We start from the raw sequence: 144,179 nt of genomic DNA on the forward strand, positions 1-144,179 counted from the left end.
AACTACAGTAATGGCCGCCCTGACGTCATTCTGTAGTCCCGCGGAGTGATACGGGCTCCCGGTGCTTGTTAGGTATTGCGGTCGGCCACGCGAGGTTTGTATCATCATGCTCCGAGTCCTGGGCTCTCTTTTCAACTAATATTACGGCCGCAGACATAGCTATCGAGCATAACTTATGGAATACACCGTTTCCTACTTTGGTTAACAACGGAAGGAAAACGAAGGTGAAGTAGTTCCCTTCTCTGTTTTGGTATTTAACTCTACACCCTCTCCGGTTCGGTGCCTCCCCCAAGTCTCAGGCGAGTCTGGTGGCACCGACGGAGAGGTGAGTACAGTAGTGGAGTTTTTTTAACTGACATGAGCAGGGGCCGTTATAAAGAACTTATTGACTCTTGTTTTTTTTTAAATTAGTCAGTAGCTGTGTATTACTTGTCTTTAATGATTACCTGCACTGTCTGACAGTGAATGTATTATGGTTGACTGACTGTCAGGTCTCTTTTACTTGTACAAGGGGTGTCCCGCCACACTCCAAGGTTGTCGTTCCTCCATTGAGTTCTTATTGGGACAGATGCGATATAATGAATAGGGCATATAATTAGATTATCTTAGACTCTGTACGTAAGATTGAGTTTTGATATCTCTTCCTGTTCTCGTCTATCTGTTTCACAGTGCAGGGCCTCGTATACCTGAGCACGGTCCAGGTAAGGTGAGGTCCAGTCCCCTGTCATGTTGGGTGAGCAAGCAATTATTTAAAATCTTTTTTGAATCATTTACCCGAGATATAAGAGAAGTAGAGAGCACGTGTGCATGACTTATTAATAAGAGTGTAATATATGTGTCTTTCTAGATCACTGTGAAGGTCCACTGACTAGGAGGATGAGTAATTGAACTGTAGGTACAGGTTGTATCTTTCCTACTTTCAAATATATTTGTTTTCACTATCATTGTTTTCACACAAACAGTAGCAACTATTCGAGAGCAGTGGCCCTGATGAAAGCCAAGGGACTTAGTGCCCGGTAGGCAGAAACTTGTTGGCCCGATTTTGCGACAGTCATTGTTCCATACTGTCGTTTGCACTGTTCCTTTTTTAATTAGGGGATGTGCCTAGTTTCTATTAAAGCTGTTGTTTAGACATATCACCCTATTTTAGATTCACCACCTTTTTGTTGTGTTGCACTGTATTCTTATGACTTTTATGAGCCATCACTATCAGACCAACAATTGGTAGTTCCAATTCTGACTGTAGACCATATCAGGTACTCACTATGACTGTGTGGCATGGGGTCTAGATGATCCAAGGACCCGCCTGGTCACAGTGTGAACGACCAAATGATAGGACTGATCACTTGGTTTTTTTGATGGTTATTCACAAATAATATGTGTACTGGATCCAGTCTGACCAGTTCTTAGTAGAATCTTCGATATCATCACTCTTTTGTGACTTGCACATTTGTTGTTTTTTCTTCTCTTTACATATTGTTATATGGTGACTGTAGCACCAACTGTCATAAAGAAATACTTGACAGTCCAGCCAGTTAGTTGTCTGGCTCATAGACCTCCTAGGTTCTTGCTTGTTATTCATGCGATCTTTCAATCTAGCCACTTCCTCCACCACTCCAAATCTAGGAACACTTGCCTGCTCCACAAGTACGGGCTGCCTATTATAGACTCCTGAAACTTAACAAAAGACATCTTCTTCTCAGGACAAGACTTCTGGTACACAACGAAAGCATTAAAGGATGCCAAGTAGAACAGATGGATAGCCAACTTCTTGTACCAAACGTAAGCTTTCAAAGAGCAGCATAAGGTTCCAACCTCTGATCTACTCTGTCAACACCACCCATGAACTTATTTTAAGCTACAATGCACACAGGTTTGCACACTTCAGCACCCTGACCCCAAACAGGCACAGGTTCTGTACTTTCATCGTGGATAGTAGTCAGCATATACACATCTCTCTTGTCTGCAAACTTCACAGCTAGAAGCTCCCCACATCGCAATGCCGTAGACTGTCCCCGCACAAGCCTTTTGCAAACAAGTTCCTTTGGGAAACCTTTACGGTTACTGCGCATTGTGCCACAAGCAACAGTGCCCACTTTGGCCAACTCCTTGAACAACCGCACACCAGTGTAGAAGTTATCTACATATAAATGATGGCCTTTGTTAAATAATCCTCTACCTAGTTCCTACACAATTTTCTCAGTCACTCCAAAAGTAGAAGGACAACCAGGAGGGTTAATGCTGGACTCCTTACCAGTGTACACCCTGAAATTGTAGACATATCCAGTCTCACTGTCACACAGCATATACAGTTTGATTCCATAGCGTGCCTTCTTACTAGGAATGTATTGCCTAAAAACCAAGCGGCCCTTGAACAACAGCAAAGACTCATCCCCTGCAATTTCTTTACCAGGGGCAAAGATCTCAGAAAAACGATCAACAAAGTGATCAAGGACAGGCCGAATTTTAAACAAACGGTCACAATCAAGGTGATCGCGTGACAACGCTAAACTATTATCAACAAAATGCATCATCCGAAGAAGAAGCATATACCGATCACGACTTATGACTGCTGGAAATATAGCTGTTGCCATCAAGGGACTAGTGGACCAATATGAAGTCATTGATGGCTTCCTTAGCAAGCCCATCAAAAAAGTTAATCCCAAAAACTTCTTCATCTCTTCAACATTTGTGGGAGTCCACCGAATTGCTCTAGAATAGGGCTTAAGGCTGGCACTGTTGGCCCTCAAAAATTGTTCTGCATACAAATTGGTTTGCTCAACAATCTCTTGCAAAAACACATCGTCAAAAAACAACTGAAAAAAATGTATTGGCAGAAAATTCTCAGTATTCACTCTACACCCAGGAACACCAGTGAACTCTGGCAATGCCGGCTGCACCATGCCAGGGGGAACCCAGAGGCCATCCCTATGAACGGGGGGAGCAGCCACCCCAGCCTGCATCCCAGAAGCCTCTTGCTGCTGTTCACCAAGGGGAAGCCTAACAGCCACAGATACTTCTGGCTGCACAACACCAACAGAAGACATAGCATCCCCAGAGGGCTCTTCCTGCACTACACCAACGGGAAGCCCAGCAGCCTGAGATGCTTCTTGCTGCACTACACCACCGGGAAACCAAGCAGGCCCAGATGCCTCTTGCCGCTCTTCACCAATGGGAAGCCTAACAGCCACAGATACTTCTGGCTGCACAACACCAACAGAAGACATAGCATCCCCAGAGGGCTCTTCCTGCACTACACCAACGGGAAGCCCAGCAGCCTGAGATGCTTCTTGCTGCACTACACCACCGGGAAACCAAGCAGGCCCAGATGCCTCTTGCCGCTCTACACCAATGGGAAGCCTAACAGCCCCAGATGCCTCTTGCTGCACTACACCAGCAGGAAGACGAAAAGCACCAGATGCCTCTTTGCGCACCACAGCAATGTGAAGCCTTTTGGGCGCAGGCTCCAGCCCACATGCCTCTTGCCGACGTAAAAAGAAAGGAAACCTTGCGGCCCTAGGCAGCAGAACAGGTGCCTCTTGGCCCACTACCGGCACCCCTGGAGGAAAAACGGCAAAAAAAACGGGCCGATTTGCCCCCAGGGGGGGGCAGAAAAACGAAAACATAGTCACACCCCGCCTGGAAGCGACCCTTGCCCAAGGGGTCGCTTCCTATAAACTAAAATTAAATCCCTGGTGCTAGTGGGGGCATTACCGCCGCACAATCGCGACGCTGTGCTCGATCGTGAGGCAGAAATGCCCTGCAAAGAGACATCAGGGGAGAGGAAAATCTCTTTCCTCTCCCCTGATGCCTCTTTGCTGCCCCCAAACCCCCGCCAGCCACGAGAAACCCACCTTCTTTCCAAGCGCGCAGGAAGCAAATGGCTTCCCGAGTGCTGGGAATCCCTGATGATGTCAGCACGCGCTGTGCGCGCTGACGTCATCAGGGATTCCGGGGGGGTGGGGGCGGCAGCGGAAGCTCTTCCGCTTCCGCCCCCAGCAAAACAACGAAGATCGGAGACCCTCGGGGGGAGTGCCAGCGCTTCCCCCGAGGGTGGGGCTGATGACGAGCTGGCCTTGTCATCAGCGCACGACCGGTGTGTGCCATGACGAGCCCAGCTCGTCATTATCCCCGAAGGGGTTAAGATATATTCAAATCAAAATGCTCATCATATAATGCAATAAAGATGATGAAATCAGTTTTCAGAGTTAAAAACAATTCCTACTTCCAGGAAGTATTATATTAAAGATACAAAATAAAAATCTTTCCACAATACAACACAAAATAACTTAATACAATTCATAAACCATGAAACAGATTCAACACAAGGTGGTACTCACTGGTGGCGCATCATTCAATTTACATAATTTCTCCAATCTAACCACTCTTACAACCATATGCCTCAAGCTCGTTTCACCAATGTTTACACACATAATTTAAATCTGCTCATCCATATTATCCATACCAGTCAATGAGAGGAGCAGGTTTCTTCTCTGGGACTGGTATGTTGCGGTATTCGGACAATTATTGAGTTAAAAAAATTGAATTGGCTAAATATCAAACTTTTTATATCGTGACACAAGAAATATCATGTGCAAAAATATCGCTTCCCCATCCTCCAAACTTAGGGCCTGATTACGATGGCAGACAGACTTCTGTCTGTCAGCCATCGTTTTGGGATGGGGACTGCCCTCCTATAAGGCAATGACCCACATATGCAATTACAATGTGGCCGCCACCAGGGCAGCCGCAATATAGGGGGGCACCATAGGGGCTCCCAAGTTACAAAACAAACTGCTCCTGCACAAGGCGGGCCCGAAACGGGCCCCTAAAGGCCATCCCGCCAGCCCTTCCATGGCAGGTGAACCACCATGGAAAGGCTGTTGGGGAGCCAGTATTGTAATCTGACCAGCCATGCCTGCTAGGCACTGCAGACATGCATTACATACTGAGGGCCCCCGCAGCAAGGTGGGCTCAAGGAGCCCATCAGATATGTGGCGGTCAGTGTTTCCAACCACCACGGTACCTCACGCTACCATAATGTGGCGGGTGGAAAATGGACTTACGATGGCAGTGAACTCGCTACCGATAGCCTGTTGGTGGCAGGTTCACCGCCATCGTAATGACCCCCTTAGATATGACCTCTGTTCTCTCTCTATATCTCTGTACAAAACATTTGGTTGAAGCCTGCCATAGGTTTTCACATCCATCCTCTAAACTTAAGTAATTCAAAAACTAATTCCCAAAATAGGAGTGTGCTTTTAAAAAAATTAAAATAACGAATGACCCCCACATTGAGTGTTCTTCAAATGTGAGGACGTCATTATTTTCTGTCTGACCCACAGGTTCAGGGTTTTACTGGTGGTTACGGAGAAAAAACCAAGGACATCACACTGTCCTACCTAAATAGGGTGGATGGTGTAATCCCCATTCTCCAACCATTCCTACTACTTTGGGCCATAGGAGGAAGCTTTCCATCAATGAAAGCTCCATCAAAAGAAAGCTTCTGGTCCTCTCATCTCTAAATAAGGCAGGTGAAACAAGCGTTTCGTTGACAGTATATTTTCTCTCAATTGTGACAGAATGTTCTGTCCACCAACCTCTAAATCAGACTGCATATTCAGTGCAATTTATGAGGCAACATGCAATGGACGGAGGTGACAGTGAATGGTCAGTAGCATTTGACTTGAATTCAAAAAGCAAGACAACCCAACTGTATGCACACTCAAGCTTCAATTCAAATTCTAAAATATATAAAATGTGCTGGTTTCAGACGAGAGCACGAGTCGGATATTGGGTCCTGCTGAAAGTTAGGAATCCCTGACAGGGAGCATAATTTTTTAAGGTCATTCTTTTCCGAGCAGCCCAGATCACTGAAATGTAGAATGGCCTACGCCCCTACATGTCAATTAAACATAGTAATTGCAAGGTTCGTAACAGCCTTCCTTCTAAGGCAACATCAAGCCCCTTTGACAGTTGGGTTGCTGTACTGCCACATCTAATTCTTCCTAATATGACAAGGTGACTGGAGAAAATTAGACAGAGAGATATACAAAAAATTGAAGCAAAGTTGGAATGATACACCCCACAACACTGAGTAGACCCTTTATACAAAACAAAGTACCAGGCATGGCTGGGACAGGTAAGATCGGTGAGGTGGGGTGGGCGAGGTGTGGGGGAAGTTAACAGATGATGGTATTGGGAAAATAAATTAAAACACTTACCTTGTGCTTGCTGCATCGCCTTGCAAGGTATGTGTTTTCATTTATTTTTTATTCTATTTTCCCTACTCTGTCGTTTGTTGACTTCTCCTCACCCACACCACATCACTCTTTACCTGTGAAGAACTCCAAAAATAATGCCCATTTAACTTTTCAAATAAAGTCGGACTCTGCACGTTGTTCTGCACAAGACAAGCCCCAGGACACCATTATTCTACAAATCACTGGAGTTTGTTGTTATATCTGGATCTCTCCATTGTCAATTATCCAGCTTTTGTGGTTTCAACAGAAGGTGGTCAAGGTGCTTGCAGCATTTCCAAAGGTGAGGATAGGGACAACTGCTTTGCAAACTCTGGCAAGTTCAGGTGTGTACCTAAGATTGATGCCAGAAGACGCGTCCTATCTGTTTCTTAGTTTGGTGGCACAAAAAGATCCTTTGCATTCGAAACTGATTCTAGGTTTAGAGGGCCAGGTTTAGCATTTTAGAAGAGAAGCCCACATTCTATTGGTCACTTTTCAAACCTTTCTGGTACAACTTTGTGCCATTCACTGAGTAAGCTAGAACTTGCTTTTACAATGTGCAATTTCAAAATGATATGAAAATTATAAAGGAGAAAACCTTATTCTACTCTGTACATGTCCCCAATTTACAGATGAGACAGACCTTTACTCACTCTTAGAAGCACCGTCCTCCATCTCACTACTCTGCTACTTCAAACCATAGGTTATTTGTCAGGTCATAGAGTCCATCACCCTCAAGGAGCACAAGAGGCCTAATTGGCATTCTTATAGTCATAAATGTAAAATCTAGGCTAGACATCAGCTTAGTTAACCTTCTTTAAAGCGTAATTCCGGATGACGCTAAGCAAATTAGTTAGTATTTAAAGTATATATTTAACATCAGACTACAACAACAGCAACAAGATTCAACATATTCGACACCAGTCAAATGAATACTTTAAACTAAAAATGTTGTTAATGCAGAGACAGAATTTAGTAACACAAGGACTTATGTAGAGATGCGGCAGGCAACCCACCATCTGCCAGGTGATAGCATCCTCCACCTATGTGAATTACCACCTGCCACATTTAGCTAGCCCCAACTGAATGATGGAGAATTCAATACCTTCAGCAGTGCAGCCATGGTGGCTCGGCTAAAGGCATTTGAAGTTTTCTGAGTAGCTGCCATGTTTCATACAATCATTCAGCAGCAATCTTGTTTGTTTTACAAAAAAACTCCTAAAGCAGGAGAAATGTTTTTTCTTATTCAATAACAAGTGAAGAAGGCAATTACCTTTAGCCGTTATGGGCATGTGCTTCACCCCCAGGCATGGTAAAAAAAAATTGGCAGTTGGACCAGGTGGTGTGGACTACTGAAAATAAAAATAATACCACACATGTGTTCTGGAAATGACATATTGATCACCTTTTTCCAGGACACAAAAAATGTCTTGCAGTGTCCCTCCTTTACTTTCTTAACTGTGAATTTCACATATAATTTGATTCATACCTTGACAGATTTCCTAGACATTAGGATAGAATCTGTAATAATATGAACCCATAGCCAAAACCCGTATACTACAAGAACAGAGCCAGTGCCCTGCCCAAATATAATGGTTAATAATAATAATACTTTATTTAATTTGTAAAAATCAGAAAAGGGTGGATCTTACCACCATGAGATAAACGTTAACATCTTTGAGTCGGCATAGAAACAGCGTAAAATCACATAAAAAGATGGCACAATATAATGACACAAATTGTCAGCAACTTTGCACAAATATGCAACCAATGTGTAAGAAGAAAAAAAATTAAATTAAAAGACACAAGTGTGACTGTGCAAGGGGAGGATGTATGACGTTACAACGCATGCTATTACAATGCATGCCTTTACGAAGCAAGTTTTACAACGCAAGTCGTTACAACAACTTGCGTTGGGGGGCACTAGATAGTGAATAGTTTAATTTACTATTCCAACTCCAGTCCCCGTGGATAGTAGGGAAGGTGTTGGAAACTATTCCCTATCCTAGAGCGCTCCCCAGCACAAGACGTTGTAAAAGTTGCATTGTAATTGTTGCGCCGTAAAGGTACTTCGTTATAAAAGTTGCGTTGTAAAGGATGTTCCCCGCAAGGGGATGACTGTCTCATTAAGGCTTCAGGACAACAAATGAGTATTGTGACAAGGGATACAAATTGCTTGGGGGTTCAATTTAACTAGATAGAACTGACACTTATTGACTCAGAATAAAGTGCATATGCCGGAAGAGTGGAAAAAAGGGTATCTATTAGGAAAATAAGGGAGAGTCCAGGGCCAGCCGTGGGGAGACCATTTGGCCCAGTTCGTCTTTAATTGCTGCCTTGTTTTCCAGCTCTTGGGCAGCAAGAGCCAGGAATGTTATAGTTTTGCAGGAAAGTTGTATCAAAGACCCGCTAAGGCATTTTATCACGGCCACCCTGCAAGTTCTAACTTGCGCTTCTCTTAGGAGTGGTATCAAGAGCATCATCCTTAAATTTTGTAATACCGGGCAAATACATAATAAGTGCAATAATGACTCTGCACCCTTGCCACAGAGGCGACAATCTGAAGTTGGCCAGGTCCGTAGCCATTTGGGGGTAAGGTCTTTGCTCGAGAACCAACCCAGCCTCAGAAGACTTAGTTTCCTCTTGTAATAATCCCTGAAACCTTCTTGCAAATATGGCTGTTGTTTCAGTTGGTTATATGTTGGCATCACGATCCAGGCGTGGCTTTTGCCAGCCACTGAACCTTTGTCCATTTGCAGCGATGCTTGTTTGATAGCTTTGTTAGTAATCTGTTTAAGTGCATTGTAAAACATAGGTGAAAGCCAGGCTTCTTCTAGGTTTAACGATAGAAGTGCTTGCCTGAGAGACTTACATGTTGAGTTGGAAATCCTAGCCTGTTTTTTTACTTCTTGCCAGCAGAGGTGGGCGAGTGAGTTATCTTTGGCGTCCCTCATACGCCAATAGTATTTGGCCAGGGCCCCTTGTCTTGCCGGAATCTGGTTTGTTAACCCGTATTTCAGACGTATTTGGGCTTGTAAAATGTGTCGCGGAATCGAGAAGAGGTTTTTAAACAATCTAGATTGGGCAAGATTTAGCACTGTAGAGTCCCTGGTTGCCATCATTTCCGAGCCGTATGTGAGCGAGGGCAGGAATTTTGCTGCTACAACCATTAACATATGTCTAGTTGAACTTCCACTTAAATGTGTTTGTATAGTTTTGAAAGTAAAATTGAAGTTGTTTGGATTTTGATTTCCCCAGATCTAAATGGTATTTGTACTTTAGTTGATGGTCAAGTAGGATGCCCAAGTATTTGTATTTATCAACCTGTGTTAAAATAGAAGAATTTATCCTCCAGAAACATTTTGGTTGTTTCTTGCGGGAACTGGAGAAGCATAGAATATTTGATTTTTTTAGGTTTATTGTTAGTTGTGCTTTGGAGATGTACAGCGCAAGTTTAGAAATCAGCCGTTGTAAGCCAAGCGGAGTTTGCGAGAGAAGCACAATGTCGTCTGCATATTGCAGACTCGCTATGGGTGTTTGTCCCAATTTCGTGGATCTCCCTGAATTGTGCGTAGGTCACTGTCTTGGTCTGCGTTGTAGATGTTAAATAGGCTAGGGTCCAACACACATCCTTGCTTTAGCCCGTTGAATGTTTGAAATTTCTTTGTTAGGCATCGTCCATCTCCTTTTTTTATTTGGACCCAGGTATGTGAGTATATTTCAATGATTGCTCCTAATAACTTTGGAGGCGCACCCCAGGCTTTCATTTTGAACCAAAGTTTAAATCTAGGCACTTTATCAAAAGCCGCTTTCAAGTCTAAAAAACATGTGTATAAAGTGGTGGAGTTATCAATTGCCTTTTTAGCAAGGAGAGTTAGCGCTGATAAGTTTGTTAGGGTGCCCATACCGGCCCAGAAACCTGTTTGTGTCAATGGGATTAACCCTTTGCTGCTAACCCAAGACTCCAGCTCTACCAATAGATTGGATGCGTAAATCTTGGCCTCCACATCTATTAAAGCTAATAACCTATAGTTGTTGGGATCTGAACGAGACCCTGATTTGTGAATCGGTTGAAATTTAATGGAACATCCCTTTGTCAACTACTAGGAGCAAAATGGAACTACAGAAGCAAACTTCTCTATCAGGACGAAGAAAATACAGCAATTCAGGAATAGAGTCTATCCAATTATGGTCCTGAAAGATGCAGTGACTAAACCTCCTCCTAGAACAGTGGTTCTTAACCTGTGGTCGAGTGACCCCACGCGATCTGCAAAGCCTACTCAGGGTGTCTTGACTGCTTAAATAATTACATTATATTAACATATTATTAAAGTGTCTGTAAATAACTAAGCAAATTGTACAATTGAAATTCTAAAACATTCTGTAAATGTGAAGGGATTTGGAACTGGAAACTGAAAATTAATTTACTATTCCAACTCCAGTCCCCGTGGATAGTAGGGAAGGTGTTGGAAACTATTCCCTATCCTAGAGCGCTCCCCAGCGCAAGACGTTGTAAAAGTTGCATTGTATTTGTTGCGCCGTAAAGGTACTTCGTTGTAAAAGTTGCGTTGTAAAGGATGTTCCCCGCAAGGGGATGACTGTCTCATTAAGGCTTCAGGACAACAAATGAGTATTGTGACAAGGGATACAAATTGCTTGGGGGTTCAATTTAACTAGATAGAACTGACACTTATTGACTCAGAATAAAGTGCATATGCAGGAAGAGTGGAAAAAAGGGTATCTATTAGGAAAATAAGGGAGAGTCCAGGGCCAGCCGTGGGGAGACCATTTGGCCCAGTTCGTCTTTAATTGCTGCCTTGTTTTCCAGCTCTTGGGCAGCAAGAGCCAGGAATGTTATAGTTTTGCAGGAAAGTTGTATCAAAGACCCGCTAAGGCATTTTATCACGGCCACCCTGCAAGTTCTAACTTGCGCTTCTCTTAGGAGTGGTATCAAGAGCATCTTCCTTAAATTTTGTAATACCGGGCAAATACATAATAAGTGCAATAATGACTCTGCACCCTTGCCACAGAGGCGACAATCTGAAGTTGGCCAGGTCCGTAGCCATTTGGGGGTAAGGTCTTTGCTCGAGAACCAACCCAGCCTCAGAAGACTTAGTTTCCTCTTGTAATAATCCCTGAAACCTTCTTGCAAATATGGCTGTTGTTTCAGTTGGTTATATGTTGGCATCACGATCCAGGCGTGGCTTTTACCAGCCACTGAACCTTTGTCCATTTGCAGCGATGCTTGTTTGATAGCTTTGTTTGTAAGCTGTTTAAAAGCATTGTAAGACATAGGTGAAAGCCAGGCTTCATCCACGTTTAACAATAGAAGTGCTTGCCTGAGAGACTTACATGTTGAGTTGGAAATCCTAGCCTGTTTTTTTACTTCTTACCAGCAGAGGTGGGCGAGTGAGTTATCTTCGGCGTGCCTCATACGCCAACAGTATTTGGCCAGGGCCCCTTGTCTTGCGGGAATCTGGTTTGTTAACCCGTATTTCAGACGTATTTGGGCTTGTGAAATGTGTCGCGGAATCGAGAAGAGGTTTTTAAACAATCTAGATTGGGCAAGATTTAGCACTGTAGAGTCCCTGGTTGCCATCATTTCCGAGCCGTATGTGAGCGAGGGCAGGAATTTTGCTGCTACAACCTTTAACATATGTCCAGTTGAACTTCCACTTAAAATGTTTTTGTATAGTTTTGAAAGCAAATTAAAGTTGTTTGGATTTGTATTTCCCCAGATCTAAATGGTATTTGTACTTTAGTTGATGGTCAAGTAGGATGCCCAAGTATTTGTATTTATCAACCTGTGTTAAAATAGAAGAATTTATCCTCCAGAAACATTTTGGTTGTTTCTTTCGGGAACTGGAGAAGCATAGAATATTTGATTTTTTGAGGTTTATTGTTAGTTGTGCTTTGGAGATGTACAGCGCAAGTTTAGAAATCAGCCGTTGTAAGCCAAGCGGAGTTTGCGAGAGAAGCACAATGTCGTCTGCATATTGCAGACTCGCTATGGGTGTTCGTCCCAATTTCGTGAATCTCCCTGAATTGTGCGTAGGTCACTGTCTAGGTCTGCGGTGTAGATGTTAAATAGGTTTCTTTGTTAGGCATCGTCCATCTCCTTTTTTTATTTGGACCCAGGTATGCGAGTATATTTCAATGATTGCTCCTAATAACTTTGGAGGCGCACCCCAGGCTTTCATTTTGACCCAAAGTTTAAATCTAGGCACTTTATCAAAAGCCGCTTTCAAGTATAAAAAAGATGTGTATAAAGTGGTGGAGTTATCAATTGCCTTTTTAGCAAGGAGAGTTAGCGCTGATAAGTTTGTTAGGGTGCCCATACCGGCCCAGAAACCTGTTTGTGTGAATGGGATTAACCCTTTGCTGCTAACCCAAGACTCCAGCTCTACCAATAGATTGGATGCGTAAATCTTGGCCTCCACATCTATTAAAGCTAATAACCTATAGTTGTTGGGATCTGAACGAGACCCTGATTTGTGAATCGGTTGAAATTTAATGGAACATCCCCTTAGTCAACTACTAGGAGCAAAATGGAACTACAGAAGCAAACTTCTCTATCAGGACGAAGAAAATACAGCAATTCAGGAATAGAGTCTATCCAATTATGGTCCTGAAAGATGCAGTGACTAAACCTCCTCCTAGAACAGTGGTTCTTAACCTGTGGTCGAGTGACCCCACGCGATCTGCAAAGCCTACTCAGGGTGTCTTGACTGCTTAAACAATTACATTATATTAACATATTATTAAAGTGTCTGTAAATACCTAAGCAAATTGTACAATTGAAATTCTAAAACATTCTGTAAATGTGAAGGGATTTGGAACTGGAAACTGAAAATGAAGGAAGTATCCTCAGATTGATTTATGGGAGCAGTGCAGGTGCATCAAACAGAAATAGCATGGATAATGGATGGCTTCACTTGAATTCAGAAAAGCTCAAAGCCTTCCTATTGAAATGTACATTTTTAATATTTGTTAGTAAATCAAATATTATATTTCATAATTTGTACATTTGTTAAAATGAATTCTCGTTTTTTTATGTTTTAAATATTGCTTTGCGATTTAAATTATGAAAAATGTCTAGGCTGGCATCATTGGCTTCCAGTAATTACTCAGTGGAGGTCCTCAGATTCCAATAATGATTCAGTGGGCGCCCCCGGGTACCAGATGATTAAGTGGGGTCCACAGAAGTCAAAAGGTAATCAACACTGATTTAGAAACATGTGATAGGTGTTGGTTAGTAAAATGAACCCTCAAGTGAGACAAGTGAGGCTAGTAACTTTTAATGTTGAGTTATCCAAGGTTAACCAGATTTCATTATCGATGAATTGGTTACTCCAAACCCACCCACTACATGTCATAACAAGCATTTCCAATGCAATAGGTCTGGCATTGATGCCAGTTTGAGCTATAAATAAAATGCATTGTCATATACAATGCCAATAGCTTAAACTTGCATAAATGCAAGACCTATTGCATTGCAAATGCTTCTTTGGAAAGTCTAGTCAGGCAACGGAGCTCCCAGGGAATATACAGCAACTACATTTTTTGCACTCCAGGATCGCGATGCACTGTAAGGTGTCTGAAAGATGACATGTTGGCGCAAAGGAGAGGACTTCTAAACTCCAAAGAATAATACATTTAAAAAAAACTCTTTACCGTAAAGGCTAGCACGGGTGCTTGCTAAAATATGAAGTGCGGCACCCATGTTGTTAATACTTAAAGTTTAGCCCGAGTGCGGGACAGCAACGAGGTGAAAATAGTGGAAAAGCAAGCGCTGTGGTGCAACCTAAAGTAAGGTGCCAGTGTTGTGAAAATAAAAGCAAATCACTTAGATTTCCCATGCATTAAAAGGGGTAAAAAAAACCACTTCTTAAAAAAAATGTAAACCGGTGTGCATATAGAGCACTCTAAATGCCGGTAGCAAATGTTGAAACACTACGGAAAGGAAAAGCAACGAGAGAAAGAAAAGGCAAGAACATGCATTCTCATGGAATGCTCACACAAAGAACCAGCCTGTTTATCAGTGCCACGCGCCTCGTGAACAGCGCCGCGCGCCGCTCTACAGACTCCCCCTGCATTCCAAAGTCAGTCACGTGAACTGTTCACGAGTCGCACGTCGCGATCCCATTCTTTCACCCATGCATTCCAATGCGGAAGCTTACGCGCACTACCTAATCCTATGGGAAAATGCTGTGCGTGGCCAGCTCCTGTCGCTCCTCGCTGTCGGCTGAGCCGACAGCTATAGTTCTCTCTGCGAGAGCCCGCTTTCGCGCGCTTTTCGCAGCGAGCCCTAAAAAAACTAGTTTGCTGAGGAACCTGCTGGTATATAGTAATCTTGTTATCCAATGCAAAATCCCCTTTGGGGGGAATAGAAAGGTTTTTGTGTTGTGGCAAATGTAGAGCATGCAAGAATAGTGTCAATCATAAAGCAGAGAACCTGCCGTCTGGCCAAGAAAGAAAAATAACACATTTATCACCTGTATTGCAGATCACTCCATCTATAATTTAGAATGTCTGTGTGAGTAAAACAATGTAGGAAGCACCATTTTTTGTGATTAAGAAAAGAAATTTGGATCACCTGAGAGCAATCAAAAATCGAGACCACGTGTACATTTTTGTGAATCATTGCAAGTCTATCAATGATAAGAGTCTGGCTCTAACTTTCATTGGAATTAACTGGGTCGAACTTAATCAAAGTGGGAGTGACAGAAAAAGGAGATTACACAAATCAGATTCTGATTATACACTCACGTTCAGCATGAAGTACCCTAATAGGCTGGATTCAATCTACTTATTGGCAAAAGTTTGTGTGTGTTTATCACGCTTGACATACTGTGAATATAAACATCCCGTTGTGATTTACAAGAGAGGGACAATTGTACAGTTTGCTGTGATCTGTTTGTGTGTTTTAACCACTCACGTACATCTGAGAATTGTACACACAAATATGTCCCAGAACAATTGGTCTATTGTAAGCTTTTATCAGCTGGTCACGGAGAATGCTAATACCACTCCTAGTTAAAAAAAAACGTGTCCCAGAATATCTGGTCTAATGCTACATTTTCATTATCAGATCGAGCAGAGGGGCAAGCATTACTTATATGCTATTGTAAAACTGGTGTAGCTTGCCCTTGATTGTGGATTGCACTGCTGCTCAGCTAAAAATGCAAAAGTGGTTACTAAACAAGTTCACATCTGTGGAATCCTCATTTTGGGTAGCATAAAAGGTCATCCACATCTCACATTATGACAGCTGCTACGTTCTCCATTAGGCTATATATGTCGGGGGTTATTTACAAGCCCATTGGACCGTTGGTGTGTCAATTTTTTGACACAATTGTGGCATAGAGTACAGACCCATCTCAGTGGCTGGTCATGGCCTCATAGATATGGAGTAAGGCAAAGCAGTGCAAGTTGCTGCATTGGCTTACTCTGCATCAAAGAGGCATTCAATAGGCATTGCTGTGGGTGTTCCCTTATGGATTTAGAATAATTCCCAGATGTACAATGACTTGTAAAGGTGGGAAGGGTGTCAAAAGCCTATGCCTCCCCAGGGGAAGCATAATGAGGAGAAATAACTTTATTTCTCCTCATTCTTCCTCTTTCTTGTGTACTGCATTCTGCAGCATACATAGAAGGAGGAAACTGCCTCCATTGATTGTTTGTGTAGGAAAGTTTCCCTTCCTGTGCAAAAACAATCATGCCTACAAAGCAAGCACCTTTGCACCATGGTGCGAGGGTCGCTGCATTGGTGCAAGGCAGACAAACCTTTTCCAGCACAGTGGTAAAGGACAAGGAATCAGTGATTATCTTGTTCCAGTGTTATCCGGTGCCCAGCACCAGCACTTATTTCTAAACACACTTGGTGGCAATGTGTATCCATTCTTCAGCTGAATTTATTAGTGAAGTGTTGAAAATGCTAAATCAAACCCATACGTGAAGCAAGCACTGGCATTCGCCAGCAGTGGCAGCGCTGTTGGTGATGCGAGCTGGAGTGGACTCCTATGAAGTGCCTTTGGACCTGGCACTTAATTTTTTACAAATTAGGCACAGCAAGGAATATACCTTATATAATAAATTTGACACATTCCTGCCTTTTCTCATTGTCACAGAGCAGCTGTGCAAAGTTACTTGTAAATGAATTGCTAAGTTCCTTACAAAAAATGTCTGAAGGTACTGTCTAGATAGACACGTACTCCTGATCTGAGAATTGTACTGTGCATATGAAACTGTACAAATCCTGAAGGTTATTTCATTGTTTGTCTTTGAGGAAAGTGCCCCAGCTGAGAAAAGCATATACCAATGAGATCCCATGAATGCCTGCTCCATCATACCTTAATGATGAGAAAGACATCTCAAGGAATTAAACTCCATCAAAATAAACCCCCTCAAGGACAGAGGTGTACTCAGTGTTCCCACCAGTATCAGAACCTCTCCATCCTTCCAGAAATTCAAGAAGAAGCTGAAGACTCACCTCCTGATTTCAACAATAGTCCCTACTCTCTTACCCCCTTAAAAGTGACATTCCAGTTACCTTTATCTCTATTAATGACCTTGTATCACACCTTGGAATTTGACTTCGCATTACTGGGTTGCTTCTGAACTAGCTTTTCTTGATGAAAATACCCTCACATCCAAACATGCATACATATACTTGCTTTTTTGTCCAACTTTGCTCTTGTATTTTAAAAGAATATATGCAGACAATTTTCTATCTGTGTTCACATAATTGCACATTGTGTACAACATTTCATTATGTTTTTGAAACCATATGCTCGTACGAATTACTTATATAAAACATCAGGCTATTGTAGGTGTTAGACCTGACGTTCTTGGGGTGGTTTTCCCTCAGACTGTTTGCCTTCACTCCCCTGATCATGTTTTTTTGTCACTAGGACTGTTTGCACTCACTAACTGGTGGTAAAGTGCTTGGGCTCTTTCCATAAGACATGGTAAAATTGGTCTATACCTAATTGGCACCTTTAAATTACTTATAAGTCCCTGGTAAATGGTACAACATGTACCAAGGGCTGGTAAATTAAACTCTACCAGTAGGCTGCAGCACTCATTGTTCCACCCACTGAAATATGACTCAGGCCTGTCGCTGCAGCCTGCAGTCCAATTTGTCCCGGCAAACCTTTTACCAGGCCTAAAACTTCCTTTCTGATAAATATAATTTCCCCCCTAAGGTAGGCCCTATAAGCTCATTGGGCAGGATGCATGGTATTTAGAGAGCAGAATATGTAAATTTAAGTTTTTGATGTCCTGATAGGGATTAACTCTAGGTTACCGTACGCTGCCAAGAGAGCAGGATTACCGGGACGGGGTAATTCAGACAGGTCATGAACTTGTTAATATTAGTTTCAAACTACGTATTTCTACACAATTTCACTGTGACGATTGCTGAAGATATACCTTCCTCAGCTTGATATTTACTATACCTTAACCACAGGATATATTATTTAGAGAGAATCTATGTACGAATGGTACATGATACCAGAATTGGATTAACTTGCGAAGAAGGATTTAGAAAGCCACAATGACTCAGACTTTGAAGATTTTTTGCCATTTGCCACTCAGGCATATTATCATATTGAATTGATGAAATAACTTTTATCAGCCCTGAAGAAGTCAATTGTGCATTACTCCGCACGACGAAACATGTGTTGGCTGTTTTTCTACATATATGCTGTGACTATAATTTAACATCAAGGTGTGTCTTGGAAATATTGCCTGGCTACATTTTAAGAATTGGTAATTTGAATAAATACCCTCAATCTGGATCAAGAGTATTTGGACTTTTTCGAAATTTAATGAACTATTAAGTTTATTGAGTGTGCTCAGGGTAGACCTTAATGTACGTTTGATGGTGACTCTCCAGAGAAGGCCAAGACCAACAGTGGAATAACCCTGTGAGAGTAACGCCTCAAAGACATAAGTCATACATTAATTTGAGCTCAGCTCCCTGGTAGCTATGGCACAGAGAAGAGAAGCTTAACTCAAGGGAATGTGTCAAGTATTTGTGAAATACCAAAAAAGTAATAAAGTTAAAATGTTAAACAAAAAATAACAAACTGATTAGCAAAATAGACTACATTTCAATCATCAAAATCATACCATATTACATGAAATCCGATAAGTGAAGCAAGGAATATTAACTTTTACATTTTTAAGTAAACACAAAGCACCAGAGTAAGCAATGATTATTTTAGTCAGGAGGCTAGGCACATTTGATGCTGACCGCAATGTATCGGTCTGGGATAACCATGCAGGAAAGGTGGATTTCCTACTTTCTAATAACATCACAGTAAGGAATTGGGTTATTAGTTGAGTGGGGTAAGTACGCTACTCAAGTAATAATCACAATCCTCTTCAGGGTGAATCATTAAAGTCTCTAAATTAACCTGAGATCAGCACCCTGGCTAAGGCATGGAGCCTAACTTAGAGGGAACGTGTAAAGTGTTTATGGTGTACTAAAACAATTATAAAGACAAGATGCAAAGCAATAGAAATTGCCAAACTAATTAGAAATATAAAGTACAATTTATTAAACACAGTGACATAGAAATGGAAAATAATCTAACAAGGAGACCCAAACATATGGTCAAAGATTTTATCTTCTGACTTTATTCCTTTAAGTCCCAATCCAAGACAGGACTGTGCTTCTAAATCCCCTGCTAATCTCAGGAGAGGCAATTAGAGACTCAGAGGGTGGCTGTCAGAGGGCCACAGTACAATCCAGTCCAGTTATAGTAGCCACTGGTCAGCTGTGCAGTTGCAGGAAAATGCCACTTGTATCTTGTTGTGTCCCTGTTGCCTTAACAGGAGGTCAGCCTTCTGACCACTGGAATCCACTTCTTTGTCCTGGGTGCAACATAAAGAGCAGGTCCAATCTTCTAGCCTCTTCTCTGGTCTGAGATATCAAGTTCAATCCTCTTCCTGGAGATGCCACATTTATACCTGGCATGAGCTAGTCAGTGGAAATTACCCCTAGGGAATCTCTGACCCATGACGTAAAGGATGCTGAGCTAATCCTAACCACTGGTCAGTTTCAAGATGGCTGAGGTTTTCAGCTCTAGTGTAGTTCCTATATTCCCAATAGGCTCTATGCATTGGAATAACATATACTATAGTATAGACGTAGGACTGAAGTCGATTAGGTCTCTATCATATATATTAGACTTAATTGTGAGTGCCAGCTAGCTCAGAGGTCACTAGAAACTTTCTCGAATTCACAAGAAGGGATTAGTTTCTGACAACCACATAAACTTGACAACTTTGTTTCCCAAGAATAAGAAATCAATCTCTAGAGTCGAGGAAACAATAGATGGCTATTTTACTCAGTCATTTGTGCATGCTTCGTTTCACCAGAGGTGGTGAGAAAATAGAAAGACGGGCATTTTCAATAAAAGTATTTATTGAACAGTCTTATTTCTCAAGCATAAGAAATGTACTGCTACAACCGTAATGCCGGTAATAAATTACAGAGTGTATAATACGAACAGTATTATAAAGTAGTACTGTAAAAGCATGATATGGTTTCTAAGCCATAAATTGCCTTAAAACGGCTAAAATACATACAGTGTTAAAATGATGGCTAAAAGAACTCAACTGGTGCTTCTAAAATACGCCTACTCCGGTGTACCTGACCTAAGCCTAGCACAAGGGAAGAAGTAAGTGAGGAGTAGTTTAAGTGTAATATTTTTGCCAGGAATCTAATCAAGAATTCTCTAAGGGTCTAATCAGCTCCGTACCTTGGTTTAGAATGAAGGAGGTCTTGTATCTCTCTCTCAGGACTCGATTTCCCAGCAACCCGTGAGGGTAGCCTGGAAACACTGGAGCTGGATTTCTCGGCAAGGGAAAAGACAGCGTCTCTCAGTGCGTCAGCTGGAGGGTTGGCTTCCTTCGGCACTTGCTGCTGCAGGGCGTCGGACAAGTAGTTAGTCGATCTGCTCCAAACCACAGTGTGTTTGCTTGGGCAAATCTAGGCATATTTATACTATGAAGGTGCCGAATTTGACGTGTGATTGGACTTAATAACGTCATAGAAGACTCAGTTCTTCGAAAACTCCGTGATTTCCTAGATAAATTAGTATTCAGGCAAGGGGATGTCCTTAGCTGCTGAAGGCGGGTTTTTCTAAGAAATCGTTGCTGTTTCTTGGAACATAGTGGCAGTAGCTATGCTGTATTTGGGCTGCATAGGCTCAGTCTAAATATGGTAAGGATTTCTATGTCTATATAAGGATAGGATAATCTATACCTATATAAGGGCATGAATCTGGAAAATATACACTAGGGTCCTAGATTCATTTACAACACCCACTCCACGATTTTAAGTTCAATAAAACTAAACCTATAAGCACTGAGCATATCTAAAGCTGGTGTATACAATCCCACCCAAAATACAACATACAAATTGCATTTGAAAAGGCTTGTTTGAATGTAACTAGTATAGAACAAACAGGTCTCTATAGACATGAAGCATAGTATACATTCTATCATTCGTAAAATACATTCATGAAGTGTCTCTGAAGTTTTACAGAAAGAAAAACATTTTTCGAGACCATCCCATGTCATTGTTTACAAAACACTTTTGTTCCTATTTTTAGGCCAAAAATAGTCATTAGCAAAATTCTTTTCAAAAGAAATCTTGTTCTCTAAGAATAGTTCTACTTTAAGCAGATTGCTCTGTGCCAAAAGTTCTATTTTGGAAAAATTTCAAATTAGTAGATGGTTTGTTTTGAAAAATGAAAGCCGAATTTCAGAGTTCAGAGAACACCGTGTGAATTAATCAAAATGTATTCTCAGGAGTGTCAGGAGAAAACATCAGATCGTCTAGGCTGGCAAAGAATCCGTCTACCGTAGTAGGGGAAAGTGGAACCACTTCAGTTAGCAGATCAAAAGTGCAGAAGTGTGGATCATCGCCGTCAGCGTTTGATGCATTTGCAATGTCCGCAGTAGATGGTACCTGTATGCCTGTAGTCTCTCGTATCTCACCCTCAGTTAGACTTGCCGGTGAGATCTCAATGAATGCTGTCATCAGAATGGGCAGCTGTTGGGGGAAACACGATGCATGAGTCGTTACTGGACCTAGCAAGGCGTCCACATCCGATGGCATTAGTGATGGAAGTGTAAGACAAATGTCCAACACGCATTCCTGTCCGCAAAGCAGGCATCGAAGAACAGGTAAGATGCAATCTTGTCAGATTGGTCTAAACGATAGAAACCAGGTTGTGTTCAGATCTCTTAAACGAGCCAAGCCCAGAATCTGTGAAATTCTCTCACGATACCTCATGGCAAGAAGGCATTGTTCCATGGTAGTCTCGGTGTTGCTAGTGCCTGGATCAGAGGAGAAGGAATAAAAATAGAATTCCTGCTACTAGTCCCAAGATGAGAGGCAGGCCGCCGAACACAGAGTGCACGAAATTTGGAAAAATGCTGAGGACTGCTTCAAATGGTGTCAACCGTCCCGAAAAAATCATCTTAAATACATGTGCGAAGCCACTGGTATCAGACATATTTAAGATTTGACTTAACATTACTGCGAACTGTACTGGGCAGTTTGTTGATAATAATGCATGTATCTCTGCAGAAGACCTTGCAACTTGCAGATCATACGTTTCTCTAGACGAGGTCAGTGGCACATTTGTTTGTAAAAGAATGACTTTCATTCTGCTTAAAGTATCAATTCGTATAGAAGAGATATTCAGTGAAGGCCATAATTCCATCCCCCTGTCTGTCTTGTGCTTTGGATACAATACTTGCATACAACAAGTGACCATGGACGACACACTAACTAGATAAGCTTTTCCACAACAGCTGTGATCATTGAGCATAACGTAACTGCCATTGGATAGCTGCCTGAAAATTGGTTCTATCACTGTGGAGGGTGTACCGTGCAGATGGCATGAAAGGTTATTTGCAGAACCATCGCAGGCTCAGTGAAAATTAATACCTTTGCATAAAAGTGTACCGCTTAGTGAGTTCTTACAATTATTACCACTAAGGAATACCTCTTTTCCCTTATTCCTACATTTGTGTGTGTAAGGTAAAGTCCAGGTCGACTTAATGTATTCTTTACTCAACCTTTCATACAGGCCCGCTTTTATATGCTGTAGACAATACTTAAACTGGAAAATCGTCACTGGTATCGTAATGGTGCCATGTATTATCCATTCAATGACAGGCTTCTCAGAAACTGTTAATGGTAATCTTTCCAGTTTTTTCCAACGCTCAGCACTGAATAGTCTGCTCCTTTTTGTGCCAAAGAGATTTGTTTATCTGTAAGGTTAAATACAGAAAACAATGACGTGGTGTTGATTAGATGCCATGGCATGTAGCCTGAACGCAGATTTTGCAACGTCCTGCCCAGCTGCATTATAGAACGTAATTGAGACTGGCCATGTTGTTACATTAGCAAGTCCTGCTCTACTATGTCAATTGCAGATGCAATGCTGTCCAAAGAATATATTCTGGTGGAGGCGCTAGAGGGCGCACTGCGGAATGGCTGGTTGACAAGGCAGCTCCGCCGGACAGGCTCATGATCGGCCTAATTTATTGTTTTTTCGGCAGTCCCTGTGGACAATAAATACAGTGTGTCAGATCGGCTTGGTAGTTTGGTCTGCCCTGTTCCCATGATGCACTGGGCCAGGGACAGACTAATTTGCATATAGCCAGGTTCTGAGCTGGGATGGGGCAGTGAGCTAAATAACGGTGATGGATCAAGCCCTGATCTTTTGACTGGGTAGGAGTGTTCTGCTTAATTCAGATACTCTGTCCATCACCACCCCCCTTTTTGAATCGTTTTGGCCACCACAAGTGTGGAAGGGTATGCTCAGATGTGAGTCCCTTGCTCACTGCACCATCAGGATTCAAGCAAGCCGGGCCGAAGACGGCTGTAATGCCAGAAACCGGTCCCCGGAAGCTTGTTTCCTTCCAGTAAAGAATTGGCTTGGTAGTTTGGTCTGCCCTGTTCCCATGATGCACTGGGCCAGGGACAGACTAATTTGCATGTAGCCAGGTTCTGAACTGGGATGGTGCAGTGAGCTAAAAAACGGTGATGGATCAAGCCCTGATCTTTTGACTGGGTAGGAGTGTTCTGTTTAATTCAGATACTCTGTCCATCACCACCCCCCTTTTTGAATCGTTTTGGCCACCACAAGTGTGGAAGGGTATGCTCAGATGTGAGTCCCTTGCTCACTGCACCATCAGGATTCAAGCAAGCCGGGCCGAAGACGGCTGTAATGCCAGAAACCGGTCCCCGGAAGCTTGTTTCCTTTCCAGTAAAGAATTGGCTTGGTAGTTTGGTCTGCCCTGTTCCCATGATGCACTGGGCCAGGGACAGACTAATTTGCATGTAGCCAGGTTCTGAACTGGGATGGTGCAGTGAGCTAAAAAACGGTGATGGATCAAGCCCTGATCTTTTGACTGGGTAGGAGTGTTCTGCTTAATTCAGATACTCTGTCCATCACCACCCCCCTTTTTGAATCGTTTTGGCCACCACAAGTGTGGAAGGGTATGCTCAGATGTGAGTCCCTTGCTCACTGCACCATCAGGATTCAAGCAAGCCGGGCCGAAGACGGCTGTAATGCCAGAAACCGGTCCCCGGAAGCTTGTTTCCTTTCCAGTAAAGAATTGGCTTGGTAGTTTGGTCTGCCCTGTTCCCATGATGCACTGGGCCAGGGACAGACTAATTTGCATGTAGCCAGGTTCTGAACTGGGATGGTGCAGTGAGCTAAAAAACGGTGATGGATCAAGCCCTGATCTTTTGACTGGGTAGGAGTGTTCTGCTTAATTCAGATACTCTGTCCATCACCACCCCCCTTTTTGAAATATTTTGGCCATGAGCACGCTGCCTTTCCTTGCGCCTTGACTCAAAATCATGTCTAGTTTGGTGCATAGCAGCTGCACCGATTGGCTCATTTTGCGCATCCCTGCTGCCATCTCTTTGTTCACTTCTACAAGCTCCCTGATGCCCTTTCCTATGTCTCCCATGTTATTGTTCAGGGACCTCATTTGGCGTTGGCATGACTGGATGGCTCGTCCCTGTATCCTCTGGATTCTCACCATGCTCCCCTCCAGGCCACGGAACACACTTGGACCCTCCACAGGTGCATCTGCTTGCCTTTCTAGGACTCTGCGGCGTCTTGCACCAGTATGGCCCACCCCTGCACTGGAGTGCGTTGTGCCAGAGCTAACATCCACAGGCAAGTTGTGTGTTTCGTCCCCCTCCATGTCAGCTGCTGATGACTCCATTTCTAGAAGTGGGGCCACAACATGCCTCCTGCTTGGTTGTGATGCAGGTGTTGTGTCATGCTGTGATGCTGGCATTTCTGGGGATGACAGCAACAGAGGGGATTGAGATCTGCGAGGGGACGCCTGCAACTCTGGAGCCATTTCTGAGTCTTGTGCAGGAGGATGGCTAGTTGGTGCACCTGTGTCATTTGGTATGTTCTGGGTAGTTGGACCTGGCTCCTGACTCTCCTGCCTCTCTGGTGGTGTGCCTTCAGTCTCCTGCGAATGCCTGCAAGACGTTTCACCTGTGGACATATGAGCGTACATTAGCTAAGCGCTACTGTCTCACAGTCACTACAATTAAATATTTCTCACTTTAGCTTTATTCTCTCTGCAATCATTTCCCTAACTTGGTGGTTGCTGTGCTGTATGACATGTTCTTACATTTCCTGACTACATATACCATGATGCATTGCTCCTGTATAGTGCTAGCAGTATTGGACTGGGGTTCACTTGGTCACAAAGGGTACAGGTAAGGATGATGGTATGGGGGAATGCTGTGCATTTTTCTTACCTTTTTTGCTTGCAGCTCTGGCTGAGCTGTCTACTTCGCCCAGTCCGCAGACGCTGTCTGGTTCAATGGTTGAGGCCACCATCTCCTCCAGGTCAGTAAGGGGGGGTGCTGGGTTCTTGCCTCTGCCAGTTTTTGTTTCCTGCTTGTGGTGTTCAGACAATTTTTTTTTGGTTTGTCTCCTGAGGTCATAGCATAGCTTTTTCAGGTCCTCTGTGTCTCTGGTAGTCATCCCAACTGCATTAACTTTGTCTAGTATGTCCAGCCAGAGTTTCCTTTTGGCAGATTCTTCCACAGTGATGGACTGCCTGCCAAACTGTTTTTGGTGCACCTTCACCACCTCCTCAACAAGGACCTGCAGCCCCATGCTGCTGAATTTCAGTTTCCTCCTCCTCTCTGGCGGCTCTTTTTCTTTGCTGCTTGCCATTTTGCAGTTTTAAAAGTGCTCAAAACCCTTTCTGCTGCCCAGGGACTCAGCTCAGCTCCAACTGCCTTTCCACAAGCTTCTAATTAGTTGCAGCTGCCTGTGTAGCCACTTCCTGGTAGGGAGGGGGAGGGTGGTAGCACCTGATTGGCTGCCTGCTTAAGTTTCACTTTTGTTTGCTTTCCGATTCCTATGGGACAAAAGGCCCATAGGAATGAATGGGGATTACCGATTCGGTAAATACAGAATCCTTAAATACCGATTCGGTAATTTCCGATTGTCCGATTCCGAATTTTACCGAATCAGTATTTTTTACCGATTTTTTTATCTACATACCATTTACCGATTCTAAAATACTGATTCGGTAAAATTCGGTATTTTAGAATCGGTAAAATCGGATTACATCTGGCCCTATAACATGATTGCTTGTTACATACACAGGTTTACTTATGCATTTCCTTATAGTTGGGACTGCTGAGGCTATGTGCTTGTGATTATAATGACAACTGTCTGATGATGTGTTTCACAGAGTTATTGTCTGCCGCTACGATATGCCCGTCCACATCCATTAGATTGGATGGAGATGTGTACACTAGGCGGACCTCCAAATGGGTGATCCCCAAACTCGTTATGTATTGTTGGAGAGTTCATGTTTGGGAATGGCTTCGGCAGGATTGGGCTGCTGATGTGGGTGGGGGGAGGGAAGGATGGGGAACTGTTCTGATTCTTGGACCGAAACACTTGAGAGGCGTTGCTGAGATCCGGGAAGGACAACATACATGCGTTAATTTCTTGCTCTGCAGGTTTTGCTGGCTCCACCAAATGAAGGTCGCTGTACACACCAACATGGCAGACTCACCCCTAAATAAAACAGTTGACTATGGCTAATAACATGCTAGGTAAAACGGCACTAAGCTTAATCACGTGGAACATCCAAGGCTTTACAAACCCCAAAATAATAAGACAGATGTTTGCATGTCTGGACAGGTGGCACATCGACATAGTTATGTTGCAGGAAACTTATGTCCCTCCACATACATCTGTAAATATTGGTAGACGATAGGCTGAAACTGTACACAACTCAACGTACTCTTCGTACTCTAAAGGGGTTTCCATATTGGTTAAAAAAGGCACTAATCTTCGAGTACAAAACACAATCGTAGATGCAGATGGTCGTTTCCTGTTACTTAAAGGGATTTTACGTGGGCAACGAGTGACACTTCTTAATACATATGGACCCAAAACTGATGCTCCTGAATTCTATCATAAAATATGGCAGCATCTCCAAGACGAACCTGACAGAAGACTGATTTGGGGAGGGGACCTGAATCTAGCGCTCCATGATCAGATGGACAGGTCAGGGCTGATGACGGAACCCCATAGGAAAGCGAGAAACAAAGTACTAGATCTTATGACTGATTTAAAGCTGCATGACATATGAAGGGTGCGGAATCCAGAGGTTAGAGAAGCTACACACACTTCTGCGGCCTATAACAGCTGGTCCCGCATCGACTACTGGCTGGGTTCTGAGTCTACATTGCTGTGGACCACAGGAATTAAACATCTGCCGAAGACACTATCGGATCACAATCCTATCATATTAACCCTTCAAATATCACATTACATGCCACCTCCATACAGCTGGAGATTTAATGCAGCAGCTCTTAATGACTCCCTGTACGTGGACACTATAGCTAAGGCCATTAAGGACTACTTTTCCCTGAATGAACACTCCACAGATGACCCATGCCTTCTTTGGGAGGCTTTCAAGGCCACGATACGGGGAGTGTGCATGAGCACGTTCATTGGGATATCGCGAGACATCAGGGCCCAACATAGGCGCTGTGAAACCCGCCTCAAAGTACTAGAAACTGCCTACGAAAACACTCAGGACAGGTCCATCTTAAGCGACATTCGCCACACCCTCACGGAATACAATTCATTTGCTCAAGATGAGATTAAATATATACAAAAGCGTCCCATAGCTCGGAAATTTGGGGAAGGTGGGCGACCAGGCAAGATACTAGCGGCCAGAAACTGTGAAGGGCGTAAACATCAAACAGTCTTACAGATAAGAGATGACGGGCGTAACCTCTACACGGATACCCAAGGGATACTGAATGGCTTTGTACAAACCTATAGCAGACTTCATAAGTCGCAACCTACTACATCACCCGATGACATACTCCATTATCTAGAAGATGTAGAGATTGTGTGGCTCTGGGACGCGCAAAGAGCATACTTAGACTCACCGATCACTGTCGAGGAGGCCGCAGAGACAATCAAATCCTTACCAAAAGGTAAAGCACCAGGCCCCGATGGGTTTACGGGTGAATTTTATAAAGCACACGTAGACATGCTAGCGCCACGACTGGTAGCGATGTATGGCGCAGCATTTGACAGCAATATCTTACCTCCAGCCTTACAAGAAGCGGTAATAATAGCATTGTTAAAACTAAAAAAAGATCCCGAAAAATGCGACTCTTATAGGCCTTTATCGCTAATTAATGTTGACTCCAAAATTTTAGCTAAAATCCTGGCCACCCGCTTGCATCCCCTTATGACCAATTTGGTTCGCCCCGCCCAATCTGGATTTATACCCTCAAAATCCACATCACACAACACTAGAACGCTATTTGCCTTGTCCCATTATTTGACCCCAAATACTAAAGCCATAGCGGTCATGTTATATGCCGCTAAGGCCTTCGATTCTATAGCATGGTCTTATTTAATCACAGTACTACATAGGATTGGCTTTTCTCCAATGTTTATTCATTGGGTGAAACTTCTATATACGAAACCGGTATCCAGGATCCGCATAAACAGATATATTTCGGACACTCTATCTATCGAGCGAGGGACACGACAGGGCTGCCCATTATCTCCACTATTATTCGCTCTTGCCCTCGAACCCCTGGCTTGTAAAGTGAGGCAACTCCATCACCACTCAGCACTGCAATTTCCAGGGCGACCCCTGCATATCTCCCTGCACGCAGATGATATGATGCTCTACGTAAGAGATCCTGAACTACTTTGGCACCCCTACTGCGGGAATACATTCGGTTTGGAGGACATTCCGGCTTGCAAATAAATTGGGACAAATCATCCATTATACCACTCACGGACACCACCACACCACATGATATTGAGTTTCCTTTAGAGTGGCAGAGTGTGCCCATTAAGTATCTAGGCGTGTGCTATCATAGAGATCCAGAATTGGTCATCCGAACTAATTATGGACGGGTGATCTCCTCAATAGAAGATAGGGTAAATAGATAGATACAGTTACCGCTGTCCCTAGCAGATCGTATCGGGATTGTTAAAATGGTGGTCTTGCCAAAACTGCTTTACCTATTTAACAATATTCCTATTTGCCCGCCACGAGAGGTTTTTAAAAGAATAACGTCGGTTGTACTGAAGTTGATATGGGCCGGTAAACAGGCACGCATTGAGATGCGCACACTCACACTACCGTACTCCAAAGGGGGGCTTGGTATTGAGGTTCCGTGAGAATCGATACGATGTTTTGGGCAAGTACGAATATGGACGAGTTTGGTATCTACGAACCGTAAATGACGAGTTTAGTAAGTGTACGCATTTTCGCTACACTCCTCGGAAGGGTTCGTCTTATTTTCGTGTTTTTCCATCCGAACCCTTGGGTTCCATTTTAGATACGGCATCCATTTTGTTTCTTGCCCTCACGTAGCCAGCGAAGTGAAAATGTACGCTTCGTGACCCTGGGATTCCCAAGCTTTGCGAAAGATGCATATCCCTTTGATGCGTCTTTTATGACAGTGGGATGACACTGCAAAGGCAGATGGCTCCGCTCGAGGGTAATCTCGCCACGGCGGGCTATTGATTCAGCCCTGCATGTGTTAGGCTCAAATCCTTTGATCCTGTGATCATGCTTCCGATATTTCCCCCACACTCTTCCTCTACCGTTGTCTGTCTTCCTTGCACTTGTTCTTGCCTCTTTCCTTCGCCTGTTTACGACTAGAGCAGAATGTGCCTAACCGTGGGATAATGTACTTTTACAGTTGGGAACCGGCAAATGTAACTGTAATTATGTTCCGGGTTTCCGACACCATGAATGAAGCTTTTTGAAGTTTACTGTGAGAACTGAGTTGTAACCTTTTGTTTGTAATTTCGTGTAATGACCAAGAAGTGTATAAAAGGAGCGATCCACTAATGCAATTTGAAGCAGACTCTCAGAACCTACACGTTGTTGTACTTCGAGTGACTTCTGTATCCCTGCAGTAATAAACTCTGATCTTTGACGCCGAAGGAAGTGTCCCGTGTCTCTGTAAAATATTTTGTACGCCAGAACAGGTATCCCACGAAGGTTTTAGGTGTTGTCCCCTGGCACCGCTGGGCCTTAAATAGCCCAGTCCTTCAGTTGGCGCCCAACGTTGGGCGACATCAACGGTACCGGTCCAAAGTCTGACGATCGTGAGGAACTTCGTGTGAAATCTCCGAGGGAAGGTGCACCCCGCTTCATCGATCCTGTTGTCGAAATAAGTGGGCCGAAGATTTTTCCCGCGAAGATTCCCGCCTCCTGACGGCTGCAACGAACCGATGCTCTGACTGTCGACCTGTTTTGGCACCTGGCGTAGTCCTTTGTATGGCGAGACGATAGACGGGCCTTCCTGGTGACGCCATTGTGCTTTCAGTTAAGTATTTCGTGGGTCGCTCCCACTGTCCTTGGTTGTTGTTGGTGCTTAGTTGCATGCATGGTTCCATTGCATTTGTGGTCCTTAGTTGTTGGTTCTTAGTTGTTATTTGACAGTTGCAATTGCCAAAAACCGAGGGTTTTGTATTTCACAAAGATTTTGTGCTTCGATGACCCTTGAAGTTTGATACTAGGTTAGTGTGCACGATGCCTGGCCATAGTGGTTTCCTTGGTTTCTTCAAATGTTGCAAAATGGATTCCCGGTTGGAGGACTCGTGTCCGATACCTCCAGTTGGAACTCCGATATATGAGCTCTATAGTCGACATGGTGTGGGCCCTATTATATATAACGAATACTGGATTCGTTATACAAAGACCGACGGTGTGCGCAGTTGGCCACAACATGGAAGTTTTGAAACTGAGATTTTAGATAATCTTGAAGCGAAATTATTTAAAAAGAAAGCTAGGCCAGCTATGTTCGATTCCTTTCGGTTATGGCGCAAAGAGGCCAGACAGAAAGAAATCAAACAACTTAAGAAAAATAAGAAAGATAGTAGTATCGTTACGATAATGCGAGATGCAGAAAACCATCGTCAAGATACGGCAGATAAAGATAGGGAGATTTCAACTAGACTGCATCACATGTGGTGGGATAAATGTTATCCGGTCTTATCGTCAGATTCTGATAAAAAGGGTGATGATTCGAAAGAAGATCCTCTATTAGCGTATCTGTTGAAATCACCACCTCCTTATGCACAGGGTGCTACGGCTCCTGTAGTTCCTCCTGTAGTTCCTCCTGTTGTTTTAGCGGCTGCTGGTCAGCCTGTTGTGGGTCCTGTTATTGTCCCTTTACCTGCTCCTGTTCCTCCTGCTCCTTTGCCTGTATCTTCTCAGTCTATTGTTCCTGTTCCTACAATCACCTCTAGTGTTGTTGCTCCTGTTCTTCTTTCTTCTTCTCCTTCTGTTCGTAATCGTATCCCTAACTCTATCGCTAACCTCTATTCTCCACTTTCCGGTTCGTTATTTCCACCTGATGTCTCTGAAGCTTCTCAGAGACGTAGTCAGATCCCGGTTGGGAGAGAGAGAGCGACGTTAGAAACTATGGCGCGTAAATGGGTTAGACACCCTGCTAAATATACCTCACGCATGGTGTACGATACATTTTCTCAGTTTAATGAGCCAACACAGAGATTTGTGTTTGAGGAAATGTGCAACACTTTGAAAGAAGAGTGGGACGAAGATGATTTAGATGATGTACCGTCTGATATGACTGAACTTCAGAGTCAGTTTTCGAACGGTATGATAGTAGGTGGAGATGTACGACGTGCTTTAGAGCGATTATTGGCCTTCCGGTACACAGTGCCTTCGCGAGCATTGTTTGATGATGATTCCGATACTCCGAAAGTAGAATCTGGTCAGTATCCTATGAGAGAGGTTCCGCCAGTTTGGATGCCAGGTGATCCGCAAGCTAATCCTGCGGTTCTGCCGTACTTTCAAAGAGTTTGGATACACCTCCCATGGAAGCGATCAGAAGTCTTACAGGTGAAGCAATCTTTGCCTGATCCGCGCAAAAATCCAGCAGGTTATTATAAGGAGTTATCGCAATTGGTGGATGCTTCTATTATGAACCTTGCTGACATCGATATGTTGTTTGGTAATGTCGTACCGCAACCAATTTGGGCGAAGATCCGCCAAGAGAATCATTTAGCTGAGTTAGGCGGTGATTGGGCTGCAATACTTGCGGCTGATGGACGACAAATTGGTGGTGCTAAGCCTGAGCAGTTAATTTCGGATCTGCCCCAAAGAATCATCACGCTCATGAAAACGCTTATGCCAGCGATGAGGGTGAATTGGGACAAATTATCGGCTTGTAAACAAAAAAAAGACGAGAGTGTTTCGGATTTCTTTACTAGATTCGAGGAAGCATTTATTGATCATAGTGGTCAAGATATGAGTACTGAGGGAGGTCAACGATTATTTGTTGATAAATTTGTATTAAACTTGTTGCCTGAATTATGCAACAAATTGAAAAATTCAGAAAGTGCATGGGCTGTTTCAACCACTGCTCAGATATTAGCGACGGCTCAGTACTACGAAAATAGGGAAAAAGAAGAAAGTGATCGTTCAGAAAAGAAAACGAAGGAGCTTAAAACGAAGGTTTTGTTGCAGCAAGCGTATCCTCCGCGTTCGAATCAAATTGATTCGCAACAGCAGTATCGACCACAGGCACAGTCTTCTAGAATGCAGTCGCGCTCTGACAACTCTGACTATAGATCTACGCTTGGGTATAATCAGTGCGCATATTGTAGGCGAGAGGGCCATATCAAATATGATTGTCCTGCTCTACATGACCGCCTTAATGGTGTGTCGACTAGAGGGGGTCGTGGTGGTCCCCAGCAGTCATCTCGAGGTAGAGGTCGTGGTACCGCTCAAAGTCAGAATGAGCGCCCTCTTACTTCATCGGACGCGAATAATTGTTTTGATCAGCGCAATGTGAAGTCCGATAGATCAGCACAGTATCATGTGGACGATTATTACGTTGAACATGAGATTGTTGCAGACGACCGTTACTAGGACAGCCATCGGCAAAGAGAGGGAGTAGTGTCAGTTCCGGTTGATCAGAGGGGGCCTTACGTCGCAGTTGCTACATCTGGCGTAGTTGAGCCTTTTCTGTTGGACACTGGTGCAGCAAAAAGTTCCATCATGCATTCAAAACTCCCTGGCGCACCTTTGTCTGGCTTAACGAATGTTTCCATTGGATTCTCTGGCGCCCCTGTTAGCAATCCTGTCTCTAGCCCTTTGCCCCTTACGATTGGTCCTCGTGAGCTAGAAGCCCCATTGATTTTATCTACTGGTTGTGGTGAAAATCTTTTGGGTTTGGATTTGTTAAAACGGTTATATGTGACTTTGTACTGCTCTCCTGCGGGAGTGGAGCTTACATTAGGTCAGAGAGTAATCTCTCCTATGTATTTATCGATCAACAAGTTTCCCCCGGAATTGAGTTCCCTTCCTGTGTCACTATGGGCCACGGGTCCCAATGATGTGGGACTGTTGGATATTCCACCTTATGTGGTCCACTTGAAATCGAACGTGCGACTACCACGTATACCTCAGTATCGTATCTCTCTTGATGGTGAGTGAGCGCTATTAGCGATCATATATGATCTGATCGAAAAGGATGTCATCGAAGAAACTAGGGGTAATGTGTGTAATAGTCCTGTGTTACCGATTTTGAAACAAACTGATCCATCTAAACCTCCTGTGTATCGTTTCGTGATTGATTTGCGAGAGGTAAATAAAATTGTGGTCCCACAGTTTCCTGTGGTTCCCGATATCACGGCTTTGTTGACCCTGATTCCAGCTTCTGCCTCCTGGTTTACAGTGATCGATCTGAAGAATGCCTTCTTTAGTATACCGATCGCTGAGGAAAGCAGGGACCTGTTCGGATTCTCATTAGGTGGTCGCAGTTTTAGATTCAAACGCGCACCACAAGGCTACTGTGAGAGTCCATCGATCTACAGTCAAGCCCTTAAAAGTCAACTTGATGCATTTGAATTACCGACGGGTGCGGCTTTGATCCAATATGTTGACGATCTTTTAGTGGCTGCTGATACCGAGGTTATTTGCAGAACAACTACAGTATCGTTGTTGCAGCATTTATGTGACTTACATCATAAGGTGTCGCCTTCCAAACTGCAATATTGTTGCCAAGAAGTAACCTACTTAGGTCACTTATTGTCAAAAGAAGGGAGAAGGTTGACCCCAGAAAGAATTGCAGCGATTGCTCGAATGACCGTGCCAAAAACTCAGAGAGATGTACGTGCCTTTCTAGGTATTACGTCATACTGCAGACAATGGATTCCAAATTTTTCATTATTGGCGAAGCCATTGTTAGCTCTCACGGGCAAGGATGTTCCGACTCCTTTGCCTTGGACTGAGGAGTGTCAGAAAACTTTTTCGGAACTACGTGATGCGTTGTGCTCGGCTCCTGTGTTAGGCACTCCTGACTACAATAAGCCGTTCACACTTTACGTTCACGAGAGGGATGGTTGTGCGTTGAGTGTCTTGACGCAACAATTTGGTGACAAACAACGGCCATGTGCATATTTTTCCTCGACCTTAGATCCAGTAGCTAGAGCATTGCCGAGTTGTTTAAAAGCAACAGCGGCAGCTGCGGCGTCCATTCGACAGTCCGCAGGTTTGGTAATGGATAATATGCTTACGGTGATGGTCCCGCATGCAGTTGACACTCTTTTGAACCGAACAAAAATTCAACACCTGACGAGCGCAAGGTTGTCTGGGTATGAGCTGACGCTTTTGGCGAGCCATATACAGATTAAACGTTGTAATGTGTTGAACCTAGCAACGTTGTTGCCGATCAGCATGGAATCAGATGATGTAGCACCGCATGATTGTTACTTAAGAACCGAAGAAGAGACGAAGGGTCGTGTCGACCTGAAAAACACTCCATTGGTAGATCCCGATGGTACTTTGTATGTGGATGGTTCATGCTTTAAGTTGCCGAATGGTGATGTGACGACTACGTATGCTGTAGTGACGTTGAGTACGGTTGTGGAAACTGCGAGATTGAGTCAGAATTCGGCCCAGGCGGCCGAGTTGATTGCCTTGACGAGAGCGTGTGTGCTGTCTAGAGGAAAGCGGGTGAATGTGTTTACCGATAGTCAGTATGCCTTTGGCGTAGCGCATAGTTTTGGACGATTGTGGAGAGAACGTGGGTTTTTGACGTCGCATGGTACGAAGATTCAGCATGGACAGCTTGTGAATGACCTTTTGGAAGCACTTACATTGCCAACAGAGGAGGCAATAATTAAATGTAGTGCGCATCGGAAAGTGACGGATGATGTTGGTCGTGGTAATGCGTTTGCGGACGAGATTGCTAAGGAGACAGCCCGAGATTTGACAAATCGAATGTATGTTGTGAATTCAGTAAGATGGCCGGCGGAAACTAGTATGTGTGAGGACACAGTTGAGAGTGTGAAGGAGATACAGAATGAGGCTACTGAGATAGAAAAGACTCAGTGGAAAGAAAGTACGGGGAAGTTAGACGAGAATGGATGTTGGGTTGATTTGTCGGAAAAGCAGAGGTGGATGTTACCGGATGCATATGTGCTTGCTGTTGTTACTATGGCACACGGCACATCACACATTAGTACAAAAGGCATATGTAAGTTGTTGTCCCCCGTGTGGAAGAATGATGGCATTACGAAGTGTGCGGAGAGAGTGGTTAAGAATTGCATGGTATGTTTGATGCATAATCCTGGCAAGGGCACCCCCACTCCACCTGGTCATTTTGCTCCTCCCACATGTCCCTTTGAAATTATTCAGTTAGACTTTATCCACATGGAGAGATGCAATAATCTGAAGTACGTCCTGGTTGTAGTTTGTGCGTTCTCCAGATGGATTGAGGCTTACCCCCTTAAGGATAATACTGCCCTGTCCACAGCAAAAGTTCAGCTCAAAGAATATTTCCCCAGGTACGGAATGCCACGGATTGTATGGTCAGATAACGGAAGTGAGTTTGTGGGAAGTGTGATGAAAAGTGTATGTCGTGGTCTTGGCATAAATCAGAAGTTTCATAGTGCTAATCATCCTCAGTCTGCGGGTTTAGTAGAAGGATACAATGGCACTCTGAAACTGAAACTTGCCAAGATCCAGGCAACGACTGGTTTGGCATGGCCTGATGCTTTGCCTTTAGCTCTCCTATCGACCAGAGCGACCGTACACTCTCGAGTAGGGCTTAGCCCATATGAGATTGTGTTCGGCCGTCCTGCAAATGTTTGGGGAGTTCCGAGACCTAAGGAGTTTAACAGACTTGAATATCCAATGTTGATTGACTATCTTTATGATCTGACTGCTAAATTGAGTTTGATTCATCAACAGGTTTTCGAGGCACTACCGGCACAAACAGAGGGTCCTGGTCATCGGCTGCAACCCGGTGACTGGGTTTTGACCAGGAATTTTGGACGAAAACGAAACCTTGAGCCGAGATTCGTGGGACCGTACCAGGTGCTGCTAGCAACGAGGACTGCGGTTCGACTCGAAGGAAGAAAACACTGGGTCCATGCGACCCACACCAAGAAGGTTCCGCTCCCGTTGCCGGCAGATAACTGGACAAGAAAGGGATTTGCCTCGTCTGAAACACACAGTCCCCCATGTTACGTACCCTTTAGTAATGCCCAGCTAGTAGAAAACAATATAGTACAATCAGACACCCCTGTTGAATCACCCGAAGTGAATCTTTTTTCAGCAGCATTGGAGAATTCAAGTTCTGAACTATCACCTGAACAATCAACCATTGCTTTGCCTTCTGATCCATTGTTTGAAGAACAGACTCGATTAGGGAAAAAACGATATTTTCTTCGATCACACAGCAAAGACTAATAAAAACCTTTTTTTTATTTTTTTCATTTCACATCACCCCGTACTGTTGCTATAAAATTGTGGACATTTTATATACTGTGTATACCTTTTTCTTACAGCTGGGAGGCTTATATTGAATTCAAAGAGCACTTGATTAAAAACCTATCATCTGGGTTGACCGTAGGGCCGTGCGGGTACCTCCTTCTGTTTAGCAGGTATCTGACACTAGGTCGCTTACCCTTTGTCAATTTCTGGGAACTCCTGGGGATTGATAATCGCTACTCAGAACGAAGTGCGTCAAGAACGTCACGGACGGTCTTTAGAGGATGGAGTCTTCTAAGCTGTTGAAAATGGAGAAAATAGCGGCGCAAAGATCTGAATTGCATAAGATGTTTCGAACAAAATGTTTTTTGTTGCAGGTATTCATGTTATTCTTAACCGTTTCTATGTTATTGGTGGGTGGAGTGTACTTTGGGATTCAATTATTATTGCCTTCCATTTCACATATTTCTTCTTCACTTGATCTGAATTCTGTTCCAACTATTTCTCCACATTCCTTTCATCTTCTGCCCCAACATGAACAGGTTAGACGTGCGGAATTCATGAACAATTCCTTTGTTCAACTTCTACATCAGCATCAGTTGGTGATGAATACTACCAATTGTTGGGTGTGTGGGTTAATGCCACATACTATGGATAAGGGTATCCCGTATTTGGTTCTTCCCTATAGTTCCCAGGGGTCAGCTCGAGCATTCCAATCTATGTTTCGCAGTGCACTAGATTCCTACCCCCATCGAGAGCCTCGCTCTATAAACCTTGGTCCCGGCCCGTACCACAAGCCTCTGGCGATGGCTATTGCTGATTTATATAGAGATATTTTCGATGCGACAATTATCCCAGAAGAAGAGATGCGAGCTTACAAGGATCTGAAAGAGATTGAATATAGTACATCAGTGAGTGATAGACAGCTAAAAAGCTCGGCTCCGATCTGGATTGTACCCCATCTCGGTAATTTCTGTCTGCAAGGTCTGGGTCGAAATCCGAGAGCTCAGCTTGGGAAGAGTGCTTGTACTGAGACGTATGTCTTACCGCGCTCTCTTCCCCTGTCTTTTTGACTGCCAAGAGTACTTATTTTGTATGTCTTGATCATGCATATACATGGTTGCCTCGTGATTTCTCAGGCACATGTTATATTGCGAATCTTTTACCACCGACTTTTTCAGTTGCCTCAGACTATCACAAGACTAGAGTTGTGAGAGGCGTTGTTAGCAAAGAGGATACTGCTGGTCAAGAAGCAGGAGACTTCTTTAAAGGTTTCCTACCGTTTTGGGGCCCTATGGTTAATAGTAGGAACTTAAGACAGTTGACTCGTGTGGTAGAATCGACTGCTAATATCACAGCAAGCGCCCTTGGTAACCTGACAGCAGAGCTGCAAGCGGATAGACTTATGACGCTACAGAACCGTATGGTTCTAGATGTTGTACTTGCAGATAGAGGTGGTGTGTGCAAGGTAATCCATTCGAGCTGTTGCATTTTCATACCTGATAATGCTCCAACTGTTTATCAAGCCATCTCGAAGTTGCATAAAATCTCAGAGTCCATACACGTGGACGAGGGAGATTGGACGCTGCTAGGATGGTTTTGGGGTCTGATGTCGACTTGGGGTTGGAAGATTCTGATGATTATAGGGGTTGTTGTGACGTTTCTGTTCACGTGTTGTCTTTGTGTACAGTGTGGTCCTGCCTTATGTGGCCTTTGTGCTACAACGTGTATGAGAAGGCCATCTTTTACCAAAGAAACATTGATGGATAGAATGATGTTTCAGCAACATCTCAATGATCTGATAAATATCGAAATTGATTCTGATTTCGACTAGTGTTTGCCTACATGAGGGCAAAAGGAGCGTCTGAGGTTCCGTGAGAATCGATACGATGTTTTGGGCAAGTACAAATATGGACGAGTTTGGTATCTACGAACCGTAAATGACGAGTTTAGTAAGTGTACGCATTTTCGCTACACTCCTCGGAAGGGTTCGTCTTATTTTCGTGTTTTTCCGTCCGAACCCTTGGGTTCCATTTTAGATACGGCATCCATTTTGTTTCTTGCCCTCACGTAGCCAGCGAAGTGAAAATGTACGCTTCGTGACACTGGGATTCCCAAGCTTTGCGAAAGATGCATATCCCTTTGATGCGTCTTTTATGACAGTGGGATGACACTGCAAAGGCAGATGGCTCCGCTCGAGGGTAATCTCGCCACGGCGGGCTATTGATTCAGCCCTGCATGTGTTAGGCACAAATCCTTTGATCCTGTGATCATGCTTCCGATATTTCCCCCACACTCTTCCTCTACTGTTGTCTGTCTTCCTTGCACCTGTTCTTGCCTCTTTCCTTCGCCTGTTTACGACTAGAGCAGAATGTGCCTAACCGTGAGATAATGTGCTTTTACAGTTGGGAACCGGCAAATGTAACTGTAATTATGTTCCGGGTTTCCGACACCATGAATGAAGCTTTTTGAAGTTTACTGTGAGAACTGAGTTGTAACCTTTTGTTCGTAATGTCGTGTAATGACCAAGAAGTGTATAAAAGGAGCGATCCACATATGCAATTTGAAGCAGACTCTCAGAACCTACACGTTGTTGTACTTCGAGTGACTTCTGTATCCCTGCAGTAATAAACTCTGATCTTTGACGCCGAAGGAAGTGTCCCGTGTCTCTATAAAATATTTCGTACGCCAGAACAGGTATCCCAAGAAAGGTTTTAGGTGTTGTCCCCTGGCACCGCTGGGCCTTAAATAGCCCAGTCCTTCAGTATGCCGGATTTTTTGCTCTATTATTTATGCGCACAGGCTCAATATGTTATGTTACGGAATACGGAAGCTCAACGGAGGACAGAAGGAAAAAAAAGCTGGGAGGCCTAAGGGGAAGGGAATAGGTAGGTTTTGATGGCTTTCCGGAAGGCAAACAGATTTTTCAATGAGCGAATGTTCACTGGCAGGGTGTTCCAAAGTTTGGCTCCCAGCACCCTGAAAGAGCGTCCACCAGTACGGCTAGCTTTGTGCGGGGGACCGTCAGTAGATGTTGGCCTAGAGAGCGCAAGTTGCGCTGTGGCACATAAGGTGTGAGGAGTGGCCGGAGAAGTTCTGGGCGTCCAGTTTTAAGGATTTTAAAGATCATGATGAGAGTTTTAAACTGGATTCGAGATTCGATGGGTAGCCAGTGCAGCTTTCAGATTGTGGCTTTGGCTGAACATCTGCGGGGAAGACCGACCAAGGTTCTTGCCGCGGTGGTCTGCACGCGTTGCAGTCGTGCAATCTCCGCTTTGTTGGTGCCCAGAAGTAAGACATTGGCGTAGTCCAAGCGGGAGAGAATTGTGGCTTGGACAATCATTTGGCGAACCTTGGAGTCGAAGAAGCCGAGTATGGGATTAAGGCTCCTCAACAGGCCCACACAGGTGGCCGCTACTTTTTTTGTGTGGGTCTGGAAGTTAAGTGAGGAGTCCATCCAGACGCCTAGGTTTTTGACCAAGGATTTGGGGGGTGGACTGGTGCCCAGTGACGAAGGCCACCAGTGCTGGTTCCAGTGGCTAGTATTCTTTCCGAGGAGCAGCACCTCCATCTTGCCTGCATTAAGCTGCAGGCAGTTGTCCGTCATCCACTGGGCCACAACAGCTAGACCATCTCTGAACCTTGCGGCAGAAGTAGAGGGACCTTCGATGAGAGTGATGGCCAGCTGCGTGACATCAGCATATGACACCAGCGTGAGGTCCCATTCTCTGGCTACTGCGGCAAGTGTTTGCACATATAGGTAGAAAAGGGATGGGCTGAGTGCAGAGCCCTGAGGGACTCCCTGTCCGATGGAGTGGAACTGGGAGAGGAATGGAGGAGCTGATACCCGGAAAGTTCTGTCTTTCAGGAAGGAGCGGAACCATTCCAAGGCAAGGCCTGAGATTCCCACAGTAGCCAGACGATTTAAAAGAATGTTATGAGATACCGTGTCAAAGGCAGCGCTGAGGTCCAATAGGATCAGCGCAGCACTTTGACCGGCATCAAGTATCGTCCGGAGATGTTCCGACGCGGCTAGGAGGGCAGACTCAGTGCTGTGGCCCGGCCTAAACCCGTTTTGAGATGGATCTAAGATGTTATTTTGATCCATGTGTTTAGACAAGGTGATGTTTACATGGGCCTCTGCGAGTTTGGACAGCCATGGGAGCAATGAAATGGGTCTAAAATTCTCCAGTTTGGAGGGATCGAGGGTCTGCTACCTAATGGTACCATGCAATTCCATACTTGACACACACGGAGGAGGAGGAGTGTGATGCGCACCCAATCCCCTTAACTGTGATTCTCACACATCGCAGACCGCCTCTACACGAAAGGGACATCAATACCATTGACGCGACAAATGCGGCATGGTGCAGATTAGTACACTTGGCCAAGAAATTCCTGTTGTACGCACCAGCTCTCCCATTAGACCATCATCCTGAACTATTGGTTACGACCGAGGAGGTAGGAATGGGACTACTACGTCAGGTGGGCATAGTTAACATGGGAGACCTATAAGCAAAGGGCATATTTCTCACAGCGCAAGAATTATCATATATTCAAAACCCGACCCTATTGTTCCAATTCACATACCACAGGTTACGAGGGGCCATTAAGCAACTATACCCCAACTTCCCTAATGAACCTGTACAACTGAATACCCTTCAGCTCTTGATAACGTCCTCTAACACTACACACCTGGTCTCCAGACTGTATACTGTTGCACAAGATGAAATCGGATACAGTAGTCAAAGAGCAATGGATAGATGGAATGAGTTATTAGAAGATCCTATCACGGAGATGGAATGTGGTACAACATGTACACTAACCCAATTACTGACACCTACAAGTAACCTCAGACTAATTCACGTCAAATACTTGCATCAAACATACCACACACCTATGAGACTTTATAAATATGGCCTCCGCGCAGACGTGAAATGTACGAGATGTGGTAGTGGAAATGCTGATTTTGTCCATCTAGCATGGAATTGTCAAAAAATACATATGTACTGGGAACAGGTCACAGCCCTGCTAACTGTGATGGTGGGGGTGGATGTTGCTAGTACAATCAAAAGTTACTTACTGGGGCTATTGCCCAATGTGTGTGCTTTAAAGCTTAAATTTTGCATGGTGGCATTGTTGCTGGCTAAGCGTAGAATTTCCATGTGCTGGGACAGTAAAGTGTGCCTACTGTTAAACGCTGAACTGAAGATATGACGCACTGTCAGGACACATTGCACACTTATGAAGAGGAACTGGCCGCCAGATCTAGGCCACGAGACTACTGGCAATATCTCACGGAATATTTGCGTGTAAACCCAACTGTTGATGATACTGATTGATACTTTATTTCTTTATGATTTACACTATGTGTATAACTGCTTAGTGTAAGTATACGTGCAGCAAGTAGTTGTATTACCCGGATGACGAATGCTGAAGTGTGAAGGTTCGTTTAGACTTATTTCTATATGTTACTGATATGACAATTGTGAAAATCCAATAAAAAGAATTTTAAAAAAAAAGAATATATTCTGGAGGATGGAGTTGTTAACCCATTGTCCACTACAGAGAGAGTTTTCTCTAAATAATACGATCAATTTCTCGTATTCTTTCTGCAGTTTCTATTTGCGTTACTTTCCAAGCTTCGTTGTACGCAGCATATATACCGGCGTATATGAAACGTTTTTGACGTGGTTTGCGAGGCCCCATTAAGAAATCTCGCAAATCATTGCCTTCTTTAAGTAAAGATAAGTGTTGTTTGATTTCCGGAAGTGTAGATTTCTGTAGGCACTCAAGGCATAGCTTTCCTACACTATAAGTAGTTACTATCCCTGGATGTTGCCTCTGGGAGTATCTTGGATCTGGCCTATTCACTGTCATCCCTTGTGTTTTGTTCAGGTATCTATCATGACAGTTATTAGTTTCTGTGGGCCAGATTAACCTTTTTTTCCAATCAGGATCAGTTCTCTTCTGTTTTAAAATATAGGGTACGTCTATCTCCTCTTCTGTATTATCATCACTGTCAGTTGTATGTTTAGGTATAGACTGTTTATTCAAATATTTTATCTTAGCTAAGCCAAGACAAGAAGTTTGTTATGTTATGTTATGTTATGTTAATTTTGATTTCTATAGCGCACGGCTACTCCATTGGAGTGTCCCGGCGCTTTTATTGGCAGCTCATAAGAAGAAAAACATAACACAGCAAAATAAAAACATCCACAGACCAAGGAGGGAGCATACTAGAGGGTGAAAAGCCAGGTTTTAAGGCCCTTCCTAAAGGACAGCAGATTGGAGGTACAGCGTAAGGCCAATGGCAGGGCATTCCACAGCTGTGGTGCCCTCAGTCTAAAAGAGCGACCCCCAATGTGGGCCTTCTTTACTCGGGGGACCACCGCAAGAAACAAGGATTCAAATCGCAAAGATCGAACCGGGCGATAAAAAACAAGCCTGCGTTGAAGATATTTTGCTCCCGAGCCAAAGAGCGCCTTATGAGCCAGAGTCAAAGCCTTAAACACTATCCACTTCCGGATAGGCAGCCAATGAAGCGACTGCAAAAGGCCGGACACTCTGGCTGGCCTGTGAAGGCCAAAATTGGCACGTGCGGCGGAACTCTGCACCACCTGCAGCCGCTGTACCAGATACTCCGGTAGGCCCAGATAAAGGACGTTGGAATAGTCCAATCTGGAGCCAATTAAGGCTTGCACTGTAATCTTCCTGTGCTCTTCTGAGAGCAGAGGAAGAAACTTCCGGAGCATCTTAAGGATGCCGAAGCAAGTACCCGTAAGAACAGTGTCATTTAAAACATTATTTTTTGTATAATGCAGGCTCTGAACAGGGCTTCTAAACCTTGCACCTGCCAGTCTTTTGTGCCCAAGACAGTTTTTGTCTCGATGTTGTCTTTCCAAAAGTCAAAACCTAATGTAGACAACAAATGAGCATAATATTTTGCAGTATAACTTTGTTTTGTATTGGTCAACATTGTTTTCATGCCTGTCTTATTTTCATTTTGGAAATTAAACGTTTCTGGATTTGTAACATTAAACCCCGTGAAGTATGAAAACTTTTCATAGAACGTTTTTGAGCTGCCTTTTGACGGCGTTGGACATTGTTCCCATTGATTATATGTGTAAACCTTCCTACGGCTTACAGATTTATGCAAATAATGGTGACCATAATGATTAAAGCAATACATTTGTTCATAATCTGATGAACCTTGTAAGTATTCATGTTCAGTAAATTTAGCTGACATCTCTAAATCTGACATCATATTATTAACAGTCTCAAAGTCCCAGTCATCAGAAAATGTGTTTGGTGATACAAAGTCACTTAAAGAGATCTTGAACTGGTGTGTAATCTTCAGAAGCTCTACCGGGCCATAGATGTAATACTCAGTTTTGTCCCATGCTATACCTCCAGGTATAGGAACGGCTGTGATGTTCACTGATGACAGATCTCTTCTCTCACGATGTGGAGAGTTATGACGTTTCAGGACCAAGTTGATTTACTGACTTGCTGTGTCCATTGTATTATATTTTCCATCAATCATTTTTCCCAAGCTCAAAACCCAAATGAGCCAGAGGAGGAGGAAAAGTACACCTAACACAATCCAAAATTCAATCCATGGTGAAACCAGATATATTTTCTCAAGTTGATGAAAGAGTTCTTTTATTTTTACTTTGAGAGTTTTATTTGCTGGCGTATCTTCGGGTTCACTGGGATCCTCAGAAAATGTATCAAAGTTGATAAAATAGCCAGAGACAGTTCTGTCAATTGTTGGAATTGCATCAGGATTGTTATTAATCTTTGGAGCTGCTTCTTCCTTTGTCATATTGTATAGTCAGAGGCTACATCATTGTAGACAGGTGTTTTTTGACTAACTGTTATTTGGGTCTCAAGAGACACGAGTTCCATGGCTTTATTGCATAGTCCTTCTTTTCTCACTGCAGGTTTATCAAAGGTGATAAGTCGTTCAGTTTGAACATCTTGAATAGTAGTGAGATTTGGTTTGCTGCTACATCTTGGGAGTCCACTGGGCCTACTACTTATTATTGGCCACATGATTGTGGTTTGACCAGGTCGATGGACACAACTCTGTTCTCCCTTTTACCAGCAAGGGGCGGTGGTACTACTGATCTAGTTCCTTGGATTGCCAAGACAGGTACTGCTTTTCTGTAATAAGGTCCAAATTCCTTCTTCACTACGATCTTCCTCTGACTAGATCCCCAATCTTTGGAATCCAGACAGGTCTTGCTGGGACAGGTGGTTTTTCTTCAGTGGATGTTGGCTTTTGTGTTGTGTTACTTAGACTTCTTCTTGTTTCATTTAAGTCTTGTAAAACAGTCAAACGATCCTTGACATCAAAGGGTTTTTGTTCCACCACTGAAGTTTGACAATTGAGGTCTTCGATTATCATTCTAGTACCAAACAAAACAGTAATTCATATGGAGTGATTCCACCCATAGAATTTCTTGGCAGATTGTTAAGACTAAGTTGGACACTTATTAGATGTTTGACCCACCCATCACCCGAACCTAATACATTAGTTGTTATGGATTGCTTTATGTCACATTTATTTCTTTCCACTACTGCATTACCCTCAGGATGGAAGGGACTAGAATACCGCAATGCAACACCCAAACTAGCCATGGCCTCCTTGTAAGCTCGAGAGCTAAACGCAGGACCCTGGTCAGAATGTAGCGTGCTTACTGCATATGTGCCGATAAAGACTTGCAAATCCTTTATTACAGTTCTGGCGTCAGCCGAGCGCTGGGGCCATATCCAAATAAATCTTGTGCAGGAATCCACTGCGACCATGATATATTTATAGTTGCCATCCCTTGTTAAGGGACCACAGTGGTCCAGGTAAACGCATGCTATTGGTTTATCTGAAATAAGAAAGGGCATCTGTGCAGGTCGTTTCACTGTCAAAACTTTTATTTTTGGCATATTTCACATTCTAGAACATAATTTCTAGTTTGTTTTCTCATGCGCGGGCACCAATATCTCTGTTTTAATAATGATTAGGTATGGGCGAAATTTACGAATTCGCATTCCGCGAATTTGCGCGAAAACGAATTCGCAATCCGCAAAATCCGCAAATTCATGCGAATTTGCGGATTTTTTGTTTTTTGCACGTTTGCGGGTTTTTTTGCATGTTCGCGGGTTTTATTGCGTGTTCGCGGGGCTTTTTGCGTGTTCGCGGGCCGCTTGCATGGCGAAGTTACCCATGCAGTCGTGTATGGGCACAGCACCCTCTGGTTCACCACTGCCACCCTCTGGTTCATCACTGCCACCCTCTGGTTCACCACTGCCACCCTCTGGTTCACCCCTGCCACCCTCTGGTTCACCCCTGCCACCCTCTGGTTCACCACTGCCACCCTCTGGTTCAGCACTTCTACTCTCTGATTCAACCCTGCCACCCTCTGGTTCAACACTGTCACCCTCTGGTTCACCACTGCCCCCCTCTGGTTCACGACTGCGACCCTCTGGTTCATCACAGCACCTCTGGTTCACCACTACCACCCTCTGGTTAACCACTGTCACCCTAAGGTTCAGCACTGCCACCCTCTGGTTCACCACTGCCACCCTCTGGTTCACCCCTGCCACCCTCTGGTTCACCACTGCCACCCTATGGTTCATCACAGCACCCTCTGGTTCAGCACTGTCACCCTCTAGTTCACCTCTGGCACCCTCTGGTTCACGACTGCCACCCTCTGGTTCATCACAGCACCTCTGTTTCACCACTGCCACCCTCTGGTTAACCCCTGTCGCCCTCTGGTTCAGCACTACCTCCCTCTGGTTTACCACTGTCATTCTCTGGTTCACCACTTCCACACTCTGGTTCACCCATGCCACCCTCTGGTTCCCTACTGCCACCCTCTGGTTCACCCCTGCCACCCTCTGGTTCACCCCCGCCACCCTCTGGTTCACCACTGCCACCCTCTGGTTCAGCACTGCCACCCTCTGGTTCACCACTGCCACCCTCTGATTCACCCCTGCCATCCTCTGGTTCACCACAGCCACCAATGGTCAAGCATTAATGCAACATCTGACACTAGGGTGACTATGCAGGGGCGCCGAGATGCTCCTTGGAGCGATTGTTGCGCGGTATAAATGGGCAATTAAGTTACATTACATTACCCTCTGGTTCATCACAGCACCCTCTGGTTCATCACAGCACCCTCTGGTTCACCCCTCCCACCCTCTGGTTCAGCACTGTCACCCTCTGGTTCACCACTGTCACCCTCTGGTTCACCACTGCCCCCCTCTGGTTCACGACTGCGACCCTCTGGTTCATCACAGCACCTCTGGTTCACCACTACCACCCTCTGGTTAACCACTGTCACCCTAAGGTTCAGCACTGCCACCCTCTGGTTCACCACTGCCACCCTCTGGTTCACCCCTGCCACCCTCTGGTTCACCACTGCCACCCTATGGTTCATCACAGCACCCTCTGGTTCAGCACTGTCACCCTCTAGTTCACCTCTGGCACCCTCTGGTTCACGACTGCCACCCTCTGGTTCATCACAGCACCTCTGTTTCACCACTGCCACCCTCTGGTTAACCCCTGTCGCCCTCTGGTTCAGCACTACCTCCCTCTGGTTTACCACTGTCATTCTCTGGTTCACCACTGCCACACTTTGGTTCACCCATGCCACCCTCTGGTTCCCTACTTCCACCCTCTGGTTCACCCCTGCCACCCTCTGGTTCACCCCCGCCACCCTCTGGTTCACCACTGCCACCCTCTGGTTCAGCACTGCCACCCTCTGGTTCACCACTGCCACCCTCTGATTCACCCCTGCCATCCTCTGGTTCACCACAGCCACCAATGGTCAAGCATTAATGCAACATCTGACACTAGGGTGACTATGCAGGGGCGCCGAGATGCTCCTTGGAGCGATTGTTGCGCGGTATAAATGGGCAATTAAGTTACATTACATTACCCTCTGGTTCATCACAGCACCCTCTGGTTCATCACAGCACCCTCTGGTTCACCCCTCCCACCCTCTGGTTCAGCACTGTCACCCTCTGGTTCACCACTGCCACCCTCTGGTTCACAACTGCCACCCTCTGGTTCATCACAGCACCTCTGGTTCACCCATGCCACCCTCTGGTTCCCCACTGCCACCCTCTGGTTCACCCCTGCCACCATTTGGTTCATTACTGCCACCCTCTGGTTCACCCCTGCCACCCTCTGGTTCACCCCTGCCACCCTCTGGTTCAGCACTGCCACCCTCTGGTTCAGCGCTGTCACCCTCTGATTCACCCCTGCCACCCTCTGGTTCACCCCTGCCACCCTCTGGTTCAGCACTGCCACCCTCTGGTTCAGCATTGTCACCCTCTGGTTTACCCCTGCCACCCTCTGGTTCATCACTGTCACCCTCTGGTTCATCACTGCCACCCTCTGGTTCACCACTGCCACCCTCTACTGAGACCTTTTGTGACGCAGCGGCAGCACAAAAGATGTGCTATGGTGCTGGGTCTTAACAACGCGACGCAGCTCTCTGTGAGATGCGTCACGTTGTAAAGCCCTGCGCCATCAGGAGGCATTCCGACTCAGCCTCCTACAAGATTTCACTCAGTCACTTTTAGGACAATGCTGCGTCAAAACCCTTTGCCTGCTTGAATCAGGCGCTAGGCTTGATGCAGCATTGGGGAGAAAGGGCACCCCCAGCGCATTGCTGGAGCTGCGTCGCAAGCGCGACGCAGCTCCAGCAATGCGCTGCTTTTACGGCACAGATGTGTGACGCATCTGTGCCGTTTTTGCCACATGGTGCGCCGCATTGTAAATGCGGAGCACCATGGGTGGCGGAGCTGCGGCGCACAATAACTGGCGCATCCCTGGGGATGCGCCAGTTATTGTAAATCTGCCCCTATACATTTAGCCAACGAGGGAGCACTTACTGATTAGACAGTAGAAAGTACCGCGATTACGCAAGATTCGCGGATCGCAAAATTGCAGAAAATCCGCCAATTTGCCCGCGAAACGGATTTTACGCCCACCCTTAATAATGATACTGTGGCGGAAACCCCTGCGTGTGCAGACGCTAGTCCTTCATGTGCTGCTAAGATTAGTCCTAACCTATGTTACATGTTTGGAATTGCCCAATACCCCACTCCAGGGATTTGAGCAAAAGGAACATTATTCGCATCAGTTATATATGAGTACTTTACACGAAAGCCTTTCGGGAGTGTCTTACCACTGTCTTTGACTGAAGCAGTGACAGCTTGCATTATTTCGCTGTCTATTCTTGTTTTTGACCAAGTATTCGCAGCTATGGAAGCCGTTTGCACGGCTGCCTTCGCGGCTGCATCAGCCAATGAATTCCCTTCAACGTGAACGCCATCATGCTGATGACTCAGTGTGTGAATCACGTGAGTCTTTTGTAGTTCTATTTGCAAAAGAACTACTCATTCCCTTGGCATTTTATGCTTAATTGTGCCACCTTTAGAATTTTTGAACCCGTTTTTAACCCAGCTCTGCAGGTGTTTGTTGTAAGGTTCAACGCAGAAATATGAATCACACACTATTAGTGTGGGGAATTCGTGATCGGTATTTTCAAGCGCCATCTTGAAAGCCTGTAGTTCAGCTCGCTGAGCTGTACAGTCTCCGAGGGCCCGATTCACAGAACTAACTTAAGACAAAATCCTAAACTTACTACTTTAGGTATTCACAGAAGTTAGGATTTTGTCTTAAGACAGACTTAAGACCGACTTAAGACAAACTTAAGTTAGGATTCTGTCTTAAGTCTGTCTTAAGTCTGTCTTAAGTCTGTCTTAAGTCAGTCTTAAGACAAAATCCTAACTTCTGTGAATACCAAAAGTAGTAAGTTTAGGATTTTGTCTTAAGTTAGTTCTGTGAATCGGGCCCCGAGTGATTGAGTTTTAGTGACCATAGGTCTGAATTTACCTTCGTGCCAGCGACCTTTAACGATCGCGCACACAGCACTATAGGCTTGTTTACCCCCAATTGTGGGCTGTTCTGATCCATCTATATATATTATACTTCCATCATGTTCTAGAGGCAGAATCTCGGTCGGCAGGGGACATTGGTACTCGTATTGTAGGAATTCTTGTGTTTTTAAGTAGGGGTCAAACACGTATTCAACGTCTGTTGCAGCAAGAGAGTTAATCCATTGTATCCATCTTGGATGTAAAGCTTTTGCATTGGGAATGCTTGCTTTCGTCACTGCCTCTAAGGCAGATACAGGTGCAACGATCATTATGTGTTTACCCTGTGCGAGGGCTCTCTCCTTTGCTACTGCAGTTTGAACCACCGTCAGAATTATTTCTGTAGAAGTGAATTTAACTTCCGCTTGTGTGTACAAGTGTGATTTATATGCTATTGGTACCTTTTCACCTTCAATAAAAGTCAGGTACATGTATCCGCATCTCCCTGGGATGATCCGAATCACAAGGCGTACATTGTCGTGTGTCTCTAACTTTGTTTTTGCTAACATGTCTGTTTGCACTGAACGCAAAATTTCTGTGTGTGTTTGAATCCAAATAGTTGGTTTGAAATCAGGTTTGATTAGTTTGTAGAGAGGTTTAACCCTTTCTGCGTAATTCAGAACATATGTTCTTCCAAAATTCAGGAAACCTAGAATTGATTGTAAGTTCTTCAGCGTTTTTGGAGGTTGGAGCAGCGCACATTTCTCTAGAAAGTTTGCTGCCAGGCTTTTGCCCTCACTTGATAACTCGTAGCCTAGAAATAGGACGTTGAGGTGGGCAATTTGTGATTTCTTAAAATTGAATTTGTAGCCCTCAGAGGCGAACCCAAGTATTATGGTGTCCACTCTTTTTAAGTGCCTGTCCAAATTGTCATCCGTAAGATAGATGTCATCGACATATGATAATGCCTCATCATCGTACGTTTCTAGTAACTCTGTTACTTTTGCTGAAAATAACCCTGGACTATTCTTGAATCCCAGGGGGAGGCGCCAAAACTGTCGCTGTGTCCCCATAATTGAGAAAGCGGTCAAATGCCTGCTTTCATGTGCAATGTTTTGACAGAAAACCCCATTTGAAATGTCTTATGTGGTTTTATATTTCTTCCGCACGATGTTATTCATTAGTGCTGCACTATGTGCATTTTGTACTGCAAATGTTTTGCAACAGGAGTGTAAATGTCTGTAATCCAAAACTAGACAATATGAATTGTTTGGTTTGGAGACAGTAAACAAAGGATTGTTCATTGACGAGGTGCATGTTTCAATCACCCCTTGGTATTCAAATTGATTTAAAATATCCCTGACTTGTTTCTTAGCTTCTTGCTTAACTGGATACTGCCTTTGTGCAGTAGGTTGATTTTTTAACTGGATTTTATGGTGAGGAGAATCCTCATCCCATCCTGCATGATTTTTATATAATGCTGGAGCTTGGACCACAGCCCTTTTTCTGGCATATGTGTATTTTTTATGAATTAGAATGTGATTTGAGAAGGCTGGCATAATTACTTCCTCGCCATGTGGGCACTCCCTAACAAATTCAGGTGGCCAGTCTTTTCCAGCTAGAAGTATGTCATAGCCTTTGGAGAGCTTCTCTCAAAAGAGTGCTCTTATTTTTCTAGTTATGTCCCCCTCCATCCGGAGTGTTACTTCGTATAACTTGTGGGGTACACTAACCCTGGTGTCAGCAGTTTCAACCTGAATGTTTTCTTTCAAGTCCACTGTTTCCAGATGATCCATCAGGATCCTGCGAACTATGGTGACTTCTGCTGCACTGTCTAGCATTGTCTGGGCCCACTCCCCGTTCTTGAGTTGTGTCCTCAAGATCCTAGGCATGTCTGCTCTTTATGCTTGCTACCTTCTTTTTTGTGAATTGTGTTTTCTTCTTTTTTGGAATGTGCTGTTCTTCTTTGGACTTCACGCGTTCCTCTTTCAGTTCTGATCGTCCTCTACTCTCGGATTTCTGCGTGGAAGTCTGAAAGGCACCGAGAGGAACGAGTATCAGTATCTTGATATTTATCAGGTTTTCTTAAAGTATCCCTATTTCTAAGGTTATACCTTTTTTCAGAGGGCTCCCATTGGGGAGACCTACCTCCAGTTTGGAGAGATCTTCCTCGGGACTGAGAACGTTTCTCTTTAGGAAGTGTCTGTTTAGTATTTTCCCACTTCTTTTTAGGAGTAGTGAGACTATTTTTAATAAAAACTTTTCAGGATTATCAGTTAGCTGGGGTTTTAATGGTTTCCCACACAAACTATCTCTTCCTAGTTCTTCATATGATTTTTTAATAATTCTTGCCAGCTCATATGGTTGGTCTGTTATATCTGTTTCTTTTAACTTCTGGCGGATTGCCACGGATGCTGCTTCACCTTTAATGTTGGCTAATAATATAGCCGAGACCTATTTGAAATCTTTCAGTAATTTCATACTTAGATTTAAGGCCGGTTCTGGTCCGTATTAATTTTTAATCTGTCTCAGAACGTCTGGTATCACCGCTATGGACAGTACACCAAGTGTTTTTATGTAGATTGAAGCAAAGACTCTACCCCAAGTGTCACAGTCCTCCACATGTGGTGCTATCCCCATTGGTTAACAGATTGTCAGAATTCTGTGTTTCTCATGAGGTCTACTATCAAGGAATACTGCCTAAATATGAGTAATTTCTTGTGCTACCCAAAACGGAATTTGTTCCCTTTTGGCAGGCATCTTACCAATGACTGATTGTATAGTCTGTGGTGTGATTTTATTTGTGTTCCCCTGGTGAGTGGTGTGTTGTGGAATCCTTACAGTAGGTTGGACTGTTAAGGTCCGCATGACATATTGAACCAATTGACTATGTTTTTTAATTAACTGTTTTAGCTGCGCTAGCAGTACTCTGCCTGTCATACTTTCTATGTCAGGATGTGGTGTATAGCTGGCTAGTACCGGCCATGTAGCTCCTGGTCTACCTAGTGGACCAAGCCTGGTAATGTGAATTTGATGTTGTAGGGAGCCTTTAAACCAGAGCTGATGCTCTTGGTAAATTAATGGAATTTCAACGTCCTCGTAAGGAATGTATTCCTCTGGAGGATCCTCTACTTTGTAGTAGTGAAACTCGTGTGTTCCTGCATCTGCAGGAGGAAAGTGAATCCATGAATAGAATACCTCTGTCTACCGATATTCATGTGCCCCAATAAAAAATATTACTTTACCACCTCCAGATAATACTCCATTATTTATGAGTTTGTAAGTTATAGTTTTCCTTACATTTACCGGGATGTTTATAGCATCCGGGTCATTCTCTAAGGCTGCTTGAGCTGCTGCAGCTCTTTCCCTTTCGTCGTCACTCTTCGACATTTTTACTGCCTGAAGAGTTTGCAGAACAAGTTTCAAGGAAACAAAGATTAGGTGCACAATATTTTGGAACATTGTATCCTTCAACGTTGAACAAACCAAAAACGAATACATAGGATTTTTTGTCCTACTCAGTTCTGGCGGATATTAGCCTTTCACACACTTCAGACGTCTATTGGAGGTTTTACGGGAGAAAGAGGTCTGTGTGAAAAACACAACTGAGTTACTCTAGTATCTAGCGTTAAATTATAGCCATACCAAACTTTGGGCACCATGTAGTGTAGTTCCTATATTCCCAATAGGCTCTGCGCATTGGGATAACATATACTATAGTTTAGACGTAGGACTGAAGTCGATTAGGTCTCTATCGTATATATTAGTCTTAAATGTGAGTGACAGCTAGCTCAGAGGTCACTAGAAACTTTCTCGAATTCACAAGAAGGGATTTGTTTCTGACAACCTCATAAACATGACAACTTTGTTTCCCAAAAATAAGAAATCAATCTCTGGAGTCGCGGAAACAATAGATAGCTATTTTACTCAGTCTTTCGTGCATGCTTCGTATCACCAGAGGTGCTGAGAAAATAGAGAGACGGGCGTTTTCAATAAAAGTATTTATTTAACAGTCTTCTTTCTCAAGCATTAGAAATGTACTGCCACAACCGTAATACCAGTAATAAAGTACAGAGTGTATAATACGAACAGTATTATAAAGTAGTACTGTAAAAGCATGATATGGTTTCTACGCCATAAATTGCCTTAAAACGGATACAATACATACAGTGTTAAAATGATGACTAAAAGTACTCAACTGGTGCTTCTAAAAATGGCCTACCCCTGTGTACCTGACCTAAGCCTAGCACAAGGGAAGAAGTAAGTGAGGAGTAGTTTAAGTTTAATATTTTTGCCAAGAATCTAATCAAGAATTCTCTAAGGGTCTAACAGCTCCGTACCTTGGTTTAGAATGAAGGAGGTCTTGTATCTCGCTCTCAGGAGTCGATTTCCCAGGAACCCGCAAGGGTAGCCTGGAAACACTGGAGCTGGATTTCTCGGCAAGGGAAAAGATAGCGTCTCTCAGTGCGTCAGCTGGAGGGCCGGCTTCCTTTGGCACTTGCTACTACAGGGCATTGGGCAAGTAGTTAGTCGATCTGCTCCAATCCACCGTGTGTTTGCGTGGGCAAATCTAGGCATATTAATACTATGAAGGTGCCGAGTCTGACGTGTGATTGGACTTAATAACGTCATAGAAGACTCAGTTCTTCGAAAACTCCATGATTTATTAGATACATTAGTATTCAGGCAAGGGGATGTCCCTAGCTGCTGAACGCGTTTTTTTCTAAGAAATCGGGGCTGATTCTTGGAACATAGTGGAAGTAGCCATGCCGTATTTGGGCTGCATAGGCTCAGTCTAAATATGGTAATGATTTCTATGCCTATATAAGGATAGGATAATCTATACCTATATAAGGGCATGAATCGGAAAAATTTACACTAGGGTCCTAGATTCATTTTCAACAACCTCATTCATTGCCATTGAAATACTAATTACTTGCTCACAGATGCTTGGGAGAAAAATGCAGATTTACCTTCCAGAGGCTAAAGGCAGGGCAAATGTGACTTTTTAAAGTTACTTTTCCATAATATCTAAAAGAAAATATGAATTCACTAATTAATTGGATTTTTAGTAACCATTAAAACTAGTTGTTTAAACATTTTCTAGCTAGTCCAGAGATACAATATTAGTATTTATTATTGCATCCCAGTGCTTTCCTATGGAACAACCACCCGCACTTTAGTGAAAATAGCCTTGAGTTACTAATCACTGTAAGAATATGTTTAACCTTAACATTTAACATGTCTCATTTTTAAATATCACACACCCTCCCTTAATGGGAAGTAAGGCTTACTTAGGGGAGAAATATAAATATGTAAATGGGGCACTTTAAACCTGGCAAACGTTTTTTTTTTTTTGCCATGTCAAATTTCCATTTAAAATCTACACAGCCTGGATACTGATGGCAGGCCTGCAGTCATGTTTGTATTGTCACTGCAGTGCATGGCACACTGGTTACATTTAACTTACCTGTCCTTGATATACTTTCTGTGGCTCACTGACACAATATCAAAACCATGTATTTTTTTTTGTATTGAAATTTTCAACAGTGAAATACAATCAAAGTCTCAGCAGGTGCAGTGTATAAACAGCCGTATCGTGGACAGTAATACAATATCATGAATCAAAAGCTACCAGGAATAAGATGTACAAGTGATTCCAATTAATGAAGATAAATATACATTACCAGAGGTCAATAAGGAGGCATACGGAAGAGTAAGGGAGCAATTCATAGAGTCACCAGGACGAGTGCCAGTGTATGCGGGATGTCAGGGGGGATCGACACAGGTTACCTGAGGGGTTGGGGAAGAGAGGGCATAGCCCACGAGGCTAGCACAAGCAAGGACCACAGTGCACACAAATGTGAATAGGTCCGAGGGGCAGTGTGAGCAGGTCTCAGGACCTGTCCATAGCATTAAGAGGGTGTTCTAGCAGGTATGTCTGTAGCGGGCCCCAAATGTCGCAGGGACGTGAGGAGTGAGTGAGTAATTCAGCATATGTACAGAGTTGGTCCTGCCAGAGAATCATATCCCCCAGCCAGTCCATAAACTTAGGGGCCTGGCCCCAGCCCCAGCCCCATCTGCAGGCCACTTGCCGCTTAACTAACACAAGGCCAAAGGACTTGAATTTCCGATGTTTGGCAGGAATATGTTCAGTGTACCCAAGGAGACTATGAGTGGTGACCTGGAAATTAAGAATGGGCGAAATTTTCGAATTCGCGTTCCGCGAATACGGGCGAAATCGAATTCGCAATCCGCAAAATCCGCGAATTCGTGCGAATTTGTCGACTTTTTGTATTTTTGCGTGTTCGCGGGGTTTTTTGCGTGTTCGCGGGTTTTTTGCGAGCTCGCGGGGCTTTTTGCGTGTTCGCGGGCCGCTTGCATGGCGAAGATAACCCATTAGGTCGTGTATGGGCATAGCACCCTCTGGTTTACCACTGCCACCCTCTGGTTCATCACTGCCACCCTCTGGTTCACCACTGCCACCCTCTGGTTCACCCCTTCCATGCTCTGGTTCACCCCTGCCACCCTCTGGTTCACCACTGCCACCCTCTGGTTCTCCACTGCCACTCTCTGGTTCACCCCTGCCACCGTCTGGTTCAGCACTGTCACCCTCTGGTTCACCACTGCCACCCTCTGGTTCACGACTGCCACCCTCTGGTTCATCACATCACCTCTGGTTCACCACTGCCACCCTCTGGTTAACCACTGTCACCCTCTGGTTCAGCACTACCACCCTCTGGTTCACAACTGCCACCCTCTGGTTCACCCCTGCCACCCTCTGGTTCACCACTGCCACCCTCTGGTTCATCACAGCACCCTCTGGTTCACCCCTGCCACCCTCTGGTTCAGCACTTTCACCCTCTGGTTCACCACTGCCACCCTCTGGTTCACGACTGCCACCCTCTGGTTCATCACAGCACCTCTGGTTCACAACTGCCACCCACTGGTTAACCACTGTCACCCTCTGGTTCAGCACTGCCACCCTCTGGTTCACCACTGCCACTCTCTGGTTCACCACTGCCACCCTCTGGTTCACCTATGCCACCCTCTGGTTCACCACTGCCACCCTCTGGTTTACCCCAGCCACCCTCTGGTTCATCACTGCCACCCTCTGGTTCACCCCTGCCACCCTCTGGTTCACCCCTGCCACCCTCTGGTTCAGCACTGCCACCCTCTGGTTCAGCACTGTCACCCTCTGGTTCCCCCTGCCACCCTCTGGTTCATCACTGTCACCCTCTGGTTCACCACTGCCACCCACCTTATGAGACGCAGCGGCAGCACAAAAGATGCGCCATGGTGCAGGGTATTAACAACGTTGTAAAGCCCTGCGCCATCAGGAGGTGTTCCGGCGCAGGGGAGGGCGTTCCTGCGCAGGAACTCCTCCTAAAAGTGGCAGAGTGAAATCTACAAGATTTCACTCAGTCACTTTTAGGCCAATGCTGCGTCAAAACCCTGCGCCTGCTTGAAGCAGGCGCAAGGCTTGATGCAGCATTGGGGAGATAGGGCCCCCCAGAGCATTGCTGGAGCTGCGTCGCAAGCGCGACGCAGCTCCAGCAATGCGCTGCTTTTACGGCACAGATGCGTGACGCATATGTGCCATTTTTGCCACATGGTGCGCCGCATTGTAAATGCGGCGCGCCATGGGTGGCGGAGCTGCGGCGCACAATAACTGGCGCATCCCTGGGGATGCGCCAGTTATTGTAAATCTGCCCCTATACATTTAGCCAATGAGGGAGCACTTACTGATTAGAGAGTAGAAAGTACTCCAGTTGAGTAGAGGTATTGCACAAAAAGGTGGCATCTTCGTGGATAAACACGCAGGGGGGGATTCATTCTGCCCCCTGTTAGACTCGTTTTTTGTGCCCTTCTGCCCTCTGTTAGACTCGTTTTTCCCTTGTTTTTCTGCCCTCTGTTAGACTCGTTTTTCTGCCCTTCTGCCCCCTGTTAGACTCGTTTTTTGTGTGCCCTTGTGCCCTCTGTTAGACTCATTTTTCCCTTGTTTTTCTGCCCTCTGTTAGACTCGTTTTTTGTGCCCTTCTGCCCTCTGTTATTCCCTTGTTTTTGTGCCCTTCTGCCCTCTGTTAGACTCGTTTTTGTGCCTTTCTGCCCCGTTAGACTCGTTTTTTGTGCCCTTCTGCCCTCTGTTAGACTTGTTTTTCCCTTGTTTTTCTGCCCTTCTGTCCTCTGTTAGACTGGTTTTTTGTGCCCTTCTGCCCTCTGTTAGACTCGTTATTCCCTTGTTTTTCTGCCCTTCTGCCCTTTGTTAGACTGCTTTTTGTGCCTTTCTGCCGTCTGCATCACCACATCATCACTCAGCGCTACCCCAGCATCACTCAGCACCACCACATTATCACTCAGCACCACCACATTATCACTCAGCACCACCACAGCACCACTCAGCACCACCACAGCATCACTCAGCACCACCACAGCATCACTCAGCACCACCACAGAACCACTCAGCACCACCACAGCACCACTCAGTGCCACAACAGCATCACTCAGTACCACCACAGCATCACTCAGCACCACCACATTATCACTCAGCACTACCACAGCACCACTCAGCACCACCACAGCATCACTCAGCACTACCACAGCATCACTCAGCATCACCACAACACCACCACAGCATCATTCAGCACCACCACAGCACAACTTAGCACCACCAAAGCACCACTCCGCGCCACCACAGCATCACTCAGCGTCACCACAGCATCACTCAGCGCCACCACATTATCACTCAGCACTACCACAGCACCACTCAGCACCACCACAGCATCACTCAGCACCACCACAGCATCACTCAGCACCACCACAGCACCAATCAGCACCACCACAGCACCACTCAGCGCCACCAGAGCATCACTCAGCACCACCACAGCATCACTCAGCACCACCACATTATCACTCAGCACCACCACAGCACCTTTCAGCACCACCACAGCATCACTCAGCACCACCACAGCATCACTCAGCACCACCACAGCACCACTCAGCACCACCACATTATCACTCAGCACCACCACAGCACCACTCAGCATCACCACAGCATCACTCAGCACCACCACAGTGTCACTCAGCACCACCACAGCATCACTCAGCATCACCACAGCACCACTCAGCACCACCATAGCACCACTCAGCGCTACCCCAGCATCAATCTGCGCAACCATTCAACAACAACTGGTTCAAATATGTTCTCTCAATGTTCCAAACGTTATTACAAATGTCACAAAAAGATGTTAATATTTCACTTCTGCTCTTGGATTTTCGTCACAATAAAATACACTGAACATAATCTTCACAAAAGGTATTTACAAAAGTTTAAGCTATTGCCATTATAAGTTAAAATCACTTTTATTTAAGTATTAATTATTTTAAAAAATGCCATTGTAATTTGCAATATTAATACAGCTAAGTCACGTAAATACAAAACATGTTGCATTACAAATGCTATAGGTGTCACATTTGCGAAAGTTATAACTATTGGCATTGTAAATGACAAAGCTATTAATTTAGCTATTTTCAAAACCAACACATAAATAAAAAAAGTTGTCATTTACAAGACCAATAGCTCAAACTTTCCTAATGCGAGACCTATTGCATTGCAAATGCTTGTTTTTATATCTGTCAGTGCTTCCTGTTGAGGTTTAATTTTCGTGACAGGCGCCTCATTGCCTACTTGTAACTATTCTCTGACCCTGCTTCAAGGGTCAGAGCAGGGTCAGAGAATAGTTGCAAGTAGGCAACGAGGCGCCAGGAAGCACTTACAGGCTTACAGCAGCAGGTGCCCAAGTTGAAGTTTATTTCTTTGTAACCCTTTTGTAAAAGGTTACAAAAAATTAGCTTCAACTTTTGCACCTGCTGCTGTAACCCTGTAAGTACTTGGCTGAAAATGTGTCCCCGCTGATTCGCGGATTTTACCGCAATTTCCCGAGATTCGCGGATTGCGAAATCGCGAAAAATCCGCAAATTCCACGAGCTGAACAAATTTACAGCCCATGCTTACTGGAAATAGATGCAGACATCATAGAATCGGGGGCCGTGAGGACCTGTCGCCAATAGGTAAGTAACTCAGGACATCCCCAAGCAAGGTGTAGAAAATCTGAATGTTCTGCTTTGCATCTAATGCATCTGTGTGTGTCCCGTAAACCAAGATTGTGGAGCCCAACTGGTGTGTATTAACTGCGGTGCAGAAATTGATAATGAATAATACGGAGTCTGCTATTGGAGGAGACCTGCTCCATCTGTTTACAGCAAAATGACCACTGCTCGTCAGTGAGATCTTTACCTAGTTCTACTGCCCACTTAGCATGGGCTGCCCACGGGGGAAAGACAGCGTCCATATACAAAATATGATAGAGTGTGGACACTAAGTGTGAGGCAGAGGATGCGTGCAAGGTCTGGTGCAGTGGAGCCAATATTGCTGGCTCAGAGGGGTATGTGGATTGAATCGCTTGGATGCTGTGACGAAGGCGAGCATATAAAAAAGTTTCCATGGTAGAAGGTGGGGGGTCATGACATCATTGTTGAAGAGCGCAAACCTCGCCACCTACATACAGGTCTCCCCAGCAGCGAATGTTTTGTGCACGCGCAACTTTCTTAAAAATAACCTTCTTGTAATAATGTCACCTCTGGATGAGAGGTGAGTGGTAGAAGGGGGAAATAGAGGTAGAACTCAGGCATGCAAGCCAAAATGTGGGACCAGGCCCTGATCGTGCAGTCTTCAGAAGTAGGGCATTGTCCACGGGGCTCAATTCTAGAGAGAAGGATGCCATCCAGTGGGATTGGATCTGCAAGCTAATGAACGTGTGGAGTATAGAGGGGTGAGTTAAAGCAAAAATGAGCGAAGTGTGCCTGAGTGCTTATGTAATACAATTCGAAGTTAGGCACGTCAAAGCCTCCGTGCGCATAAGGTCGCACAAGTGTGTCCGACTGGATACGTGGCTGTTTTCCGCCCCACACTAACCTAATCAGCTCCGATCGGAGGGTAGTGAAAAATTGCCTTACGAGGTCGTAAGGAATATAAAGGAATAAGTATAGGAATTTGGGACGTATGACCATTTTGATGAGGGATATACGACCAGCCATAGTTAGGGGGAGTGTTATCCAATGATTGATGCAGCCTGTGACATGTTCCATTGCACACCCATAATTGAGTCACATCAGCTCATCTCGATCCACCGCGGTGCAGATCTCCAAATATCTAACATCTTCATCACACCACACAATGGGATAGTCAGTCTCGAAAGGAGTGGCAAAGCTGGTCAACGGGAACATTTGTGATTTGGACCAGTTTATTTGAATACCTGATTGACCGCCAAATTCAACAAATTTGCACGATAGTGGGTTCAGATTTTGGCAGGGGTCTTTGATGTAGAGGGTGACATCATCCATGTATAAAGAAATTAGCGTTGGATGATGGAGACAACGTAGGTCTATGTGGCTATAGTGTTTCCTAATCTTGGCTGCCAGTGGTTCCATTACCAAGGCGAAGAAGATAGAGGAGAGCGGGCAGCCCTGGCGAGTGACGCGAGAGAGAGAGAGAGAGGGTGACCTGTGTCCGTTGATCTAGACTTTCGCCATTGGTCAAGTGTAAAGGAGTCTGATCCATAATAAAAAGCTCACAGGAAGTCCCATGTTTTGTAAAATAGTGAACAGATAGTCCCACTCCACCGAATCAAAAGCCTTAGAGGCATCCAGGAATACAGCTCCCAGGACGAGCTTAGGATCTCTTGCTTGTAAGATGGAAAACAGTGTCCTGAGGTTGTGTGATGTCGCCCGTCCACGAATAAACCCTACTTGATCCAGGAGGACCAACTTGTCCATCAGGAGGCTGAGGGGATTAAATATTAATTTAGCAAGTATTGTAATGGGAGCAACCAATCAATGTAGGTCTTATAAAACTCGATGGGAAGGCCATCGGATCCTGGTGCTTTCCCCCTTTCAACTGCATGATTGCTTCCCTCAGCTCATCATATTCAAATGGCGCTGCCAGGAATTTGCACTGTGAGTCTCCTAGCTACCCAAGTGCTATGTCTTCTAGATAGGGAGAAAAGTGAGGAGGGGAGGTGCGTTGTGAACTATAGAGTTCCGCATAGTAAGAGGTAAACCTGTTTAGAATATCGAGACTATCCCTATGGCGTGTCCGAGCATTGTCAATCACATCCAACATGTAGTTGGAGAAGCGCGGTTGTTTAATAGTGCTTGCCAATGCACGGCCAGGTCTCTCCCCCTCCCCATAGCATTGAGCAACAAAGTATTTGCCTCTGAATTTCACTGCATGGTCTGCAGTAGTAGTATAGTCCGTGAGCTTTTCACGAAGTGCGGCTCGCTGGGCACCTAAATTAGAAGACCACATGTCAGCTTCCAGCTGTTTGATTTCAGTCTCTAAACGGCGCAAGTTTCTTCTAATGTCACGGAGTACCACAAAACTTTTGGATATACCTATGTCTCGGACTGTGACCTTAAAGGCCTCCCACAGCATGCCCACGTGATCAACAGAGCTTTTATTCCTGGCGAAGAAGTCCACAATCTCTTCCCCTTTTTCGGTTTGAAAGGCGGCATCTAACAGCGCCTCAGGCACTAGTCTCCAGCAGCGTGGGGTGTCAATTGAGTTGGGGGGAATTATTTCTAAGTAAACCGGTGCGTGATCCGAGTATGTGCAGGCCAAGTGCTTGACAGAGCTAATCCAGGGAGCCACTCCATGTGAACAAATCCAATAATCTATTCAGGACCACGTGGCATGTCTTGCTGTGAAAAACATGCCTTCTCTATCAGTGGGGTGGGCATAACGCCATGCATCCACCAGTCCCTGTTCTGCAATTATCCCCGAAAGGGCCTCCTGAGTATTGGTATAGTGGTGGGGAAGGGGGTTGGAATGGTCCAAGGTAGGACTTAGAGCTGTGTTGAAATAGCCCCCCACATATAACGTGTGTGGAGCTGATTTTGAGTACTTGTCCCCAGAGTGAGGTGAAATAGTCGGGATCATCTAAGTTGGGGCCATGCTACAGACGAACGTGATCGATTGTGTACCCAACATACCCTAGACCATGCAGCTGCGACCGGCCGTGTCACTGTCTGTGCTGCCCAATACGAATGGTGTGTACTTCTTGACTAGTATGAGCGTGCCTCATGAGTAGGTCGAGTAGGAGGAGAATGCGCGTGCAGAGGCCTGTCTACTGCCATAGCAGGAATGGCGACGAGCGTCTATATGAGTTTCTTGGAGCATAGCGATTTGTATGTGGTGTCTGTCTAGATATGCTAATATTTGCCTCCGTTTATGCGGGTCTCAGAGACCTCTGACATTCCATGTGAGCAGTTTGATGCATGAGCGAACAGATTGTGCTGTCATAATAGAGAGTGGGATTGTATTTGGCAAGGGTGTTGATATTGAAAAGTAGTGTGTCCTCTCACGTACAATTGGGTATGTTGAGCAAAGAACGAATTGACATGTCGGGCTGCAGTTATCAAATGCAGAGCAGAACAATAAAGAACATTCCCATCTCATCCCCCCACAACAAACTGAGAATAAAACCCACAGTTAGTTAGCATCAAAGCAAGCTGCTAATATCGATACCACCCCCATCCCCAAGGACATCCCAAACATCTGCGCAATCTTGAATATAGACATGAGTGTATGGTGTTCCATAAGATACAAAATAAGGTTTAACAGTCCCATCACAACGTCTTTTTCTGACGGCATCGTCTGAATGACCACATTGGAGCAGTCAATGAATCCCCAAAGCACCCCATCCCTCAAACGTGCCGGTATTAGGTTGCCCACCCAAACCCAGTAAACTGTGTTGACAGTCCAACCGGGCCAATGAGGCCCAGTGGAGTAATATGAATAAATGTCCATAAGAAACCAACATATATTGGATTAGAGGCCACTAGAAGCATTCAAAGCCCAGCAGGGTACTTAACTGTCCAGGATCATCTTGTGGAGTAGGAGTCTCAGGGTGGGAGCAGAACTGGGGCCTCAACAACATAGAAGTCAAAGCGACGTCCTCCGCCCCCACCGGGAATCTCTCTAGAGAAATTTGCTATGGTGAGATGGCATTCCCCGGGTCAGTGCAGTCTCTGAAGCTGCTGTTCATTCAAAGGATGGAAAAGGGGACTGGGAAGCGCCTTCCCGTCTCGGGGAATGCCTTTGGCTGTCCTTCAGAAAGCCCTCTGCCTTCTGTGGATTCGTACAGCTGGTATGTTTACCATGACTCGGGATCTGCAGGCGTGCAGGGTACATGAGGGCATATTCTATATTGGCTTTGTGCAGTTTTTGTTTAACAGGGATGAATTTACGGTGCGCCTCCTGCACGCTATAGTAAAGTCTGGATATATGCTGAACGTGGTGCCATCATATTGTAGCAGTTTCTCCTCTCGGGCGTTTTTTAATGCTGCATCGCGGTCACAATAATCCAAGAGCTGAGCTACGATGGGTCTAGGAGTGTCACCCGGTGGAGGTCGAGGGCCAAGGGAGTGATGGGCATGCTCCATCACCAGGTGTGGTGAAAAGGAGTCAGCGCCAAAGGTAGTAGCTAGGAGGCATTCAACATAGTCCTCCATACGCCGCATGTTTGTGCTCTCAAGGATGCCTATGATGCGAATGTTGTTCCGGCGGCTTCTTCCTTCGATGTCTTCATTTTTGGCCGCAATTATTTTAAGAAGTTTATCCATTTGTGACATCTGTTGTTGCATCTGCGAGGTGGCATCTTCAGTCTCAGAGATTCGATGCTTGGTTGCTTTCAACTGTCTGTCGTGTTTATCAACTTTCTGGACCAGGAAATCTAATCGAGTGTTCATAGTGTCCATTTTCCCGGAGAGGTCAGAGAAGCTGTGTTGAACGGCCAGGAGCAATGTCTTGACTTCATCTCCGGAGGATGGCGAGGGTGCCGGGATCTGATCTACACGGCTTGAACCGGAGTCTGCAGAGGTGGATCTGGTGGAGGTCTTTTCATTTTCGAAGGTAAGTCTGGGTTGTCACCCATCAGGTTTCCCTATCTTTCTGCCAGGTGAACAACTGCCACAACAACACTGGTGAGTAGGCGATCCACAAGTTATGTCTGCCCAGGCGGAGGGACCAGGGCGCAGACTAGGAACAAATAGGTTCTCTGTGGACAGAGTCCCCAGGTATGTGAGCCATGCGGTGATGCCACGTCCAAGGTCTCCTCCCCAGGATCCCAGGTGGCAGGGTCAGGAGAGGCTATGGAATTTTGTGGCTCTTGGTTATGTATATAGACGGGCAGAGTGGTAAGATGCAAAAGACGGCACGTGCCAGGACCGGAATGCAGCAAGGTAGCAGCAGTCAGACCACAATGCAGCACCTATTAATTCCGCCTCAAATAGCGCCATCATCACTGTAGTACGTTGGGCAGTAGTTCTAGTGTGTACTGGCTCCTCTAGCGGCGCACAATCCGCAGAGGCCCCTCAGGATGCAGACCAGGGGTGAACTGGTTCTTTGTAGACAGCTTCCACGGGTAAGTGAGACAAGCAGTGGCAATGCATCCGTCCTCGTCTCTCTAGGGCCCCAGGTGGCAGCGTCAGTAAAGGATGTGGCGATGTGTGGCTCACGGGTGTGTAGGCAGGCCAGCAGGGCTGCCAAATGCCAAAGGAGGAATGCGCCAAAATTGGAGCACAGCAAGACAGCAGCGATCAGTCCACAGTGTAGCGGCCTTTCGTTCCGTCAGAATGGCGCCATCACCGCTGAAGTATGCGGAGCGACAGCTCCAGTGCAGGCCGGTGCCCACGGTGATGCAAAGGCAGTAGTGGCCCTTCAGTATTGCAAAGCAGGCAGCAGTCTTCACAAGCCTAGAGATAAGGCCTGCCCGATTAGGAGCTTTTTGGTGAAGCAGCGGCCTGAGGGGCAGAGTGTAATGGCGCGACCTCACTAGACAAGAACAACTCCACAGTTTATGGCAAGCCCAATCCTCCCCGCTTACACATGTAGTGACAGAAATCCCGGCCGTCTCATCAGCCTCTCCAATGAACGCGGGCGTAATGGGATGATAGTCTGTGCCTGCGAGAGTGGAGAAATGGCGGACCCGGTACAGGCAGGGCCCGCATCCATGCGAAAATCCCCGGGGTGGTAGTAGCAGCAGCGGACATACTGTATATTTACATATACCTAAAAAAGTAAAAAGTACGACAAATAAACTGCAGTTTTTTAAAGATTTCCAGTTTAATTTTAAATAAAAAGTAAATAATACACAAAAATATGTTTAATTAAAAATATCTTTAAAATGACATGAATTGACTCATTAGGATGGCAAGATTTTATTAGCGATCTCAACATAATTTGTATGCAAAAAACCTGGTGCACTGACAACTTTTCCATAGAAGGGTTTACTTCATACTGGCTACAGGCAGTGCCCTTTCCTGCAGGAAGAGCAAAAGGGGGGCTCCTGACTCTGATCTCAAACAAATTACTGGCCATTGTTAAAAGAGTTAAGATCAGAGTACTTTCTCAGATTATGTGGCTGCATTGAAAAAATGGCAGGGACGTGGTTAACTTCTATAATAATCTGTTTGACTAATCTCGCAGTCATTTTGTATTCGACTTAGACAAAGGTCTTGATAACTTGTTAAGTACAATCAACACTAATATTGCAATCATATGAGTTGGTGATTTCAATACACAATCATGCCCGATGTCTATGACCAAGGTCTGTGGGCATAAGAATGAAGAGGATGATGATTGTATGCATTTCCCACACAATGACTATGGAGGAGCCTTAAACTCTATGATGGCTAAATATGACCTTAATTTATTACAGTGTGCTTGTGACACAAATGGTGGTTTAATACCTACTTTCATAGGTAGGAATGCTGCATCCATTATTGATCATATGTTAATTTCTACAAGTTCCACCACATGGATCACCCGGCTAGCACTGAGTGACCACAACTGTATTATAATGTCAGCTTTAGTCTGGGGCCCAAAAGTCATGCTACACCAAAACACTATAATTACCATCGCCCCTACCAGACCAATTTGAACACGTATCAAATGTGAAGGGGTGGAACCGACAAAAGTATTGCATGAAATTGTACCACAATGTGGTGCAGAGATTTCCTATTGCCTAAATGAGGATGTTAGCCTCCCCCAGGTGTTAGCTAATTTTATCAAAATAAATACTGCTATCGAAGGGATATTGACTGCCCCCTTTAGGGAATACAGAAGACAATGTACAGGATGGTTTGATAACTCTTGTACTCAGGCATTATATCACCTGAACTAACTAACAAACCAAGAAACCACGAACTGATTAAATTTCAAAGCCTCAATTACAAAACTGCCCTTAGGACAAGGAAGAGGGAGTTGCAGGAGGTAGTGTGGGACAAGATATTCATGGCAGCAGATACAGCCAATAATAAGTTATTTTGGGAAAATGTGAACTCCCCGTTTTAAAGTGTGACTCATTTCCTCGATTACTATCCCATGTTAACTGCGATGCTTAGGTGACACATGTTCCTAGTATTTTTAATCCATTAGATCATGATGCATCTAGGGTACAAAGCTCAATGCAGAGTAAGTGGCCAGTTACATCTTTAAATATCACAACTGATGAGTTGCAGATAGGACTGACTGGGGGCAGGGGTGGGAAAGCACCTGGCCCAGATGGGATCCCCATAGACGTTTATAAAACAGCAATAGATTTATGGGGGGCCATCCTTACTAGAGTTTTCAACCTAGCAGTGATGGAGTATGTACCGCCATCATGGGGTCAACAAGTTATCATTCCTATTTTTAAAAAAGGCAAGAAATCAGAAGCAAAAAATGATCGACCTCTCTCACGCCTAGATTTGTCAGTAAAGGTGAAGAGTAAAGTATTTTTGATGAGATTAGAAGAGTGGACGAACAAAAATGAGATACTCTCACCAGTGCAATATGGTTTTAGGAAGGGCTTAGGAACGTTATAGCAAGGTATTAATTTTGAACTTTTAATAGGTAAATACATATATGCAAAGCAGGGGAGATTATATTTATGCTTTGCAGATCTTAGTAGTGCCTTTGATCTTGTTGATCACACCATCCTATGGCCAACGTTGCTTAACCTCGGAGCCGCAAAATCAATAATTTTTTTCTTTGCAAGGCTGTATAAGATACTGTCATGTAAAGTGTCTTGCCACAGCTCTGTATGGTGCAGAAGTGTAGGGCCATAATTGTAGTCAGATCTGACAACAATAAGAAAATTCCTTTCTAAAACGTCTTTTATGTTTACCTTCATCAGTGTCTCCTGAAATAATACACCAAGAAGTATGAATGAATTACTTAGCTGATTTTATGGAGATTTATCTGGGCCAATGATCAGACTACATTTTCCCAAGCCATTATCAAGGATTGCCTACTCCTGGATAAAAGGTCACATATTCCATGGCTAAACAACCTCAATGATTCATGTAGCAATCTATTCAAGCTTCAGATTCATGTACACTCAGGATACGTGACAACCTTACCAAAACAGGAGATAAAGGATATATTTTTGGCCCATTAAAAAGAGACTCGTATGAGAGTAGTTGGGAAACAACCCACCTTTATATTTTATCATATAACTGAACATAGAAAGGGATTCACAAGAGTACCTGTCCTTAGTAACTAAGCCCTCACATCCCTTTGTCCTGACCAGATTGAGCGCACCACTTAGTTGGTTTCCCCACTGCCCCTGTGATGGACAATCCATACAAAGAGCCATGCACTTTATGCTTCTTTGCAAATTTTATCTGTATTTTAGGCAATTTTATTTGAAGCCACTTTTAAAAAAATATAATTTGAGAACAACCCACACTGCTATGAAATTACTTTTTACTCTCAATGACCATAGAATATGTTTTTACACTGTGTCATATTTTCAAAGAGTAATTGACATAAGGAAAGGCATCATGCTAGCTTATTTATCTACATGTTTTATCAGGACTGTTTTATGTATGGCTGGAAATGTTTTTAGAACTGCATTTCAAATTTGTAATTGCTTTTATGGATGTTGTACATCCGAATGAAGCCTATTGAACTGAACTGAACTGACATATATATATATATATATATATATATATATAGAGCAATTGACAAAGTAGATCCATCTTACCCAGTCGCAAGAACCTTCGATGAGGCACACAATAGAGACAGAAGTAAATTACAATATTTTGGACTAGACAGTATACCAGCAAGCGTTCGAGGTGGAGACAGGCTAAAATAACTAAGACGTCTGGAATCCAGATATATAATAGACTTGATGACAAAAGCACCACTAGGGCTTAATAGTGGGGAAGATCTGTCTGTGTATTTAGGCAAATAGGCAAGCAATGCTTTTAACTGTACAAAGTAGAATAAACATTGTGAAAACGACTAAGGTTACTGCCACAGACTGTGCAATTTGAAGGAATATGTAGCTTAATGACATTATGGACAACTGATTTCCGAATGTGGTGTGCTTTGTTAATTGACTACATGTACTATGCTCACCTGCTGGCTATGGAGAACTTTGAACAATTTGGGATCTGAAATCCCAATACTTCGTAATTTAAGGACAAAACCTGAATCAGTGGAATTTGAATAGTTCATGGGCTCATGAACTTTCCAATTTTCTTTAGGAAGTAATCTGGCTTTTTGAAATTGTATGAAACTTGTATAAGAAGTGCTGCACTGTTTTCAAAGAAACCCTAATTATGTGACAAGATCAGAGCTGTTTTGAGTGGAGGATAATGTGTCTATTTGAGTTTATACATGAAACGTAGGACGGAGGCCAATTTGTGGCTTGACATCAAGTGGAAAAGGCACAGAGATGGGTGGGGTCTCGCGGTGATATATGCCCTCGGTGGAGTCCCTAGGCGAGGGCCACATGCCGATTCACGGCAATACACCTGAGTTCCTTAAAATTAGCATGAACCAAAGAGTGCGCGATAACAGTTTCAGGGTGCATAGCATATCACGCACTATATGGAAAGTTAACCTATTGGAAATTGGTTTCATGCTAATTTCGGAACTCCTCAATCACACGCGACACTCCCAATCCCAAACAAACACCCAATTTAAGTTTATATCTGGGGTGACATGCCGATACACGGCCATATACTTGAGTTCCACAGAATTGTATACTGCGCACACAGCGAGTATGAAGTAAATAACATTACGCTGTTGTAATTGGTGAGATCTGCTCATTCAAAGATGGCGCGCCTATATGCATCGATGTTCAAAGTCCGCTTTTGATGTTTTACACATGACAGCACTTAAAATCTATGGTTGGCCGGCGCAGTGTAACTGACACTGACGAAGGCTTGAAGCCAAAACGCGTCTGTTGACTCTGTGGAAAATAAACACGAGTGTGAGCATTAGCATATCTACGAGTGCTGTTTCCTGATGGATTTGTAAGGAATCTGAGCTGTATGTAATTGCGGGAGCCTACTACCGCAGACTGCACCCACCCACGAGTGCCCTGACTGATCAAGTGGGACCGGGAGCTTCAATATATATATATATATATATATATATATATATATATATATCACTGCTCCAAATTGCCCCTCGGCAAAGGTGCACCCTCCAGCAGCTCGCACAACGGCGTTCACTAGGCAAGGCTGGAATTCGTCCTCCGATAGGATTCACAGTTCTTTAGCCGATCATTAAAAAGCCTGACGCGTTTCTGAGTTAAATACTCTTCATCAGAGGCTCGGCGAAAGTTCGTGCTATGACACACCCATATTCACAATTAATTCCCCACAGATGGGTTTCAAACGCAATGTTCACTGGGCTTTGTAGTCTGTGTCACATTATTAAATCCTTAGATGGATGCACGATGAATTTAAACTGTCCATAAAAGCCCTGCATGGGCCTCGGCGACTCGTTCCAAGCCATAATCCTGTCAGCTACCGGTTCCCACAAGAGACTCCGAATATTCTGAGCCTCGGGACCCCCAGTAATCACGGGATGGTGCGCCTTCTCGCGGCTGGGCTGCTGCGTATAACATCACTGCTCCAAATTGCCCCTCGGCAAAGGTGCACCCTCCAGCAGCTCGCACAACGGCGTTCACTAGGCAAGGCTGGAATTCGTCCTCCGATAGGATTCACAGTTCTTTAGCCGATCATTAAAAAGCCTGACGCGTTTCTGAGTTAAATACTCTTCATCAGAGGCTCGGCGAAAGTTCGTGCTATGACACGCCCATATTCACAATTAATTCCCCACAGATGGGTTTCAAACGCAATGTTCACTGGGCTTTGTAGTCTGTGTCACATTATTAAATCCTTAGATGGATGCACAATGAAGTTTAAACTGTCCATAAAAGCCCTGCATGGGCCTCGGCGACTCGTTCCAAGCCATAATCCTGTCAGCTACCGATTCCCACAAGAGACTCCGAATATTCTGAGCCTCGGGACCCCCAGTAATCACGGGATGGTGCGCCTTCTCGCGGCTGGGCTGCCACGTATAACATCACTGCTCCAAATTGCCCCTCGGCAAAGGTGCACCCTCCAGCAGCTCGCACAACGGCGTTCACTAGGCAAGGCTGGAATTCGTCCTCCGATAGGATTCACAGTTCTTTAGCCGATCATTAAAAAGCCTGACGCGTTTCTGAGTTAAATACTCTTCATCAGAGGCTCGGCGAAAGTTTGTGCTATGACACGCCCATATTCACAATTAATTCCCCACAGATGGGTTTCAAACGCAATGTTCACTGGGCTTTGTAGTCTGTGTCACATTATTAAATCCTTAGATGGATGCACGATGAATTTAAACTGTCCATAAAAGCCCTGCATGGGCCTCGGCGACTCGTTCCAAGCCATAATCCTGTCAGCTACCGGTTCCCACAAGAGACTCCGAATATTCTGAGCCTCGGGACCCCAAGAAATCACGGGATGGTGCGCCTTCTCGCGGCCGGGCTGCCGCGTATAACATCACTGCTCCAAATTGCCCCTCGGCAAAGGTGCACCCTCCAGCAGCTCGCACAACGGCGTTCACTAGGCAAGGCTGGAATTCGTCCTCCGATAGGATTCACAGTTCTTTAGCCAATCATTAAAAAGCCTGACGCGTTTCTCAGTTAAATACTCTTCATCAGAGGCTCGGCGAAAGTTCGTGCTATGACACGCCCATATTCACAATTAATTCCCCACAGATGGGTTTCAAACGCAATGTTCACTGGGCTTTGTAGTCTGTGTCACATTTTTCAAATCCTTAGATGGATGCACGATGAATTTAAACTGTCCATAAAAGCCCTGCATGGGCCTCGGCGACTCGTTCCAAGCCATAATCCTGTCAGCTACCGGTTCCCACAAGAGACTCCGAATATTCTGAGCCTCGGGACCCCCAGTAATCACGGGATGGTGCGCCTTCTCGCGGCCGGGCTGCCGCGTATAACATCACTGCTCCAAATTGCCCCTCGGCAAAGGTGCACCCTCCAGCAGCTCGCACAACGGCGTTCACTAGGCAAGGCTGGAATTCGTCCTCCGATAGGATTCACAGTTCTTTAGCCGATCATTAAAAAGCCTGACGCGTTTCTGAGTTAAATACTCTTCATCAGAGGCTCGGCGAAAGTTTGTGCTATGACACGCCCATATTCACAATTAATTCCCCACAGATGGGTTTCAAACGCAATGTTCACTGGGCTTTGTAGTCTGTGTCACATTATTAAATCCTTAGATGGATGCACGATGAATTTAAACTGTCCATAAAAGCCCTGCATGGGCCTCGGCGACTCGTTCCAAGCCATAATCCTGTCAGCTACCGGTTCCCACAAGAGACTCCGAATATTCTGAGCCTCGGGACCCCAAGTAATCACGGGATGGTGCGCCTTCTCGCGGCCGGGCTGCCGCGTATAACATCACTGCTCCAAATTGCCCCTCGGCAAAGGTGCACCCTCCAGCAGCTCGCACAACGGCGTTCACTAGGCAAGGCTGGAATTCGTCCTCCGATAGGATTCACAGTTCTTTAGCCGATTATTAAAAAGCCTGACGCGTTTCTGAGTTAAATACTCTTCATCAGAGGCTCGGCGAAAGTTCGTGCTATGACACGCCCATATTCACAATTAATTCCCCACAGATGGGTTTCAAACGCAATGTTAGTATAAGGGAAGTAAACAGAGAGTAATGTTAAAAGAAAGACAGCTATAGGGAGTAAACCAGAGATACTGTTTAATAGATCTATTTACCGAAGAAAAGATGGAAGAGGGTATAATTGTGAAAAACAAAATAAAAAAGGAAGTGAAAGAAAAAAAAGAGAGTAGAACAATAACAAAGAAGAGTTTCTTGGAGAATGTGAGTGAATGTTCAAAATAAGATTAAAACATGTGGAATAACAGAGAGAAAAAACAGAAAAGAAAAAATAACAGAAAAAGATTAATTGAAACAGCAAAGAAATGTAAATAACATAGAGCCATATCATCAACATAGCCAATAAAAGTTTTGCAGCTTTTATCGGCAGAAATGTGTCGCTAAAGCCGCTTTTGTGGAAGAAAACTGCTGCTAAAACCACTTTTGCAGCAGTTTTCTGCCAATAAAAACAGCAATAATTTTATTGGCTGTGTTCATAATATGCCCCTTAGTGTGCTTCAACTACACAGAGAAAGCATTATGAACAAGGAGTGAAAGAGTGATCAGTCAAAGACACTAAGAGTAATAGAGACGGAGTGAGTGAACAAGAGTGAGGAACTATGAGAAGAGAGGGACTGAGAAAAAGAGTGGAAGGAGTTGAGTAAGTAGGTAATAGAGAAAGGAATGAGGAAAGTAGCAAAGGCAGGAAACTGAGGGTTAAAGAAATGAAGCTGTGGAACTAATAGTAGGTGAATGTGATAGAAATGTAACGAAAAGAGTACAAAACATTTACCTTATAATTGTCGTTACCTTACTCACTTTTTATTTTTATACTTTCAATCTGTGAAAGAGAGAACAAACATTTGAAAAATATTAAAACATGTATTTAAAAATTAAAAAAGACAAGGGAAAAGATTGAAGGACAAACAGTTTTTCAACAACTTTGACACTTACAGAAGCTTCTGCTTCTCCAGGCCCCCTACACAGTCCTAAAGATATACATTTTAAACTAACAGTATCTTGATGCAGATGAAGTGAGGCCTATCTTAAAACATGGTGCATCTTTTGCACTGCTGTTGTCTCACAAAAGTGTCGCAAGACACTAACATTTTAAATGATTGTTTCAGGATGCCAATAAGATGTGTCCTATCCAGAGGTTTGTTTGAGGTGAGGCCTACTCAGGGTTCCAAATGAAATTTCGAGTTGTTGAAGAGAACAGAGGACATAATACATGTGAAGGCCTACCAATGAAGTAAGTCATGTCCACTTCACTCTTGAACAAAGGCCAGACCTCTTCTGTGTCCGTGGACAGACCTAAAGTTCATCTGCACAATGTCATTCGTAAACTTAGGAAACACTGGTGATGTAATTGAAAAATGTGGAGTTTCTTTTCCTCATTTCACAATCACATCACCTGTGTTTCCTTTGGTTAGGTATCTCATAGTGCAGATGGAGTCTAGCATATCAAAGAGTACATAGAAGTTGAGCAGTATATACAACAATTTTGACATTTACAGAAGACTTAGCTTCTTATCTTGTTGGAGATGAAGTCAGGCCTGTCTTGCAACATGGTGCATCTTTTGCATCACTGCTGCATCGGTTTCATGTGGCACGGGTTTTTTACAGCATGACACATCTGCCTAGATGCATCAATTTGTAATTTTGTCGCCTCATAGCAAATCTTTTGCACCGCCGCTGCATCACAAAAGTGACGCACAGTGGCGCAAAAGAGGCATACACCTATCATAAATCTGTCCCTAACATTTGAAATGATTGATTCAGGATGACGATAAGGTGTGGCCTCTCCAGAGGTTTGTTTAAGGTGAGGCCTACTCAGGATTGCATATCAAATGTATGCTTGTTGAAGAATACAGAGGAGATAATACATGTGAAGGCCTACCAATGAAGTAAGTCATGTCCACTTCACTCTTGAACAAAGGCCAGACCTCTTCTGTGTCCGTGGACAGACCTAAACTTCATCTGCACAATGTCATTCGTAAACTTAGGAAACACAGGTGATGTAATTGAAAAATGTGGAGTTTCTTTTCCTCATTTCACAATCACATCACCTGTGTTGCCTTTGCTTAGGTATCTCATAGTGCAGATGTAGTCCAGCATATGAAACAGTACCCAGAAGTGCAGCACTGCATGCAACAACTTTGACACTTACAAAAGCTTCAGCTTCTGCATGCCCCCTACACAGTGCTAATTATATACATTTTAAACTGATGGTATCTTGCTGGAGATGAACTGAAACCTATCTTGCAACATGGTGCATCTTTTATACAAAAGTGACCCACAGCGGAGCAAAAGAGGCGCACGGCCATCATAAATCTGACCCTAACATTTTAAATGATTGTTTCAAGATGCCGATAAGGTGTAACCTATCCACAGATTTGTTTCAGGTAAGTCCTACTCAGAGTTGCAGATGAAATTTAGGTTTGTTGAAGAATACAGAGGAGATAATACATGTGCAGGCCTACCAACGAAGTGAGTCATGTCCACTGCACTCTTGAACAAATGTCAGACCTCCTCTGTCTCCAGGAACAGGCCTAAACCTCATCTACACAATGTGATGTGTAATGTTAGGAAACACAGGTAATATAATTGAAAAACGTGCAATTTTTTTTGCTCATTCCACAATCATATCACCTGTGTTTCCTTTGCTTAGGTATCTCATTGTGGAAATGTAGTCTATCATATGAAAGACTACGTAGAATATGAGCACTGTATGCAACAACTTTGACACTTACAGAAGCCTCACCTTCTCCATGCCTCCTACACAGTTCTACATGTACATCATAAATGCAAACAGTACAGAATTAATTATACATGTTAAATGGTTTATTTTTGCTGTTCTCAGAATGTATCAAATTTCACTAAAAACAGTGACTTGAAGGTATTCATCATATAACAGCGGGGAAAAAAAAACACAATCAAAATGATTGTGTTTAAAAAACCCATACAACATAACAAATCAGAATTCAGAACTCCTTAAAGTTAACTTACTTTCCATGACGTCGAAGGATGTCCTATGAACAGCTTACACTCTGTTGTGCTGTTATTACTTTCAGCCCGCCACTTTCTGAAAGAAAACCTCCATCGTTTTGAAAAATATGTTACATACAATAAATGACTTCTCGCTCTCTACCACACGTTTCCACAAGGCCAAATCATGTCAGAGCCATTTATAACTCTTGGAATTCTTGTAAGCCAATCCCGTCATGTTGTATTTCCGCAACTTTCAGAATTAAAATGTTGAAGATCATTTTCACAATCCTGGACTACTAATATCTTACCCTTCTTGCTCACTCATGTTCTACATTTCCTATGACACTGATACTGCTTACTATGAAGCAGACTTACACTACCTCTATGACTACTACAATTATTTAATTCTCTACATCACTTTTAATCACAAAGCAATATAAAACAGTAGACAGCATTGCAGACTTACATTCTCTCTACTCCATGTTTTGATTGGCTGCTTGAATTAGCTTATAAAAAGAAATAGTTTTTCTGAACTCATTCAAAGTGCAGTTATTTTTCCATGACGTCCAGTGTTATGGTAAGGAGTTATGTCTCTGTACTACACTTATCCTCAAGGCCAAATCGTGTAGGAGCCATTAGAACTTCTTGAAATTCCTCAGAGCACATCCTGAGATTCTTTCCCTAAAATTTTGGTTTTAAAAACACCAGGTAAGAATTTTTAAGGTCATACGGCAATTTTTTTTTGAAAATTAAAACAGAATCGTTGCAGAATGACCAGCCATTTCTAGACTTTAAATAAGCTGTGTAATGTCCTGATGTTATTGAAGGACCGTCATGATATATAATTGCTACAGTTACAAAAGTCCTTCCTGATATTGACAACTGTGAAGCCACAACATTTTTAATTAAAGTTGTCAATTTTGTTCCATCAGGCCTACATCGTTGGAACATTAAAATGACATTCTGGCCATATGTTCGTATAAATAATGTTGACATCATTTCAGATTTACATTGGCTACATTCCATGTTGTGATCAGCTGCTTTTACTAGCTTATTAAAGGAGACTGATTTACTGTCTGGCAAAGTTAAATATATAAATCTTTCTGAGTCTACACTAGTAGTACTTGATACCCTACAGTTCTCGCAGTCATGCTGCCATTGATAAGAAAGCCCAAACAGGTGATCTACATCTAAACCTTCAGCATGCAATACATCAAGCATATACATTAAAAACTCCTGACAATCTTGCTGAATATTTTGAGAGAATTGTGTTTGGCCTGAACATCTGTCTAACAGATTTCGAATTTCAGACACACTTTCTATTTTTGTTCTATCAGTGCTACATTTCTCTAACACAGAATTTAACAAACTGCATAATCTTTGATCAGAATTGACCACAATCTCTTCTTTTACATTTTCTAGAGAAAACAAAACATTAACCACTACATTAGCATAGCAGTTGACACCAGAAGTGTTTTCAAATTGAAAACCAACAACATCTTCAACAGAATCCTTTTTGTTTCTGCTTATAATTTCAGGTTCATCGACTTTTCGCTACAACCTCCCCAGTATTGGTCACATTTCTTCGTTTCCGGCCTACCACACGTTTCTCAAACAAAGGATATTGAGGCAAATGTGGCGCATACTCTCTTCTCAACCTATTGTATTCCTTAACACAATCTAGATCCGCACAAATGTTTGTGACATCACACTCAATCAAGTACAATCCCGATAAAGTTCTAACTCTTGACAATGCCACATATGCCATACCCTCCTTGAACACAGAACTGCCAATATTCACCAATGCACTGTCTACACTTAAACCTTGCGATTTATGGATTGTCACAGCATATGCCAAGCAAACAGGAAACTGCTTACGGCGAACATATAAGTCTTTTACAAGCAAAAATCTAGCAGAACAACGACCAATTAGCTGTACTTCCTCAATGCCATCAAATTTAATTTTTAAAAATTCAATTCCATCTCTATTTCTGTATTTCACAAAATCAACAACATTACCCATTGATCCATTTACCAGACCTCTTTCAACATGTAAATTCCTTCTTAAAATTATACGGCAGTTCAAGCACACATTCAGACTCTTTTCAAAACCTGCAGTTTTAGATATAGTCTTCTCTAATGAATCCAATTTTGATTTCAAATTCTCAGACAAAATAATTGTTGATCCCATATGCTCTACTCTGTCAATAGCTTCCAGTTTCACAATCTCTTGCTTTTCTAAATTCAACATTTTGTTGTTGAAGATGGCACATTCTGCAAGAGTTGGCATCAAACATATTCCAGATTTCTTCTCAGTAATTTTCTGAAAAATATTCTCAGGCACAACATCTTGTTCTGGATATAAATTTGACAGTAATCGTGCATGTAAAGCTTCTTTCCCATGCTCGGTCACTTTTCCTATTCTAACATCTTGTAGAATATTCTTGTAAACTTCATCCTTCGCCTGACGCATATTTTCATGCAGTTCAGCATAATTGAAGTTTAACCATATATTGACGTTGCCAATGCTCCCTAGGCACTTCCTGGTATCTTCATGCGTGAGCATTTTGAACACAGGTTGCCCTTTCACTGGTGTCAGCTGCAGAAGATCTCCGAAAACAATGATGTGTTTGCCACCAAATAACACATCATACTCTGTTTTGAGAACTTCTTGCATTCTCAAATGCACAAAGGCAAGCATGACATTGGAAACCATGCTTACTTCGTCAATGATAAGAAGTTTCATTTTCCTCAAGATTCTTGAAACTTCACAACAAGCATCTCCAGATAGCTTGTGATATTGTAATTTGTTGTCATGCTCCACTGGCAGCATCAGTAAATGATGTAAAGTAATCCCTTTAATGTTATGTGCTGCCACCAGTTGGAGCGGTGACAACACAAGACAGCGATGACTCAGTCCTTTCCTGCAAATAACATGAAATTGCTTTAATAAGGAAACTTTTTCCAGTTCCCGCTTCTCCACTCACGTAGAGTCGGACAGGCTTCAACGACGTACATGAGCACTCTTTCTTCTCATGACTTAATCCATGATCAATTTGCATGGTAACTTCGTCATATATTTTCCTCTGCTCAACGTTGAGTTGTCTTTTCAACTCTTCTAAGTTAACCACATCCTCCTGAGCATGTGCCATGGCTCTTTCCACTTCATTCATAGCAGTGGCAGCTTCATTTTCGATAACAGGTCCTCCTAGTGGATCCTAACTCAATGAAGCAGAACTCTGACTGTCCTGAGAACTGTCTCTGGCAATCTCGGCTGCAATCGTTGCTTCCTGCTCGATTTCCACATTCAACAGTTCTACATATTTGGGAAAAGCAGGACATTCTATGGTCTCCTTGGCGGCAGTGAAAGAGTCTTCGTAACAGAGGAAATCTCCAAGCAGTTCCTCTTCTGCACGCCAAGGCTTGAAAAGTTGCAAAAGTGCTAAATAGAAAAACTCCTTTTTTTCAGGAGATTCGCCACTCAATTTTCGATGGTTTACCAAGTGGCATTTTCTTTGCTTGACCAGACATCCCTCACTTCCAATTACAGCATACACTCCTTTCTCAGTATCTTCTTTGATGTTCCTCTTGAATATGTAATTTTGAAGAACCTCATACAGACAAACATTCTCGAGGTGACTGCTTCGATTTGGATAATATGTATCCAACATGTTGCTCTTCAAAATGTCGGTACTGTTTGGCTCCTTTTCCGCGAAATACTCAATTTCCCGCACAGGTTTCAGAACTCGATTACGCGTTGTAGCAAGACCAAGACTCGCCCAAACGATACTCCTAGATTTGGCATAGAGACTTGCTGAAGACAACCGGTCAGAACATTCGTAAGCTCCAATTTCTCGATGCGACAACATCTTCAGACTGAAACTGTACAACTTCTTACTGAGGCTCTTTTCATGGGAAATGTCCTCCCACATATCCTTCAATTCTGTCTTCTCTTTTTTGGTGATGTAAGATGTCACATACCGAGCCACAGCCATACAGTTATCAGCCACAAACTGTATATCCATGTTAGCATTCCACATGGACAAAATCACCGGGTTGTAGTCGTTGATGTACTTGGACTCTTCATTCCTCTTCAAATTGTATGTGTTTTTAGGTGATTTCTTCATCACATTATGTCGCAGCGAAGACATCAAACTGTTTACTCTTCCTTTAGAAATCACCGGTCGTGGAAAGCCGAAACGACATTTGGTGTAGAACTTGTCCTTGTTTCGGAATTTACGACGACAGTACTTTCCACAACGATGGCTTTGGAAACGTAGAACTTTTTCTCTTAGGCTTTTCTTCTCCTTTGCGTTTGGAACAGCACACGTAGAATACTGTTGTATGAAACTCATCACTGAGTCTTCTGGATCTGTTCCAAATTTAGGTGCATCCTTGATCCACAACAGCATATGTATGTGAGGAGCACCTCTTGCTTGGTACTCCTTTCTCCAGAAGAAATCCAACACCTCTCCAAGAGGTGGATTCTTCTTATTCATGATGAAAGACATCGTAGCTTCAAATCTATGATTGAAGTACCGGCATACATTGACTGGATCCAAAGAGCACAGTTCTCCGGGTGTCTTGAATTCGATGTTTTCGATGTTTCCATTTGCCTCTCGTAGAAATTCAAGTAAGTCTTCCCAGCCATACTCGGCACAGCTCAGAGTGAGGAACCATGTGGGAGTTCCTAAGTTCCTCAGCATACATTTTAAATCACCATGACGACGGTACCAGTACTCATTAGTACCATGCTGACACGCCATGAGATTAATCAGGTGAGAATCCAAAATACTGTCTTGGACATTGACTTTATCCATAAAGTCACTTGCCGAGATGTTTTGCATGTGTATACCACTTTTCAAGATGTGGTTCACTGCATATGACAGTCCAGACAGATCGCTTTCAAACAGGAGATGAAACAAATAGGGAATACATTGTCGAAACCTAGCATCTCCTGCATACAATCGCAAAGTCCGGTATTCAGAAGCAGGAATTTGATGAGGTCGCTCATCATATCTTCCTCCCTGACCTGTTGGAAAAAGCTGTGGGAAACATCGAGCTTCCAAACTTTCCTCCCAAACACTAATGGAACTCCCTTTGGCTTGTTTCATTTGAAACAACTCAATAGCATTCCCCATGACTTCCTTGGAATGCAAAGGATGAACACTATAATGTTCATATATTTCTTCACTAGTAGAGGTTCTACTTTCTCAATTTGACCAGCACACAAATCGCTATCCTCTTCCTCACTTACTTCCTCTTCTGCAACATATATATTCTTATAGTACTTATTATTTTTTTTCAAGTACAATGTTGCCTTTTTGACTTTCCTAACATTCACTAAATCTTGCCATATTTTCTTATTCTTTGTCGGAACCCCATTAACTAAGATAACCAGAGGGTCCTCTTCCACCTTTTCTACTCCAATTGTGTTAATGTTTTTCTTCAAATCTAGAGGCAAATAAACAACTCTTCCCTTCAATCCTCTCTGTAAATCTGATGGAGGCAATTTCCCTGTCTTTGGCTCCATTCTTACAATAGCCTGAAAGGGATAGATACTTTGAATCAAAATAGATTCATAAGTATTTAAATCCTTCAATTCAGAAGGAATCTCAACCAATTCCAGATTATTATGAACTGCTCTAGCAGGCATCTGGTTTTGATTTAATTTGCTACAACAATAAGTACACACACGTTGATCCGATCCCAAATCAAAACAATTTTCTACCATCAAATATGTTGTGAAATCCTTCCATTCACTATTATTTTCCCTTTCACTTTTTGCATATAAATCCACTAACTTAGTCTGATTCTTATAATAAGTGCGTCGACAACACACACAAGTGAAATTAGGCCTCTCACTTGATTTCACCTGAAACGTCGCAATTTCCCTCTGAAAATTATCTGTACTGGAAACCTGTACACTATCTTCCACATTACCCTCTTCTTCTTGGTCAATTTCAACATTCTCCTCTTTACTTCCAAAGTAACAAAACTCAATTTCTGCACAAATATTCTTCACATCTATTTCAGAACCATGCAAAAGAGCAGCGCATAATTGTTTAAGCAAAATTGCTGGACTCTTAGCATAATACAACAATCTAACTAATTTCCTCACTTTATTATGATGCACTGCTAGCATCCTGAAATGATGAAAAACACTCTGGCATACTCTCCTGGAAAGACAAGCCAGTGAATGACCATGCAAACCTGTCACTTCTCTCACTCTGCAAGGATCTAATTCTTGCAACAACTTCATTTTCTGCTTCAAACTTTTCTTATTAAATGTCCGTACAAAATCACAAAGCAAATTGATGGAATCCTGTCGCACACTGCAAATACTACTACACTTCCAGGTGTACACAGGACCCTTAGGACGTCTTCCTAAAACCTCATTACCTAACACCTCTTCTGTCTCTGTTGTCACAAGTTTTTCTTTTTCAACTGGACAACCATCTTTCACTTCATAAGCTCGACCACTGGTGTCAACTGCATGCACCAAATCATTATCCTGGAAATAACTCTCCTCATTAAAAAATGCCTCACAACTTGAACTATGCATCCATTCTCCGGAAAAAACTTCACAACAATTACTACGATTAACTATTCTCTTCCATCTACTACTTCTTTTGAAATCATAAATTGCCTTGTTTAGCTTCCTAATTCTATTGATTATCAAAATAAATAACTTACGTTTAATTTCAAATGCCTGATCAATAACTTTCTCAACTTTTTTTTTTCTCTTATAAAAAACCACTTTCTGTTGACCTTTCTTAATATTTTTTAACAAATTGCCAATTATCCTGTTGCGGAACATTCGTTTACGAATGTCCCTAAACTGTTGTTTCCTTCTACTATCATGCACAGAGTTATCTCTTGCTCTAGCAGTAACATTTTTGATTGGCCTTTCCTTTCCGTTTAAAATGCTTCTCTTTTTCTGGACTGAAACATTTTCTGTAGTAATATTTTTTTGACTACAAATATTTCTTATAAATGTTTTTGTGCTCTTACCCGGTGCTTTCTTGGTGACTTGACAAGTTTTTTTGTTAGAGGACTGCTGCATTATATCATGTACCTGCTGTCTTTGACGTTTTGCAGCCTTTCTAAGTCTTTCTTTAGTTGGCATGCTGAAATTTTGAAATGATCTGCAGTTGAATCTGTGGTAAAATATAATAAAAAATGTTATTAACCACTATTACCAAACAGTAAATCAATAACAGTCATCAAAAACTTAACACACTACTTGACATTTTTAGTGCTTGGCAAATTTAGAATGCAGAAATAGCAGAAAAGAAATGGAATTCATATTCATTTTACCTGTGCTGTTTTATATGTGAATCTGATCTAATTTTATGAGCATATTTTAATATTTTATTGAAGACACTACACATAACCTGTTTTTGAAGGTGTCTTTATTTTTAAATGAAACGGTTTACATTTTTACTTTTCATTTATTATACATTTTTAAAAATAAATGTTTATAGTTCCATAGGCTCAAGCACGTCAGCTTCCCACCCTATGTCATACAATTCTGACAAATCTGCATCCTCATCATGTTCTTCTTCATCCTCAGGATTTAAATCATCCAAGGGATCTACTTCCACTGATGTTTCAATTACGAGTTCAATGATGAGGTCGAGATCAACTGATTGCTGATTGTCGCTCATGTTGATGTTGTTGTTATCTTTAAAGAAAGAGAACAACAATGAGATGTTGCAGAGTAAGGTACAAATCTCAGAGACTATAATAGTAAAATTGTTTAACAAGAGTAACATTTTGCAGCTATTATTTAGCCATGACCAGCGATGCTGAGGAGGTAAGGCCTATGTCCAAGTTTTCAGTGAACAGGACTCATCTCTTCTTAACCTTGGATAAGCCTCACCAACTCTGTGTCCCCTGCTCATACTTAAATGTAAAGTGGCAGATTTATGTTAACTGACGCATTCCCAGGGATGCACCAGTTAATGTGCACCGCTGCTCTGCCACCCATGGTGTGCCGCATTTACAATGTGGAGCACCATTGAGTGAAAACAGCACAGATGCGTCACGCATCTGTGCCGCAAAAGCAGCACATTGCAGGAATCACGTCGTAAGCGCAACATGTCTACTGCAATGCACAGGAGCAAGCCACACATTGCATGGTGCATCACTCCTTATGCCTGTTTCGAACAGGCGTAATGATTTGATTCAGCAATGCTATAAAGCTGAGTCAGTGAAATCTTCTAAATTTCACTGTGTTAGTTTTACAGGGCTTTCTTGCAAATTAATGCATACCTTGCAACAAAACACCTATATGAAAACTGATGCAGGTTTCATGTGGCACAGGACTTTACAGCATGACACATCTGCCTAGATGCATCAATTTTTAAATATGTCGCCACATAGCAAATCTTTTGCACCGCCGCTGCGTCACACAAGTGACGCACAGCGGCACAAAAGAGGCACACGGCTATCATAAATCTGTCCCTAACATGTTAAATGATTGATTCAGGATGACGATAAGGTGTGGCCTATCCAGAGGTTTGTTTAAGGTGAGGCCTACTCAGGGTTGCAGATTAAATGGAGATGGGGCACCCCTGAGCCTTGCTGGAGCTGCATGGCACTTGCGATGCAGCTCCAGCAATGCGCCACCTTTACGGCACAGATGTGTCATGCATCTGTGCTGTTTTTGCCCCATGGTGCGCTGCATTGTAAATGCAGCGCACCATGGGTGGCGGAACAGCGGCGCAGGATGACTGGCACATCCCTGGGGATGCACCAGTCATCATAAATCTATCCCTAAGCTTCTTATCTTGTTGGAGATGAAGTGAGGCCTGTCTTGCAACATGGTGCATCTTTTGCATCACTGCTGCATCGGTTTCATGTGGCACGGTTTTTTTACAGCATGACACATCTGCCTAGATGCATCAATTTGTAATTTTGTCGCCACATAGCAAATCTTTTGCACCGCCACTGCGTCACAAAAGTGACGCACAGTGGCGCAAAAGAGGCATACACCTATCATAAATCTGTCCCTAGCATTTTAAATGATTAATTCAGGATGACGATAAGGTGTGGCCTATCCAGAGGTTTGTTTAAGGTGAGGCCTACCTACATTCATGGGGAAATGAATTAAAATGTCCTTAAGACACATGAAAGCGTTTTTTTAAAGCCTTTGCAGCATTTTTGGGTCACTTTTAACATGGCTATGTAACTTAAACAATCAAAATCTAAATTTGCCAAGCACAGGTGGGAGCATATTTACAAGGAATTTGCACCACGGGGAAAGGTCTTACATTAAAATGGAAAAATAACATCAGAGACACTCAAATGCCTTATAAAGAAGCATACACCATTATGTCCTTGTCATAAATGTTAAAAGCATTCCTTTTCCTCAAAAACGATTTTCACGTCTTAATTTGAAAACACTGCACATGGGGAAATGACTTAAAATGTCCTTAAGACACATGAAAGCGTTTTTTGATTGCCTTTGCAGCATTTTTGGGTCACTTTTAACATGGCTATGTAACTCAAACTATCAAAATGTAAATTTGCCAAGCACAGGTGGGAGCATATTTACAAGGAATTTGCACCACTGGGAAAGGTCTTACATTAAAATGGAAAAACAACATCAGAGACACTCAAATGCCTTATAAAGAAGCATACACCATTATGTCCTTGTCATAAATGTTAAAAGCATTCCTTTTCCTCAAAAACGATTTTCAAGTCTTAATTTGAAAACACTGCACATGGGGAAATGACTTAAAATGTCCTTAAGACACATGAAAGCGTTTTTTGATTGCCTTTGCAGCATTTTTAGGTCACTTTTAACATGGCTATGTAACTCAAACTATCAAAATGTAAATTTGCCAAGCACAGGTGGGAGCATATTTACAAGGAATTTGCACCACGGGGAAAGGTCTTACAATAAAATGGGAAAAATAACATCAGAGACACTCAAAGGCCTTATAAAGAAGCAGACACCATTATGTCCTTGTCATAAATGTTAAAAGCATTCCTTTACCTCAAAAACGATTTTCAAGTCATAATTTGAAAACACTGCACATGGGGAAATGACTTAAAATGTCCTTAAGACACATGGAAGCGTTTTTTGATTGCCTTTGCAGCATTTTAGGGTCACTTTTAACATGGCTATGTAACTCAAACATTCAAAATCTAAATTTGCCAAGCACAGGTGGGAGCATATTTACAAGGAATTTGCACCACGGGGAAAGGTCTTACATTAAAATGGGAAAAATAACATCAGAGACACCCAAATGCCTTATAAAGAAGCAGACACCATTATGTCCTTGTCATAAATGTTAAAAGCATTCCTTTACCTCAAAAACGATTTTCAAGTCATAATTTGAAAACACTGCACATGGGGAAATGACTGAAAATGTCCTTAAGACACATGGAAGCGTTTTTTGATTGCCTTTGCAGCATTTTAGGGTCACTTTTAACATGGCTATGTTACTCAAACATTCAAAATCTAAATTTGCCAAGCACAGGTGGGAGCATATTTACAAGGAATTTGCACCACGGGCAAAGGTCTTACATTAAAATGGGAAAAATAACATCAGAGACACTCAAATGCCTTATAAAGAAGCATACATCATTATGTCCTTGTCATAAATGTTAAAAGCATTCCTTTTCCTCAAAAACGATTTTCAAGTCATAATTTGAAAACACTGCACAGCTCCTATGCACAAAAACACCCTGTCAGTACTAATACTTCACATTTTCTCCAATTACAATTTCTCAAAGAAACAAAATCTATTTGTAAAACACTTGAGGCAAAGCAACATTTTAAAAACACAACTTTCTTCATAATTTTCTCCTTAAAGCACACTATTCTCTATCTAAATTAAATAAATCTTTTCTCACCTTAGCAAATACTTTATGAGTTTCAAAACAGTCTCAGAAACACACCACTTTGTCTTTAGCAGAGCAAAAGGTATGCACTCCAGAGTCTGCAGCTATCAAAAGCACAGAAATGCTGTAATTCTTCACACATATCTCTCATGTCACCCAATCAAAACTCTTCCCTCACTTTTTTCAAATCAAAACCCTTCCCCCCTCTGCCCTCTCTGCCTTTTTTGCATAGCAACCACCTCTTGGAAGACCTCTGGTGTTTGCAAGTTTACACAACAATGTTTCAATTGAACTCTGAACTCTCAGTGCACCTGCATATCCAGTGCAATCTTTCATTTAATGATTTTTTCTTGACCATTCAAAATACATCTTTCAAAGAACTCATCCATGCACCCTAACTTTCTGTTTTCAGCAATCAAAATCCACCAATCACTGTTACTGCTTCATTAACACAGAAACTCCACAGTTTTTTTCATTTTAAACTCTTATTTTTTCAACTGCCATTTCATTGCCACACTTCATCTGACTGCAGCAGAACCTTCTCTCACCATGTTTTCTGTCTGGATTGTTGGACATAGTTACATCTACTGGGCTCAGAGGTATGCTGATAACAGAAATTTACCTAGCCTCAATTTACAAGATGTGGAAATTAAGTGGTTTGGCCACAGAGGATTAAAATGTCACCAATTGATACCATTGGTGAAAACCTTTATGCATTTGCCAAAACCTGACCTGTTAATTGTGCACTGTGGAGGTAATGACTTGGGCACTTTGACTGGGGTAGGTCTGGAAATGCTTTTAAAGGTCACCTTTGAGCAATTAATGGCACTTTTTCCTCAGACTACCTTGGTATATTCAAATATATGCCAAAAACAGAAATGGAGGTGGTCGAACCAATTTTGTCCACAAATTGAGAAGTCGAGGAAGCATGTAAACAAATCTGTTTCAGCTTACATGAGAGACCATGGAATGGGCTCCGTGTACAACAATAACTTGCGTTACTACATGCAAGATATCTACAGAGGAGATGGAGTTCACTTCTCAGATGAGGGCAACAGAATTTTCATTCTGAATTTAAGACTGTGCATTGGTACCTACTTATAAGTACCTAAATGTACCATAAACCCAAAAGCTCTTCTCAGAGCTACCCTACATCTGATCACTCACAATTATTATTTTACTCTAACTTTTTTCACTAATTTTCAACAAAGTACACTCCCCGGGGCGCTACCCGGTACGCGAACCGGAAGCTAACCTCGCGAAATTTAAAAAAAAAATGTTTTTTATTCGCACATATGGGCCTCCTCAGCCACCCTCAGAAAACCTAGGGGGTCAAGATAAGTCTACCGTGCCCCCATCTACCCATTCTGAACATTAGTTGCCCTCCATCTTGTATCTTAATTCGACCGAAACACAAAATGGTGGACTCCCGTAACGCTTCAGGTTCGCGTACCGGGGCGCTCGCCAGTTCGCGTACCGGGGCGCTCCCCGGGAAGCGCTCCATCAAAAAAGGTGGGAAAGTAATTTACAGAAAAACGACTGGAGACACTTTCACCAAATATAGATTAGCTCATACTACATACCAATCCCTATCATTTTCACAAATTTGATTGAAATTCCATTTAGCCATTTAGCCTGTAGACCTCTCTAAATACCGTGAGGTAAATTACTTCACAAAACACGTCTGAAGTGTTGGAATTGACAACCAATGAAAAAGTTACTTTCATTTTCTACTTTTTTTACCTGACATTTGATTGGTTATATACCTGAATATCTATAAAGGAAGAGAAGGAAACACAGCCATTTTGACTACTACTTCCTGGTGTACATTTCAATTGGATTTTCACTAATCACTTCAACTTCTTTGTAAAGGTAAGTTGTTATTTTAAAAACGGAAGTATATTGTGCACTATCAGTTAATATGGTAAACTTTTTCTGATAGTTATATACTATCCCTCTGTAGTAGTTATAGATTTAGATAGACTTCTCTGTTATAGTTATGGATGGAGTTAGGTTTCTCTTGTATAATTATGAATTTACTTACGTTAAATCACATACACTTTTTATATTCCTACTTCCACTCTGATACTATACACTGCCCAAAGATAAATTCACTGATAAAAACTGCCTATCTAAAATTAATCCCAACAGTGCCCTATCTCTACTAATGTATATTTTTTTATCCAAATTTCAGGCAACATGGAAGGCGAACAGAAAGTTTCATTTCAAATTGTCCTGCAAGAGAGCAGCCAAGAATTAATTGATCCAAATTATATAGAATTTATGGATGAAACTTGGGACCAAGAACTACTGCAATGTGTGCAAGCAGTAGATGACCTCCTTCAAAATGAGGACATTTTACACACTCAGAGATTACAAGCTATGTTCAATGAAAATGACGACATTTCAGACAGTGAAATGTTAGAAATGTTATTAAATTTTGAAACACAATCACAATAATAAATAATTGCTTAAAAAATAAAGAAATTAAAAAATAATCAACAAAACCAACAATCAATTAACATACAGTATTTGAAAAGTCTATCATTCTTTTTTCCTTATAGTACGCTCCCCAGAACGCTTCCCGGTTCGCGGACCGGGCGCTCCCCACGCACTGCGGGGCCCTTTTAAAGCCTCCACATCAAACCTAGGGGGTCAGGGAGGATCTACTATGCCCCCTTATGGTCATTTCCCCCTTTGTTTTGGCCTCCTCTTGTCTCTCGATCCTACCGAGAGACAAGATGGCGGCCGCTCCGGACTGTTTAGAATGTTGACAGACACCGGAGAGCCAATCAGCTTCGCTACGCGAAGTTCCGTTACGCGTCAGGTACGCGAACCGGAGCGCTGCCTGGAGCGCGCTTACAGATATATATCTTTTTTTGAACGTTAATTTCTCAAAATCCACTGGAGCACATATATTGAGACCTAGCAAAGGCACATCGGGCTAACAGTCCCTACAATTTTGCCAAGTTTCGTGCAAATCCATTCAGCCGTTCGGCCTAAAAGTGAGGCCAACCGCCCTATGGAACCCCTTGACGAACCCCCCCAAATTTCCTGGGGCTGCTCAGAAACAAAATGTTCCATTTTCCTGAAAATTTCAGCCAATTCCGTCCACAAACGCCAAAGTTATTAGACATAGAATTTTCAAAAATCCCATAGGGAAAAAATCCTAACTATATATACCTACTGGCGACTGCCAGTAGGTAATATATATATATATATATATTACCTACTGGCGGTCGCCAGTAGGTATATATAGTTAGGATTTTTGCCAGTAGGTAATATATATATATATATATTACCTACTGGCGGTCGCCAGTAGGTATATATAGTTAGGATTTTTTCCCTATGGGATTTTTGAAAATTCTATGTCTAATAACTTTGGCGTTTGTGGACGGAATTGGCTGAAATTTTCTGGAAAATGGAACATTTTGTTTCTGAGCAGCCCCTGGAAATTTGGGGGGGGTTCGTCAAGGGGTTCCATAGGGCGGTTGGCCTCACTTTTAGGCCGAACGGCTGAATGGATTTGCACGAAACTTGGCAAAATTGTAGGGACTGTTAGCCCGATGTGCCTTTGCTAGGTCTCAATATATGTGCTCCAGTGGATTTTGAGAAATTAACGTTCAAAAAAAGATATATATCTGTAAGCGCGCTCCAGGCAGCGCTCCGGTTCGCCAGTAGGTAATATATATATATATATATTACCTACTGGCGGTCGCCAATAGGTATATATAGTTAGGATTTTTTCCCTATGGGATTTTTGAAAATTCTATGTCTAATAACTTTGGCGTTTGTGGACAGAATTGGCTGAAATTTTCTGGAAAATGGAACATTTTGTTTCTGAGCAGCCCCTGGAAATTTGGGGGGGGTTCGTCCAGGGGGGGTCGAGAAAAAAGGGGGGTCCCAAAACGTGTTTTTAACATTGAGTTTTCCATAGGGCGGTTGGCCTCACTTTTAGCCCGAACGGCTGAATGGATTTGCATGAAACTTGGCAAAATTGTAGGGACTGGTAGCCCGATGTGCCTTTTGTAGGTCTCAATATATCTGCTCCAGTGGATTTTGAGAAATTAACGTTTAAAAAAAGATATATATCTGTAAGCGCGCTCCGGGCAGCGCTCCGGTCCGCGGACCTTAAGCGTACCGGAACTTCGCGTAGCTAAGCTGATTGGCTCTCCGGTGTCTGTCAACATTCTAAACAGTCCGGAGCGGCCGCCATCTTGTCTCTCGGTAGGATTGAGAGACAAGAGGAGGCCAAAACAAAGGGGGAAATAACCATAAGGGGGCATACTAGATCCTCCCTGACCCCCTAGGTTTAATGTGGAGGTTTTAAAAGGGCCCCGCGGGGCAAAAAAAACAAAAAAAAATTTTGTTTTTTTTGCGTGGGGAGCGCCCGGTCCGCGAACCGGGAAGCGTTCTGGGCAGCGTACTGCAATGAAAAATGAATGATAGACTTTTCAAATGCTGTATGATAATTGATTGTTGGTTTTGTTGATTATTTTTTATTATCTTTATTTTTTAAGCATTTTTTTTTATTGTGATTGTGTTTCATAATTTATTAAACTTTCTAACATTTCATTGTCAGAAATTTCATAATTATCATTGAATATACATTGTAGTCTCTGAGGGTGTAAAATGTCCTCATTTTCAAGGAGGTTATCTACTGCTTGTACACATTGCAGTAGTTCTTTGTCTAAAGTTTCATCGAAAAATTCAATATCATTTTCATCATTGATTTCTTGGCTGCTCTCTTGCAGGACAATTTGAAATTCAACTTTCTGTTCGCTTTCCATTTTGCCTGAAATTTAGATTAAAAAAATATATATTAGTAGAGATAGGGCACTGTTGGGATTAATTTTGGGCAGTGTATAGTATCAGAGTGGAAGTAGGAATATAAAAAAGTGTATGTGATTTAACGTAAGTAAATTCATAATTATACAAGAGAAGCCTAACTCCAGAAAAAGTTTACCATATTAACTTATAGTGCACAATATACTTCAGTTTTAAAAATAAAAACTTACCTTTAGAAAGAAGTTGAAGGAATTAGTGAAAATCCTATTGAAATGTACACCAAGAAGTAGTAGTCAAAATGGCTGTGTTTTCTTCTCTTCCTTTATATATATTCAGGTATATAACCAATCAAATGTCAGGTAAAAAAAGTAGAAAATGAAAGTAACATTTTAATTGGTTGTCAATTCCAACACTTCAGATGTGTTTTGTGAAGTAATTCACCTCACGGTATTTAGAGAGGTCTACAGGCTAAATGGCTAAATGGAATTCCAATCAAATTTGTGAAAATGGTAGGGATTGGTATGTAGTATGAGCTAGTCTATATTTGGTGAAATTGTCTCCAGTGGCTTTTCTGTGAACTACTTTCCCACCTTTTTTGATGGTGCGCTTCCCAGGGAGCGACCCGGTACGCGAACCGTTGAGCGCCCCGGTTCGCGAACCTTAAGCGTAACGGGAGTCCACCATTTTGTGTTTCGGTCGAATTAAGATACAAGATGGAGGGCAAATAATGTTCAGAATGGGTAGAAGGGGGCACGGTAGACTTATCTTGACCCCCTAGGTTTTGTGAGGGTGGCTGAGGAGGCCCATATGTGCGAAAAAAAAAAACATTTTTTTAAAAAATTTTGCGAGGTTAGCTCCCGGTTCGCGTACCGGGTAGCGCCCCAGGGAGCGTACTTTGTTGAAAATTAGTGAAAAATGTTAGAGTAAAATAATAATTGTGAGTGATCAGATGTAGGGTAGCTCTGAGAAGAGCTTTTGGGTTTATGGTACATTTAGGTACTTATAAGTAGGTACCAATGCACATTCTTAAATTCAGAGTGAAAATTCTGTTGCCCTCATCTGAGAAGTGAACTCCATCTCCTCTGTAGATATCTTGCATGTAGTAACGCAAGTTATTGTTGTACAGGGAGCCCATTCCATGGTCTCTCATGTAAGCTGAAACAGATTTGTTTACATGCTTCCTCGACTTCTCAATTTGTGGACAAAATTGGTTTGACCACCTCCATTTCTGTCTTTGGCATATATTTGAATATACCAAGGCAGTCTGAGGAAAAAGTGCCATTAATTGCTCAAAGGTGTCCTTTAAAAGCATTTCCAGACCTACACCAGTCAAAGTGCCCAAGTCATTACCTCCACAGTGCACAATTAACAGGTCAGGTTTGGGCAAATGCATAAAGGTTTTCACCAATGGTATCAATTGGTGACATTTTAATCCTCTGTGGCCAAACCACTTAATTTCCACATCTTGTAAATTGAGGTTAGGTAAATTCCTGTTTTCAGTGTACCTTTGAGCCCAGTGAATATAACTATGTCCAACAATCCAGACAGAAAACATGGTGAGAGAAGGTTCTCCTGCAGTCAGACGAAGTGTGGCAATGAAATGGCAGTTGAAAAAATGAGAGTTTAAAATGAAAAAAACTGTGGAGTTTCTGTGTTCATGAAGCAGTAACAGTGATTGGTGGATTTTGATTGCTGAAAACAGAAAGTTAGGGTGCACGGATGAGTTATTTGAAAGATGTATTTTGAATGGTCAATAAAAAATCATTAAATGAAAGAATGCACTGGATATGCAGGTGCACTGAGAGTTCAGAGTTCAATTGCAACATTGTTGTGTGAACTTGCAAACACCAGAAATCTTCCAAGAGGTGGTTGCCATGCAGAAAAGGCAGAAAGGGCAGAGGGGGGAAGGGTTTTCATTTGAAAAAAAGTGAGGGAAGAGTTTTGATTGGGTGACATGAGAGATATGTGTGAAGAATTACAGCATTTCTGTGCTTTTGATAGCTGCAGACTCTGGAGTGCATACCTTTTGCTCTGCTGAAGACAAATTGGTGTGTTTCTGAGACTGTTTTCAAACTCAAAGTATTTGCTAAGGTGAGAAAATATTTCTTTAATTTAGATAGAGAATAGTGTGCTTTAAGGAGAAAATTATGAATTATGTGGCGCAAATTGCTTGTAAATATGCTCCCACCTGTGCAAGGAAAATTTAGATTTTTAATGTTTTTGTTACATAGCCATGTTAAAAGTGATACAAACATGCTGCAAAGGCAATTAAAAAACGCTTTTATGTGTCTTAAGGACATTTTAAGTAATTTTCCCATGTGCACTGTTTTGAAATTATGATTTGAAAATCGTTTTTGGGGAAAAGGAATTGTTTTTAAATTTATGACAAGGACATAATGGTGTATGCTTCTTTATAAGGCAATTGACTGTCCCTGATGTTATTTTTCCCATTTTAATGTAAGACCTTTCTCTGTGGCGCAAATTGCTTGTAAATATGCTCCCACCTGTGCATGGCAAATTTAGATTTTAAATGTTTGTGTTACATAGCCATGTTAAAAGTGACCCAACCATGCTGGAAAGGCAATAAAAAACACTTTCATGTGTCTTAAGGACATTTTAAGTAATTTCCCTGTAGGCAGTGTTTTCAAATTATGAATTGAAAATCGTTTTTGAGGTAAAGGAATGTTGTTAAAATTTATGTGCGCCATATGCCCCCAAATTTCTTTTTCAGGGGTGCAGCAGGGTGTTATTGAGACACCCCTACACCTTTGGAAAAATTCCTAATTTGCTATGAGCTAATTGCTAATTGCAAATTGCACCTTCTTTCATATGGGCATCCTGGCGCATGGAAATGAATGGGTAATTTGCAATTAGCAATTTGCTCATCGTAAATTTGGAATGGTAAAGAATCGCTATTTATTCCTTAAAATTCGCTATTTTGGAAATGCAAAATAGTTATATGATACATATGGCGGTTGATGTCTAACAAGATAAGAAGCTTAGGGATACATTTATGATGACTGGCGCAATGAAGTGGACATCACTTACTTCATTGGTAGAGCTTTACATGTATTATGTCCTCTGTATTCTTCATCAAGCGTAACTTTAATCTGCAATCCTGAGTAGGCCTCACCTTAAACAAACCTCTGGATAGGCCACATCTTATCGTCATCCTGAATTAATCATTTAAAATGCTAGGGACAGATTTATGATAGGTGTATGCCTCTTTTGCGCCACTTACAAAACACTGTCCATGGGGAAATGACTTAAAATGTCCTTAAGACACATGAATGTGTTTTTTTAAAGCGTTTGCAATTTATTTGGGTCACTTTTAACATGGCTATGTGACTCAAACAGTCAAAATCTAAATTCACCATGCACAGGTGGGAGCATATTTACAAGGAATGTGCTCCATGGGGAAAGGTCTTATAATGTAATATGGGAAAAATGACATCAGAGACACTGAAATGCCTTATAGAGAAGCATACACCATTATGTCCTTGTCATAAATTTGCAAACCATTACTTTTCCCCCAAAACGATTTTCAAATCATAATTTGAAAACACTGCACATGTGGAAATGACTTAAAATGTCCTTAGCTCAAAATTTGCTATTCCTTATTTTGCGATTGCACTGAAGGATTTGCAAATTTTGGGATTCCTTAAATGCAATGTATCAAACAAAAAATATGTAAAAAATGACATTAAGGATTTGGAAACTACCACCAACTTCTAGTTTGTGGTAATTTGCGAATTCTTTTCAAAAAGCATTTTTTTCCAAAAAACAAAAGGTGCCATATGACGCCCATACATGCCCTTAGGGCATGTATGTGCGCCATATGCCCCCAAATTTCTTTTTCAGGGGTGCAGCAGGGTGTTCTTGAGATACCCCTGCACCCTTGAAAAAATTCCTATTTTGTGATGAGGTAATTGCTAATCGCAAATTGCAACCTTCATTCCTATGAGCCTCCTAGCCCATGGAAATGAATGGGTAATTTGCAATTAGCAATTTGCTCATTGCAAATTAGGAATGGTAAAGAATTGCTATTTATTCTTTAAAATTCGCTATTTAGGAAATGCAAAATAGTTTGATGGTACATATGGTGGTTCATCTGTAACAAGATAAGAAGCTTAGGGATACATTTATGATGACTGGCAAAATAAAGTGCAAATCACTTACTTTATTGGTAGGCCTTTACATGTATTATCTCTTCTGTATTCTTCATGAAGCGTAACTTTAATCTGCAATCCTGAGTAGGCCTCACCTTAAACAAACCTCTGGATAGGCCACACCTTATCGTCATCCTGGATTAATCATTTAAAATGCTAGGGACAGATTTATGATAGGTGTATGCCTCTTTTGCGCCACTGTGCGTCACTTTTATGATGCAGCGGCGGTGCAAAAGATTTGCTATGAGGCGACAAAATTACAAATTGATGCTTTTAGGCAGATATGTCATGGTGTAAAAAAAACTTACCACATGAAACCGATGCAGCAGTGATGCAAAAGATGCACCATGTTGCAAGACAGGCCTCACTTGGGGCCATATGTATCAAGCTATTTGGCATTCGCAAAGATCAAAATTCTGCGAATTTCGGCCTTTGCGAATGCTAATTAGACAAATGGTATGTATCAAACAAGTTTGATGCAAAATAGGGAATAGCAAAATTTGCTATTCCTTATTTTGCGATTGCACTGAAGGATTTGGAAATTTTGCGATTACTTAAATGCAATGTATCAAACAAAAAATATGTAAAAAATTAACATTAAGGATTTGGAAACTACCACCAACTTCTAGTTGGTGGTAATTTGTGAATTCTTTTCAAAAAGCTTTTTTTCCAAAAAACAAAAGGTGCCATATGACGCCCATACATGCCCTTAGGGCATGTATGTGCGCCATATGCCCCCAAATTTCTTTTTCAGGGGGTGCAGCAGGGTGTTCTTGAGACACCCCTGCACCCTTGGAAAAATTCCTATTTTGTGATGAGCTAATTGCTAATCGCAAATTGCACCTTCATTCCTATGAGCCTCCTAGCCCATGGAAATGAATGGGTAATTTGCAATTAGCAATTTGCTCATTGCAAATTAGGAATGGTAAAGAATCGCTATTTATTCCTTAAAATTCGCTATTTAGGAAATACAAAATATTTTGATGGTACATATGGTGGTTCATCTGTAACAAGATAAGAAGCTTAGGGATACATTTATGATGACTGGCAAAATAAAGTGCAAATCACTTACTTCATTGGTAGGCCTTTACATGTATTATCTCTTCTGTATTCTTCATCAAGCGTAACTTTAATCTGCAATCCTGAGTAGGCCTCACCTTAAACAAACCTCTGGATAGGCCACACCTTATCGTCATCCTGGATTAATCATTTAAAATGCTAGGGACAGATTTATGATAGGTGTATGCCTCTTTTGCGCCACTGTGCGTCACTTTTATGATGCAGCGGCGGTGCAAAAGATTTGCTATGAGGCGACAAAATTACAAATTGATGCATTTAGGCAGATATGTCATGGTGTAAAAAAAACGTACCACATGAAACCGATGCAGCAGTGATGCAAAACATGCACCATGTTGCAAGACAGGCCTCACTTGGGGCCATATGTATCAAGCTAATTAGCATTCGCAAAGATCAAAATTCTGCGAATTTCGGCCTTTGCGAATGTTAATTAGACAAATGGTATGTATCAAACAAGTTTGATGCAAAATAAGGAGTAGCAAAATTTGCTATTCCTTATTTTGCGATTGCACTGAAGCATTTGCAAATTTTGCGATTACTTAAATGCAATGTATCAAACAAAAAATATGTAAAAAATGACATTAAGGATTTGGAAACTATTGTGGTAAATTGGTGGTAATTTGTGAATTCTTTTCAAAAAGCTTTTTTTCAAAAAAACAAAAGGTCCCATATGACGCCAACACATGCCCTTAGGGCATGTATGTGTGCCATATGCCCCCAAATTTCTTTTTCAGGGGTGCAGCGGGGTGTTCTTGAGACACCCCTGCACCCTTGGAAAAATTCCTAATTTGTGATGAGCAAATTGCTAATCGCAAATTAAACCTTCATTCCTATGAGGCTCCTAGCCCATGGAAATGAATGGGTAACTTGCAATTAGCAATTTGCTCATTGCAAATTAGGAATGGTAAAGAATTGCTATTTATTCCTTAAAATTCGCTATTTAGGAAATGCAAAATAGTTTGATGGTACATATGGCGGTTCATCTGTAACAAGATAAGAAGATTAGGGATAGATTTATGATGACTGGTGCATCACCAGGGATGTGTCAGTCATCCTGCGCCGCTGTTCCGCCACCCATGGTGTGCTGCATTTACAATGCGGGGCATCATGGGGCAAAAATGGCACAGATGCGTGATGTATCTGTGCTGTAAAGGTAGCGATTGCTGGAGTTGTATCGCAAGTGCGATGCAGCTCAAGCAAGGCTCAGGGGTGCCCCATCTCCACAATGTTGCGTCAAGACCTATGCCTGCTTAAAGCAGGCGCAGGGTTTTGACGCAGCTTTCTCCTATCTGATTGTAAATACGGCACACCATGGGTGGCAGAGCAGCGGTGCACGTTAACTGGTGCATGCCTGGGGATGTGCCATTTAACATAAATCTGCCCCTTTACATTTAAGTATGTGCAGGACACACAGAGTCGATGAGGCTTATCCAAGGTTAAGAAGAGATGAGTCCTGTTCACTGAAAAATTAGACATAGTCTTCACCTGATCAGCATTGCTGGACATGGCTAAATAATAGCTGCAAAATATTACTCTTGTTAAACAATTTTACTATTATAATCTCTGAGATTTGTCTCTTACTCTGCAACATCTCATTGTTGTTATCTTTCTTTAAAGATAAAGACAACATCAACATGAGTGACAATCTGCAATCAGTTGATTTTGACCTCATCATTGAACTTGTAATTGAAACATCAGTGGATGTTGATCCATTGGATGATTTAAATCCTGAGGATGAAGAAGAGCGTGATGAGGATGCAGATTTGTCCGAATTATATGACATAGGGTGGGAAGCTGACCTGCTTGAGCCTATGGAAATATAAACATTTATTTTTAAAATGTATAATTAATGAAAAGTAAAAATGTAAACTGTTTAATTTAAAAATAAAGACACCTTCAAAAACAGGTTATGAGTAGTGTCTTCAATAAAATATTAAAATATGCTCATAAAATTAGATCAGATTCACATATAAAATAGCACAGGTAACATAAATATAAATGTCATTTCTTTTCTGCTATTTCTGTATTGTAAATTTGCCAAGGACTAAAAAATCTTCTATTTAAAATGTCAAGTAGTGTGTTAAGTTTTTGATCATTGTTATTGATTTACTGTTTGGTAATAATGGTTAATAACATTTTTTATTATATTTTACCACAGATTCAACTGCAGATCATTTCAAGATTTCACCATGCCAACAATAGAAAGACAGAGAAAGGCTGCAAAACGTCAAAGACAGCAGGTGAAACAAAATAAGCAGCAGTCCTCTAACAAAAATATTTGTCAAGTCACGAAGAAAGCACCGGGTAAGAGCACAAAATATTTCATAAGAAATATGTGTAGTAAAAAAAATATTACTACAGAAAATGTTTCAGTCCATAAAAAGAGAAGCAAATCAAATGGAAAGGAAAGGCCAATCAAAAATGTTACTGCTAGAGCAAGAGATAAGTCTGTGCATGATAGTAGAAGGAAACAACAGTTTAGGGACATTCGTAAACGAATGTTCCGCAACAGGATAATTGGCAATTTGTTAAAAAATATTAAGAAAGGTCAACAGAAACTGGTTTTTTATAAGAGAAAAAAAAAGTTGAGAAAGTTATTGATCAGGCATTTGAAATTAAACGTAAGTTATTTATTTTGATAATCAATAGAATTAGGAAGCTAAACAAGGCAATTTATGATTTAAAAGAAATAGTAGATGGAAGAGAATAGTTAATCGTAGTAATTTTTGTGAAGTTTTTTCTGGAGAATGGATGCATAGTTCAAGCTGTGAGGCATTTTTTAATGAGGAGAGTTATTTCCAGGATAATGATTTGGTGCATGCAGTTGACACCAGTGGTCGTGCTTATGAAGTGAAAGATGGTTGTCCAGTTGAAAAAGAAAAACTTGTGACAACAGAGACAGAAGAGGTGTTAGGTAATGAGGTTTTAGGAAGACGTGCTAAGGGTCCTGTGTACACCTGGAAGTGTAGTAGTATTTGCAGTGTGCGACAGGATTCCATCAATTTGCTTTGTGATTTTGTACGGTCATTTAATAAGAAAAGTTTGAAGCAGAAAATAAGGTTGTTGCAAGAATTAGATCCTTGCAGAGTGAGAGAAGTGACAGGTTTGCATGGTCATTCACTGGCTTGTCTTTCCAGGAGAGTATGCCAGAGTGTTTTTCATCATTTCAGGATGCTAGCAGTGCATCATAATAAAGTGAGGAAATTAGTTAGAATGTTGTATTATGCTAAGAGTCCAGCAATTATGCTTAAACAATTATGCGCTGCTCTTTTGCATGGTTCTGAAATAGATGTGAAGAACATATGTGAAGAAATTGAGTTTTGTTACTTTGGAAGTAAAGAGGAGAATGTTGAAATTGACCCAGAAGAAGAGGGTAATGTGGAAGATAGTGTACAGGTTTCCAGTACAGATAATTTCCAGAGGGAAATTGCGACGTTTCAGGTGAAATCAAGTGAGAGGCCTAATTTCACTTGTGTGTGTTGTCGACGCACTTATTATAAGAATCAGACTAAGTTAGTGGATTTATATGCAAAAAGTGAAAGGGAAAATAATAGTGAATGGAAGGATTTTGCAACATACTTGATGGTAGAAAATTGTTTTGATTTGGGATTTGATCAACGTGTGTGTACTTATTGTTGTTGCAAATTAAATCAAAACCAGATGCCTGCTAGAGCAGTTCATAATATTCTGGAATTGGTTGAGATTCCTTCTGAATTGAAGGATTTAAATACTTATGAATCTATTTTGATTCAAAGTATCCATCCCTTTCAGGCTATTGTAAGAATGGAGCCAAAGACAGGGAAATTGCCTCCATCAGATTTACAGAGAGGATTAAAGGGAAGAGTTGTTTATTTGCCTCTAGATTTGAAGAAAAACATTAACACAATTGGAGTAGAAAAAGTGGAAGAGGAACCTCTGGTTATCTTAGTTAATGGGGTTCCGACAAAGAATAGGAAAATATGGCAAGATTTAGTAGATGTTAGGAAAGTTAAAAAGGCAACATTGTATTTGAAAAAAAATAATAAATACTATAAGAATGTATATGTTGCAGAAGAGGAAGTAAGTGAGGAAGAGGATAGCGATTTGTGTGCTGGTCAAATTGAGAAAGTAGAACCCTCTACTAGTGAAGAAATATATGAACATTATAGTGTTCATCCTTTGCATTCCAAGGAAGTCATGGGGAATGCTATTGAGTTGTTTCAAATGAAACAAGCCAAAGGGAGTCCCATTAGTGTTTGGGAGGAAAGTTTGGAAGCTCGGTGTTTCCCACAGCTTTTTCCAACAGGTCAGGGAGGAAGATATGATGAGCGACCTCATCAAATTCCTGCTTCTGAATACCGGACTTTGCGATTGTATGCATGAGATGCTAGGTTTCGACAATGCATTCCCTATTTGTTTCATCTCCTGTTTGAAAGCGATCTGTCTGGACTGTCATATGCAGTGAACTACATCTTGAAAAGTGGTATACACATGCAAAACATCTCGGCAAGTGACTTTATGGATAAAGTCAATGTCCAAGACAGTATTTTGGATTCTCACCTGATTAATCTCATGGCGTGTCAGCGTGGTACTAATGAGTACTGGTACCGTCGTCATGGTGATTTAAAATGTATGCTGAGGAACTTAGGTACTCCCACATGGTTCCTCACTCTGAGCTGTGCCGAGTATGGCTGGGAAAACTTACTTGAATTTCTACGAGAGGCAAATGCTAACGTAGATAACATCGAATTCAAGACACCCGGAGAACTGTGCTCTTTGGATCCAGTCAATGTATGTAGGTACTTCAATCATAGATTTGAAGCTATGATGTCTTTCATCATGAATAAGAAGAATCCACCTCTTGGAGAGGTGTTGGATTTCTACTGGAGAAAGGAGTACCAAGCAAGAGGTTCTCCTCATATACATATGTTGCTGTGGATCAAGGATGCACCTAAATTTGGAACGGATCCAGAAGACTCAGTGATGAGTTTCATCCAACAGTATTCTATGTGTGCTGTTCCAAACGCAAAGGAGAAGAAAAGCCTAAGAGAAAAAGTTCTGCGTTTCCAAAGCCATCGATGTGGAAAGTACTGCCGTCGTAAATTCCGAAACAAGGACAAGTTCTACACCAAATGTCGTTTCGGCTTTCCACGACCGGTGATTTCTAAAGGAAGAGTAAACAGTTTGATGTCTTCGCTGCGACATAATGTCATGAAGAAATCACCTAAAAACACATACAATTTGAAGAGGAACGAAGAGTCCAAGTACATCAACGACTACAACCCGGTGATTTTGTCCATGTGGAATGCTAACATGGATATACAGTTTGTGGCTGATAACTGTATGGCTGTGGCTCGGTATGTGACGTCTTACATCACCAAAAAAGAGAAGACAGAATTGAAGGATATGTGGGAGGACATTTCCCATGAAAAGAGCCTCAGCAAGAAGTTGTACAGTTTCAGTCTGAAGATGTTGTCGCATCGAGAAATCGGAGCGTACGAATGTTCTGACCGGTTGTCTTCAGCAAGTCTCTATGCCAAGTCCAGGAGTATCATTTGGGCGAGTCTTGGTCTTGCTGCAACGCGTAATCGAGTTCTCAAACCTGTGCGGGAAATTGAGTATTTGGCGGAAAAGGAGCCAAACAGTACCGACATTTTGAAGACCAACATGTTGGATACATATTATCCAAATAGAAGCAGTCACCTCGACAATGTTTGTCTGTATGAGGTTCTTCAAAATTACATATTCAAGAGGAACATCAAAGAAGATACTGAGAAAGGAGTGTATGCTGTAATAGGAAGTGAGGGATGTCTGGTCAAGCAAAGAAAATGCCACTTGGTAAACCATCGAAAATTGAGTGGCGAATCTCCTGAAAAAAGGAGTTTTTCTATTTAGCACTTTTGCAACTTTTCAAGCCTTGGCGTGCAGAAGAGGAACTGCTTGGAGATTTCCTCTGTTACGAAGACTCTTTCAATGCCGCCAAGGAGACCATAGAATGTCCTGCTTTTCCCAAATATGTAGAAATGTTGAATGCGGAAATTGAGCAGGAAGCAACGATTGCAGCCGAGATTGCCAGAGACAGTTCTCAGGACAGTCAGAGTTCTGCTTCATTGAGTCAGGATCCACTAGGAGGACCTGTTATCGAAAATTAAGCTGCCACTGCCATGAATGAAGTGGAAAGAGCCATGGCACATGCTCAGGAGGATGCGGTTAACTTAGAAGAGTTGGAAAGACAACTCAACGTTGAGCAGAGGAAAATATATGACGAAGTTACCATGCAAATTGATCATGGATTAAGTCATGACAAGAAAGAGTGCTCATGTACGTCGTTGAAGCCTGTCCGACTGTACGTGAGTGGAGAAGCGGGAACTGGAAAAAGTTTCCTCATTAAAGCAATTTCATGCTATTTGCAGGAAAGGACAGAGTCATCGCTGTCTTGTGTTGTCACCGCTCCAACTGGACTGGCAGCACATAACATTAAAGGGATTACTTTACATCGTTTACTGATGCTGCCAGTGGAGCATGACAACAAATTACAATATCACAAGCTATCTGGAGATGCTTGTTTTGAAGTTTCAAGAATCTTGAGGAAAATTAAACTTCTTATCATTGACGAAGTAAGCATGGTTTCCAATGTCATGCTTGCCTTTGTGCATTTGAGAATGCAAGAAGTTCTCAAAACAGAGTATGATGTGTTATTTGGTGGCAAACACATCATTGTTTTCGGAGATCTTCTGCAGCTGACACCAGTGAAAGGGCAACCTGTGTTCAAAATGCTCACGCATGAAGATACCAGGAAGTGCCTAGGCAGCATTGGCAACGTCAATATATGGTTAAACTTCAATTATGCTGAACTGCATGAAAATATGCGTCAGGCGAAGGATGAAGTTTACAAGACTATTCTACAAGATGTTAGAATTGGAAAAGTGACCGAGCATGGGAAAGAAGCTTTACATGCACGATTACTGTCAAATTTATATCCAGAACAAGATGTTGTGCCTGAGAATATTTTTCAGAAAATTACTGATAAGAAATCTGGAATATGTTTGATGCCAACTCTTGCAGAATGTGCCAAATTCAACAACAAAATGTTGCATTTAGAAAAGCAAGAGATTGTGAAACTGGAAGCTATTGACAGAGTAGAGCATATGGGATCAACAATTATTTTGTCTAAGAATCTGAAAACAAAATTGGATTCATTAGAGAAGAGTATATCTAAAACTGCAGGTTTTGAAAAGACTCTGAATGTGTGCTTGAACTGCCGTATAATTTTAAGAAGGAATTTACATGTTGAAAGAGGTCTGGTAAATGGATCAATGGGTAATGTTGTTGATTTTGTAAAATACAGAAATAGAGATGGAATTGAATTTTTAAAAATTAAATTTGATGGCATTGAGGAAGTACAGCTAATTGGTCGTTGCTCTGCTAGATTTTTGCTTGTAAAAGACTTATATGTTCGCCGTAAGCAGTTTCCTGTTTGCTTGGCATATGCGGTGACAATCCATAAATCGCAAGGTTTAAGTGTAGACTGTGCATTGGTGAATATTGGCAGTTCTGTGTTCAAGGAGGGTATGGCATACGTGGCATTGTCACGAGTTAGAACTTTATCGGGATTGTACTTGATTGAGTGTGATGTCACAAACATTTGTGCGGATCTAGATTGTGTTAAGGAATACAATAGGTTAAGAAGAGAGTATGCGTCACATTTGCCTCAGTATCCTTTGTTTGAGAAACGTGTGGTAGGCCGGAAACGAAGAAATGTGACCAATACTGGGGAGGTTGTAGCAAAAAGACGAAAAGTCGATGAACCTAAAATTACAAGCAGAAACAAAAAGGATTCTGTTGAAGATGTTGTTGGTTTTCAATTTGAAAACAGTTCTGGTGTCAACTGCTATGCTAATGTAGTGGTTAATGTTTTGTTTTCTCTAGAAAATGTAAAAGAAGAGATTGTGGTCAATTCTGATCAAAGATTTTGCAGTTTGTTAAATTCTGTGTTAGAGAAATGTAGCACTGATAGAAGAAACATAGAAAGTGTGTCTGAAATTCGAAATCTGTTAGACAGATGTTCAGGCCAAACACAATTCTCTCAAAATATTCAGCAAGATTGTCAGGAGTTTTTAATGTATATGCTTGATGTATTGCATGCTGAAGGTGTAGATGTAGATCAGCTGTTTGGGCTTTCTTATCAATGGCAGCATGACTGCGAGAACTGTATGGTATCAAGTACTACTAGTGTAGACTCAGAAAGATTTATATATTTAACTTTGCCAGACAGTAAATCAGTCTCCTTTAATAAGCTAGTAAAAGCAGCTGATCACAACATGGAGTGTAGCCAATGTAAATCTGAAATGATGTCCACATTATTTATACGAACATATGGCCAGTATGTCATTTTAATGTTCCAACGATGTAGGCCTGATGGAACAAAATTGACAACTTTAATTAAAAATGTTGTAGCTTCGCAGTTGTCAATATCAGGAAGGACTTTTGTAACTGCAGCAATTATATATCATGACGGCCCTTCAATAACATCAGGACATTATACAGCTTATTTAAAGTGTAGAAAAAAACTCTTACCTGGTGTTTTTAAAACCAAAATTTTAGGGAAAGAATCTCGGGATGTGCTCTGAGGAATTTCAAGAAGTTCTCATGGCTCCTACACTATTTGGCCTTGAGGATAAGTGTAGTAAAGAGACATAACTTTTTACCATAACACTGGACGTCATGGAGAAATACATGCACTTTGAATGAGTTCAGAAAAACTATTTCTTTTTATAAGCTAATTGAAGCAGCCAATCAAAACATAGAGTAGAGGGAATGTAAGTCTGCAACGCTGTCTACTGTTTTACATTGCTTTGTGATTGAAAGTGATGTAGAGAATTAAATAATTGTAGTAGTCATAGAGTTAGTGTAAGTCTGCTTCATAGTAAGCAGTATCAGTGTCATAGGAAATGTAGAACATGACTGAGCAAGAAGGGGAAGATATTACTATTCCAGGATTGTGAAAATGATCTTCAACATTTTAATTCTGAAAGTTGCGGAAATACAACATGACGGGATTGGCTTACAAGAATTCTAAGAGTTATAAATGGCTCTGACATGATTTGGCCTTGTGGAAACGTGTGGTAGAGAGCGAGAAGTCATTTATTGTATGTAACATATTTTTCAAAACGATGGAGGTTTTCTTTCAGAAAGTGGCGGGCTGAAAGTAATAACAGCACAACAGAGTGTAAGCTGTTCATAGGACATCCTTCGACGTCATGGAAAGTAAGTTAACTTTAAGGAGTTCTGAATTCTGATTTCTTATGTTGTATGGGTTTTTTAAACACAATCATTTTGATTGTGTTTTTTTTTCCCCGCTGTTATATGATGAATACCTTCAAGTCACTGTTTTTAGTGAATTTTGATACATTCTGAGAACAGCAAAAATAAACCATTTAACATGTATAATTAATTCTGTACTGTTTGCATTTATGATGTATATGTAGAACTGTGTAGGAGGCATGGAGAAGGTGAGGCTTCTGTAAGTGTCAAAGTTGTTGCATGCAGTGCTGCACTTCTGCGTATTCTTTCATATGCTAGACTACATCTGCACAATGAGATACCTAAGCAAAGGAAACACAAGTGATGTGATTGTGAAATGAGCAAAATAAATTGCACGTATTTCAATTACATCACCTGTGTTTCCTATCATTACGAATCACATTGTGCAGATCAAGTTTAGGTCTGTCCAGGGAAACATAGGAGGTTTGGACTTTGTTCAAGAGTGCAGTGGACATGACTCACTTCATTGGTAGACCTTCACATGTATTATGTCCTCTGTTCTCTTCAACAACTCGAAATTTCATCTGCAACCCTGAGTAGGCCTCAACTCAAAAAAACTCTGGATAGGACACATCTTATTGGCATCCTGAAGCAATTATTTAAAATTTTAGTGTCTTGCGACACTTTTCTGAGACAACAGCAATGCAAAAGATGCACCATGTTTTAAGATAGGCCTCACTTCATCTGCATCAAGATACTGTTAGTTTAAAATGTATATCTTTAGGACTGTGTAGGGGGCCTGGAGAAGCAGAAGCTTCTGTAAGTGTCAAAGTTGTTGAAAAACTGTTTGTCCTTCAATCTTTTCCCTTGTCTTTTGTAATTTTTAAATACATGTTTTAATATTTTTGAAATGTTTGTTCTCTCTTTCACAGATTGAAAGTATAAAAACAAAAAGTGAGTAATTTAACGACAATTATAAGGTAAATGCTTTGTACTCTTTTCGTTACATTTCTATCACATTCACCTACTATTAGTTCCACTGCTTCATTTCTTTAACCCTCAGTTTCCTGCCTTTGCTACTTCCCTCATTCCTTTCTCTATTACCTACTTACTCAACTCCTTCCACTCTTTTTCTCAGTCCCTCTCTTCTCATAGTTCCTCACTCTTGTTCACTCACTCCGTCTCTATTACTCTTAGTGTCTTTGACTGATCACTCTATCACTACTTGTTCATAATGCTTTCTCTGTGTAGTTGAAGCACACTAAGGGGCATATTATGAATACAGCCAATAAAATTATTGCTCTTTTTATTGGCAGAAAACTGGTGCAAAAGTGGTTTTAGCGGCAGTTTTCTGTCGCTAAAAGCAGCTTTAGCGACACATTTCTGCCAATAAAAGCTGCAAAACTTTTATTGCCTATGTTGATGATATGGCTCTATGTTACTTACATTTCTTTGCTGTTTCAATTAATCTTTTTCTGTTATTTTTTGTTTTCTGTTTTCTATTTTTTCTCTCTGTTATTCCTCATGTTTTAATCTTATTTTGAACATTCACTCACATTCTCCAAGAAACTCTTCTTTGTTAATGTTATACTCTCTTTTTTTTTCTTTCACTTCGTTATCTATTTTGTTTTTCACAATTATACCCTCTTCCGTCTTTTCTTCGGTAAATAGATCTATTAAACAGTATCTCTTCTTTACTCCCTATAGCTGTCTTTCTTTTAACATCACTCTCTGTTTACTTTCCTTATACTTACTCTTTTTTTTGTAAAAAAAATTTTTGGGTTAGCTCCCGGTCCGCGTACCGGGAAGCTAACCCGGGAGCGAACCAAAAGAAATAGAGCTTGCCAGAGTGCTAAACATTCTAGCAATTTTTTTTGAAAGGGAAGGTAGTTCTGAAAAGAACTTTTTTTTTATATTTTTGTTGTTTTATATATTTTTTTTATTTTTTGAACATTTTTTGTTTTTTTTGTATTTTTTGAACGATTTTATATTTTTTTTGGGTTTTTTTTGGGGGGGGGGAAACAACAAAAAACAGGCGTTGAAAAGGGCTCAACAGGAGCAAAAAAAAAATTACTGGGGGCGGTTAGGGCAATCATGGTGTTCATACGCCAGGTTTATAGCATTGATGCTCATGTTGCCACACGCTAACAACGCACGACAGTGCATACAAGAGTGTATCATGTGGCCAAAATTCTCTTGTATATTTGGCACAGTTTCCCGTGCCTCTTCTGGTGTTAACGCAATTGGTAATCTTGGTCTGGCCACAGGAGTTGGTCTTGGATTGTCCTGCATATCCCTTATTTCCGCCCGGCTGTAATTTAGTGGATGCTTCCTTGTCATGTGCCTGTGCATTGTGTGATTTCCGTAACTATATTTCTTGTCCGTCCCTCTTGATAATTGTTCTTTGCATATGCGGCAGGTGACATACCTCGCATTGACTTTTTTTTAGCCACGAGGGATCGAATAAAACTGCCAGATGAAACTGGCTTTCTTTCTGGAAACCCGGGGCACCTCTTCTAAGAACTGTGGTTCTTCTCCCTCCTCATCCATTTCTTCATCTTCCTCCTCAGTGTTGGTAATGACCTGGGGAGGTGGTCCTCTCTTCCCATGAGGAGGTGGAGGTGGTGGTGGGGGTCCACCAGCTGAAGCTACCAATGAAGCCATTTCTCATATAGTAGTAAAGGTCTTCCTCTCACAATGATGAAAGTCAGAGTGAGGAAAGAAGGAGGGGTTTTCATCATTTGGGAAAAACAATACTTCTCAACCAATGAAAAGTGTTATTTTTAGGTCACCTGACCTAGCCTTACATCATTATGAAACCAAAAGTGAAATGAACCAATGAAAAGTGTTATTAACAAGTCACATGACCTGTTATGCTTACGTTACGCGCTCCGGTCCGCGCCCCGGATAGCTTCCGGGTCGCTGCGCTTCGCGCCTCGGTCCGCGCCCCGGTGCACTTCCGGGTGCGCTAACGCGGTACGTCACAAGACGCATTACGCGGCAACGCGATACGTCGCGTTTTCGCGACGCGCCGCGGATCGCTTCCGGGGAGCTGCGTTTCGCGCCTTGGTCCGCGCCCCGGGGCACTTCCGGGTGCGCTAACGCAGTACGTCATAAGACGCATTACGTGGCAACGCGATACCGTCACTATGTTGATTTCTTACCGGTTCGCGGACCGGGTCGCGGCTTTAAATTGAGCTAACGGGAAGCTTCCCGGTTCGCGGACCGGGAGCGAAACAAAAAAAATATTTTAAAAAAATTATTAATAAACATATAAAATATATTTTTGGATTTAAAGAAGAATACATTTTACAGCTATAGATATTAGCTTTTAAAAAACCAATGAAATTCACTGAAAAAACCATAGGTTATAGACCATATATAGTTAGGAATTAGCATTTACAAAACCTTGAAAATTCACTGAAAAAACCATAGGTTATACACCATATATAGTTAGGAATTAGCATTTAAAAAACCTTATTTTACTCACACAAAACCATTGAAATTCCATATATAGTTAGTTGTACTAACTATATATCGCGCACCCGCAATCCACTGCTGATCATGTCACATATTACATCATTCATGACATGGTCAGTGACATCACTGATGACATCACTGATGACATCTCAAATGACATCACTGATGACATCACTGATGACATCTCAAATAACATCACTGATGACATCTCAAATGACATCACTGATGACATCACTGATGACATCTCAAATGACATCATTGATGACATCACTAATGACATCACTGATGACATCACTGATAACATCTCAAATGACATCTCAAATGACATCACTGATGACATCTCATTTGACATTACTGATCACATCACTGATGACATCATTCATGTGATAATACGATGAACCTCTTCAGACTCTAATATAACCTTAGATACACTCAGTGTAAACACAGACTCGCAGATTGTCACTCATCCATGAAGTTACACACACACCTAGTCAGTCATGCAAACAATCAATCACACCTCCATTTCCTTAACTATACAGTTAAACACACCTTACTTATTCAAACATATACTAAAACATATTTACTCACTTATACAATCCTGGATACAAGTTCACAATGATCCATACAGCCACTCACACATTCACTGGCTCTTATGCACAGTTATTTATATATGTCAACTCTCACATGTACTGTATTTTACATATGTACTTACTTTGACATGTAGCACTGAGATATCTATTCACTCACCAATACAGTCATGCACACAGTCAACCACCCATACAGCTGTTTCCACATGCACTTTTGAACCCATACATCTATGCAGAGAGTCATACACCTCCCAGCCACCCATACACACTCTCAGTCTCCCATACAAATACTTGGGCAACCAATCAATAACCCATATAGTTAATCATATAGCTACTGATCAACACATGCAGCAGTTTACAGAACAACAGACATAATGATGCACAAATTAAGACAGTTTAGTCACTAACCCATGCACTCAGTGAGACACATTTAATCACTCACTCATACAGTCAGTCATGCACCTACTAAATCCTTTGTTCAGACACTTCTACATCCACTCATTCTTCAATATGTAAAACATATTTTAACTTTTCAGAAACATACAGTCACTGGATGTTGTCAACAGTGATGTCATCAGTGATGTCATTTGAGATGTCATCAGTGATGTCATCAGTGATGTCACTGACCATGTCATGAATGATGTAATATGTGACATGATCAGCAGTGGATTGCGGGTGCGCGATATATAGTTAGTACAACTAACTATATATGGAATTTCAATGGTTTTGTGTGAGTAAAATAAGGTTTTTTAAATGCTAATTCCTAACTATATATGGTGTATAACCTATGGTTTTTTCAGTGAATTTTCAAGGTTTTGTAAATGCTAATTCCTAACTATATATGGTCTATAACCTATGGTTTTTTCAGTGAATATATATATATATATATATATATATATATATATATATATATATATATATATATATATATATATTCACTGAAAAAACCATAGGTTATAGACCATATATAGTTAGGAATTAGCATTTACTAAACCTTATTTTACTCACACAAAACCATTGAAATTCCATATATAGTTAGTTGCACTAACTATATATCGCGCACCCGCAATCCACTGCTGATGATGTCACATATTACATCATTCATGACATGGTCAGTGACATCACTGATGACATCACTGATGACATCTCAAATGACATCACTGATGACATCACTGATGACATCTCAAATGACATCACTGATGACATCATGACACACCAATACCAGTTACTACATACGCACTCACTGATTCCTACGTCTACACACACATTCACTCATTCACCCATACAATAACTCATACATACAGTCACTTATTATTACAACACTATCATATGCACTCATACACCTATGCAGACAGTCACACACTGCCACTCATCCATGGAGTTACTCACACACCAAGTCAGTCCTGTAAAGAATCAATCACACTTCCATTTCTTCATCTATACAGTTAAACACAGAACACCATACTTCAGTGACATCACTGATGACATCACTAATGACATCTGAAATGACATCACTGATGACATCTCAAATGACATCACTGATGACATCATGACACACCAATACCAGTTACTACATACGCACTCACTGATTCGTACGTCTACACACACATTCACTCATTCACCCATACAATTACTCATACATACAGTCAGTTATTATTAGAACACTATCATATGCACTCATACACCTAGTCAGTCCTGTGAAGAATCAATCACACTTCGATTTCCTCATCTATAGTTAAACACAGAACACCATACTTTTCACACATATACTAACACATACTTACTCTCTTATACAATCACTGATACAAGTACACATTGATATGCACAGAGTCACACACCTCCCAGCCAGCCACACACACACTCAGTCTTCCATACATCCAGTCATTCTTCAATATGTAAAACGTATTTAAACTTTACAAAAACACACAGACACTAGATGATGTCATCAGTGATGTCATTTGAGATGTCATCAGTGATGTCATCAGTGATGTCACTGACCATGTCATGAATGATGTAATATGTGACATCATCAGCAGTGGATTGCGGGTGCGCGATATATAGTTAGTGCAACTAACTATATATGGAATTTCAATGGTTTTGTGTGAGTAAAATAAGGTTTAGTAAATGCTAATTCCTAACTATATATGGTCTATAACCTATGGTTTTTTCAGTGAATTTTCAAGGTTTTGTAAATGCTAATTCCTAACTATATATGGTCTATAACCTATGGTTTTTTCAGTGAATTTCATTGGTTTTTTAACAGCTAATATCTGTAGCTGTAAAATTTATTCTTCTTTAAATCCAAAAATATATTTTATATGTTTATGAATAATTATTTTTTTAAATATTTTTTTTTCTTCGTTCCCGCTTCGCGAATCGGGAACCTTACAGTAAAAAAATGTTCAGAAAAATAAAAAAAAAAGTTCTTTTCAGAACTACCTCCCCGTTATTAAAAAATTGGTACAATATTTGGAACTGTGCCAACCTCTATTTCTCTTAGTTCGCTTCCTAGTTCGCTCGCTGGTACGCGAACTGGAAGCGAACCAAAAACAGTAAGTATAAGGGAAGGAAACACACACTTATGTTAAAAGAAAGACAGCTATAGGGGAGTAAACTAGAGATACTATTACCCATAATCCACTACTGATGATGTCACATATTACATCATTCATGACATGCTCAGTGACATCATCAGCAGAGGATTGCGGGTTTTTTGGCAACATGCCTTATCGACGGTTTAATAACGCTGCCTTTTGCTTTATATAAGTTTTCAAATTGTATGAAATATATACCAATAGGTCTTTATGAACCTTTAGGTAGTGCTTTTGTTCATGAGGTCTGGTCGCTTCCATACACATACAGATGTTTCAAAGATGATCAAGAAGTTTATCTGAATGGAGAGGAATGCACTGAGACGCCAGATCATTCACTAATGTGTAGGCACATACAGTTACACGATTCATGCAACAAACAGCGACCAAATATGGCTTGCGTGATGCAAGGCACGCCAGTTCCTGCTATCATCCCCACGTTCAAGTTGTTGGAAAATGGTAGTTATTTGATGCTCAATAATGAAGATTGTTCTGAGTTAATTAAAAGTATTCCTTTTATCGTAACAGTAAGTGAACGGGTTATTTGCTGCAGAAATGTTCTATTTCCTCCCACACATGAACATAGGGAGTTTTCAATCTGGCCACAAATACCAACCTTGGGACACGTTTCAACAGCATGACAAGAATAAGAGCTCTTTTGTCTCAGAGAGAGGTGGCCTTGAGTTCGGCCCGTGAAACTTTCGTACTTCACATAGCGAACACCCGTACACAGGTTTGCCTTTCAATTTCAGCAACATGTTTCCGACTATCTTTAACGCATCCTCCACAAAATCCCTGGCACACTTTTTTAAAGTTGTTACCAGTGGTCTCGTGACTTCATTTGAGAAAATCTTTGGAGTCATCCCTACTCCCTTTCATTCCATTTTCTCCACTCTGGTTCGTGGATTGCATTTTTACTTGCATTACCAGCGGACGCTCTTGTACTTTTTTACATTTTTAAATATGGATGTCCCTCCTATGCAACCTCCGACCCTGCAGCTGCTGACACTGTTCCGCAATCGCATGCTAGAATATTATGGCACAATGCCGTTGGCGATATTAAGCACGGCATATGGATTATCTTTTCGGTTCTCCTACTTCACCTGTGTCCAGCCTGTATTTCACTGCCTGACCTGTGATTTCGATTGGGCCATTGATTTGTGTCTCTGCGGACCGGTTTCTCCTGACGTCGACTTTAATCAGCTGATGACTCCTATCATTACTCACGAGTTGATTTGTCCTGGCGAAAGGATTATGGCTGTGGCATTGATGCATGGACTACTTGGTCCCTGGAATTTACTGGCGGCAGCACAGTCTTTCTTGGAACACAGCTTTCTTGAAAACCCACCGAGCTGTCCTCTGATGGTGATAGAGGATCCGGTGCTGGGAGAGCACGTATGTTCTTTTCCGCTTTTAAATTGGATGGCTGAACTGTTTTCGGATGAAGACGGTGACTTCCTGTTGGAGGCTGTTGCAGCTTATTTTGCATACACAGTTATGTCATAGACCTTTTTCATGTTTCATATGCTGAGTACTAGCATTTCATTGACAATTCATTGACTTAATTGTCAAGTTTTTATTATTTACCTTGCCTATTGGCTTAAGACTCGATAAAGTACTTGGCTGTTTTATTTTTCTTTAGCATTGAATTTTCCTAGTTTTTAATGCTTTACCTTGCGGACCGTCCACATATAAACTTGCAATCTGCTCTCATGAGATGGCACTTCTATTATCTTATTCAGTTCGTTTCCGGATCATGAGGAGGTGTCATCTAGGTCCTGGATATCTTTACACCGTGTTAAGTTAGCATGGGCTCATTACCGGTTTAAACGCCATTTTTCCTTTTTTGCAACTTCTGCACACGACATTTAGTTGTTGCTTTAGCTTTCCACCTAGTAGTTCATCGTGGTTTACATGAGAATAATATGTTATTGCTCTACTATCTGCTTTGCTTGTTAAACTATATCTGTACAGCGAGTGCTAAAGTTTCAAGAACAACACGATACAGAATTGTTATGAGGTCTGATCTCCACGACTTCATACTCATAACATAAGTGCAACTTCTGCCAATTCTGGGCATGAGGCGGGTTTTATATTGCTTTGCCGAACACACATACACAACAGTTGATGCGGTTCACATGAAGAGAGAGCTGGTGTATGCTGATGTGATTCCTTCAAATCTAAGACACTAAAGTATGGGCACGCCCTAAACCAACACAAAGAGACCTTCTTAGCAAATAATATAATATGTGTATTAGGGAGGGTGAGATATAAGCAGCCGCGGGCCGTGGAGGGAGTTACGGTGAGGCAGGGAGGCGGGGAGGGGGAGAAGCAGGGTGGAGCCCTCTCTACCTTGCCCCTCCCCCTCCCCGCCTCCCTGCCCCACCGTAACTCCCTCCACGGCCCGCGGCTGCTTATAAGTGTTGCTAACTCTTATTCATTTACAGCATGTTAACATACTGTCACCATTCGCTTTTTATGTACTAGTAACTATGCTGGTAATTTTGCTACTGATAATATGTGTACTTGTATTCTCCACCCTGCTTCTCCCCCTCCCCGCCTCCATGCCTCACCGTAACTCCCTCCACGGCCCGCGGCTGCTTATAAGTGTTGCTAACTCTTATTCATTTACAGCATGTTAACATACTATCACCATTCACTTTTTATGTACTAGTAACTATGCTGGTAATTTTGCTACTGATAATATGTGTACTTTTATTATCTAAGGTACTACGCCTGAGAAGACGGCATTAGTAAATAAACATTTCAAATACACATGTGTTCTTCTTAACTCCATGTTCTGGTTTCTAAGAAATATATAACGACCGACTGTTCATGAGTTCCACGTATCCTGAGGTACTATAAGTTCATATTCTGGATTGTCTAAACATTGAGAGTTTGTTATATCCAATGTGACACTGTACCTAGCTTGCTAAATAGTTTTTGATTACTAACGTGAGTTTTGGGACACCCTAATTCGCCGAGGTTCCAATCCTCTGTCCACAGTTCTGTGTGAGAACAGAAACCCTGCGACAGGGGCACCCCCGACCCTTGCTGGAGCTTCATCACACTTGCGATACAACTCCAGCAATGCGCCACCTTTACGGCACAGATACATCACGCATCTGTGCTGTTTTTGCCCCGTGATGCGCCGCATTGTAAATGCAGCACACCATAGGTGACGGAACAGCGGCACAGAATGACTAACACATCCCTGGTGATGCGCCAGTCATCATAAATCTATCCCTATGCTTCTTATCTTGTTAGAGATGAACCGCCATATGTATCATCAAAGTTATTTGCATTTCCTAAATAGCGAACTTTAAGGAATAAATAGCGATTCTTTACCATTCCTAGTTTGCGATGAGCTATTTGCTAATTAGCCGAATGTAGCCCAATGAAGCCCAATGTAGCCCAATGTAGCCCAAAGATGGCCGCCAGACACACAAAAAAACAAATGTAGCCCAAATATCAGCCAGATGTAGCCCAACTATAGCCCAGTGACAGAATGACCAATCAGCTTCGCAAACCTCCGTTACGCGAAGCGGAGCGCTGTTACAGATATATATCTTTTTTTGAACGTTAATTTCTCAAAATCCACTGGAGCACATATATTGAGACCTAGCAAAGGCACATCGGGCTACCAGTCCCTAATATTTTGCCAAGTTTCGTGCAAATCCATTCAGCCGTTCAATTATTATTTTTATTATTTTTTTTTGCCCCGCGGGGCCCTTTTAAAACCTCCACATCAAACCTAGGGGGTCAGCGAGGATCTACTATGCCCCCTTATAGTTATTTCCCCCTTTGTTTTGACCTCCTCTTGTCTCTCGATCCTACCGAGAGACAAGATGGCGGCCGCTACGGACTGTTTGGAATGTTGACAGACGCCGGAGAACCAATCAGCTTCGCTTCACAAAGCTCCGTTGCGCGAAAAGTCCGCGAACCAGAGCGCTAACCGGTCCGCTGTTACAGATATATATCTTTTTTTAAACGTTAATTTCTCAAAATCCACTGGAGCACATATATTGAGACCTACAAAAGGCACATCGGGCTACCAGTCCCTACAATTTTGCCAAGTTTCGTGCAAATCCATTCAGCCGTTCGGGCTAAAAGTGAGGCCAACCGCCCTATGGAAAACTCAATGTTAAAAACACGTTTTGGGACCCCCCTTTTTTCTCGGCCCCCCCTTGACGAACCCCCCCCAAATTTTCAAGGGCTGCTCAGAAACAAAATGTGCCATTTTCCTGAAAATTTCAGCCAATTCCGTCCACAAACGCCAAAGTTATTAGACATAGAATTTTCAAAAAACCCATAGAGAAAAAATCCTAACTATATATACCCGCCAGTAGGTAATATATATATATATATATAATCAAGCACAAAAATACATCATAATAATAAAAATGATAATTATATACATGTAACCACTACTGATAAAAAAAACCTCTGTAAATAATAAATAAACTATTCCCTTCTCCAATGTATACAGCAGAAGAGAAAGAGCCTAATTTCAAGCCTGGCGGTCCATGACCGCATCGTTTCCACATAAGTCTCCCATTTTGCCTGCATGGGTCAATTCTGGGACACAGGTGTTGTGCAAATTTCTTCGGCATGAGCGCACCTCCAGCTCTTCATTCTTGGCCTGTATGTGTGCCAGTACTTTCTCCATCCATGTTTAAGCATTTTGTGCTCACGGATTTTAGATCATCCTCAATGGCAGATAGCCCCTGCTCCACCATCTTGATTTGTGCAGTCATCCTATTAAGTTTCACTGACATGTGGTCCATTCGAGTCAATTTTTTAGTCCATCGACTGAAGACTTTGCTACATGACATCAATGTGATCTCTAGAGCGGGCGCAACCTGGGATACTGTGTTCTGTTGCTAGTCAGAGAGCGCATCTTGCTGGGGCTTTGCAGAGCTACAGGAAATTTGAGGTGTGTTTGGCTTCAATCAGTTTTGCCCAGGATCCCCAGCAGAGCTGTCCCAGCACACTCAGTAGGCTCCACCACAAATTAGTGTCCATGGGGCAAGGAATGTCTCGTGCAGTGGAGTGTGTCTTAACAGTGCAGCAGGACAATAAGGAGAGATGGGCAGCATGTTCTCCACCACCTCCCACTTCATGTCTGGGGCACAGGGGCCACACAATAAGGTTATGATAAGGAGCTCTTCAAGAGCACAGTGTGGTGAGTGCGGGGGGTTGACCCAGATCTCGAAATGCACAGGGCACCAGGTGTTCACAATAGCACTACAGCACCACTCACTAGGTCAAGCCCTCTACAGAACTACATAGCCATCAGACCCACCAGCAGTCACACCACAGAGAAATTAATATAGGCACATATATACATGGGGACGATGCAGCCAAGTCATGAAATTTACATTGTAAGCCCCAGCTCGGCTAGTCACTGTGAGCAGGAGTCCAGTATCAGGATTGAGTTGGGAGGACTTTACATGCCCCTCGGACATACCTTCAAATAATGTTTAGAGACAGTGCAGGGCTCCTCAGAAGGGTATCTCATCAATGTTCATTGTTTAGTGATGGTGTTTATGGGGGCATCCCAGCAGTAGTCCGCAGGGCGCAGGCCTCATGTTTTAGAGCAGTGCCACAGAGGAGACCAGAAAGACCTGCAGAACCCATGGCAGTGAGCGCTGCCCGTATCCAGCAGGCTGTGTGACCCACGGACCCGCACTGCCCACCAGGTCTGCTGCAGTCCCAGAAGACTGGGCTGTAAACCTGCTACATCCCCTGCCTCCTGCCTCCCAGGGGGTTTAGCCACCACACTCAAGCCAGTTATTTATGACTTTAGGAGGGGTGCTTACTGCTATGCAAGTGTCCTTGCTGCTCCAATCAGATGTCTCTTTCCCCACAGCACCGCTCCCTCACAGCCGACTCAGTCTGCTTAGTCTCAGCCACTCCCCTGTGATACGCCATCCTGCTTACCAAGAGGGACCTCTCACTGGTGAGTCATCGGGCTATGAATTGGCTCTGTATTGGCCTGCCGCACTCCGCCTCACAGCTAGCCCTCCATGCGGTGTGGCCTCCACTCCCTTGCTGTAAAGTGGCCCACATGACAGACAGTCGCAGGCTGCTATCGTTAACAATGAGGTCTCTAGCATTGTCTTAGGGGGCCAATCAAGACTCCCCAGCTGCTCTGGTACACAGCCTTCACTATGCCGGCATCAGATGTGTCAGATGGCAGTATATTTGCTGGATAAAAAGTCACAGCTGGCAGAGCTGCACTAAAGTACTCCATCTTGCTATGGGCTCTCTGGCACCCCCAGCTGTTGATTTTATTTCAAGGTGAATTCCAAACACTTTAACATAATTTAGGCTTTAATGTATCCTCAATTTTGGTCCCAAAAAGGTCAAATCAACAGACATCTCTATTTATTTTTAATAAACTAAATTTAATTGATTTTCGAAGCATAGAACAACCCATGACATATTCACAGGCCCAAGAGCACAGGAAAAGAAGGGCATAATATGTAGTTTCCCATATCCCACCTGAATATACCCATTGTGATAGTCCTCGGTACTCCAACCATTTTCCCAATAACTTTGCATGCTTTTTTGGACATCCCCTGGCATCATATAAGGACTTCTCTTGCATTGCACACCAGTCTATCAACTGCTTCTAGGGAGCCAGTGGTAGAGAAGAAAGCAGCCACCACCTTTTAGCAATATCTCTGTTTGCCAGTGCCCAGCCAATCCTCATCAGGATCCTGTCTCCACAAACATCACAAACCTCCTCCAGGACTCCCAGCAGAATGGGCAGCCGTGAGTTGTCATTGGTCCTCCCCAACACAATAGACAGGACCTCAGTGATCCGGCCCTAGTACCTCCTAATCATGAGAGAGTCCCACACCATTTAATAAAAGTGAGTAGGGGTCCTTGAATAGTGCCAACAGACCGGCGACTTCAGTATGCCTGTGTGTCAGAGATACCCAGGTGCTTTTTCAGGTCAAGTGCAGTTAATTAAGCAATATGAGCCAGAGCCGTGTGGAAGGAGCCTGCAATCCTGGTGCGATGAGAGCGTCTCTTCAATTTGAATATTCCAGGGACCCATCCACTTTTCACTTCGGGTCTTAAGGATCATAAAAAGTAAGTATGGGCGAAATTTGCGAATTCGTGGTATGCGAATTTGTGCGAAAGCGAATTCCCGTTCCAAAAAATCTGCGAATTTGTGCAAATTTGCGGATTTTTTTATTTTTGCCTGTTCGCAGGGCGCTTTGCGTGTTCGCGGGTTTTTTTTCAGCGCGCAGGCCGCGTAGTTACCCATGCGGTCGTACATGGGCGCAGCCATCTTGTTTTCAGTGTTCGTGTTGCGTATTTACGTTTCCGGGCGCCAGTTGCATGCTCGCGTTGTGCATTTCCTACGTGCGGGCCGAAATTACGTATTCACGTCCGTTTTTGCATGCTCGCGGGGGAAATATTGCGCAAACTTACTGACGCGGTCGCAATGGGCACGGCCATCTTGTTTTCCATTCACTGCTATGGTTCTGGGCATGCTTTTTCCATCCTCTTTTAATCTCTGCAATCCTTTGCTTTTTTTAACTTTTTTAAAATCTTTTTTAATCATTATCTATCACTTTATTTTTCTACATCTATTTTTTGTGGGTTTTTTCTACTTTTTCTTACTTAATTACTACTTTTTACAATCGCTCTCTCTCTTTTCTTTTCTTTTAATTCATTTTACCTTTTTCCTACTCCTTTTTTTGTTTTCCAGAAACATGGCAAAGGGAGTCGGCCCTAGCAAGGGGAAGAGTCCTGCAATCCGCAGCCGGCTCCTTTGCGGGCGCTTAAGGTCGGAGGATAGCACAGCCAGGGAGATCTTTAGTGCGGTGGAGGTGGCCTTACTTATCTTTCATGTGCAGTGCCACCTCCCGAAGACCATCGCAGCAGGCGGCAGGCCCGGTACAGGGTATGGCCTCCGGGAGCGTCTCGAGCTCTGGGTTAAGGTGTGCCGGGCCATGTTTAGGGAGTCGGGGGTCCGGCGCACCTACAACCAGGCGACGCACCGGTGGTCGGACATCCTTGACTGGGAGCAGGACCTGCTCGACCTGTTAGGTGTTGAGATCACTGGGCTTGGTGAGTAGCTATTTAATAACTACTTTGTTTTCTTCTGCTCTGTGTTATATTGCTAATATATGTTTTTCCAGAAGAGCAAGAATTCTGCCGATTCAATTACATTGCAGGTAAATTAATGTTTAAATAGCTTCTCTGATTGTAGGTGCTCGCCTGCCCAGTGGCGTTGCTACTATGCTTACTTGTTTGCAACTTTGTGCTCATTTGGCCTGATTATGTATGAGTGTAGTACTTTGCAGAACTGCGTAATGCTAGAGAGACTAGAGACTCAAGTCTAGTCCTTCGTTTGTACTCCTGCTGCCACTAAGAAGAGATATTGATGGATTGATAGGTTGAGTATATTATGACTTGTTATTTACTAGTAGGACATTTTTTAGTGGTCTGCAATCATGATGACGGACTGTGTCTGTCACGTCGTGTGCTGCTGAGTGCTGTCAGTCGTAGTAGAACCTTTTTGTTGTTGATTTAGATTTACATAACTTTCCAAGTAGACGGTCTGTGAATCCAGCAATACTGTACTATCCTCCTTGTTGACCAGATCAGATAGGTCAATATATGTAGTGCAATTGTTAGTAATTTGTTTTCCCGAGATAATTTTAGATTGTGGTAAAATAAATCAAATATTTCCCAAAAACAATCATCCATGTTTGTGTTTATTTCATGAGCATCAGCACCTCCCAGGGGCAAGACGACGACAGAGACGCTGGCGGAACAAGGTGGGCAGGATCGGTCCTCCGAGGTCTCTTCTGCTGGCCCCAGTAAGTTGTTGTGTTGTTAATATTAATAATTATACTTCCCTAACTTTTACAGCACCTATTCATTCCAAACTGTTTCCCAATTCTATTTTTTACAAAATAGTCTTTGATCTTCTTGTAGACTGTTTCTACATTCTTATCCTGCCTCTACTATCACTCTCTGTGCTACTACTATTTACTATTATTATGAGTCAGTCTGTGTAGGTAGCTAAGCTTGCCCAGTCGGCAAACGGTGTTAAACAAAACTCTGATCCAGCAATAGTTCTAGGCACTGAGTGCAGTCCTCTGGGTTGCCCTTGCTGTCTATTCCAGTCTGCTTAATGTTAGTGCTTTGCCAATTTCAAACAACAAAATGTCAATGTCCACCAAGAATAAGCTAGTAGTTGGCTTTTTGATTTGATAGGAGCACATACCATACCGCTAGTGTTTCAGGGACTATTCTGCACATACAGAAGTATGGACAAGAGAAATAGGACATTGTTGATGATAGGTGCAGTACGATTTTCTACATACCCCAGTCAGAACAGAAGTTGAACCCCCAATCCTCTGACCGACTATCTGACCAATGATTATACGACCCAGAAGAACAGAAGAAGACTACGAGTCCGGACCTATCAGAGTCATGGAAGCATGCTTGCAAAGTGCAGTAGTGCAACTGCAAACCCTTCCGCTCACTCACTCGTGAACAAAAACCACACAGTGTTTTAGTTTTAAAGTTTTATTCTCAAATAAGAAATAAAAAAACAATTTCTTTATTTTTAATAGCGCAGTATTCCCAGCGAGCAGTGGTGATAGATGACGTTAAAGTTTAAACACTCTTCCCTAGAATATACTTTAACTTAACACATCTAATTATTATAATAACTGTGCGGGAGCCCTCACTTTGTTTGAACTTTAAGTACTGGTGGTGGTGATGAGGAGTAGGTAGTGAAAATTGAAAAGCTATTGTTGGCAGATGGGCAATGGAATCTTCTGTCTGTAATTAGAAAAATGGTGCATGTTAAAAAGCAAGCATTCATCATGCCAAAAAGTGTAGCATGTTATGGATAAGCATATAAAAAGTTAACATCCTCCCCAAAACCGTCACTTTCTTTCAGTCCCAATAATTAAAAATTGTTTATGTATTAACATTTTCTTCCATTATAAGACGAAGTAGGGGGTGGTGTATAGCATCTAAAAATATTACATGTTTTTTCTAGGCATCACAACATCGGATGCAGCACCTACCACCACCAGTGCCGGGGCCAGCAGCCTAGCGGTGTCCACTCCAGGGGCTGATGCGGCGGCGCCACAAGTGCCACCAGGAGGAGCTGCTCTGGAGGATGGCTCAGCAGCGGCGGACGTTGGTAAGTTATTATACTCCTTACTTATTGACATTTTAGAGTAGGCTCGCAGAGGGGTGTATGATGTACTGTACAGTAGACAGTACACTAGTACAAGTACACTGTACTGTTAAGAACAGTTACTAATTTAGAACTACATTTTTGCAAATCCCGGAGAAGACAGTCACCCTTGACTTAGCAATAGCATTAGCGGCGGTAGTTCTCGAGTGAGCAATTGCCCCCTCTATTTGACTTCAACTCAGCTGTGAAACTTTTATCGGGAAGCCAAGTCAGATCAGATGAACTTGAGGGATGTGATGAACTAAAAGGGAAAGAAGGGTGTAAGGAAGGACGAGCGAGTCGTAACATTTATGGGTGTAAAGAATGATACATGTTTTTGAATGCATGCAGAGGTGGCTGATAGGAAGGAATCAGATGCATGGCTGCTTGATGCAAGCATGGTTGGAGGAGAAAGAAAAAATTACTGCCTGTGTGGGTGAATCAGAAAATGCATGTGTGGTGTGCATTGCAATATATCATTTGGGTGAAACTCAAATGCAAGTCAAGACGGTGGTTTACCAAATAAAATAAAAAGTGTGTTAGTTGGTTGTTGAGAAAAAGTAAAGTTGGTCCAGTTGAGACATTAAGAAGAATGATAGACGTTTAGTTTGGAAGCCTGGATGGTATCTTCTTCCTCATAGATAGCAGAGGTGTATGCAGAGCAGACGCTCAGTGGATTAAGAGTGTTACTTTGAACAGCATGTCCGTGCCAGAGTAGCAAAGCAGAGGAAATCCAAATACTAGAAGTTGTGATTGTTCAGAAATACTCCCCTGACTAACAGTATAGTAGTTTACTTTGCAAGCACAGCATATTTTGTATATGTATTGTATAGTTCACATTATATCAAGTCAAGTCCCTTCCTCCAGCAATTATGGGTACCACACTCTCTCCCTATGTTAATAATTTTCTTTCAGCTGTGTTAATCATGGGTGGCCTATCGCTGTTGTTCACTCAATCTATCAAAACAAAGCACCTAAAGTCATCCATCATATAAGCAAAGATCATGTGATCGCCTGGATATATGATCAGAAATGAATAATCTTCATTTTCCTTTTGTAGAAGTCAAGGCCTGGGGGGGCAGTGCAAAATATAAATTACATTGAGCAGTAGCCCTTGATGTAACTGAGTATGGGCAGTGCCACCCCTATAGAAAAGTAAGAGCTTCCCTATCCCCACCTGCATGTACTGCTTAAAGTAATGGGAGTCTGCGTCATCATGGCTTGTGTCTGTTTTTCTTGGGTGCAAGCTGACTGAGCTGGCATTATGCCGGCTACCACAAGAAAAAAAGAAGAAGACTGGTGTACTCTCTGACTATATAGTGAGTCCATAGTGCTGCTAGTAGAATTCCTGAAACTCCCACTAATGTTACAGGCATACAAAGACGGCAGAAAGATACATGCCAAAATGTTATATTGTGCTTGCAAGTTGTTAGTGTTACTGTGAGAAAACTGCCTGTTGAATTATTTTGTGTTAATGTTAAAGAGTATTGGTTACAGTATTTTTCTTTCTTTCTTCATATAGATGCTCCACAAAAACTCAGCCGGAAGGAGATGGCTATCCGGGCCAGGGCTCGGAAGCTGGAGGTGAATTTGTGCGGAATATCGGAGGCTGGTGGCTCGGGAGCTGGAGGAGGAGGTGGCAACAGCTGCATACTCCTCCAGTGCCCCTGGGTCCACCAGCCTCCAGTGGTACGGAGCCGTGGTCCAACAGCCTCCCGCTGCCGCCGCGGGGCAAGAAAAAAAAGCAGCTGCCCCCCCAGAGCCTGGATGGCATGTCAGCGCTGTCTCCGACGGAGAGTGGACTACCTGGAGCGCGCGGTTGAGAAGCTGAAGCGCCAGCTCCAGGACCTCCGTAAAGAGATGCAGGACCACCTGTCAACAGGACACCACCGGAAGTGACTTTCCTTTGCCCCTTTTTTAAAGACTGTTGGGGGGGGGGTGGGAGTTGGGCATTGGGGATTCAGAGGGACTTTTTGAGGGACATTCCTATGGACATTGGTTGGGGTTAGGGAGGGGGGGTTGGGTCTTTTGAATGGTTTATTTTTGTTAGGGGAAATAAAATTATTTATTTTACTTTCTTGAACATAGTGTACGCATTCATATTATTTTGTGGGGTGGTGGGCAGGGGTTACTGTACATTTGGTTTCCTCAAACTTACCAGCATGAATTATCTAAAACGTCCAAAAATGTACAAAAGTGCCACTAACAGAGTTAGTGAATTCAATTGCTCTACTAGTACTTTACTAGTACTACTGTCAGTCTCTCCTCTCCTCTGAGCCCTAGCCCATTATTCTACCTCCCCAAAATGCTTATCTTTCCCGTGATTCATGTTTGAGAATAGAGCTAGGCACAGCGCTGCCTGCATGGCAAATGGTGATTACGGTTGCCCATGAAATCCATCCAGGACAGAAATTCCATTGTTGTGGTGGTAGTAGGAGTGGTACCACTAGCAGTAGCAGCATATGGAAAAAAAAGGAAATGAGACATTGAGTGGCCTGAGAGGAGTATTAGAAGGAACAGTATATTTGTAGCCTAAGCAATGCTGAAGATAAGTATGGAAAATAAAAATGTGCATGGATGATTATGGCTACAACATGAATAGTGACACAGCAGCGTAACCTTTCTTCACATGTAGGAAGATGCTGTTGACGATGGATTCAATCGTTGGTGGGCATGAAATTCAGAATTGATTTGAAAATACTCATTGGTGTTTTTTAAGCAGAATTACAATATCCTAGGATTCATCTAGTTGCCTTAAAAGTGTTTTGAGGAGGTTGCTTGGACCTTATTTTCCCCAGCAAGTGTGTGGAATTATTGTTGTCATTTAGTCACACCTCAATAAAAACGACACAGCCCGGGGGAAGAGGGTTAGGGTTTGAAAATTGGATGGGAATGGAAGTTTTTGGGAAAGTTTTGTGGAGAGAGGAAAAAAACACAGGATGGACAAACAACAAATGAAGAAAAACAAATCTTTGGATACGAAGATATCCATAAATCTTTTAAGGGAAATAAAGGAAGTGCACTACTGCATGCATGAAATTGTTTGCTAAATGGATGGTTAGGTTACTGAAAAGTAGTACTTACTACAACTTTACTAACTATGAAGAAACAATTTGACAGTACAGGGCTGCAGTAACTACGCCATTTCACTTGCCTATCTGCCCTCAGAGAGATTAAACACTTATTAGTACATTAAATTAGTTTTAAAAATAGCAAAGAAACTTATCAAATAGATACAGGGATGAATTTGAAGCAGAGAGCAGACAAACGCACAGAGTCACACTCATAGATGTGCACAACAATAACATTATTTAAAAGATAAGGAGAAGTGAAGAGGATTCTGTAACTGTATGTTGTAGTTGTCCTGTTCAATTTGGGAAGTTGCATGCGTCCAGCCATTCCTCTTATTCACGGTACTTCTCCATTCCATCTGACGCTCCGTCGAGCAATGTTGGTGACCAAACATACACACTGTCCACTGCCTGCCTGGCGGAAGCGGACTTGCGGATCGCTAATGGTAAGCCTGAGTTAACCGTTTTTCCCATCGCACAGGGTAAAAGCTGGCCTGTAATTGTTGATGGAAAAACAGAAAGTGATAATAAAACACCACGGAGAAAAAAATGTAAGGTACAGTGTGTAGTGCAAAACTAACACTTTTAGTTTCAGAGGTGACAGTATTAAATACAAGCATCATTTCTAAAGTGCGTACTCTGAGTCTCCTTTTCAAGGATAGTAATTACTTAGAATACAGCAGGCCAGGGCCATGCAGACGGTCAAGGCAAGCACCACTGAGTGAAGCAACCTGATGTAGCATACCTCTTTGACTAATTGTATGCAGCAAGCCAAATAGACGCAATTTTACATGAACTGCTGTCTGGAGTCTGGCATAACAATACTACACAGGCCCGACCACACCATACCACAACTAGACAGACATGTAGTTCTGGTGTGTTTGTTGTTGACTGGTTTACCTGTTTGCCACTCACGAAATGGCTATAGTTGTTTCATAAACCGACGATGATTGATGATCCATCATCCAAGTGAGTGACTGTAAAGAAAACAGATATTATGTAATTTTGATCATCAAGACTCATCATCATCATGGTATATTGGCAAACTCAATGTTGTTCATGCAGTCGCAGTCTAGTAGTCTACACACACAGTGAGTCCAAGGACATTTTGCATATTAAAAAATGCAACGTAGTGGCCCCTGCAGTAGAAGTACAATTTGAATGAGTAGACTTGAGTTACATTTAGTGTGTAAAAGATTAAATAATAACAGAAGACATATAATTCATTTCATGCACAACAAACAAACAGCAATTACTTTCATCAGAGCCAGACAGCCAGTGCTGTCCACTGCATGCCATTTCAATATTCATTACCTGTTCCACTTTTTGTCCGCATCTCGTTCTTAAAGTGAAGGCCCACAGGGCAGCCTCTCGTGTCAATTTCCGAAGTATCTGTCAGAGATCAGCACATAGTCAGTAATTCCAGTCCCACTTCTTTTGAGGGGACTTGTCTACGAAGCGACAGTTTCTTCATTCTGCGTATTCCAGCCATCTGCCTTGAGGGAAATGGATAGGGTGAGTCTGGAGGAGGAGGAAAGAGGAGCATGACTGAGTTGTGAACTTGTGAAGTACAGGATTGCAGACAGCGGCACCTTCAATAAGGAAATAAGACAAAGTCAGTGCTGCTGATGGATTTGTTGTGATTAGAGTTTTGTCGTGGTAAAAGTTGCAAAACAAAGAAAGACACACAGGAGTAAAAGTGAATAAGGAGTCAGGCCAAAAAAAAAAGGAAGTCAGTTTCAGGCCAAGGTGTCAGCGAAGTAGAGCCCGTCCTCAAACTCTGTGAATTGAGACGGGAGTAGGTCAGCTAACAGAGAAGAACTTCTGTCACCTAAGTCGGTGTCCTCTTCTTCCTGCGTGGATTCACCTATTTTGTAATCTGGTGGTATGAAGTGCTGATTCATCTTGATCATTGTTAACCTCTCCACATTTTTGGGTGAGAGGCGGGTCCTTTTTGAAGCTACAATGGCACCAGCAGCACTGAAAACAAGTTCAGAGGACACGCTTGCGAGTGGGAAAGACAAATAATTTATAGCCAGCTTTGTGATCAGTGGCCTTTGACCCATTTTCCCATACCAATACAGCAATGGGTTGCGATCAATGTAGACCTTTGTTGGGTCATCCAGATAGGCCTGCACCATCCACTCTAGGTCATCCAGGGGTGCTGGACTTTGCGTACCATCTGAGGCCTTTGCATCAACACTGGAACGAGCAAACCCTTGATGAGTTATCCAATCCGCTTCCGACAATATTATGGCTGGTCCTGGTGCAGGTGAGGATGCTGATACGGTTGCTGGTGTTGGTAACAGCTGTGAGGGAAAGTGACTGCCTTCGGCCACAGAAGTGGACCTTGACGCCGGATGGCCTGCTGATTCAGTAGTACTTCTGCTGGTTCCTTCAATTTCCTGCCGCTCTTTTTCGAACCAAGTGGCTGACAGAGCTAGCCAATGTGTGTACTTTGAAACATCTGCTTCAGTAAAAGGAATGTTTGTTTGTTTATTCTTTATTTCGGCCATATGGCCATCAAAGATACACAGTAAAACATATAGAACCAGTATAGAATCAACAAGAATATTCAATCAATGGATACTTATACAATATAAAATCTTTGAAGTTGCATAGTATAAAATTGGGTTTTAAAAATATAAACCTTAAAATAAAGTGGGAGTCTGCGACTTCAGAATACGGGTACGAGTGTGCCAGGCATTGGTGAGAAATTTTGCTAGTGCGAACACAGTTAGGCTTGAAACATCGGTTTTTAAAATTCTGTACATCGGGAGATACTCCCTACAGCCAAGGTTTCTAATGAGTGGAAGGAGCCAGTGTTTCCTCGCTGCCTTGTAAATAGGGCAAAACAGGACCACATGCAAATCACTTTCCTCCACACCTGGACATACCGGGCACTGCTTGGTGGAGGGCGGAGATGACCAGGAGCTGGTAAAAGATCGCAAGGGCAATGTGCCATATCTCCATTGGAGGAACAGCTTCCTGGCCAACACAGGGGAGATGGCGTCTAAGACCCTCTCCAACCTGTACGAGTACTTGCTTTGCACAAAGACAGATGTTAGTGACCCCTCACCCTGGCTGTCTATGGCCATGGTTAGTTTCTGTTCATGGTAAACAATGGCCAGAGCTCTCCGTGATATGTTTAGTGAGGCATTAGCGGGGTCGGACCAGAGATCAGGAACCCCGAGTCTTGTGTAGGTTTTTTGAATATACCTTATCCAGGGGATCTGTAGCGCTTTTGGGTGAGTCAATAGCTCCCTCAGTTCCGCCCTATAGGCAGAGAGTTCTTCAGTACTCCATAACCTTCGCCAGAAGGCTAAGGGTCTTAGGCCTAGTTCGTCAGCTATTGGTCGCAGGCCCAGATCCAGTCTCAATGGAAGGAGCGAGGTGCTGGGCGGGAGTGCAACTGTCTGTCTGATAAAGTTGTTCTCAGTTAAGGACAGACTGCGGGAAGATGTGTAACCCCACAATTCCGCCCCATACATGGAGGCACCCCTGGCCTGTGCCTTATAGATCTGGATGAGCGGCCCCAGCAGACGATATGTGGAACCATTCATCATCCGCGCGATACCCCCTGTGGTTTGTACCAATTTTAGGTTGGCCCTACTCTTATGTGGTCCCCATGACATTGTTTCATTAAGGGTTACACCAAGGTATTCGAAAGTGGAGACTCTCTCAAGGCGTGAAGCTCCTAATAATGGGTTCGGACGCAATTTCTGGCTTGGGTTCAGGACCATAAATTTGGTTTTAGCAGCATTGATTTCTAATCCCCTATCATTGCAGAAAGCCACAAATGAGTCGAGGATCCTCTGTATCCCCATTGGGGTTTTGGACAGCAGCAAGGTGTCGTCTGCAAACATGATTGCAGGCACCCTGCTGCCGTTCAATTTAGGGGCGTCAGTGTATTCGGTGGCATTTAGATGGGCAATTACCCCGTTGACAAAGAGGCAAAACAGGGTTGATGCCAGCACACAACCCTGTCTAACCCCCCGGTCAACGGGGAATCTATCCGTCAGTGCCCCAGATCTCCCGCACCTCACTCGGGCATAGTTGTTATAATGCAATCTCTGTAAGATTATCAGGATATCCGGGGGGACGCCCATCTCAGCCAGAACGCTCCAAAGTTTCCCTCTGGGCACCAGGTCGAAAGCGGCCCGCAGATCCACAAAAATTGTGTATAGGCTGCCGCCCTCGAATATCGCTGCCCTCCAATAGATGATATTCAACCGAAAGACCTGATCCACTGTGGAGACTCCCTTCCTGAATCCCGCTTGGTACGGACTAAGGACACCCAACTCTTCTACCCAGTCCTGGAGCCGGTTCAACAGAATCCTGCCGAACAACTTCTGCGACACATCGATTAAACTGATTGGTCTGTAGTTGGCTGGGAGGAGAGGCGAGCCTTTTTTGAATATGGGAACCACCTCTGCCCCCAGCCAAGTACTCGGAATTTCCATGCCACTCAGAACTCCATTAACCCCTTGGATGCTAATGACAAGGGTAACTCGTCATGGAGTTTCCATTGATTTCAATGGAAATTACATGAAGGGGGTACCAGGGCCTTAGCATCCAAGTGGTTAAACAGAGCGGCAAGGTAGGGGGCCCATACAGTGGGCTCCTGCTTAAACAGGTCCCCGGGTAGGCCGTCCAAACCTGGTGCCTTTCCCGAGGTGAGTCCTGCTATTGCAACCTTGAACTCCCCCACTGTTATTGGATCCCCTTCATAATCGGGCCAACCAATACCGGTGTCGTTGGTGAGTTCTCCCGGCTCAGAGCTATAGAGGGATTGAAAGTGTGTCTGCCACACCCCTGCTGCGATGTTTGGTTCAATTGCCGAATGGAGATTTCCCGACCCCCCGTTCACTATTCTCCAGAACGTTCAATGGTCTCTTAATGTTAGGGACTTAGTGAGCTCCTCCCATTGGTTCTCCTCCCATTCGGTTTTAGCATGGGCAATACGTTTTTTGTATGCCCGTCTACTATCTCTTAACTTCTCTCCGCCTGCACCCTCCTTGATGCTTCTAAGGAGTTCTCCCTTTGCCCTTCTACAGGCTGCATTATACCAAGAAGATTTGTGTGGGTACACCCTCCTTGAATTCTGTACGTTACTGAAAAGGTTAGGGGCTGCAACCTTTATAAGGTCCTCGTGTGCCTGGTATAATTTACCATGTAAATTTTTGTTGCCCTCCCCAGTGGCTAACTCTCCCACAGTTTCCAGAATGGGAATTAGCCCTGCATAAAGCCTCGGGAGTTTCTCTCGGCTCAAGGCCAGTCTTTCCCACCTGATTCTTCTCCTGTTGTTATCCAGTAGAAGTTCAGGTTTGTTCTCCTCCCCAGATGTTATACAGGTAGGGAGGACGGGGTGGATGAGGTCAAGTTCAAGGGCATTGTGATCGCTGTCTAATCTTTCCGTGACCCTAAAATCCTGGATAGCTTGCCAGTTCGCTATCTGTACCAGGACATAGTCCAAGCGAGATTCTCTTCCCACTCTATTATAGGTGGTTCTGCTAGGTATGTCAGATTTAATACGCCCGTTACAGGCTCTGATGCCAAACTTTAGGGTAAGAGCTGTGATCTGCAATGCTACGGGGGTCCATGCCTTCGGAGGAGGAGCTTCTACCGGGGGCACTGACCACCTGTCCTCTTCTTCCATTGAAAAACCCTCTAAGAGGCCTGGTAGCGGCTCAAAATGGGAGTTTAGGTCCCCTCCCACTACATACGGTAGATCTCTTGGTATTTCAGCTAAATAGTCTGAAAGTTCGTCTATAGTGGGAGATTCCCTGGCAATTCCCACGGGCCTGGAATAGATGTTTATTAGGGCGAGCTTCGCTTGATTTGGCCAGGATAGTAAAACCACCAGGATGTCGTCCGAGGGCACCGGTAGACGTGTGGCCTCACAGCCTAGGTGGGATGCCACCCAGGTTGTGAGCCCGCCTGAAGGGCGGCCTTTGCCCTCCCACCTAGCCGGGATGAAAAATGACTGGTAACCCTGGTGCCCATGGTCTTCCCTTGCCCAGGTCTCCTGGAACATGCAAACATCCCCAGTCTTAATATAAATTTCCCAGTCTTGAATAGCCAGCTTATTAGCTAGTCCAGCCACATTCCACCAGATTAGTCTCAGTTGCTCAATAGGAGGAGTTGCCACAGTGGAAGTGTGGGAGGAAACTGTGCGAGATGCCACTCCGATTACTGCATCAGAGGCATTATCAGCGGTGAATCCAAATGGCTCCAAAAGATCAGAAGGGCCAGTGTCCAAAGTCACAAGGTTGTTAATGGACAGTCAATCAACCCCGTCAAGCCCGCTCAAACAATTAAAACGGTTGAAATGAAAATAGGGTGTGTCAGGTGGTTGATAATTTTGACGTGGGAGTTATTCCTTGTGTCTGGGTCTCCGTTCTACCCTTGTCCAATTGCCTTGTGGCGGGTCATAATGCGTACGGATGGGTGGAAAGAAGAAGGAGACAGGCAAAGTCTGTATGGTGGAGTCCAATGATCTGTTTGAGCCTGCGCAGATATGCAAAACAGTGCCCGGGTCCCTGCAGGTCACCATTATGCAGTCCCCCATTATTGTTTTCCTCGTCTTTCCCACCCATGGCACCCTTCTAACCATGATGATCTCATTGTTAAAATGGGGTGGTAGGGGTCTGTTCCAATTCAGCCATCTGATGACTTTTTTCTTAAGCGATTGGAAATCTTCATTTTCGCCCCTTTGTAGAGTGGGGGCACCCGCTAGAACCACCATAAGGCTATTAGCTTCCGGTGGCAAGTCTGGTCTCCGTGGCTTGGGGGCGGGCTGAGGGGGGGAGATGCTAGCATCGGAGGGGATCCCGGGGTTTATGCCTGGCACTAAACAGTGGGGGGCAGGGTCTATTATCTGGCAAGGCGTGATATTTGGGATATTTCGTGGCATTGGAACAGGGATAGCCATAAGTGATTGCAAGGGGGGGGCAGTAGCGGCGCCCAGTGTAGCTCCCACATTAGCACCCTGTAGACCCCCTACATTAGAAGGAGCGTTTTGTTTGTTGGGAAAGGTTCCTATAGGTAGGTTGGGCCCAATGGTTCTAGTCTGCTTGCTAACCGAGGTATTCAGGGTAGTTAGAGTTGCCTCTAGGATGGTCAGCCTAATCTCAACTTTTTTCAGACTCTCGCTAATAGGCAGCAAGAGTGATCGGAGTAGGAATTCTATATTCCCTAAAGGTGTAACGGTGGGTGGTGTGTTGGACGGGTTAGCCCCTGTGTCACTGTTAGCAGCAGCAGTGTTAGCACTTGTGTCCTTGGGGAAGGTGACAGTGTGCGTATTCTCCCTGGGCCTAGCGGGAAAGAATGCAGGCTTATGATTTTTGCCAAAGTCTGAGTGGGGTATTTTGGTTTTCCCCTGTCCCCCCCTCGTCTTCCTTCTACGCTTGTTGGGTGGGGGGCCATGTAGCTCCGCCACACATGTTGACTTGAGCTTGTTTCTCTTGGTTTTGGCTGGGGGGGGGTTTGGGTGATCAGGTCAACTGCCATATTGGTAGAAATTAAGGGTGGAGTGACCTCCATGTTCTGTTTTGGCAGTATACCGTGATTGGGGATACTATCCCGTAAAAGGAGGGGGACGCCATCTTGAGTTGATGGATCCTGGCTGCCATTAGGTGCTCCTTCCTCTTGAGAGATAGGATAGGGAATTATCGCACTGAGAGGTTTGCTTTTCATGTTTCCAATAGAGCGACGGCGCTCTGCCCTACGCTTCCCTAAGGAGCTCTCTTTCCCCCCTTCGCCCTTGGCAGATTTAAAGTAGTTGTCCAAAGTTCCAGTGTTGCTTCCCCCCGCCCTTGATGGGGTTTCGCATGGTGCCGGCGAGGGCATGTCCGTGTTCTGATCCAGAGTGCAGGTAGAGACAGGAGGGAGCAGCGAAAGAAAGTGGGCCCAGCCCAGCCTCCTTCAGCCCCTGACGGCCACAGACGGTCCCGCCCTTGTCCCGGGCTTCTCCCGGGACGCTCCCGCGCAGCGGAGTCTTGATCCACTTAAATGGTGATTTAGACGAATAGAAGTGAGGCTTTCAATCCCCCGGTGCTCAGAGGGACGGGGCTAGCAGGGAGAGCGGGCCAGGTGTGTTCTATCGGCCGGCAGGGACTCCTGGAACACCGAGTCCCTGCGCGCTCGCAGCCCTGCTCGGCCCTGTCTGCACCCTGGTGAGTCCTTTCCACACTGCAACAAAACACACAAAGCAGCCCCAGGACGGCAAACCAGCACGTAGAGCAGAGAGTCCCGTAAAGCAAGGAATGAGGTGAGGCTTTCAATCCCCCGGTGCTCAGGGGGGCGGGGCTGGCAGGGAGAGCGGGCCAGGTGTGTTCTATCGGCCGGCAGGGACTCTTGGAACACCGAGTCCCTGCGCGCTCGCAGCCCTGCTCGGCCCTTTCTGCACCCTGGTGAGTCCTTTCCACACTGCAGCAAAACACACAAAGCAGCCCCAGGACGGCAAACCAGCACGTAGAGCAGAGAGTCCCGTAAAGCAAGGAATGAGGTGAGGCTTTCAATCCCCCGGTGCTCAGGGGGGCGGGGCTAGCAGGGAGAGCGGGCCAGGTGTGTTCTATCGGCCGGCAGGGACTCCTGGAACACCGAGTCCCTGCGCGCTCGCAGTCCTGCTCGGCCCTTTCTGCACCCTGGTGAGTCCTTTCCACACTGCAGCAAAACACACAAAGCAGCCCCAGGACGGCAAACCAGCACGTAGAGCAGAGAGTCCCGTAAAGCAAGGAATGAGGTGAGGCTTTCAATCCCCCGGTGCTCAGGGGGGCGGGGCTAGCGGGCCAGGTGTGTTCTATCGGCCGGCAGGGACTCCTGGAACACCGAGTCCCTGCGTGCTCGCAGCCCTGCTCGGCCCTTTCTGCACCCTGGTGAGTCCTTTCCACAAAGCAGCCCCAGGACAGCAAACCAGCACGTAGAGCAGAGAATGAATGCTGTGCTGGCCAGTGCCTTTTTGTACCGTGGATCCAGAATAGGGGTACAAATGTAATGTTGTTCTGTAAGTATTTTTTTAAGCCTTTCATTGTCAACTAGGCGGGTTAATAAGCTTTCCGCCAACGGATATGCATCTTGCTTGCCAGTATCATCTTTGAACATTGAAGACACCGCCTTCAGTTGGTGCTCTAGCATGCGCAACAATGGGATAGCTTTGCCCAAAGTACAGTCCTCCCTGCTGACTTCACGCGTGAAGACTTCAAAAGGACGAATCATGTCTGTCAGGCTTTTAACTAGGTCCCATTCCTCCAACTCCTCCAACTCTAGCCTCACGTCTTTCATAGAAGAACCCAGTGCAAAGACATACGCATTGATTACCAAGCACTGCTCAGTCAGACGCTCAAGCATGTAGACGGATGAGTTCCAACGTGTTACCACCTCCTGGATGAGTCCTCTGACTGGCACTCTACGGTCATGTTGAAGTTTCCTCAGCTGCTTCCGGGCCTTAAAAGAATGGCTGAAATGTGTGCAGATTCTTCGGCAGGTGGTCAGTAACTTGCTGACTGTGTTTTCTTTTTTCAAGAAATCTTAATACTGTGCGACAAACACGGCACTCTGAAATAGCCGCCATCATTCATGGCCCTAACTATATTAATGCCATTAGACGTGGAAACATAACCAATCATGCGCTTTCTTGGATGCAGCCATTCAAAGACCTTCCTGTTAAACTCCTCCAAAATGTTTACTGCAGTATGAGATTTCTTCATGGCAAACATGGCTACTGTTGCATGTTTCCGACTGGCTTGAAAAACTGTGTCACTGTCAACACCTGCATATAACTTGTCTCTAACCCCTGCAAAAGAGACCCAATGTGCAGTGATGCACATGTAAACAAGGGCTTGGCAACTGGTCCACATGTCTGTTTTCAGGTGGATAGTGTGAACAGCACTCTTCTGAAAAACTGCCCCAATCACCTCCAGCACATCTTGATGTAGTGCTGGAACTGCAACTCTAGCAAAGTAGGACCGGCTAGGAACCTTCCATTTAGGGCAGACTGTTGCCACAAATTCTAGAAAACCCACCCCTTCCACGAAAGAAAAAGGGAGAAGGTCCAGCGCTAACATTTTAGCCAGCATTGCATTATAAAGACGTGCAGTTGGGTGGTTGCGTTCAAATGGCGCCTCTGACCAAAACATGCTTTTAATGGTGGCGTAGACCGTTTTCATATGTGATGAGGAGGATCCAGACCTCTTCAACCCAGTTAGGCTCATTGGTGTACTTTTTCGCATTGGTGTCTATACCAGGCTACTGTGCCTCCTCGATGTTGTTGGGGTAGAGGAGGGTGTGTGCGCTACCACTGCAGTGCTGCTGCCAGGGGTACTGTGTGTACCAGAAAAAAATGCCTCTCGGTTGTTCACCTCCCCCCTGCACGATCAGCTCCTCTTCGTCATCAGATGGAATATCAATGTCTACATTTGGATTTGTACTTTTGGCTTTCCGGATGTTACTTAGGTGCGCCTCCCACCCGGATAATGTGGTGTTTTTTTAGATGACCTCTCTGGCTTCCGGTACCATAGTTGGTACCAAGCTTACCCCAACTAACTACTTGTTTACAAATTGAAAAAATTACTAGGTTTTCCGCCTTTTTGCTAATACTAAAGAAGTCCCAAACTGTGGACTGGCGATTTCTGGTGGTGGTGGAGGTGCTACTTTCAATGCAAGATGAAGTGGAGGATGGGCGTGGCTGAATTTGACTCTGTTGTGCACTTACTTCACCACTACTTAAGGTAATGGAGGTCGAGCTGGATGGAGGTCACTGCCGGCTCTTTTGACGAGAAAATATGGAAGCTGTAGGTCGTGTTGGGGTAGTAGTTACCTGTGTTGGTGGTGGTACCAGTGCCACGCTGCCCACATCCCGCTCAGCAGCAATTCGGGATAGGGTAAAAATGTCTGTCTGCTGCATGTCTGCTGGGGCTGCAGTGACGACTGTGATGACTGGGTCGTCATCGTCAGACTGTTCATCAGCAGCAGAATACACCACTTCTACTTCTTGTTTGTTGTCATCACCCATAAGTGAAAGCTTGCGGGAACCTTCCTTTTAGGCTTAGCTACCTTTGTCGGCTCATGGCATGCTTCCCTCTCAGACTGCATTGGTGGGTTCCAATCAAGATCAATATCATCAGGAGGAAGGGGGCTTGAAGAAGAACTTGTTGTTGCCCTCCTTGACCTTTTTCTTGCTGGGGATCTGGAAGACAATCGATCATCAGGAGGAGTGGCTTGCTCGGATGATACCTCTGCTTGAATCTCGATTTCCTAATGTGCCCCTACTTCTGGAGGAACAAGCATTGTTGGCAGTTGTGCCTCTCCATGCGCTTCTCGATCTGCCTCTACTTGCGGCTCTCCATGGGCCTCTACTTGCGCCACTACTTGCGCCACTCCTTGCACCACTCCTTGCGCCAATCCTTGCGCCACTACTCGCACCTCTACTTGCGCCACTCTTTGCGCCTCTACTTGCTCCTCTACTTGCGCCACTCCTTGCGCCTTTCCTTGCGCCTCTCCTTGCACCTCTCCTTGCACCTCTCCTTGTTGCACCTCGTCAGATGAGTTACACCCTATGTTGATTGGATGCTACTTTCTTGCGATGAGTCAACGCCAACATCACTGGTCGATGGTGATTGAGCAATTAAAGTGGCTGCCTCTGCGGCACTCATGGCCATGGGTCTAACTTGGCGTGGTGGCACTGAGACCAATGAAGCTGAGGTGCTGCTCCCAGCTTGGTCCCCGGCGGACACCGCTGCTGCAGGCGTAGTGTTTTTTTCCCCAAAAAAGTGTCTGTGGGCACACCAGTCTCCTTGGTAAGTGGCGCCACTTGCTTCTTCTGCTCCTTCTTACTGGCAGTGGCAATGACAACTTTCTTGGTAGAGGAGCTACGCCACCTTTCTTTGGGCCCATCTTCTTCAGATGTCAGAACAGCAGGCCGCAGTAGCACGAGCTGCAGAGTTGTCTGTGGCCACACGTGAAGTCCTGCTGCGGTGTGTGCAGCACAACGTCTTCCTGGCACTGATGATGAACGATGAGGATGATTCTTGGTTCTCTTTGTGCACCTAAAAGCAAAGGAAGCCAGAGAAACATAAGTTAAATAAATGTTGCATATGTTGTGCTTCAATTAATATTTGCAACTAGGCATTTATTATTATTACAACACACCCAAAAATGGAAAGACCAAAAATAAAAATTGAAATTATTTCTAATCAAAAATGGATGTTTACATCAATAGAAGAGAGACCACACAGAGAGAATTGTTTCATGCACCACTGAGTACCCCTGGGCATAATGGATGAAAGCAGGGCAGACTGGGTGCAGGCCTATGGTACAAAGCAGGCACATTGCCTGACTTCAAAATGGCCCCTTGACCCCCAACCACATGGCCATGCCCTGCCTGGACCAGGCCTCAAAATGCCCCCCACCCACATGGCCAGGACCCAAATCCACCCCAAAAAAATCGAAAAACACACAAAAATCACCACAATCCAATGCCATCCATGCCCTCAATGATGTTTAAATTCAAGAGACCCCACAGAAAGCCTTGGTCTGTGCACCACTGTCTACCCCTGGGCATAATGGATGAAATCAGGGCAGACTGGGTGCAGGCCTATGGCGCAAAGCAGACACACTGCCTGGCTTCAAAATGGCCCCTTGAACCCCACCCACATGGCCAGGCCCTGCCTGGACCAGGCCTCAAAATGGTCCCCACCCACATGGCCAGGCCCCAACACCATCCCAGAAAATCGAAAAACACACAAAAATCACCACAATCCAATACCATCCTTGCCCTAAATTATGTTTAAATTCAAGAGACCGCACAGAAAGACTTAGTCCATGCACTACTGACTAACCCTGGGCCTACTGGAGAAGCGTGGCTCAGTGGTTAGAGGCGGCAGACCCGGAAGCTGAGATCGGCCGTGGACCAGGGTTCAATTCCCCGCCTCGGCGGGTCTCGGGCTCAAAAATTCCATGGACTCGATAATTCTTGTTCCGGTGCCTACTTGACTCACGGGGTCACACTCTGCGACTCTGGGCAATAGCTTGCTTAATCTCCACTACGGCCCCTCGCGGCGGGATGCCTGGCTTTCACCTTGTGGACACCCTGCCGGGGTATCTCACAGGGGAATACTAGGACGGGTTCCCTAAGCAAGCGCTTAGATACCGTGTCGGTGATTTGCGCTATATAAATACATGTACATTTACATTTACTGGCTAGTGTGGCTTTACACACACCCCAAAATTTAAAAGAAATTCCACATATAACTGTGAGCTATTCAATTCCATGACATAAATGATATTTAAGTTCAACAAAACTCACAGAAACAGTTGTATCATGCACCCATGACTAACCCTGGGCCTACTGGACACTGTGCCTACCCACAATATATATTTTTTTAAGTTGTGAAAAAGTTAAAAATTGTAGTTGCAGCAACTGCAATGCCCCAAACAAACAACACCAACTTACTTGTAAAAACTCAAATCCAAAAGTAATCCAAAGGTGATCCAAACAAAAAAGTCCTCAAATACAAATATCCAGCAGCAGCCGCAAAAAGTAATCCTTTCAGCTCCAGATCCAAATGAAAAGTGACCAGGACATGGACAAAGCACTGGGAGGAGCCTGCTGGACAGGAACAGGAAGTTGGAGACTCTGGGGCACTTCCTTACACCCAACCCCCAAAAATGGACTCCTTGCACAAAAAAGTGCAGCCAAATGTCAATCTGAGGAGTTATTCTGATCCAAATCATCATTTTCAGAAGTTTTATGCTGCCTGCGGTAGATTTCTTGTTCAGAATTGCAATTTTTGCAAGTTCAGGAAAGCGAGCTGTTCAAATCTCCTGCCGGAAGTGAGCTGCGCGTCGCATCTACGTGTTCGCAATTGTTTACTCCCGAGATACGTGTTCGTGGGCCTTTATGACGTAGTCACGTTCTCGAACTCTCACAGTGCAAGATGGCGGGCCGCTATGACATGCTCGCGGTCGAAAAGTCTCGCGCGATCAAGTAGCAAGATCCAAAATGGAGCAGCGCACGCAAACCGGGAGGAGATTGTATTTTTGAAGTGCGACCAAGCAAAAAATCTGCCAGCTTGCGAATTGCGATTTTTTTGACAAATTTGCGTGATTCGCGGACCGCAAAAATTGGCAAAAATTCGCAAATTCCGCAAGCGGAACGGATTTTCAGCCCATACTTAATAAAATGGTTAGGGGAGTGCACTACAAGAGATTTGTAAATCCGTGAAACGCCTTTCTCTGCAATGGGTTCCATAAGGATCTGGGACTCCAGGGACTACATTCAGGAAGTTTCCCCACGGATAAACTATCTTGTTCCACGACGGGGCACAGCTGCAGGTATCTAAATAACTGAGATCTATGTACTTCAAACTCTTTCTGCAGAACCTGAAAGGACTTAAGGTGCTTACCCTACCATATGTCTCCTACTCTGGTGATCCCAATCCTGTCCCACCCACCAAACCCTTCTAGGCAGGATGTCTGGTGTAGCCACTGGCCACCCACAGGGATCCCATCCAGTCCACTGCAATGCCTTGCACCAGGTTTCAAGAGCCACACTTGTGACCTTAGGGAAGGAAGATGAAATAGGAGTGTCAGAGAGTAACCCCTAGATATTATCCAGACCCTTCCCAGCCACCTCTTGCCAAAACGCTGGGTCTCACCACCCCCGCTCAGTCACTCATTGACCACCTGCAGCTGCGCTGCTCAGTAATACAGACACATATTCACCATACACAGCCTAACGTCCCATGTAGTTTGATTACATTTCCCATATGTTATGCAGGAGGGTTGATCAAGCCGTAAGAAGGCCCAGATCTTGGCCTCCAGTTGCGCCAGCAAAACTGTGGCTTTCATAGGGGATGGTTTTGCAATAGATAAAGGAGGCAAGAGAAGGTGATCAATTTAGAGGTAGCTTCGTAGTCCACTGGTTGAGATCTAACATTAGGTGGTACAGTAAAGAGCAGATATACATGCTCCAATTGAGACCTAGCTCCAAGGCAACATACATTCCTAGATTCCAAAAACTCAGTCTGCACACCATAATCTGCACAAATCACTGTGCTTCAATCTACAGCCCCGTCAGGGAGGCCAACACCAATTCGACCAGTTGATAGTAAGTCCTGATGCCTCCCATACTGACCAACAATATGCCTCACCGTTGGAATCGTGAGCAAAGGGCGCACAAAATATAGAAGCACCTCATCTGCATGTGCTATGTGATCTTATGTTGTCACCTCCCAGTCAAAGCCCCACATCTGAGCATCCCAGAGAATCCCTACCACCGGTGGCTCGAATGTCAGTGCAGATAGGGGGCATCCTTGACAGGTGCACTGACCAATAGAAAATGGGGCATACAGATCCTATTGACCTGGGCCTTAGGATTAGTGAAAAGCACCAGATCTAAAGCACGGAATCGGGGATGAAAATTCAATAAAAAAAGGCAATCGGATTGCTCAGTTGGGAAAGACGTGCAAGTGCCATGTGGACCCCCCGAAGACAGTGTACTCCTTTTAGGAATAAACATACATTGAGCTAGGGATAACAGCTGTGGGAGCACCATGAGCAACTGGTTTGCTAACACTTTTGTGAAAATTTTAACCTCTGAGTTAACCAGAGAAAATGGGTGATATGATGCACATCGATCATTTGGTTGCCCTGGCTTTAGTAGGACAACTGTGATCGCTAAGTCAAGCTCAGGGGGAAACTGTTCCTTGACAGCTTCCTCCTGATAGAGGCCAAGATGGTGAAGCATCCCCTGGGCCTGAAAATATTTCAAGTATTCCATGGGAAACCCATCCAGGTCTAGAGTTTTCCCCAAGTTCAGATCCTGGACGGCTAGCGCGATCTCCTTGAATTCAAAGGGGTGGTCCAAGTCTGCCCTGTACTTTGCAGAGACCATGGGCATTGGGATATTGAATACCAAGAGGCGGGTTGCCTCCCATTGAGGTCGCTCCTTAGGGATGTATAAGGCCTCTTAGTACATTGCAAATTCAGATGCTATGTCCTCAGCAGTTAGCGCCACCATTCCCTCTCTAGATTAAATAAAGGGAACCACTTGGCAAGTCAGCTCCTGTATCGCCATCTGTTGGACTTGGCCCTCTTTGCTGGGTCATACCTAAACATTTTGCCTTCCTCCCGTATTTTGTCTGACCTGTTTTTGTTGGTTGTATGACTCTGAGCACTTTACCACTGCTGATCAGTGCTAAAGTGCATATGCTCTCCCTATTATAAATTGATGTATGGATTAGTGACTCCATGATTGGCTTGTTTGGTTTACTTGTCAGACCCTAGTACAGTGCACTGTGTGTGCCCGGGGCTTGTAAATGAAATGCTGCTGGCGGGCTTGCAGCACTGGTTGTGCCACCCACAGAAGCATCCTGTAAAAGTGTGTCTAAAGCTTGCCATTGCAGAGCCTCTGCGCAGTATGGTACTGCCATGTTGACTGGGCAAGTGCACCCACTTGCCAGTCCCTAAACTTTCCCCTTTCTTCATATCAGACACCCCTATGGTAGGCCCAAGGGCAAGGTGCATTGTAAGTATAAGGTAGGACAAGCCCTGATGTGTGTGGCAAGTCCTAATTGTGAATTATAGCCATTTTCGTTTTCCACTATTGCAATGTTACATAGGGCCAGATGTAGGTGGTCGAATACCGAGCGGTAACGCAGAAATTCGCAGAATTTCTGTGTTACCGACCGGTATTTGGCTGAGTGCAATGTAGGTGAGTTTACACCTACTTGCCAAAGAAGGAATCACAAAATAGTGATTCCTTATTTTGCTCTTGCATTGGAGGAATCGGAAATATCGATTCCTTAAATGCAATGTACGTAGCACTAAAAAAAGTGCACCTCAGCCTTAACCACATCCATGCTGGTGACGGAACCACTCCAGCACCATCCACGGAAGCGCTGTGCTGGTGACGGAATGGTTCCATCACGAACTGGCCGCCGCGGCTGCGCGGCATAAATTTCGCACCTGCGTGGCGCGTTCTATTAAGCGGGCGGGGCTGTGACGGAACCACTCCGTCACAAGCACAGCGCGCCCGTGACTCGTGATGGAGTTTTTCCGTCACGAGCTAGGCTGCGCGCGCGGCCCCCCTCCCCCCAGCGCCGCAGCGGAATTACCACCGTGGCCAAGGGGTTAAGGAATCGCTAATTATCACCAACTTCAAGTTGGTGGTAAGTAGCGATTGCCTTTAAAAAACACTTTTTTGCTTTTTTAGATGTGCCACGTGGTACACATCCATGCCCTTAGGGGATGTATGTGCGCCACATATGCACACATGCACATTTCAGGAGTGCAACATGGTGTCCTTTGGACACCCTTGTACCCTTGAAATAGCTCCCGCTATTTGCGATTCTGTAATACCGAATCGCTAATAGTGGATATCTTCCCATTCATTCCTATGGGCCTCCTAGCCCATAGGAATGAATGGCTGGGTATTCCTTAATAACGAATCTCAATTACCAATTCGTTATTAAGGAATATTAAGGACTCGCTAATAGTTTTGCGATTCCTACCTACATTCAATTTAGAGAGTCCTTAATAGCGATTCGGTAAAAATCGCTATTAAGGACTCGCTAAATTGAAGTTACCTACATCTGGCCCCTATTCCCCATAGGCCAGAATGGGCAATTTTAATGTTACATCTTATAATCCTAACTGACTCAGGGAAAATGGTAAAATGATAGAAATTCGAGTTTAGTATGCCTGTACTCAGAATGATAAAATACATCTTTTAGTGAAGTTGATTTTAACATTCTGTGTTTGAAAATACCACTAGGTAGTAGGATTTTTCTTGTCTAACTATCCAAACCTGCCTCTGCTAGGTTGTGGATTCCTTGTCTGGAGTTTGAGTGACAGGGGCTGGGGGATTCCAGGAGACAGGGTGAGTCAGCCCAGTTGTAAATAAAGAGATCTGCATCTAGATGGGAGGGAGTAGTTGCACCTGAGACCTGAATAGGGCTGTGCCTTCCCTCCAAAATGCTGGCTCCACCTCCCGTGGTACGTCTGATGTCTCTGCCCTGCACTGTGAAAGGAAAGAAGGAATCATGTTAACAGAGTGCTCCAGGACTAACCAGAACCGGTTTGGACTAGGCAAAGGCCTTTCTGCCTTCAGAGAACAAAGAGAAACTGTGTATAAAACGAGGGGACCCAGACCACAGAGAATTAGATCACTTTTGGACAACAAGAAGAAATCTTTGCTAAGGTAAGGAACCAGAAGAAACTGAGGAGAGACTATCCCTAAGCTGAACCGCTGCTTGGGGGATTGGCCTGCAGTGGTTGCCTGACTGCCAAAGAAAGGAGAAAGGGAATGTGTGTACTTTCATCAACTTGTAAGGATCTCCAAGGGCTTGAGAGAAGAGCTTGCCTCGTGCTGAAATCTCAGGGACAACAGACTTTAACCACCAGCTTCACAAGAGTTCTTTGGAAGTGCCTGCAGCTGTTTTGGGCCTTCTAAGGGACTGCGTGTCACAAGGAGCTGGAAGCGCGACTCATGAAGAAAAAGCAGTCGCTGTTGCAGCCGCTGCCGTCACATCACTGCACAAGGATGTCGCCGCTGTAGCTGCTGCAGTGCATGGCATCACATGAAGCGTCTTGCAAAATCGAAGAAGC

Source organism: Lissotriton helveticus, chromosome 8 (genome assembly GCF_964261635.1).
Source record: "Lissotriton helveticus chromosome 8, aLisHel1.1, whole genome shotgun sequence".
NCBI classification, from domain to species: domain Eukaryota; kingdom Metazoa; phylum Chordata; class Amphibia; order Caudata; family Salamandridae; genus Lissotriton; species Lissotriton helveticus.